We start from the raw sequence: 104,955 nt of genomic DNA, 5'->3' as shown, positions 1-104,955 counted from the left end.
ACAAAACAAAGGGGGGATAGATATTGCAGTTGGTCACTGTCATAGTTACTTCATTTTGCTTTCAAATTCTCCATACTGTCTTTTGGTCTTCTTGATGAAAACATAGGACTAAACCCAAGACACTTAGTCTTGTCTTTTCTGTACAAGCACTTTAAAGGTCAAAATTCAAGAAAAACAATGTCTGCAGCTGTAGTTGTAAACAGTCACAAGATCTATCTGTGACATTTATTTTAACTACGTCTGTTGTTTCACATTATTTACATGGAAGGAATGTTAAAAATTAATCTGTTTAAAAAAAAACCCCAAACCACTACTTTCTTGTAATCTGTGTTGAAGGATTGAATTCTTCTTTCCTGCTTCTGCTAGAACTGGATGGTGGTTGTAACACTGAACTTTTGAGTAAAGGCATAAGCATTTTGAACACTTTAAAGGGCTCGTTCTACCAGTAGAGATGTAACAGACCAGTTTAGAGTCCTTTCTTCACTGTACGCAGGGAACACTGCCATCTGGAGAAAAAAAAGGGAGAGAACTGTGTTACACCTGATGGCAGCAAACAGCTGAAAATTTCAGAGTTCACTAAGTGACATGGGACACATTTTCTTGGGGCAATCTAATAGGCTGTGAGGACAGCAGGGCATCACTTACACAAGAGCAGGATAACTGTGATTTTGTTGATGGAGTGTCCTCAGCAGGGCATCTCAGATTTCACGAATGGTCCGTGCTAACAATAACTATCTTTCTGAGGCTGTGAACTGCCCTGAAAATGAATATGAGCCCTTGCAGCATAGAAATGAGGAACTTCAATTTCTGCTGAATCATTTTTCTATGTCTTGGAAGAGAATAGCCATGATAGATGCAATGCAGTGAAAGAACAGGAGCTTCTGGAGTTCCATGCATATCAACAAGTTCCAAAACTGCTATCTCTCCATCTTTATTATGATATAAAAGCTATCAAAATCCAAATACCTCCTCTCCCACCTCCTTTCAACATTATGGAGCTTAATACATAGCATAGTTTGTTAGTTTGGTAGAGTTTTTATAATACTGTTGTTAGTACACATCTGTAGGATGATGCACACTTGCAGACCTCATAAATAGGGCCAATATCCCAATTTGTGAGGACAGAAAACTCAACAAGGAGGTTGTGACCTGCCCAAAATCACGTAAGATATAGGTATCGTAGGTATCTGAGGCTAGCTTAGTTCACAGATTTATCGCTGCGTAGCCCATAAAATCAAGAGTTTTCAACTTAAGGAAAAAACACTTGAACTAAAAACTGTGCATGGGAGGGAAAACGTTAAGTACGTTTTCAGGATGCAAGTTGTAACTCAGTTCTAACCATCGAGACTGAGGTCTTGATAGTTCTTTCCAACTGTCAGCCTAGTGTTGCCGCTATGCCCAGTGGCCACTCAGAAAGAGAAATGTAAAACTTAAGAAACAGAAAACAAAAAATGAAGACACTCTTCTGCTGAAGTAAGTCCTTTCTAGTTATCAAGTTCACATGTGAGTTGGCTCAGAAATACCCTTACTTCCAAAAGCATTTTGGAAAACCAAAGAAGTTGTAAGATGACAGGGAAATAATCTGCAGTATGGAGCAGGTTCCTTACAAGGGTAGACTGAACAGACCCGGACTCTACAGCTTGCAAAAGAAATGCATGCAGGATGACATAGCAGAGGGCCTGTAGCATTGAGAATGGTTTGGAGAAATGTTTAGAGAGCAATTTGTAGTTATTTTTTCATAGCACAAGAGAGAACAATGTGCCAAGGCATTATCAGGCATGAAAGAGTTTAATATATCTAACTGTGACATTGGGTTCTTTTCAGTTGAGGTTTGGGTTTGGGTTTGGCTTTGGGTTTGGCTTTTTTGTCCCTTCAGAAAAGTAGTGGCTATTTATTTAGTCAGCAAAGTGGAATAATTATAAGGGTCTGCTCAGGAGAATATAAGTAGACAATCAGTTTTAAGCTGTTTCTAGTTCTTTTGTCTGCCTTTAACAGTAGAATTTTAAAGCTGTTCAGCAATGTAGATACATTTTTTTCCTTCCTCAGTGACAGCTAGGAATATTAATGCATTGAATCTTGATCATAAACCCAGATTCAGTATTTCTTATGTAAGAGTTGGGGTTTTTTTTACAATTTTTCACTTAGTTTACAAGAGGCATTATCTAAGCTTTTCAGGTTAGATCTAGTTGTAATGACATATTTTTTTTTAGGAATTTAGGAATGATAGCTAGCTAATAATTGTATTTTTGTATTTTTTCAAATCTTTATGACAGCTACAGTGTCCTTAACTACTAATTCAGAGAAATGAAAAAACCTAACCACAAGAATATTTAATTGCTGTAAGTACCTGCTAACTATTAATCTCTGCTAACGTACAGCAATATAATAAATCTTGTATGGATATACTGATCACCACCAAATGATTATCAGACAAATTACTTATGGTCAGTGCTTTTCCAGTGGATTCAAACACTGCTATTACTGTACTAAACTAAGCAATGAAATGATTTGTTCTTGAGCTGAGTTGTCAAACGCCAAAATTGTCACTTTTCCCTCATGAACGGCATATAGCCTTCCATGTAAGAAAACTTGTTGTGTGTTCCTGGAATTCTTAAACTCTTTAATCACTATTGGATTAGAGTGATTTTTCAGTGAAACTTTAGACTTAGTGACATCTACCCATAAGATGAAAACTTTGTTTTGGTTCAGTTCTCCATCTTTTTTAAAGAAAACGTGAGTGGATGAAGGGATGCTGAAAGCTGTGGTTTATAAAAAGATGGAATATGTCTGCATCTTCAAACTGCCACATATTAGGCATAAGGACTGTTGACAGACTGTGATGGAAATGTGTTATATCAGATTATAAGCTAGCCTCGCCTACCCTAACTTCTTTGACCTGAAAGTTAACACCAAAAGAGAGTGTTTTATTATTACCTTAAAGGTACAATAAATAATTTTGTGTTAGGCAGAACATTACCAGACAACATTGGGAGACAGAATTAAAAGAGGCTAGAAATAGGGAGGGGAGAATGTGCTATGAGATAGCCACTATTTAGAAGGAAAGGAAAAAAAGAAAAAGTTGCAGAGGAGACAAACTGCTAGTAGATTACAGTTGTCATTCTTGATTATATGAATCTTTCATGTATTGTATTATCCTGTTGTCAGTCACAGCTGGTATCAGGTGCTTCCATACTGAAATCTGCAGAGGTGCTTTATGGATCTTTGTGAATACTTTGAAGACACATTATTTTTAACATCAAGGTCTCCCATCAGATGCACAGCTCTCTGAAAGTCTTAGCTGGGGAGATACCTTTCCTCTGAGCTACCATGCTGATCACCTACAGTAGGATTTGTGTGGAGACATTTCAGAGAAACGCTTTCTATTAAGTGCATGGCTTTTGTTAAACTGATATCTTACAATCATCTTCTAAGAAAAAAATTATCTTGAAAGGATGTAGGTTTTTTCATTTTAGGAAAATATAGAAAACCTTCTTAAAAATTAATTGGTACAGTTGCAGATGTTAGCAGTTTTTATAGAGATGTGTAGTTCCATGCTAATACTAGTAAGATCCTTGTTTCTTGTGATATCTGTTGGCAATGAATTTCCCAAATTAATTATAGTTCAGTTTTGTTTAAGAAGAGTGGGAGTTTTTTACCTTTAGATACACTTCCTTTCAATTTTCACTTTCCATTATGAAACTAAACAGAAGCACTTAATTTACCTTCTTAAATGTTAGCTGTTTCATCTCTTAATCATGTCTTCTCTTACTCATCTCAACTTTAAAGAAAAATGTCCTATTTTTCACTTTTTGGTTTTGGGGTTGGTGGGGTTTTTTTGGTAGCTTTGATCATTATTGTTGCTCTTCTCTAGAACCCTTTGGTCTGTTCTGTACATTCACTCTTTTATTTTTAAAAGAGTATGACCAGATCTGAAGATTGAGGGAGGAAGCTGGCTTATTTATAAAACAGACTCATAATAACATACCTTCTACTAGCAAAATAAACATGCTTGACTAAAGAAAAAAAAAAATCCCTTTAAAATTCCTGAAACAGTTTTGTGGATTTAGTATTTTTGGTAGATTTGTAATAGAGGTTTTCCCCAGACTTCACCCTTACACTCTTTTTTTTTCTTTTCCCCCTTTGCTGCTTAATATCTGTTTAGATTAGGATTTTCCAAGGCTGTAAAGTACTTTATGGAACTTTTCTCCCACTGAATTTAAAACTCCACTAGACTCCTTTGAATAGCCCATTCTTATTGAAAGACATTTTCCTACTATCTATCTATGTATGTTTAAAGAGCTCTTTAGATTTGAAAGGAAGAATGTAAACAACTGTTTCTTTTAAGGATTGATTCAGGATCTGGACACCTAGTTACATGTATGTATGGATATGTATTTTAATTCCAATCCGTTACTTTTAAATGGAAGAATCTCTTTTAATTTTAGTATTGAAGATTGTGAACTCTGAACTTAAGTGTGCGAGCATGGTAGTCACATCTGGAAGGATTACTTAAAACCTCCATGTGAATACAGAATATTTTTCACGTTTTCTTAATTTTTAAATTACAACCTACAAACTAATTTTGCAATTCTTATTCAGGTAAGTGTCATGAAGTATACTTATATGTTCCTGTTATGTTTTATACTACTTTATCTCTCTTCTCCCTTATCAAAGGAAGATACAAGGTGCTGTATATCACTAGAAAAGAACTCCCTTCTTTTCCTTTTCTTGTTCATTAAAAAATCAGATTACTTGGTAATGCTGATGTTCATTGCTTTGGTTCATCTGGATAAGAAGTATGAAATTTCCAAAAATAGTGTGTCCATGTGAGCTGGTAGAAGGAAAAAAAAAATAAATAAAAAGAGTTCTGATTAAAAACCAAGACCAGTTAGGTATGCAAGACTGCATCTAATTTATGCATGCAGTTGCCATGACTATGTATGCACATTGGATAATTGCTAGCACAAATGACTACTGGCATTTGCACACACATTTATCCAATTAGTATGTGCAATCAAAGTAATTTCATGCACAAATTAGCTGCACAATTGTGCATGCCTTCTGCACATGTAATTGTATGCCTAATTGGTCTGAAAGTCTTGTTCACAATGTGTGTCTTGATTTTTTTGCAATACAACATAAAAAAGTGAGTTTTATTTGCAGAACTGCAAATTTTGTGTAATGTTAGCATTGAGAAATAACTCCAAACTCTTTTTACTAGATTTCACAAAATAAATATTTCTGTGTGCTACCTACAGGCAGCGTGATCCCACATTCCATAAATGTTTAAAATTGAGCTTGCCTTGATTTTTTAATAATTATAGTCTTAATAAATCCTATAAATTATTCTAAATTTTATGTAGAAATAAGGCCACAAAATTGCACGATTTTTGTTCCTTATATGCTACATATAACATTAAAAACATATACTTTATTCTGAATGCTTTAATGGAAAAAATGTTGAAAGTATTGCCACAGTTTTATATGAAAAGAAAATTTATCGAACACTAAAGTTAGTTCATATAAGCATAAAAGGCCTATAGAAAAAAATACTGGATTCAGTGAAGTCATAATTTCATTTGATGTAATTATTCCACATTTGATCATAGACTCGAACAAGGGCTTTTTAAAAAGTGTTTATTTGTTTTATAATCATATTTACTGGAAGAATTTTTTTTAAACTCCTGGTTATAACAAGGAAAGGAAAGAGTTTAAGAAGGAAGTCCTAGTTTTATTTAAAAGTACCATTGAAATGGTAAATCTTGACCAGGCTGTGTAAAGTAATCAGCTAACATAAAGTAACTTCTTGAACATCTATAACTTATTTATTGTTTTATTATCTATAAATCATTTAATTGCAAAAGCTTTGGCATAGCACAGTGCTTTCTGTGTTTTCTCATCTTGCATCCAGTGAGAGATAGTCATAGGAAAGGAGATTATAGATTGTGGCTTGGAAAATGTTTAAAAACAACAACAGAGATACTGCCTGCCTTTGAATTCCCCTGGATTATTTTTTTAATGGTTTCTTTGGCCTGGCAGTCCTAAAAGCAGTTTTTCAAAACTAGCCCCAAACTTGCTTTTCCAAAAAGAGCAGCTCTTAGTTAAGCACACAGTATCAAGGAGAGGTAATAGGTCATCAGGCACTTATTGGCAGATAAGGGAAGCTGATGGTAATCTTCAAGAGCTTTCCAATATGAAAGAGCTTTTCTACCTTTGATGTGCCCTAACCTTAAGGCCATCCTGGTGATAAAAAGTGTAGAGAGATGTTTCTTGCTATTTGGTTAAAAGACACTGTTCATGCTACTCTCATGGTGTTCAGTGTAATTCTGATAGCGTGGCAAAATTTCTGCGTTCCCCAAGTGGTCAGCCTACCAAGGCAGCATCCACAGCATGCAGCAAACCAGCACCTCTTGGGAAAAGACAGAATCCAGTTGTTGACCAAACCACTGCAGCTACAAGAAAGAGCAAAGCTGGCCGGACAGAGCCCCTGCTTGTGGCTCCAATAGCTGGCCTCCTGGCTACTTAACTGCTAAGCCAGTTAGCATTTGAGAGGTGGGACATGCAGCATCCACAAGACATGCTGCATCTAACAGGGAACATGCCACAACTTTGTCTTTGGCTGTGCTTTCATGTGAGGCTACTGGGGTATCCCGCTTTAGCATTTGGACCAACAGGTTAAAGTTAACTTTTGCTGAGCTAGTGATACAAAGGCTGAAGGCTATCAACCCGGCGTCTTAAATCCTGATAAAGATGCTTTGTTTGGTGGATTTATTCATGCTTTTGGTTTTAAAAAAAATGAAAGAACTAATAAAAACAGTCCAACCTATTAGAAGGCTAAACTGCAGAGTTCAGCAGCTGTTATTTGGGAAATGTCTGTATAAGCATTGTTTATTTCCTTCTGTTAATACAGGTGAAGATAAGAACCTTGTAGCACAGGGCCTTCTTAGTCTGTGTGCAGGGAACTAGTTTTCAGCGAGAGAGATGGATTATGCTGCAAGTTTGTTGCCTGTAAGAACAGCCCTGTATTTACGGGGAAGCGGCCAGCGCACTACACAAACCAAAAAAAAAACAACCCTCAGCAACCCCAGAGGGACTGTAAGGGAAGTTTGTCACGTCCTCCTCTTGTAACAGACTTCTCATAGGGTACCCAGCAAAGGCTTCAGCCTTGGCAGGTTGTCCCCTAGAAAAAGAGCAATCTAGTTAGGGGTCTTGGGAGATGCACAGTGCTAGACTTCTTGGGCCTGCAAATGAACTTAGTCCGAGTTGTAAATACTTGCTTCTGAAAAGAGGCAAACGTAAACATGAGTCCCAGTTCTGCTTTGCCAATGGTTTGTTGTGTTTTGGGGTGTATTGCTCTGCCTCAATTTATTTATCAAATGGGATTCATAATGTAATTTATATTCTGGGAGAGCTGAGTGTATAGGGTAATTAGTACTTTTAAGAAAACCGTTAAGAATCAATTCCAAATAAAAGACCTCAAGGAAATGGACAGTTCTATTCTCAGTTTTTGCATGGAGTAAATGAAGTAGGGAATTTCATCTAGAGTAATAAAGACTGAGAGAAATATTGAATATTTGCCTCAATGAGCACACTTCGTTTTGTGCTCTAATAAGGAGGGGAGAGGTCACATCATTAAGTACGGAATGATGATCTGTACAGACAAGAAAGTTAAATTAGCATTGCTGGTACAGTATTGTTCTGCTGCTTAGGTTTTGTTTTTGAATAGTTTATTGTCTTAAGAAAATTAACATGAAATGTTAGTATCTGTATGTGCAGGGGTTCCCCTCATACATACGAAGAAAAGAGCAGGGGAAAGAATGACTGAACTTCTGGGGCAAGGGGGGACTCTGGACACAGCTGGTCAAATCTTGGGAAAATTTGTAAGTATACCCTCACACCTTTGGATGATCTCTGGTCCTTAGTTGGTCTTACAGCTCTATATAGCCTTAATTCAGTTATTCCAAATGCTGGCTCAGTTTTGTATGCTCTTTATCAATAAATCAGTGCTTCTCTTTGTTAATGTATTTGATAGTTGTGCATTACCAGGAAATCAGGCGATCTCCTGCTATTTTGCTTTTGCTGCTTTTCCAAGTTGAGCAGCAGAGGTTGAATTCCCTTTGGCAGCGCTGCCTTACACTGACACCTGCCGGGAAGGGGCCAGGGGCTTCTGCAGAGAATTGTGAGAAGAAGCACACATTTCTGAGTGACATAAGTTTAAACCACACAGAAAATGTAACTCCTTGTAAACACAGGTTAAACAGTATCCTACACATTTATCACTGTATTATATAGCACTCAGTGTATCTTTTAATATTATTTTCTGTGTTTACTTTTATTTACTTTTGTGTATTATAGTGATGACAATTAAGCATGACCTACAAGTGGTACATTTGAAATATTTCAGTAGTTAGAGGATGAAGAACTTCATTATACACTGATATTTGTGACTGTCTGCTTTTATGGTTGGTTTGAGGGGTTTTTTTAAAGGCAAAAGTAAGTAAAAAATTGTAACTTGGGCTTTGATGAGCTTTTATGTGAGTTAGATGTATTACACCTAAAACATTTTTGATGTTACTTGTCTGGCTGTGGTAGATGGGATGATTGATTTTATTTTCTGTAGCAGTGTTTCAAATTAATTTGCAATGCTTTAGATAATGAAAGACTGAGCACCGATTAGACTAAAATTTCTCTTTGATATTCATAGATAATTTAAAAACATTCAGTGTGTATACTTACCTCTTGCAGAAATAACTATCAACATCCGATGATGAATTTAGTTCCATAGTCTATTGACTGAAATTCAGTCCATAGTTAACTGAAGGGACTAAATTATAAATAGATTTTTGAAACAAAATTGACAAAACATTAGGTCACGTAATATCAAAAAAGGGTCTTTATTGCATTGTGGGCCACAAGTCATAAGTTCATTGTACAACTATATCCTCTGTATCTCCATGGAAAAGCTTAGGAGCAAGCAGAAATCCTTAATGGAGTTCTTACAATAAAGTAAATTGTGAATACTGTAGTAAAAAACTAGTTGGACCAGACACAAAGAATATTGAAAACTGCTTTTTAACTTTTTCAACAGCAAATAATCAGATTGAAAGGGCTAGCTAGTGGCATGAAAAAATAACTAAGGGCAAAATTTTGGTTTTATTCTTTAGTAAGAGTTGTCTTGAATGTCTGAAAATATACGAACAAGGAATTCTGCATTATGAAACAGCAATGATTATTACATAGATGTGCTATCAAAGCAAGAAAATTAGGCCACTGAGTTGCACGCCTCCTTTTTCCCTCTACGCAAGCAGGTGCACAGCCTCCTGGGCTTGCTGCACCGCTCCCACCCCCCGAGCTGTACAGCACCCTCCCGTCCCAGCCCGCTAAACCAGCCTGCAGTAACTCCTCACTGTGCTCTGTGCACCTCACAAGTGAAAGTACCAGGAATTCGAAGGGCTTTTAAATGTAGTCTCTTTGCTTCCTTTAAGGATGATGAACAGGTCTCTATATCCTTCCTTAACATAGCAACAAAGCAAAAGCTAGCAGACAAGTATTGTAATTTAGCTTTTAACTACTCGTGAACCACAACTCAATCATAGAATATTATCAATCTGTAATGCCACTGTTTAGAACATTTAGGTAAAGTTGCTGAAGTTCTGTTCTCATTCACTTTTGAAAAAAAATACAAATCCTTCCAGTTATCCAGAGATGAATTTTTGCTTATTTGGAGCAGAAAATTGTGACAAGAGCTGCCTATATCGCTGCTGATTGTGTTTCTTTACATGAGTCATCTCCTACCCCTGAAGGTACACAGCAAATCCTGTTTCTTTTGGCTTATTTTTGAAATTGTTTTGAGAATGCTTAGCACAGCAGAAGCCAGCCTGCTTGCACTTACAGAACTGAGAGGATTTTAATACTGCACTTTCACTTGACCAAAATCTGTTCTTTTGTAATCTACTAGTTAGCAGAATAACTGGGTGATTGCAGATACTGCAGCTGATAAGTGTGAGTTGCCTCTGGGCATCCTGAATAAAAATCTAATTAAAAAAAAAAAAAGAACCCTGCATATGTAGCACTTACACGTTTTCAAAACTGTTTTTTGACAGTGAGACGGCGTATACCATCCTAAATAGGGAGCCTGCACTTACCTTAGCTCATGCAAAGATTGTACTTCTAATATTGTGATTTCAAAAATAAATAAACATAATGTCTTAAAAAAAAGAAAACTCCTACTGATACCAAAGAATGGTTTGTTGCAAGTAGGAACTGGCATTTTTGTTAGAGTGTATAACCAATGTGGGGGGAGCAGGCCTTTACTTTTGGTATTTGTATTTATTTTTTTTTCATATTTGAATTTTAAGATGAAGTATAATTACAAGGTACATAATCATAACTACAGGAAAAACTAATCATTAATTTGTACCAATAGGTGTTAATCTCTTACAGTTTTGTCTTCTGTTGCCCAAGGTTAATTGTAGATTGCTGGAACATGCCTTACCCCTCTAGGAAAGAGAGAGAATGCTCAGGGACTGTTACAGTTAGGCCTGACTTTGATCACAGACAAAGCATAGGTATAGACAAGCAAAATAAAATTCAAACTGATCTTAAATGTGAGTTGAAAAAGACATCTAAATTGTGTGGATGTTTTATTCAGATTTTATTTTAAGTTAGCATTTGTGGTGAACTTCAGATCCAGCTGAATCAATGGTGGACTTAGAATGACTTAGAATGTATTTTGTGAGTAGCACTGAGAAACACCATTGTGCCACTGGAGTTGCTTAAGGTGTGTCTGTATGTTGAACACTCTGATGCTGGTCACCTCAGCTTCAGAATGATGTAGTGGGACCGGAAAAGAGCCAGAGCACGATACAGACCAACAGCGGAACGAGCGCCTTCTGTATGAGGAGAGCATGAATGGCTGAGGGTCGTTCAGCCTGAGAGAGAGGACAGAAAGGGGATACGGTAACGCTCGATATAATGAAGAAGGGATTGAAAGTAAATGTAAGATGATTACTCACTATTTCACTTAACCAAAAAAGCAGTCAATTATTAATGTGATGCTTTAGAACAAGGAAAAGGAAATACTTTTTCACAAATGGTGGAACTTTTAGCACAGAGTGATTAAGGTTAAAAGGATTAAAAGGACCAAAACAGACTGGTAAAATTAATGAAGCCAGAGTTGAGCAGTTGCTCTTATACACAACAGTCTACATGAAATATTGGTCAGAAGCTAGGGCAGAGTACCTGAGAAAAGACCACTGTCTAACCTGTTCTGTTCACTCTTTCCCTAAGGATTTGCTGCTGGGCATTATAAAGATGAGATACTCAGATAGATGCAATGTGGCAGTTCTCCGATGCCCTTATTCGATTGATTACACTAATTCCTGAAGCTTAATTCTTGTAGCTTGGAATGGAGTTTTTATGGGCTTGGGATACAGCTGGCTGGCTGACCCCTAAAATCCAAAGCTTAAACATAGACATGGGCTGAATAGAAATAAGTGCACTTTTTTTTTTTTTTTTTAAGCACATAAGAGAACGGTAACGTGTATTTCTGAAGTACTAATACAAGCTAAACATTGACTGTTCCACCTGAGTGTCTCATGCACAGATGGTGCTATGTTGCCTATGTTGATAGGTTGGTTCTATCCAAATCCAGGTGACAGTATGCCCTTCACTATGCCTTTTGGTTGTTTTCTTCCTTTTCAGATTAAATTCTTCCGTCTGATTATGGTTTACTGCTGAGTTGGAGGTTAGTGTACTTAGTGTTTTGCTTTTTTTACAGAAAGTGTGTCACATGAAGAATACAGACTTTTTGCTTATCCTAAATGTATTTCTACTTTCAGCTTGTGATCTAAAACTACTTAAGCAGCATTATATTTTTTACAAGAAAGGAACAGTAGAGGGAGGTGTTCTCTAACTTTCTAACTAGCAACTATTCTGATATATGCAATGAAAATCAATTTTACCATGTGATTTGAATAATATCAGAATACAACAATTATTACATTGTGCTTTAAACATTTTGTGTCTGAAAGCAGAAGTTGTAAGACTGTTGACAGTGTCCAAGATACTTAGAATATGCTCCGGGATTGAATTTGAATGTGTTTATTCAGTTACTTGGAAAGCTTTATATACATTTGAAGGGAGACAGTTCTGGTTCCATAAATTCAAAAAATCATACTAAGATTGATTTTAAGACATACATTTTAATGAAACTGATTTTGGCGTGTTTTCCAGGTTTCGAGTCTCTGGAAAAATTGTGATCATTCTGGTTTTTTTACATTTACTGTTGAAGTTTATATTCATTTTTTTAACACAATTCCAAATTTTGGCCTCCTTGCAGCTTCTGAGGTCCGGTTTCTGTATGCTTGTCATACATCTCAGGATGTATTGAGCTGCAGTTCTTTCCCCTCCTTTTCACTGTCCTCTTCTGCTTCCTTTTCTTTCATTGTCCCAGCAATCCAGTGCATTCTTTTCCCCCTCATCTTGCCCACACTTTGTTTTCTCCTACAGTCTCCCTGCATTATTCTGCACATAATTTTCTTTTTTGAACACTCCTTATTTCAGGGCTTGCAGTCTCATTCTCTCACACCTGTCCTGTCCCTGCCTTCTGTGCCTTCATGGGTGTTTGCTCTCTGTTGTGCACAGTTTCCCACAAACAACGACACTTAATTTGTGACGGTCTCTTACCAACCACTGCCATATTCAGATTCACGTTCCTCTCTACCATCTCCTTGCCATATTTCCTAACAGCAGGTTTGCTTTCATTGAACCTTGAGGGAAGTAGCATCACATTGTTGAAAGGTGTGTGGTCTCAAACTCAACTAAAATACGAGGACAGACTCCAGCCAGCCTGAACGAAATGTTCACAGAAAAACTGTAAGTTTGTGATAAGCTAAATATTTACAGAGGCTGGTGATGGACGTGTAAATGTCTGCATGCCTTGTGTAACCAGAAACATACATTTGGATGAGTTTTTTTCTGAGTGTCAGTTAAGTGGATGAAAATAGGTTTTGTCATAATAGACATATGGATTTCTTCCCAGCTATTTCCAAAAGGGTTCTTGTCCCAACCTCTCAGTAACCTCGTTTGTAAAATGGGGGAACAATACCTGCTGCCTTCGTATGGTTTTGCTCAATAATTGGGTCTTTGAAGCATGGTCTTTTGGCTTCTGTCCCGGTGCACCTGTCCCTTGATGAAAGGGTATTTGATGGGGCTGTTTGTCTCTCAAATTGCTGATACGTTGGTCAGACACTTTCCCAGCTGGGGAGCCATATGTCACAATTGCTTATGTTCAGTGCTTTGATTAGGCATTTTTCTTTCAAGTAAATGAAAATTGTCAGATTTTAAACAGAAGTATTAAAAGTGTCCATTTGCTGATAAAAGGTGAAGTCTGTAGGAGCTATGGAGTAACCAAGCAAGTACAAGTTTATGTAAAATGGGTACAAGATTTGAGACCCAGCAATACTTCTGAGATGTATAACTTTTGATAATAGCATGGAATTACATACCTATAACGAGTGCTATAATGAAATTTTATAGATTAGCAAATTATTACATTTGTTTTGCTTTTTCAGAAGGTAGAAACAAACTATTTGTTAACTTTGTTTACTCTTCAAGGTATGAGTTGTTTTACATGCAAATCATAGTGTAGCATTTATTTTCAAGTGTCTGTTCTTTCCTGTACAGATGTTTTCACACAAATACTGTTAATTTGGGGGTATGAAAGTATTGAAAACTGTTGGTACACAGATGCAATCCATCTCTGTAAATTTGTAGCAGAGAATGTAAAATTAGCATTTTTTTCCCAGTCTTCAGACACATTTGTAAATTATTCCTGCTATATTGTTCTCAGTATGGGAGTATTGATAAGTGCAGATACCTGAAGCAATCTTCCATCCCTTTTCACAAGAGAAAAAAGTTTAGACGAAAGCATTTTGCAGCATAGACAGCATTAAGCTTTATGCAACTTTTCCTTCATCAATAGAAAGCATATATAGGCACCTTTTATAGAAAAAGGTTTACTGCTTGCTGGGGTTTTTTCCATTAACATTAGTAAAAAATCAACTGTCAACCATGCTGAGTAAATGCTTTCTACTTTAGAGAGAACTTTGCATTATTTTGACATTTAAATGGAGAAACGTCCATAATGCTTGGTTGCTAACTGACAGGTGAATGAGGATTATTAAAGACCAGGACTATAGTTTCATAGAATTTTCATGTGCAGTTATTTAATTTAGAATTGTACTTATCATGTCTACTTGATACAAGCCATGTAATTGTATTATACAGATACACCTTTTTACACAATTTTTATTTGCATCCAGAAAGAAAATGTCATTAGGGAAAATAATTTCGTATCAGCTACTTTTGCATGTCTTCCTAGCCTGTAAGTGGTATTTGACTAGTGCGGAAAATCTGATAATGAATCAAAGTTTGAATTTAAAATCTACCCCTTAGAATGAGTAGCAAGGCTTAAATGATGGAAACTAAACTGCTGAGGTTTGTCTTCTATGTAGTACAGTCAACTTATTTTGCATTTCTGTGACATCTCTAAGGAATCTAAAAGCTCTTAGGTTTCTTACAGAAAAAGCTATGAAGAATTGAGTTTTAACTACATCTTTCCCTAATCCTTGATAAATTGGATTTTCTGTTCCATTCAGGGCACTTCATTTTAGGAGATTTACTGAGGACCTTCACAGTAATGTCAAATTATGAACAAATGGTCTCATGAACAAAGGCGTACTGGCCAGCTGGTAAGTGAATGCTTCATAATGTCACAATTTGGTTAAGGAGGAAAAAGATCTTGGATTTGAGTGTAGCACACTAGTATGGGTCCTGTTTGGACACCAGAATCGTAAAATCTGCATGAAAGAGGCAGCTTCAGTGATTCAGCTTGTGGCAACAGTTGCTGCTTATCCATTACTGTTGGCTGTATCTGCATGTGGTGAATTGCTTAAGGTGGAATTATTCTCAAGTCTAACTCCAAGGAGGTAAATACATAACCTGACTAACAATGACCACTAGGCCAAGAAACTCTGCACAGTTTAAAACAGTAAAGAAGGAGATATTAAAAATATCCTAAACATCAGATGTGTAGGAACTCTGGAACCTCAGGCCCTGGCACATGTTTGTTCCACGTGTCTGTCAGATCTGAATGTGTTTTTTATGACGTGTCAGTAGGACATGTCATTTAAGTGTTGATTTTGGGGAAATAAACATTTGAAAGTGAACAGGCTTGCCACCTGCTGAAGTATGTTTGAATGACTGCTGTTACTGCTGTTCTGTTTTCCTAAATTTCAACAAGAAAACTAGCTTGTAGTCTTCAGGAGTTAAATCTGTCAGCTTTTGATACAAAGGAAATTTTGAAGGGCTGGAGCACTGCCAGCAGTGGGGATGGAAGCACAGTTGCAGAACAAAAATCAGAAATAAATACAGATTTACTTTGCTCTTTAATTTACATTCTTGCCATATTTTAGAACCCAAAGCAGAATAGCACTACCTTAAGGCCAGTGCTAGTAAAAAATATTTTTAAATGTGGTGGACATATGTAATCTGCTTTCCTCACTAGTTCCAGTGAAAGTCAAAGTCAAGGCAGAACTGAGAGTGCAAGGCAAAGACAGCACAGCTGTGGCTGTGCGTCCTCAACAGGGGGACCAGGCTAGAGCCCATCCTGCGTACTGCACTTGCTATCGGTTTATTACACTTGTAGGAGTGCTGGTAATCCTCACCATTCTCAAAACTCTTGGTCTGGTGCATGGTTATAAATTAATAATGCTTTGGGTATCATATCTTTGTTTCTGCAACTGCTGCTAATGAAGTTCTCTGTGTGCAGATTTTATTTAAATTCTACTTTTCTTTTGATCTTGCTGTTAGTATTTGAAGTTGACTGATATTTATCACTGCTCTCACTACCTGCCCTAGTTTCCCTGGTGCATACCCCATGGCCTTCTTGCTTAATGCTGAACTGACAAAGATGCTGGCAAACGTATCATAGGCAAGCTGATGAAGTCAGACTAATGACTTAGGCTGGGTTCTGAACTGAAAGCTGTTGCCATTTTGGTTGAGGTATTTTTTGTTTTGATTTTCTTTGGGAGGGGTAAGGGGTGTTACACCCAAGAAAAACTTAGTATGGAAGCAGCTACTAAGCTAGCATAGCTAGTCTGGCAAAGTTAGCTTAATATTTGGTAAGCATTCAATGATACACCATGGAAGCCTTGAGCAAGCTAAATGAGTATTTTAATTCATAGTTTTTCAGTGTATTCCTCCTACAGTTACGTTACTGATTTTAAAAGTGGCCATATTTTACTGTCAGGATCATTTAAAAAAAATAGCGCTCATTTCAGTATAAATGAAAGGGAAGTGTTACCGCAAGACAAATTTGTGATGAGCGTTCTTCTGTTGGTACAGATGGCATCTGTGTATTTTTATCACTATAAATCACTCACAGTTGGAGTCATACTCAGTCCAATATCTTGCTTTATGTTTATTAAAATTATCACAGTTTTAGATATGATATTAATCACTCAGTTCTTCAGAAACATTTGGATTGGTAGATGAAAAAACATATTTATTTTGAGAAAGCAAATGATATAATTATTTTCCACATATTTATAAATTTACAAATTATAAACAAACTATATTGCAAAGCAGTGAATTAGGAAGCTGACATATTGATTTGTAAGCCTTATTTTTCTCATATAATATATTGCAACTGTATGACTTGGGACTTCAAACAGTACCAGTAAATGCACTGGGGATAGTTCCCTACATTTAGATACAAACTGCATTTTTGTATTTTTTCCCCAAAGTCCGTCTGTTGCTAAGACTCCCCAAAAAGTCTTGAATTTGTTTTTTATAGTGATAACTACAGTTGCATTCCAGCTGTGAATTAGTAATAGGCTACAGCTTAGAGGGGAGGGCAGAAAGATTTCAGTCTAGGTTTTCGGCTAGAAGACAGCTACTTGGATCTAATAGATTTGGATCAAACTACGTTTTTATTTCTCACCTTCTGGGGATTGCTGATGACTTGTTTGGCTGTTAGCACAACCAAAGCAGTTTACAATTTGCCAAACCAAAGCAGTTTGCATTATACATGTTACTTACGCTCCAGAGATGCCCTTTCTCGGATTAGGAGTGCCCTGTCTGTTCTTCCAGCGCCTGAGCCAAGCCCCACAAGCACAGAATGGGAGAGCAGAGCCATAACTGTTTACATGCTACTAGTCTTTGCTGTATCTGGTGAGTTTGTCTAACTTGTATTATAATGTCTACGTAAAATGGACTATGAATCCCTGCAAATGATTTGGCAGCGTTCCACACAGCAACAGAAATGAGCTGTGGGCTGTGCTCCCCTTTGTCTTTGCAGAATGGTAGAGGGAGCTTTCCAAACTATGAGCTACAGCCCGAAGGAAAACAAAAAGAGTAATTTCTTCATTCTCTCAAATGAAAACCAGTTGCCCCCTGCTTTCCATAGGGAAAGCAGGCCTGCATGTACAAAGTATGTAAAGTGATGCCAACTGGTTATATAACCTATGTGACCTGATCAAGATAGACAACTTCTTACTCAGTTACTGTTTTTTTCATAATTAATGCAGTTTTCCTGTTCTGAACCTCAGCTATTACCCAGTTAAAATAACTTTTAAAGAATGGTATTCAAACGATGAAGTTTTTAGATATAGCCAGATAATTTTTCACCAGTAATATTTATTGAAAATTGTAAGAAAATGTATGTTTCTATAGGCAGACACACCCAACCTAACCAGTTTCAAATTTGTACACACTTGCATTAGCAAATTGTAGCTTGCTTTGCTCAACTGAAGTATGAGTCATAAAGATATCAAAGAAAATAACATCCAAAATTCCACTTTAAGAGTAACACATAATTATAAAATTGGTTGACTCAAATGAACAGTCGTCTTCATAAGCAGAATTATCTTGAATGACCTTGTATCTAAATATGCCTTTACACGAAGGGCCAACACTATGTATCCCTGTTCATGTGAACCCTCGGAGCATGTCAGCAGAATTATTCAAAGGGCAGAGTTAGAAAGTCAGGACAGCTTTAGCACTGCTAACCTACTTGCGTCTAAGAACGTGGGAGGTGGGCTTTTTTGTTTTGTTCTTTATTCCTGTAGTACATATAACAAATGTACCTTGCTGTTAAATACTCTGGATGTACCAGGAGGACACGACATTTGTATTTGTGGTATAAAACATAATTAGAAAGAGTTCCCTGTCTTCACTTGACTGGTAAAATTCAGTTGCCTCTGTAATGGTGAAGGGACAAAATTTTGACTTACATTGTTCTGATGGGAGTAATTCCATTAACTTCAGGGCAGTTACTCAGTATTTACTGCCATGTCACTGAGTTCAGAATGTGCCCCCTCAGACCTGAAAACACTCACAAAAGAGTTGGGAGAAGATCACACTGCCAAAGATTGTAATGGGGAGAAGGGAATATTTCGGAAAGTAATTTGCCTAATCTATTTTAAAAATTCATACTTGCACATACATACATTTATATTTACATATTTCCACATCATAGAAAAAAGGACATCAAAAGTCACCCAATTCAAGGCACTGAGATGCGGTGGGATCAGCTCTGCCCAGAGCATGTTATATGAGAAACCATAGTTTACTATTAGGACTTCCTGAAATGGAATTCTGCACTTTGTAATAAAGCGCAGGGAGTAGATAGAAATGTTTTAGTTTGAGAACCTGAAATTCATAACAGAACTGGAGAGAAAAAAGGATGATCCCATATACACACATTTTCCTATCAGCTAGAGAATCTTCACTGTCTTACGATGGTAATGATGGCCCTACCATGCTTACCGGCTGGCATACCCAAATAACAGGGGGGGCTGGTAGAAACGGCTTATAATACTTTACATATTGAGATGTTACTAATGTTTAGAATAAAGCTAGATGTGTTAAATAGACAGTATTAACCATGTTTGTAAACAGAAAATAATGTAATTAAGAGATAATTGGTTTTACTTGTAATTAAGTAACATTCTCTAGTGAAATTACATGCATTATACTTCCTATATGGGTTCAAATGTCATTAATAGTAAAATGCAAGACAGACATCCTTCAAAAGAACACCATGCAGTGGTACAAATAATTTTTAAAAAGGAGTTATATGATGGAGCTATTTTCCTTACAAAAACATCATGTAGTTTTGTGTATTATAACAGTCCACATAGAATCTGGAAGGAAGAGCTGCAGCTATAAGAGCACAGAATTGAGGTACTACTGTGCAATTCTTTTGGAATTTATCTGTGGAAGAATAAATATCAAACATGTCTTGTAATGCCCTTATAATTATGATTACCTCAGTAAGATATTTTTTTGGTGTATTTCTTTACTTCCTCCTTCTTCCACTTTTATCACTCAGTACAAGATATCAGCTTGTATTTTCTCATTATATAATCTTTATTGATGCCATGATGTAATACTATTGTATGTCTCAGAAAACACTATGGGAACTCCATACAAAAATACTGTATAATTATTTCTTGCACTTGATTATAAGTGTGGAGCAAGTCTAAATCAAAAAATCATGTTTAATTCACACACACAAATATTACTGGACTAACAAATTAGAAGTTGTCAGATATGAGAGAGTAGAAGTTGTTTTCCCCACATCTGCAGGAATGCAATCGGAGAATTGATAAGGCAGATCATGCAATTTTTCCCCCAAATTTTCTAAGATTGCCATTGCAAGATTACTGCCATCTGTAACTCATTTTAGTGAGACCAGCTGTTCTTGTGTTATTTTGACCATATCCATTTCATAATTGCAGAATTAATCTTTTAGGCTTGGATCTAATCCAAAATAAAATTTGTAAAGCAAAAATAAAATATCAGAGTGCAACACCAGATCCTACCCTGCTTGTCCTTCTCCACTTTGAATGCAGTGGCTCTTACACTTCATATTCTGGCTTATCTGTAAATGTGAGAGCAAATGCAAAAATACTATCAGAACCACTTTTTAACTCTGTTGTTATGGTATGTATATAGCAACAGGCTATACAATAAGATATAAAAAATAGTTCATTAGATATTATTTAAGCAATGTTTTATAAATCTCTTAGACATCCTGTAAGAAAGAGATATTTAATATCTGGGATAAAAAGTTTTCATAAGTATTACAATGATTTTAAAATTCTTCTCGAGCACTTGTTGGCTTGAATAAAAGCATTGGGTAAAAAGGATGCATAAACAGAAAATTATAGGCATATATTTACAATTTTTGTCAAGAAAATAGCAGTTTAGATGTTTGATGTCAGAAAAATATAATGTACCAGGTATTAAACGGTTATTAAAGTCTACCTGTGAGGTACATCAAAGTATATAATAATAATTAAACTTTCATATACTCCGCTTTTCTGTTTAACTCAAATGTTTTTTCTATAAAGATTTTTCTCCCTACAGGTAATATGTACTAAAGACAGTACATAAAGATATGGATTTATTTATCTGGACCCAGTACTTTAGAGTAATACCTATAATAATCTGTTGTTTGGTAGGTTTATAACTAAATTTTAGTACTTGTATTTGTGCACCTAGGCTTAACTACTTGAATGCTGTGACTCACTCCATTGGTAGGTGAGTGGTACCATCTTTCTTCCTACATCTTGTTGGTGTTTTGGCAAGTATTTTCAAATGCAAGTGTCTGACGTTAACTAACTGGCCTGATCTTCAGACTTAGTGGCTCGAAATCCATGTTGCATTAGGGAGTATTCAGTAGTTTTGAATGTCATATTACTGGCTTGTAATATTATATAATTACCATCTTTTGTACTGAAGCTCAAAAATATAACCTGTGTGCATTTAATTTCTTTGACATTAGCTACTGAAGAAAGGGAATATATCAGATTGAATAGTTAATCCAGGGACTGGTCTATGTTTTTGATAATGCAACTTGTTCTGCAGTGGCTATGGACAGGTTACAGCATGCCTATAATTATATATCATATAAACACATTACAGCAGTAGTTTCTATAGGCACAGTTCCAGGAACAATCTGGGCTTGTTCTAAATAACAAATATAACACCACTGCAAAGTGTGGGAAACAGTGCATAACATTCAGTAAAAATGCTTGTGCTGGTAGGACTATCATTTGGCTGTTATGCACAGAAGAATACAGGGAAAAAATAATTAATTGGCAATTGTTAGGAAGTGGCTGGAAGTAATTGTTTTGCTAAATTAGTAGTCTTGAAGATAAGACCAAGTTCACTAGAAAATTCCTTACTGTCACTATTTGGCAAGAATATATGAAGGGGAGGTTAATCAACTGGTGTTTAAAGTAATTGAAAAAAGCCTTTTTTTGAGAAGGCACCTCCTTCCTACCAGTCATTATTCCTTGACAAAGTGCCAGATGCTTAACTAGTTGATGTTTCAAGTATATCAAAAGGGGGTGATGGACATGTATGCAGAATATGCAGAAGGATTTTTGGTTGATTACTTGGACCAAGCTGGGAGATACTTGCAACTCTTTGTGACTAAGTTCCTTTTTTTTATTATTCTGAGAGTGAATTTTCTCTATGGCAAGGTGGCTCCTGGAATTTAGATATTAGCTTCTGTTACATCTCTGCATTCAAAAATAAAAAAAAAATATATGTCGTTTCTTCCAGTGATTCTTGTCTATTACTGGGTTTATCCTTACAAAATATAGTTGGAACATACTGGATACCTTCCTTTTCCAAGAACTCTTCATAATAGTCTTAAGAAGGATTTCCTAACCAGTAATAAGGGTATTACTGGTGGGTTTTGTGCTTACTGAAAAACAAACATACAAAACTTCACAACAAAAGAAATAAGCTTCAAATAACTAGCTATTACATATGCCGTAAGAAATTGAAAATGCACAAGGAAAAGAATGTATCATGCTGTCAGCTTCAGGACCAGCACTTGTTGCTTGTGGGTGTAGTTCCAGGTGGACTGTGCTGACCCTTTCCTATCAGCCACAGAAGTCGGGCAGAGCTTGAAAGGCTCCAGCATGGTGTCAATGCTTGGTTGCCCAGAAAGCACTTCAGAGCAGATACAAAACCTGCAGCAGGAACTGCTGAGGTCCAATTCATCCTATTGTTATTTAGAACAACTATTTCAAAACTCACCTTTTTTTTTTTTTTTTTTGCTTTCTAGAACATGAACTATGGCAAAACTGATCAAATGTATTAATTTCTATTTCTGTCATCTTTTTATCATTTTAGAGTTTTACTCAAAAGGTCTGGAGGATAAGGTTTAAAACACCCATTTATAGAAGGACAGTTTATTGTATAATTACCATACTACAGGAGAAAAGAGTGTATATACCTAATCCAATTTCTTATGTGGGAAAGGAAAACAGTGTAAAAATTAGAGAATGAAAGTCAAGATTTTTATTCTGAGTCTGCAACTACGATATTATACTTTGTGATGAATCATTTAACATCCCTTTACTTAGTCTGCCTCCTGTAATACGGCACAAAATGACAATTTTTCAAGAATATGTACTGACTAAAAAGAAAAAAAAAATCACATCTTTATAAGGATACATAGGTGCAGTACAATGGCAGAGTATAGTTCTTTCATTTAGTGAGCAGGAACTGTGGGATTCTTTGAAAAATTCCTCTTTAAAGAAAGAAATGTATCAGTATATGTTACAAGGAAATATTTTAGACAGTACTTACGGTCTAGAACAGCATGTCTATAACAGCTTTTAGAAGCATTGGGCATGTGATCTTGGCTTGCTCTCATAATAACTTTGGTGATGACGCTTATCATTCTTATTACTGTTATTATTTTTGTATAGCTGATTAAATGTCATAACACTTGGAAATTAATGTTCTACTTAATTACAATAGAAGGACAGCTGTTAGGTGTAATGATGACTGCTCTTTATTTCACTGTCTTTGAAGTTCAACTCCACCCTACAAAGCACCTTCTTCCTGATTTATACCCATAATTCTCTCTGTAAAATGGTTGCACAAGATTGATGTGCATTGCCATCGATTCAAAACAACACCAAGGTTACAAATCAAAACTCTTTGAATCTGAGTCACAGTAAAACTGCCTAGTCACTTATCTTTCCCAATGCATTGGGATAATACTAAGATAATCCTGAAATACTTATGTTTCTGCTCTGGTCCGCAATGAATGTTTGATAGCACGGTCCATTCTAGTGTTCTAGTGTTATCAAACTAGAAACATTTGAATTATGAAACTAAATTACATAGAATTATTTTATTAAAATTAGCTAGATGACTTCTGTGATATTTTTTATTTAGTAATTTTTCTGTATTTTCTATATAAATTCCTTTAAGTTAATTTTTGTCAGCTCACTTACTTTCACTTTGCATTGTATTTTGCTCAGTCACTGGCCCAAGCAGTACTGACAAAGCTACTTCAAATTCAAGATTTGTTTTCAAATTTTGTTTATATTTTAAGAATCCCAAAACAAGGTAACTTCTTTAAATTATAATACAAAATTGATCTCAGTTAGAGAAGTGCAGAATACAGGATGTAATCTGTAATTTGTAAAGTTTAGGAAAAAAGTTGAAGATTCTCAACATCAGGTGAAGAGTCTGGAGCACCAGTCTGATGGGGAGCAGCTGGGGGGGCTCAGCCTGGAGAAACGGGGCTCGGGGGGGCCCCATCGCTCTGCAGCTGCCTGAGGGGGCTGGAGCCGGGGGGTCGGTCTCTTCCCCCAGGGAACCAGCGACAGGACAAGAGGGAACGGCCCCAGGCTGTGCCAGGGGAGGGTCAGGGGGGATCTCAGGAGAAATTCCTTCGCGGAAAGGGTGGCCGGGCAGGGGGACAGGCTGCCCAGGGACCCGGTGCTGTCACCGTCCCCGGGGGGGCTCAAAACCCCCGCAGGCGCGGTGCTTGGGTTCAGTGGTGGGCTTGGCAGCGCTGGGTTAGGGGTTGGACCTGATGATCTTAAAGCTCTTTTCCAACCTAAATGATTCTGTGATTCTATTTTATTGTTTGTCTCCAAATACTACACAGAGTGAAAACTATCATAATTACAACGATGCTGCAAGTTTGAGTTACTGTGTAAGACTGTTAGTGCACACAACTTTTGGAGATAATGAACTCAGCTTTCTGTAACATATTCTAAATTGTTGTGAAATAATTTATAAAAGTAATTATGGCACTGTGCTGACCTTTATTTTGCATATAAAGGTTTTGAATCTTAAATCTGAAATGAAATGTCATCCTCTTTCCCATTTTGAAGGCAGCAAGTTGGAACAAAGCACTCTGCTTTAATACTACGATGGGGCTCTTGCTGGTTTTTTTCAACAAAATGTTACAGTTCTTGGTTTAACAGTCCCTTGTAGGTCACTCCCGAAGAAGGGAAGGTCACTCCCAGCAGGAAGGTAACAGCACATGTAACCAGATAACCCATCCCCGTGCAACCAGCTTCCAAACATCCTGTCTGACCTAAGGGTGCTTCATAACCTCTTGAGCAAACCCAAAGAGCTTCCAGGTTAAGTGTAGAGATTTCGGGATTCTTTTGAGTAGTTTTGCAACCCCTGACTAATTCTAAACGAGTGCATTAGGTTTGCCTAAAGAGCAATAGCCTACCAAGAAAGTTGATTTCTCCTTTTGATACTCTTTCAGGTATTTCTAGAGAGAGTTTCTGTTTTGGTTTGGTTTGGGGTTTTTTAAGTGGCTATTTCTTTCTGATTATGAACTTTGTTGTTTTACATTATTTAACCTGTAAAAGGAAATAGCATTCTTCTCTCTGTTCACCACAAACAGTTCTAGAAATAGTGGTCTTGAGGGGCAACAAGGGAAATTTAACCTAAATTTGAGGAAAATACTCTGATGATAACAGTTAAGCACTGGAATAGATTGTCTCTGGAGGTTACGCTGTTGCTAGAAAGGGACTGATAAACATTTAGGTGTAGCTGATCCTGCCTTGGCACAAGAGAATGTATGAAATGACCTCTTAAGGTCCCTTGCATTGTCAATGAATCAAGAAAAGAAAGAAATGTGCCGCATTCCTTTTCCACCTCAGCAGAGGCTGACTTAGATTCCTTTCCTTTCCTTGTCAAGGCAGAAGTTATGACCCTGATATGATTTTATTCTGGTGGTTTATTGGTTTATTACCTATTCAGTTTATGTGGCTTGGAGAAGCAGGTTTTGCAATTGTATGCAACAAAGATAATCATGGTGCTTTGTAGTTCTCTTTCACTCTTCTTAGACTGACAAAGGATCTTTACAATATGAATTAAATTATAACTGTCACTCTTATAGTCTTGAACTGTCATATCCGTGAAAAATATGCCAATATGTCTAAGTCCACACAGAAGTGTTACAGGAACAGAGATGAGTTTTGCATCCTCAAAATCCTGTCCCTCAAAACGTGTATTAGTTGGGGAAAAAAAAAAACAACCCAAACTGTTGACTCTAGGAAGCTATACTGCATTTTTCCTTAAAGTGTATGTTGTAGGCAAAGTCAGAGTTTGTCATTAGAACCATGAAATTCTTATCTCTGAAGCCAGGACAGTTTTTCCAGGTAGAAAGATGTTTAATTCACTGGGATGTGGGAATGGTAGCTCATTTGTCAGAGAGCACGCTCCCATGTCTGAAATCCTAGAATGAAATTCTTTGCACATGTTTACGCATTCGGTGAAATCAGAGGTCTTTGTACGTGTTTACTGAACAGCTTTTATGAGCTATAAATACCAGCACATTCTGGTAAGTTTCTAACAAACAGAACGGTCTCCTCAATCCCAATATGGTCCTGTGTCAGAGCAGATTGGATAGTACACTTCAATGATGGGAAATGCATTTAAATTTTATCCACTGGCATATATGGTTTATAAATTTAGATACGTTGTGGGTGTATAGAAGCTGATTGTATAGCATTTTTCATTACGTGCCTTATATCAAGTTTTGGCTCCTCTTCTGCTCAATGATTGCACATTAGCATTCTTCTTGATCTTTGTTGCGTGAAGCTTCCTGCAGAACTGGTTTGGACTAGTCACTCCTGCTTAAAAAATATTCTTTCTTCTGTTCCTGCCATTAGAAGAATGTATTATTGATAGTTGATGATTTTCCAATACTCTTCCCAGTTCATAAAACTACAAACTGGATGCTCACAGACCAGCCACGTCTGAGGCACTGTTGATAGGTGGATAGATAGGGGACTGATGGAGCATTTAGCAAAGGCTTCTGATGGTCACCTTCTGCTTTGGCCACAAGTAGAAGGTTGTCTCTGTGTCTTTCTGACTGATGCGTTGGGTTATCAGCTAACTTGCAATTAAAATAATAAGGCAATTACTAAGTCAAGAGTTCTGGAAGTGATAGTCTGAATTGCACTGGCCACAGAATGAGTAGTTGAGTAGTTTGTGAATTAGTAGCTTGTGGGGGAGAACAGAGTTATTCTGTCTTTACTCTCACTGTCTGCAAAGCACGTGCCTCCTTCTACTACACTTTATTTTAGCCATGTATTCTTTGGTGTAAAATGCTTTCGTTCTACTTTGTGGATAATCTTGCTTAGAGACAGAGAAGTTGGGCTGCTAGGAATGGGGTTTTTTTTAATTAATGAAGCCAGGTATGACTTAGACCCATGGGCTGGATACGGCCCCCCAGGGTCCTCAATCTGGCCCCCGGTATTTACAGAACCCCCCCGCCCCCACCCACCCCCCCACCAGGGGTTGCAGGGGGAAACCAAGCAGCCGCAGATGACTGCCTGCCACTTCATCCGCGCCGGCCCCCTGGCTGAAAAGTTTGAGGACCCCTGGCTTAGCCCATGCAGGCAGAGAAAGACTTTGTGTCTGAAACTTGCCGTTTCTTATTTATCCTTCTGGTTTTACTTTAGAAAAGAATTGCAGTTGTCTGATCTTAAAACAATAAATCTAGTTTTTCAAATGGTATAAATTAGCACAGAAGACCACTATCTCCCTTGCAAAGAAATAAAAATGCCTCAAGCTGATTATCTTCAATAGTCTCTCAAGTAAACACCGCTGTCACTGCAGGTATTACAAAATACCTCACGTTGCCTTTAAGATTTGATGAAAACAGGATAGTCTTAAAACAGTCTCTTTTAGCTTTAAGTTTTTAAGCCTCTTTTAATTTGGCTTAAAGCCTGAACCTGTTTATGACTGAAGATTCTAGCTTGTTCAGTGGTCTAACAGCAACAGAAAGCCGGGAAGTGGCTGTGCTGACAAGTGTTCCAAGAGGCTTGCATCCGTTCATGTAGGTCACTGACTAAACCTAAGTGAAAATGTTGCTGCTCACTTCAGCTGTCTTAAGGTTAGGGCCATGCCCACACCTTCGGGTACCTAGTCACTTCCTTCAGCACTGTTCAGAGTGCCAGTCTGGGCAGAGCAAGGGTCCCACCACCTGCAACAGAGGTAGCTTAACGCTTTGTTAATAAATCGCTCTCTAAGATCAATTGACGTGAAACATTTTGTCTGGCACTGAGAACGCACTTCAGGCAGAACGGAACTACTGTTCCACACAATACACTCCAGAGAAGTTTCAACTTCTGAGAAGTTTGTAGGAAGGGTTTCTGTTATACCATTGTTACAGGACAAAAGAAGCTGAGCGTTAAAGCAGATTCTTTAGAACTGAACTAATGCAGCAATATTACATGTCACGCATAGGCTTGTTTTAATGTGTGTGTGTGTAGGTATGATAGGCTTGCGTTTTAGTATGTGAATAACTGACAAGTGACTCAAGTAAAGACTTTCTTGACAAACATAGTAAAGCACAAATGAAAATAGTTGTAAAACAATTATGTGTGAACCAGATAGCTGAAAGCAGGGCTGGAAAGCTGACGTATTGCCTGTGTATGAATAAGTTATTGTAGAAAACAGAATCTGGTACTATTTAAATGCATGTCTGTATAATGGAAAAATACTTGGGGAAAAAGTGAATAATCTGATACGAGCATAAAAGCACCATCTAATGTAAATTGAAATAAAAGCATGATTTTTTTGTATTGTGCACATGTAAGCACATATACCTATGTAAATCATCAGTACTCCCACAATAGGGAACCTCTTACTCTTCTAAGCTACTGGCTTAGAAGAACCAGTATCCAGAGATGAGAGGAAACTACTAATTTGTTAAGCTGCTTTAAATGGGGAAACAGAAGGCAGTGAAAGCCAAGACTCTTTAATCTCTTGCTGCTCAATGGACTTTGTTCTTACTCTGTAGCCTTACATAGAGTATGTGTGTAAAAGACCTACCTTGGAGGAAGGTGCAAAGTACAATATTATTCATAATAAAAGAGTAATCCTCTGTATCATAATATGTTGTTTTAAAACATCATGTACAACCCAGCTGAATGTGGTTATCTAGGAGGAGGTATGTGGGGGGTTGCACTTACAGAATTAAAATTCTCATTGTTTTGTATGACCTCTTTGAATCTGTGATCCAGAAAGAAATTTACAGTTGAGAAGGGAGTAATTGTATTGAGACGTTAAAACTAGAAAATGCTTTCTGAGTCAGTTGCAATACTTACTAAAATGGTGAGTGGTATGTTATCCTACCATGTACCTACACAATTCATGAAATGTTGTTAAAGATCAAAGTATTTGACAGTCTGGTATGATGTTTCAAATTCTGAAGACTAGTACTCCTGGAGAATTAGAAGTAAAAGCAGCTCTGCTAGCTGATAGCACAGGCTGACCGAGCCCCTGCATCTCTGCCAGGAATGCTCTCTTCACTTGCCCAATGCACACCGCTCATGCACTGATCCTCAACCATTCTTCTTTCATTTTCACAGACTCATACTGTACATAAATAAGGGTGAGATACTGAAGTAAAAAGAGTTGCAAGATGAATGTTATTCCTAAAGCACATTTTTAGCACTGGGTACATTTTACTGGCTCAGGGAGGTTATCAGTTTTACTAGCAGGGTGGTATAGGGTTAGCTTTACCTTGGCTTAATTAATTCTTGTATTCTAGTTTGGGCAGAGGGGCAGAACAGTGGCCAGCTGCTGTGTTTCCAGTGGGCACAAGGAAAGCAAGTCTGAGAACAGACAACTAGTGGAACTGGGTCAAAGTAAAACTGCCCTACTTCAAGAAAGCCCAGCAGTTGTGATTCAAAAATGCCATCTTTCTAGTCATGACATTAAAATTAAAATACACATTTAACTGACATGTTTTGATTTTGGCTTTTTTCCAACTTCAAATGTAAATCAAAAGTAGTTATAAAATGAAGCGTAACAGCACACGCAGTCCCTATCAGTAAAAGAATCTCACTTTTCAAAGGGTAAGTTAAAACTCATCAGGTGTCTTGAGGGCTTAAAACCCCCTAAAAACGTTGCCCTTCAGTGTATTCTAATGCACACCACAAATGATACAACACAATTGGAAGACCAAATATTCATTGCTTTACATAAGGGTCCTATCTGAATTCTTTCTTGTGTTAGAGTCTTTGCTGCAAAAAGGTTTTAAAAGATAACAAAAACTTTTATGCTTAAATGGGTTATAAAAGCCATAAAACCTTCCAGTAAATGAAGGCTCTCATAAACAAAATTATCAAGTCCTATTTAAAAGAACTGTTTCATGTTGTTTACGCTGCCAAGTTGCTGATCGTGCATAAAGTTGTTCTCTTAATAATGAGTTGGTTAGAGTAACGCCCATCACCCAAAAATGTGTTACCTTGCAGGAGATCTACATTTTAATCAGCTGATGAAACAGATGTGGGAGGATTGTCATGAGCTCTGTTTCTGAAATCCAAGAGAAGTAACTACAGATCTATGAAAAGGGGGGGAAAAAAAAGCTGTCAGATTGGTTTCTTGCTTTCTACCTGACCAGTAAGAGACAAATTAGAAAATAGCTTTCTCAAACAAGAAAGCCCTAATTTAAGGGCTCAGATTGAATAATTTTTTAAAATTGAATTATGTACAATGTTTTACTTAAGCAAAACCAAAAGCTTGCTAAATGCATCCGTAGCCTGGAAACTTCCATGTTACATAAAGACAAAGCAGCATAAACTGTACTCACAGAAATAGTTGAAGTTTCAGGTATAAATTACAGGAATATAACAAAATTTAGGTCACTCCAGAGGACAGGAACTATGGCAAAACCCCCTAAATTTCATGACAAAGATATATGCTTATAGCCATTTATATATATGTCCAAATAGTATGGTATAAAATAGAGGTCATATAAGTCACAACATGGAGACGATGTGTTTTACTTAGTCTGTTTGTGGTCACACTCTTCCAATATCCAGTAGCACAAAGCCGGTTAAATTGTCCCTATTCCAGTTTCTGTCACCAGATTGCCTGAGCTATTTAGACATTTTTTTCTAATCTATGAATAGATATGACATATATTGACCAAAGAACTGTCTATTAATTACACTTGTTATTTTAAATTCCTATCATTCTTCATACTTGGCCATAGAAATCTTATAGGAGATGAATAATGTGGAGATGATAATGTGTCTGAAAATAAGTATATCTTAAACCATTCTTTCTTCTTGATAGATTATTGGGTAGAAAATTAGTCTATAAAATCTATAGTAGATTTTATGTACACATGTTGAGAACTTACTCCCTTGCTTTTAGTATTTTTTGATTTTTTAGACAGTTTCTAAACACTTTTCTGTGTTCTTTGTTAATGATTTCAAATTTTCTTTAAAGACAGACCAGCTGTTTGTATGACATTTTCAGTCATGTACATGTAAAAGCAAACATAAACTTTGACAAGACAAATTCCTGTCTTGTTCTTCCTAAAAATCCAATGTACCAACATTTCTTTTAAAGTATGTTGCAATTGCAGCTCCTTTATCTCCTTTAATAAAGAGGATTTTTCCTTAGGCAGTCTGTCCAGAAGAGGGAAATGCAAATTGTTGCTTTGGAATTGAACTCATTTCCTGCTCTTTGGTCATAATGAATGTAATATCTTTCCTTGGCGTGAAACTTAAAAGTATCTAGCTCCACAGATCAGCTGTTCCTTACTATGTTCCACATGACTGCAGGCCCTTTTCCTTTATCAGTTTTCTTAGAGCATCACTGAGCTATAAATTAGAACTGGCAGCATAATGTAGATATGACTGATAGGTGCTTAGAGGACTTTTGCAGTATCATGGAGAGAGAAGAGTTTAGCATTATCTTTTGCTACTTGTTTTGCACTAAGCCTTATATTTGGATAGAATTCTGTATTTAGTGTACGATATTATGTTCTCAAATAAGTTACATTCCTGGGTTATTTTTTGCGGTCAGTTGCTGGTAAATGGTGGCTGGGAGTTTCATTAAAATGAGGCATTCACTCCTTAGCATGCTGAATAAGGTCTTTAATGGATACGAGAAAAGTTGCTCAACGTGTTGGGTTTTTTTGTTTGATCACCAATCTCAGGCATAGTATTAATTATCTGGAACAAAGTAAATTGACTGTTAAATAACCTCAACAATTCAAACAGGGAAATGGTTAGAACAAAGGAGTGACTTCTGCTTAAGGGTAAGTACAGTACTATATTATTTCACTTCATAGAACGAAATACAATCTTAAGAGCTTTTTAGTTTTGAAGATACTGACAGCCATCACAAAACCAGTGTCCTTATAAAACAAAGTAATTTTATTCTGTTTTGTCACTCTGTGTCCTGTTGCTATACTATAATGACTATTTTTCCCCTCTGCTGGTATAGCAAAAATAGGAGGGGTGTATTTGCATGTTCCTTGACAATTTTAAATTATAAACCATCCTAGCTATTAACCAATAGATGCAGTTTTTAAGTCTAGATTTTTTGGTGTGTTCCCAGGATTTCAGTTTCTTTGTGAAGTGTATAAACTTCAACTGATACCACAACTTATTACAAGGAATGTATTAATGGGATAAGAGAGTTTGCCTCTAAACTTGCAACAGTTACGTTATGGTCTGATCATTAGTATATGATCTGATCTATCACTATAAATTATAGTCTACCCTAAACTCTGTTTAATCCTTTCTGCTTGCTAAATTTTCTTACCATGGAAACACTGCAATGAGAGAATTAAAATTCTGAAATCACCTAAGAAGCCATTTTGGATCCAGTCTTGCTAGCCATGCATTGCAAGATGTCTTGTTAAAATATATTTCTAAATAAAATACAAAATAAGACAGCAGATAAAAAGTCATTGTAGATGAACATACAGTAATGTTTGTATGAAAATATGAAATTATGGGCTCTGAGCAGTCTATTACTGCTGTAGTGCAAGACTCTGTGGTCATGACAGATAACTCCAGGAAAATACCAGCTTAGTGGGAGTCAAAAAACCAGCAAATCTACCATTAGAACGTATTGGAAAGGTAATAGAAAACAAAAAGTAAACATCATTGCACCGTTGTATAAATCCATGATTTTTCCACATCTGGAATGCTGTGCAATGATCTATTAGAATTGGAAAAGTGTTGTGAAAATCACCCATGATACAGAATAAGGCCTCTATGGAGAAGGTTGAATAAGGCTGTTTTTTTCTAGCCTGGAAGAGGGAGGACTTAGCGGAGAAATTATGAAGTTGTACGGAAGAACTAGGAGTCAGAATCAAGAGGAGATTCTTCATGCAGCAGTAGCAGATCCGCTGAAGTTCCAGAGGACTTTGTGAGTGAAAGAAGTTCATGTGAATTCAAGGGGTGTACTAAGCAAGTCTGTGTACATGAGACTGGAGGTTACTGGTAAGGACAAAAACATACTATCCTTATGAAATATCCAGAGTTGAAAATAGTTGTTGAGTGGGAAAGCATTGAGAGAGAAGGGTTACAGTGGCTTGTCCTCTTCAGACACTTTTTGGAACGTACTGATGGTTGTTTAGCATCTGCTACTGCCTGAGATCTAGATGGCGTCTAGATGGTACAGTTGTTCTTCTGATTTTAATTAAAATACAAATAGCCAACCAGTGTTGTCCTAAAACAGTATCAAAATACTCCCTAAGAGGTGCCTTTTTTTTTTTTCCCCCACATGGGAAATAAAAGTATATTGTTATTGCAGAGGCATGAACCAGAAGGGCAAAATGATCAGGCAGTACAAAGAACAACCTGTTATCCTTTCCCTCAGTATCTGCTATCCTGTAATTGCTGTGGAAATGTGGCAGATGGGGCTCCAGGTGCCACAGAGCCAAGGCTCCCTCTACACTAGCTAGGTTTTCCCCAAGTCAGACCTTTGCTCGATACTCATCTGTTGTTTCCCCCTCCTCATGCACCTCCCAGGAGCTCCTCTGTAATCCCCTCCACCCCAGCGTGCGTTTGCATGATACATTCACACAAACGTACCTCTGTATCAGGGGGTTCAAGCACACGATCGGAGATCCTGATGTGTGGAGCAACTGTAGCATATATAGTTGTTTAATGAAAGAAAGAGGCATTAGAGAACAAAAGGTATTCTAAAACATTTAAGTGCAGTTTTATTACACAGTGTATCAGCTTTGCAGTCAAAGATCAAATTTCTCATTTCCCCAGGTGTCAGGCTGCCACCTGCGTTTGCAGAAGAGTAGATTTAACTTTACTGCTTAAAAGTATTTACATTCTTCCCCCTCTCCCTGACCAGTCACTTCTACATCCTTATATATTCATATAATAAGCCAAGTCTGATTTCTTTCTTCTGTCCAATTCATTCTGCCTGTGTACTTCCAGTGAAGTATTACTCTGTATTCTGCCCGATGACAAATGTTACATAGCTATCCATACAGAACTAAGGTCAAAAAAGGCAGCTGAGAAGCAAAAGCTTGGGAGGAGGGGGGAAGACACTCAAATCAGAAAGTGCAGCCTGTTTATACAAGCAGTTTCATGAAAGGCAAGATCATGAAGCCTGACCCGCATAAAGCAGGCTATGACCATCACAAAGGAATTTTTGCTATAAACACACTTTTGACTTAGTGGAGCTCATCTTTTGAAAGACAGTGATGTACTTGCAATTTAAACAGCAAGTTCTAGGCACTCGCTGTCTTGTCTGAAATTGCCTTGCTTCATCTTTATAAGCAATTAATGGTGTCAAGCTTTTGCTGGTTAAACAAGGGCAGAGCTCTGCAGCCGGATTGTCCCAGGCACTCAGAATGGAGAGAGGCATCTTCATGCTTATGTTCCTTTCTCTGCCCGGTGTTGCCCCACGGTCAGCGCAGTCAGATCCAAGTAGCCCAGGCTTAAGAGGGTGATAGGAACAAAGCGGCTGCACTGGGCTGTCTGGAGCAGTGTCTCCAGACAGGCTCCTTCCACCAAACCTTAAGTGCTTTATGGCTCAAAGGGAGGATCAGAAAACCAAACCCTCTGCTTAGCAGCTGGTTCTAACTTCCCCTACAATTTCTAAAGCCTTCCTTTCAGCTGAAAGCAGATTTTTATCTCTGCCTCATCAAGTTGCTTATAGGGTGCAGCTGTCTGCCAGTTTGCTGGCTTCTTAACCCTCTCTTCCTCAACCCCTTCAGAGAGTTTCCCAACCTCATATGACAAATAATTTAAATAATTTCAGCCTAGACATCACAATATAATGTTCTTGTAGTGGTCTTCCCAAGTGTGTATTCTTCTGTCCTGTTTTATATCGAAATACTGTTTTGTTCCTCCTGGCTGGGACAGCAAGGACAGCAAGAACTCATACTGAACAGGTTAGCGCCCCGTGAGATACAGAACACAGTATCATTCTTGGTTTCAGATGTACATAAAGCTTTGGTCACATTAAAATTCCAATGCCGTGTTTGAGGCTCTTCATTAACTAGTACAGATCACTGTGCATATATTACTGCTGTTATTATTTATGACTCCAATAATCCTCACCACATCTACAGACTTTTCTGGAGGTTATTTCGTATTTCCATTACAATAGGATGACCGAGGGCTTGCTTTCTGCTGACCCTTGTAAGAAACTTCCAGGACACTATTAAACAGGGCAGTATATACTGCACGCTGGTAAGATTCTTGAGCTGGCTAACCAACCATGTTTGCTGTATTCTACATCACAGCAGCTTCCCCCCACCCCCCCACCAGGAGTATCACTGTAGTTTCCTACCTAAGCATAAAACAATTCTTATGGTTTGTGTAAAGACTGGGCTGTTGTAACTATGTTTTGTTGCTGTCCAAGAGAGGGTCTTTTAAAAACTGTTTTGTAAATACGGAATTGTTGTAGGACCTCATCCTAAAATTCATAGCTTCCCAAGTACCTGTTGAAGAGCTTTGTGGGCTCTTTTTAATTTGAGACGGAGCTTTCAGTGAACAGCCAACGTAACACCGTGTAGAATGAAACGCAGCAGGTGTTGCTCAACTGCGTCACAGGTGTTTTGCTTAGCACGAGGTACTGCACACACTGTTTTTTGTTCTGCGTGACTTTGAAGCATAGTAAGCATGTAGGGGAAACAAACTGACAAAATTAAGAATCTAAGGTTTATTATTACGAGCAATATTTATTACACAAGTTTCTACAATTATGTTATTGCTACATTACCTTGCAGAACATAGTTACGTTCTCAGCTGGGGCTTGCCCGATGCAGCCAAAGGAACCCGAACCAAAATATGCCGGATTGAGAAACTAACTGGAGCTGCCGTTCTTCCGTACGAGCGAGCTCTGGGGCGGTGGCACCGGGGCGGGCTGGGCGCCGCGCAGGGGGGCGCGCAGGGAGCGGCGGGCACCCCACCGGGGGCTCGCTGCGCGGCGGGCGGCTCCGCGGGGACTTCGTAGCTTACTGCTAGGGCGGCTTCAGGCTGCTAACTATGCATTTGCGCTCCCCCTACACGCGCTGCAAACAGGTTAATAACAACGGGCTCTATTAAACAGTGTCACGCTTTATTCTCTGCTTTTTCCATTAGCGGGGTTTCCGCGCGGTGCCGTACCCGCCGCCGGGAGCCGAGGGCGGTGTCTGCTCCTCTGAGTGCTTGGCCAGGCAGGACCCGAAGGCGGCCGGGGAAGGTGCCCGTGCGGCAAAGCAAGCCCGGGCCGCCTGCCCCCCCGGCCCGGCCCGGCGCGCCCCCGCTGCGCCCTCCCGCCGGCGGCCGGGCGAGTCCCGGTGCGCGGCAGCGGCGGGCGCGCTGCCCGGGGCGGGGGAGGCGGCCCGGGCCCTGCCGCCGGAGGTGTGTCCCGGCCTAGGCGCGGCTCTCCCGCAGGTACTAATCCCCGGCCTGCCCCAGCCGCCTTCTGTATTTGCCGCCCCGGAGCCGGCGGGCCGGAGCGCGGCGCGGCCCACGGCCGCCATGTACGGGGGCCAGCAGCAGCTGCAGCCCCTCGCGCCGCCCCCGCACCTGCAGCAGCAGCAGCACCACTACTACCGCCGCCAGCAGCACTACAGCACGCTCCCCGCCGCCCGGCGGCCCCTGCCCTGCCCGGAGCCGCTGCCCCGGCCCCTGCCCTGCCGGGAGCCCCCGCCCTGCCCGGAGCCGCCGCCGCCGCCGCGCCCCCCGCCGTGCCGGGAGCCGCCGCCCTGCCCCGAGCCGCCGCGGCCCCTGCCGTGCTTCGAGCCCGCGCCCCAGCAGCCGCAGGACAGCAGCCCGGCGTGCGACCGGGTGCGGACCTACGGCCCCGGCTGCCGGCGGGTGAGCGCCGCGTCCTGCTCCTCCCGGGCGGCCTCGCCGCTGGAGTGCGCGCACGGCTACCAGCAAGTCGGCTCCGGCTGCGACCCGCTGCAACAGGTACGGCGGCTGCCGCCGGGTCTCCGGCCCCGCCGCCCGCCCCGGGCTGCGCCGCCGTGCCCCGCTGCCGCCCGGGCTGGGGCGGCGTCGAAGCCGAAGGCCGCCCCGGGCTCGAGGCGGCTGCGGGGCTGCCCGGTGGGGAGCGGGGTCGGGGCGGGACGGGGGGCCCGCGGGCCGCCCTGCCTGTGCCCGGGGTGTGCTTTGAAAAAGTGGTTTTACCTCAGGCTGAGCGGAGGGGACACGGTCGTGGCCCTGGCGGACTTTGAAAACACGCGGCCCGGCCACAAAACCCCTCTCGGGGGGAGGGGGGGACGGGGACGATGGCTGTGCCGCCCCGGCGGGGGAGCGCGGGCTGCGGCGGGGAGGGCCGGACCGCGCCGCCCTGAGGGGCCCGGCCGCGGGGCTTCGCCTCGGGCGGCCTCTGTACCCCAAAGGCGCCGTTTAATTAATCCGTTAATGGCGGGTGGGCTGTGGGCCTGCGGGGCCGCAGCGGCGGGAGCGGGGCAGGCGGCTGAGGGGCGCCCGCGGCCCGGCCGGGTCTTGGCGCCTGAGGAGCCCCCTGTGACCCACTGCCCTTCAGGCGGGTTCTCCTTTGGACTTCCCCTTCCCGTTTAATTTTGAGCGGATCGGTCAGGCCCGTGTCAGTTTCCTGTTGGCAAGTCCTGGATTTTGTTTTAAATCGATATCGGCCACCCGCGCCGTGCTGCGGCGGCTTTGCCTCGGGGGTGGGCCCGGGTGCGCGCCCGCTGGGGCGGCGGTGCCGGCGGCAGCCGCGGCGGGAAGGGCTCCGCGATGTGCTCGGCACGTTGTGTGCGTCTTCAGGGAATGGCTTGAATAAGTTAATGGAATTTTAACAATGTGTGATTGATATCTTGGCTAAATCTTAAAACTAGGAACCAGTGGCTTAAGAACAGCTTCGACTAAAAAGGAGAAAAGGAGATGAGAATTTATTCTTATCCATTTTTTTCTCTTATACCTCAGGCTGTCATTAGTAGAAGTGGCACTGGTATGCTGTACTCGATACCATAATGTATGTTTGTTTCAGTTGAACCCCTGTTTAATTTTCTTTCCTGCGGTATAAACATACTTATCTCTGAAAAAGAATAGGAATTAAGATCAATGTGAAATCTGATTTCCTTTTAAAGCCATATTTGCATAGTTTAAGGGCTGCCTTCTGCAGGATGGCTTCTGCTAAATTCTGGAAAGTGAGCGGCTTCGCTAACAGCTTTACGTGGCTTGGGTCTGACAGACTCATTCCCGCTGTATCAAAGCTGTTAATCCCTCTCCCGAAAGACGTAGGGCAGGAGTGTAAACACGGGTCTCACCTTCCAGATAAGTGATCTGCTCAGCTAGCTTAGATGATAGTCTGAATGGAGTTCAATTAATTAAATATTCATTAGAATAAATACTGCAGTCTCAGGCTTCCTCTACTTAGATAAGCTTGTGAACAATTTGATTACAGGCTCAAATGTTGTCTCTGCTCTATGAAGTATGTTTAATTCCAACTTCTGTTTTAGTCACTGAATCCATTAAGTCGTGCTGATGAAAAATAATTTCTTGCTGAAGCGTTTTGCTGGATTAAAGACAAAAGAGGGTGTAGTTCAAATCAGGCTTTGTGTGGACTGCAGTTTTAATGGTGGAGAGGGAAGGTGCTTAATACAGATTATTAGGACATGATTAAAGAAGAAGAGTAACAGGGAAGTCAGCTGGGAGTAGACAGAAGTTGCGTACTTGGTGCTGAATGGAGTTGTGAGGAGGAAGTGCTGGGAAGAGTGTAGGAAGCTTTCAAAGAGGTGATTCAGTTGTCCTTTGTGCAGATCGTGTATAGCTGCATGAACTGAATAACGTAGTGATACCTAACTCACACAGATGTTTTAATTTAACATTAGAATTTTCAGTTAATGGCAGCCTGGAGGTGTAGTGTAAGCTTCTTACTGTTGATAAGGCAAGGGCTGTCTTTGAGCAATATGTAATGAACTTCTGCAGAGCTTTTGTAGATAAGTGATAAAAAATGTCTGCATCACTGTTGATACACTTACTATTTAGTCACGTGGTTGGTGTGTTCCATTGTATTTATGCACATTTTTAATAAGCTAGAAGGAAGGTAAATTCAAAACTAGCGTGTGCAAATAGCACACATGGTGGTCTGTTTTGTGGTTCAGGATTCTGTCTTTTTATCCTTGATGTGGAAGCCAAATGCTGCTCCCAGAAATGGCAAGTTTTGTCTGGAGTAATTCACGGCAAATTTTGCTCTTGTCTGCTTGATCTAAATGAAGAATGTTTGGAATACATTCTCTTCCAGGACAGCTTACATGTATGAATGCTTTCACCATGGTCATGAAAAAATAATATAGGAAAAGGCACACACGAGATGCCTGCTGTCAGTGCAGGAGGCAAAATCCTGAAAGCCTTTGTAGGCGTTGTCTACCCATTGTGAGAAATTTTGTAAGACCTTTTCAAGGGCTGGTGCTGTGAAGCGCTAAAGACTTTCACCTCCCACTGCGAGAATGGTATAGTATCAACCAGCTTGTCAGATTGGGCTGTATTGTTTGAAACAACCTCCAAATGTAGCTTGCCATTTCTGCATTTCAGCTGCCAAACGTAATTCATAAATCGGGATTAGCTGACTTGGATCGCTTGTAATTTACAAGACAATACCTTACAGGTAAAAGGTTTTGACAGAGATTAAATTCTCACCTTAATCGATGGTTTGGCTGAAGATGAGGGAAACCTGTTGAAATAAAAGTTAGTATACTGATTGTTTTTGCATAAAATTTACATGCAATAACTGGATAAACCTATCAAATGCTTATTTTAGAATTTAAAGATCTTATTTAAAGATCTTGAAGACTAGCAAAAATCATTATGGAAGTGTTAGCGTATACCTTTCAAAATGATCCTATAAACAGACCCAGAATGACTGCTGAGGCAGTTATAAATCCCAAACCCAGTTGCGCCACTGAAATCCACGGTAGCACTGGGCTCTCCCCTTTAAAACCCCGCCCTCCCTTCTTTCAGTTACAAAATACTACATCTCCAGAGCACTGTAGGACATCAGAGAGTAGCCTGAGCTGTGCCCCTTGGAATGGTGGAAACCTGAAAATAGCTCGAGGTCATCTTCCATCACAGCGTACCCCCTGCAGCACACTTGCACAAGTGAAGGACGGGCCCCCGGGGCCTGGGGGGTGGCATCCCCTGTGCCCTGCCGGGAGCTGCCTGGGGGCAGTTCAGGCTGGTGCAGTCACCCGGTTTCTGGCTTCTCTGTTCCTTTCCTGTCCAGCCTGCTTGGCTGGTGTGGGAGGAAGCGCAGGCAAGCCCGTGTTTGTAAAGGAGCGAGGGAAATGTGTCTGCACCGGAGTTCTTTGGAAATGAAAGAGTTTGGGTATCTTAAATATAAGCATAATGTTATCCAAAAAAAAAGAAAAAGTTCTTAGGTTCTGTATAGTATTCCACATATGATTAGACTGCCCTTTTTGAATATTACAAAAGTATATTTCAACTTAAAATGCTGCAGTCTTCTCACTTCTGAGTGTATTCCTCTGAGAACATGTAGGTAACTAGATAAAATAATTTTACATGTTATTGTCTCTGAACAAGTCAGTGTGAGTTACGTATTCCAAAGCCCTGTGGCAGCAGCATTTAGTTCCGCCAGGTTTGTTCCAACTTTTCAGTGCATTGAAAATGTAATTTCATGCAGAATGCTCGTCTCATTTTCATGTGCTGTACAATGGTTGTCAGCTCCGAATAGGAACAATTCCTGCTCTCCCATGGTGCTGGTATTGTAGCACCAGAGTGCTCCAGGACGGACAGGCTCGGTGCAAAGCTTGGAGCTGCCTCGTCTGGGTCAGAGGAGCGACTGGGAGTCAGGGGTACGCCTGCTGTGAAACTGGTGTGATGGAAGTGCCAGTGGGCATTCATTTTTGAAGTATTTTACTTCAAATTCTGTAGGTGTCAGAGTGATGTAGGAATTGGGCTGTACGTTGTAGACCTCCATATTGTCTCCTTTTGGTGCCAATATCCCAGTACAGAGTTTTCTGTTGGTGTCGGGGGGGTCCCTTCCTCGATGGGCCTACCTCAAGTACGCGGTATCTGGATGGAGGAGTAAGCAGCTTTCTAAGTTTTCTGCAGCAGTTACAATTTTGAGATTTCTTAATTACTATGATTGCTGCTCAAACAGTTTCTTTTCTACTTTGGTTTATCTTTCCTGGTGCTGTTATGATTCACTCTTGGGAGATAGGGAAAAACGCTTCAGGCTTCTACAGTTACGCAACAGTTCACAACTGGAAACCTGACCTGCTTCAGAGCCGCTCTCACCCAGCTAGGGATGTCTCCGAGACAACTGCAGTAATATAAACTTCCCAAGCACTGCCCATGGGTTAAAGGAAGAAATGTTTTATTATGAAAATGGAAGTTTGTACAGTGAGGAAGAATAAATAGTGTGCTGTAAACTAACAGATTGCCCAGTCCTTTGATAAGATTCAGTGGGAATTTTACTTGCTTGGATAAAGAACAAAATGTGGAGACTTCAAGCGATGTGTATGATTTGTTACAACTGGTGGTGGTCCACAGAATGGAAGTCAGTGTCTGCAGTAGTTTGTAGACAGTGCTGGGGAAAAAAATCTATTTGAAAATGAACAAAACTGCTGCCACTTGTGGATTTCTGTAGCTTAAAAAGGCCTATTTAAGTTTTCATTCAAGAATGTGCAGATTTTCCACATGGTCATCTTTGTTCTTAAGTGTCAATTTTGGAATTTTGTGACCACTTTTTGAAACAGTTGTCACTGCTGGGTGCAAACCTGCCGTGGTTTGTTGGCAGTTCCTCTGCCCTTTCATTTCAGTGTCTAAGCAAAATACAAGTTTTCTTCCCTTGGTGAAAGAAAAAGTCTTTAAGATGCACATCTATTTACAGCAGCTGACCTCGGTTTGTGACGTGAAAGACAGTGTCTGTGGAATAGGGACATGGGATCCTTGAAGACCTAGTCCAGTATGTCAGCTTGGATTTGTATCCTGTTCTGTCGGCACTTACAGAAAATAAGGACTTACTCCTTCAGACCCGCAAAGAGGTGACGGAGAAAAAACACTCTCAAAACTGAGAGTTGCAGGTTGTGTGCTGCCACGCTGTACGTGGGGCATCTCCTTCGGGGTGGGAAGGCCCTGGCTTTGCAACACTTCTGGGGGTTTCGGCCAGTGGATCTCAGGAAGTTTACAGCTGATGACCATATTCAGATTACTTTGGGAATCCATGTAAGCCTGAACTCTTGAGCATAAAAGGTTTTAGAGATTGAAGCACAGGAATCACTGAATCGTTGCTTATTTTCTTCCTTGCAGGGCACTGTTCGAAGGATTATTATTGAGAATCCTGATCAGGTAGGAGAACTGCTTAGTGCTGGTGTTCTGCTTGTGTAACTCTTCCTCCCTTACCCTGATTTGGTAAAAGTGCTCAGCTGTTTCCATCTGTGGATGCTGAATATTTTGAAGTCACGTGGCCCGTATCGCTGACGGTGAGAGATGAAATGATTAGGGATTGAAAATCCTATGGAATTGCCAGTCGGGCTTCCCACCTCTCAGCAGTTAAGTCTCTGTTAATATCCTTCAGTCGTACTGCTAGCACAGATTGATTTCTAACTGTTTGAGTCTAGATGGAAGCACAGTGGTTTGTTTCCAAACAGACACACACTCAAATGCACATATCTCAACAAATTATCTCGAAGTATATGTGTCTTCAAATTATAAAAATACCTTGTATTTTTTTAGGCAAAATTACACTGATTTTGAATTTGCTGCTTGACAACATTTATGAATGTTTTTATTAAAATGCTTTACAGGAGCCATTATCCCCATTTCTTAGAGGGGGCAACTTCTTTCCTGGAAATAATGTCATCTATGAAAAGACAATAAGAAAATATGAGCTATTAAATCCCCACCAAGTAAGTTGGTTGTTTATATTACCTACTGCAAAAGAAAATTGAGATGGTAGCAGAAAATTAATGTTTTTGGGGGGTGGGGCGGGACTGTTGTCAACCTGAGAATTGCCTTGTTGAGGTACAGGGGACATTCTTAAAGTAATGAAAGTGTCTCTGTAAGGACAGCAGAAGTTGGAACATTCGCTACTTTTTTATTAAAAATGTATTTCAGACCAACAATGAAAATGGTTGTTGTATCGTAAGCACTGTCAGTCTGAATACTGAGTGATAATTAGTTTCTTGCAGTAGCTCCACAACAAAATTACCAATATAAATTTGTACAAAAACTGAATTGAAAAAAAATTTTTTTCCCTCATTCTTGAAAAAATACATTTGACAAAGCTGTCTGAAATTTCATCTTGGAATGGTGTTCTGTCAATAACAAAAATACTATTCTTTTTTTATTGCTCTGAAACATGGTTTTCAACAGGAAAAAACCTGAAATGAAGGGTATTTCAGTCCGATTTCTCTTGTCTGGGTTTGGTTTTGTTTTTTAAAACTGAAGTTTTTGTGCTGTTCTGGATTTTAGATAAATCAGTTGTAATACCCGTTCTCTGGAGTGGAAAGGGGGGGGGCTGGGGGGGAAAGTAGTAATAATGAATAATAGCTTTTTTCCCACAGATGGTGTAAAAAAAAACCCCAAACCCCACAATAAAAAAAAGTGTGGAATCTAGTCCTGGAAACCGTATTTCTATGTGCTCTGTTACCCAGGGTATATCTAGATTCAAGTCAAATCGGGAGTATAAGTTTTGACGAATTTGATTTTTACGCTGCACCGTGGGCTGGGGCCATGCAACTAGATTTCTTTCAGGTGAAATGAAAAAGTGTTGGAAGTGCACCCACTGTGCTGTGACTGCCAACGGGTGTGCAGCCCTTCCAAAACCTGCTGTAAAACCTCCTCGGATCTGTAGCATGTCAGCGTTGAAGGATTTGCATTTATATACTTTGAAGCAGAATATGTGATTTTTTGAAGTAAACTTGTAAAAGCCATGATCTAGACAAACAAGTTTGCTGAAATCAGTAATTTTCAGTGTTTTGACTGGAACACAGGTTAGTTTCTAGTTTATTGTTTTGGTCAGTGTATTGTAAACAGCACTTTTCTCAGATGAGGCAAAGACAGGTGTCCGTATGTACTGTACGCTCTGACTCTGGAATTGCTGAAAGCATTTATAGAGGAAATGCCTTGAGCCATTTCCCATGCAAGTTTTTTTCTGAAACGATGAAAACACAGTAAGTAGTTCCAACTGGTGCTCCTTTTTAATCTCTAAAATACTTCATGAAACAAGAGACACATGATTTAAGTTAAATACTGGAGGTTCCCGTTGCTTTGAGTATGTTGGGAGTAACAACATACTGAAATATACAACTCAGGAAAGGTGTCTCTTCTGTGCTTTTCATGTGCAGCTACTAAAATTTTGAGGAGTTGGTGGATCATGACCTTAAAGTATGAAAGTGTGAGGCAAACTCACGTTCAATTAGGAAAAAAAGCAACTTTATTAGGATTATTAAAATATCTGAAACTGTCACCAGTCTTTCCAAGTAAAACCACATTTCATTCATTTATATATTCGTATTAAGCTTCTATCTCATCAAGATGTGTCTAGCAGCTTGAAAAAATCCATTCTTGTTTCTAGGAGAAGCAGTATCAGTTTTCCCACCAGTGTCAGATTCCCCAGGCAGCCGATCAGTGCCATGTGGCCCAGCACTCCGAGCAGTCCCAGGTCACTCACCAGTGCCAACAGACACAGACCAGCAGCCCTTGTGAAATAATTCCAGTCTCTGTGAGTGATGACTGCAGAGGAAACACAGTGAGGAGGGTAACAGTTCAAACCTGTGAACCGGTAAGAATGATTTTCTGAATGCTTTACTGTTCAGAGTATGAATAATACACAGGCACATAAATTTGCTATCTCCAATCTCAAAAGTTTTTGTTTAAACTCATAGTAATTAAGCACCATTGTAAAGTAAACAGTAGAGTTTGTCTGTTGCAGGCAACTTCTTGGTATACTGTGACTGCAGATGTTGTCTAGGACTGTCCAAGACTTTGTCACATGCTGTTAAGGAAACAAAAAAAAAAAAAAAAAAAAAAAAGCTCTTTTAGATATTGTATCCTGTTTCTAGCTGGCACTGACCTGTGCTTAGGTGTACTGACTGATCGTCCTTCTCTTACCTTCTAAATGTGTTAAGCCATGCTGGTTTGTTTGTTTTCCTTGTCTGGGAGTGTTACCCCTTGACCGAGTCAGCTTTCATGTCAGTTGTCACACAACAAAGATCAGTAACGCAAGGCCTGTGCCTGTAGCTCTGGAGAGACGATACGTAACTTTATAAACTCTGCATACATCACTTCAGGATCGCTTCCTACCTAAACTCTTCAGTAAGGACTTCAAATGTATTTCAGTTTGGTGTAGAAGTGTTTGACACAGATTCACTGGAAGCACAAAACTGGCTTCCTTTGCCCTTCATTTTCCAGCAGCTTGCAAGTTCGGGAGTTTCTGAGGGGTGCAGGCAGCGTGCTGTCCGTGCGTGCTGTCGGTGCAGCTGGCAGCGTAGCCGGCCTTCCTGGGCATCCACACAGTGCGCAGGGAGCAGGGCAAAGACACTTGGTGACAGCAGCGTTAGACCTCTGCGGAATCTTCCCGAGCCAGATGCTCCCGTAAAGCAACTCGGGTACGCTCTGTTTGGGTCGTGGCTGAAATTCTTCTATTCACAAACGTAAACGTTTGAACTGGGGCAATACAAATACCATCTTTGCAGTGGGGAATCTTGAACCCAGCTGGTTTTATCTGGGTGCTGCCCACAGGCGTTTTATCCACCACAGCTATGGAAGCACGTCTGTTAATGAGATACCCAATTCCCAACGGTTTCCACGTTAGCATAATGGTGAAGATGCTGCAGGAGATACTACTTTGCATATTTCTTGTTGTTGTAAAAGAAGTAATTTCTGTATAGTGTACTGAAAACCAGAAGACATGAAAGACTCAATACCAAGGAAAAGAAAAACAAATTGCAACTTAGTAAGAGCAAACAAAACCAAAACTATCATATTTGTAGCATTTTCATGTTCACCTTTCATCCCAAAGAAGGGAACTCAGTTGTGACCTTTTTGCATATCTTCTGCTAGGTGAACTGCTCTCAGGAAAATGGTGACCAGCTGGACTGCCGCTACTTCGGGGAGCTCCTTGCTGAACTGAACCGCAAAACCAACGACTTGTACAGTTGTTTACTACAGCATGTGGAAAAGATAGGAAGGTACTGGCATTCTGTCTGTTCTGTTGTTTTTGTATTCCAGAAATGCTAGCAGTGCACAGTTGAGAGGACAGTGCTGTCAGCAAGTTGTTTTTGTTTTCTTCCCTAACAACTAGAATTGACTGTATTTTACACATTGATCTAATCTGCTGAGTAACTCGGGGCATAAAATTGCAGTAAGCCAAGTAAATTCAAGTTGTTTAGACTGTACGCACTAGAGTTACGTATCCCATGCCCGTCTGCACATAGAGCAAACAAGTACACTTACAGCATGCACTGATGTGTATTTAATGATAAATATACATAACCCAATATATAAATAACCCAAATATCCCAGACCCCCCAATGTTCCTTTGTTTCTGTCACGGCGTTGTGTTATGTCATGTCCTGGATTAGGAGATGGCCACCGTAAGGCATAAAGCTCAGTATTTACACACAAATTAACGTTAAGTGTCTATTCTGCAGAGCCCTACGGACTGTCTTTGAAAAGAAATGCAGATTCACAGCAGCCAGTAATCTGAGTCTTCACAATGTCCTCGCCCTTCCCTCCCAACCACCGTTCCCTCACGCTTTCCCCCTCACTGCCAGGCTCCTTTGGTGCTTTCTGAGGTTACTGAAATAGGAAAATGGTCCCACAGCAGGGGAAAAGTGGAATTTAAGCATCACAAAAACCTGATGCTGCCAAGTAAACACTTCGGGCATGTCAATACATTGCAGCATAGTTCTGGGTAAACCATTACCCAGCCTATTAAGAATGTAATTGGGTTAACCAAACATAATGGGGTTAACTGCCCAAAGAAATGGAGATGGTTAGCCTGTGTTAACTGTACTGCTCTTAGTGTTCCGGTCTCCTCGGAGATTTCTACACGGAGTTGTATTTAATAGTGCATGTTGCCTGGCACCTTAAAAGGAAGGTAACAGCTCGTAACCTGATCATCTTCTTATAGTTGCGAATGTGGGTATGAATTGTTAAAAGTTCTCCCGGAGCTTTGTGTTAACTGGTTCCCTGGATTTTGTCTGTTTTACAGGAACAATGACATCGAGTTTACGTGTCAGGTAAGCATCAGGTGTGCTCTGAGCAAGCCATTCCCTAACATGCAGTGTTAATGTGGCTCTTCATGCAAATTAACCAACCCAGTTTAAATTAAGGATGTTGTTCTTTGTTAGTTAAAGGTTCCTGCTTGTTAATAACATTCGGAGACTGAAACCTACTGCTAGGCGTGTATTTGCAAATGTGGTAATACTGAAAGAAAACTTGAATCATTTGCATTATTCCAGTACGAGAGTCAGATTTTGGAAGTCTTTCCTGTTGTGCCTGTAATGGTTTCAGTATAAACCAACCACCACTACATGTATTTTCAGTACGCAGAGTGCTTTTCTCTGAAGGATCTTCCATGCTCTTGCCAATAAAGCTGCTGTTCAGGCACGTGTGCTGCCGTGTGCTCCCAAGAAGTGAAGCGTATTGCCTCTCGCAGAAAGGAGAGGAACCTAAGCTGAGAGAACAGACTGCCCAAGTCTCCAGAAAGCTCATTTTTGTGAATCAGGCCGTGACAGAATGATCAGCACCTCTGATCTTTAAAGGCATTGGGTGTATATGGCAGAAATACTTGTGTAGGATTAAACTACATGAAGCAATGCCACTTAATCACTGGCAGCATCTCCTGTGATGGGTTGGTCATCTCTTGTTTATTGACAGTCCGTTCACTGTTTAGAAACAGGAGGTTTGCTCCAGTCACCAAGTGCTGGGCGTTCTGTTTGAGCATCAGCTGTTATTTCGAGAGGATTGTTTTGAATACTGCTTTTAAAATAAATGTTAAACTTAATGATTTGAATATATGCCTCATGTATCACTTCATCTCAGTTTTTGTATGCCACATATATAAAGAGTTTGGAAATCTTCTGGATACACTTTGATCTATTTTCATTCTTACTTGCCTCGTACTAAACATGTTTCTCATAGTAGAACTGTGTAAATAATGAAGAAACCACATTATGATCTGCCAGACAAAACCCTTAATCAAGATGTCTCCCCTTTCCTCTCTTCTTTACTTAGACTGAAGATGTTGAAGATTTAATTCCCAAAGGACTGTCTGAGGCAACAAAGCAGCAGATTCGTTATCTCCTCCAGGTACGTGAGCGGGGTGGAGGGCGTGTGGTACAGTAACTCGAAACAGTAGAAGCTGGCTTACACGTACCAGGGCTTACATGCACACGACGTACTTCACTCCATATTCTGCTTACTCCTTTTTGTCCAGTGTAAGTGGTATGGAATCAAGACAGGTGGCCTCAAGTGGCATGTTGTGGCAGTTGGTTCCAGACTACTTGTGTATTCTAAACTGAGCTTTACAGGTGGTTTTTTGTGGTTTTGTTTTGCTGGAAATCATCTTGGCTTTAGGTTAGAGAACACAGAACTTCCACCTTTTTACTTGCATGTGTTGTCTATTACTACTTTAAAAGCTAAAGGCAAGCCGTAGGTGATTGATGGAATGCTGAACGGGGTATCAGTTGCCAGCTACACATAATGCTTCTAACTTGGTGGCTCTCGCCTTTTGCAAATGTTCTGGTTAAAAACCTGTGACACAGCGCAGAGTTCTGAGGTGTGCTTAGGATGTTCGGTACCAAACCCTAATAACCGTTCCTGGTGTGGTTCCACTGCTGCTTCTGGTCTTGTGCTTTAGCTCCCTCACCTCAGCCTGCCTTCTCAGCCGCCAGCCACATGGGTTTGGCTGTAAGACAGCAACGGAAGGTTCGGATAATGGTTGTTTATTTAGTTCCTTCCTAGCGCTGTATGTTCTCAGCAGTGGGATCTGTGGAAAAGTGCACCTCTTTACGAAGTGCTTTGAAGACAGCTGATTGGAATTGGCCCCTGCCTTTACAAAACATGAAAACCAGTGCTGTAGCTTGAATCTCACTGTCTAGTTACTCAGGAGTATTCATTTTCATTTTTTCCTCTTAGATGAGAGTGACATCAGATAAATCTTTGAGACTTGTGCTTTCCACTTTCAAAAATCTACGTGAAGAGCTTCGCCACTTGCAGGATGACTTGGGGGTAAGCCGTATTTTTCAGTTCTTTTGGCCTTGTCTGTTTTTTACCTGTCAGTAGGAAAGCTGTTGGGATAAAATTTAAATTGTGAAGTCCAGGCTTCAGTTGCTTTAGTGAGAGTGACTAGTTTATTAATGGACTTGCAGGACGCATACAGTGGGTGAGGTTTGTTTGTGATTTGCTGAAGCCTAAAAACCCAAGTGCTTGCAAAGGAAGGACCCTGCCGAGTGAGATTCGATTCAGGCTCTGAACTGGTACATACTGTGCCCTGTGCGGATGTATGGACTGGGGTTCTGCTTTCCACCTGCACAAGGAGCGTACACCAGGCGCCTGTTGACTAGTGCTGGTCCAGGAATCGGGAGCCCTTGGTTCCATTCACTCCTGCCAGTTGTATTTCCCGCTCCACAGGAAGCCTGTTGTCAGCAGTTAACAACTCCAGTGTTCTCCCAGGGTCCAGGCATCCCCGTTTGGAAGCTGGAGCTCTGTGGCTACTGCTGCGGACTGCAGCTAATTACCGCTGGGAAAGCAGAAACATCGTCCACAGCGGCCCCAGTACCGGGCACCGCTGGATACTCCACAGCATGCTCTTGCAAAATGCAACATTTGGGGGGGGGAGGGAGGTTTAACTGCTGCCTTTAACACAGAACAAGGAGCCTGTGCAGTGCAGTGGTCTTAGCTTTGGAGTTTTTGTTGGGTTCTCGTTAGTAACTATGAGTAATTTTGTCTACAATACTACAGTGACAGGCAACTGTATGCTATGTAGTTAAAACCCCTACGTTTCAAGAAAATTGTGTATTTTCTCTGTTATAAAACATCACTTACTAGTTAGTATGATGCATTGTGAAAATGGGAAATTTACTGAAAAATTGCAGCTATTGACCTTAAACGCTTCTGTCTTACAGAAGTTAGAAACTGACAGTGTCTTACTTAAGAAGGATTTGGCTTTTAAAGATTCTCAAGTGAAAGAATATGAAACTATGTTGGCTTCGTTGAGAGAGAATAATCGTCAGCAACAGGTAAATCTAAAAACGTGTTTTCAGTGTAATTAGTGTTGGCCGAAAAGTACAGTATGCTGAGTTTTGAGTATTCCAAGTAACTGCTGCCTGGCACACGTTTGTGTACGTGTGTGATCCTGCTGCTTCCCCAAGGATCACCGTGCATTCATTCCACTCCCCTGCTTTCCAGCAGGGACTGCGGGACAGCACTGCAAGATGTCGCTCTCTGGAAGAGCAGCTCCTCTCCCTTCGGCTCAGTGAGGGAGAGAAGGACTGTCAGCTGAAGGAACTGGAGTACTGCAAGCGTGCCTTGGAGCAGGAGATCCAGAGCCTCCGGCTGCAGGTAACGGGCTCGCTCACCCCGTGTTCGGCAGCGGCTGCGCACAGATACGGATGCATTAATGTATGGGAGTTCCCTATGAAAACTGTCTTTCCGTTTTCTGTAGACCTGCTCTAGCCCAACACTGCAGACCACCACAGACGAACTCTCCAGCCGTTACGTGGAGATGATCAATAACTTGAGAGAGGATAAAGATCGTGAGATCCGCAGCCTGAGGGTGAGTTGTTTAACTTGGCACGTGTGTGTTCTTCACCTCGCGTGACTGCGCCTAAGCAGATGCTTTTTTAACTAAGGAACACAAAAGATCTGCCCTATGTACTTGTGTGTCTTTTGGTTCTGTAATTACTTTATACATAGACACTAATGATGGCTTAGAAACCCTTATGGTAGAACATAAAACTGTGATTTAAAAAAAAATACAGTTCCTTGGATGTACAAATTAGGGATTAATCGGCTCATAAGGGGATATTTTGTGTGTCTTGCTGAAGAAAGAAACCAGCCAGAAGACACCCAACAGAAAACAAAAATAAATCTCAGTCAAAATTGTATGTAGGAAATCTCATTTAAATCATTGTAGTTAATTTTACCACCCTGGAAGCCAGTTCAACTTGTTCAGTCTCGTACCGGCTTTACTGAGTTTTAGAACTATTAAATTGATATTGGGCAGAATTTAGTCCAGTTGGCACTTTCTGAATTTACTGTGCAGCTCAACTTTGTTATTTGAAAATCACTGCATTTTACTGCTCATGATTTTAATGAAAAAAACCCCAAACCACAAAACATCGAGAGACAAACTGAAAGGTCACCGGCAGGGAGCCCCAAACACCTAACTGTTCCTCACCGTACGTTTGACAGGCTCAGTTATGCCAATTCCAGCAAGACATATCAAGGAGAGAAGGAAATAACAGTGACTTGCAAATAAGGCTGCAGGAACTGACATCGATGTTGGAAGAGAAAGATGCTTTTATTAAGCAACAGCAAGAGGTAAAATAACACAACTTACTTCTACTTAAGCTTCCAGTTAGGCTGTAGGTGGGCGCTTCCTGGGAATTCGTTTGTACGCTCCCGGCTCAGGAATCGGGGTTAGGATTTTCTGTAACTGAACGCTGTTCCTCGGCCAGCCTTTTGGAAGGACAGACTTCTTTTTGAGAAGAATTTCTGCAAATACATTGTTGTGACCTTAGTGAACTAATCCTTCAGAAAACATTATTTCATTTGAATGTTTACTTTTGGTTTTCTCAGGACCTCTTCAGATTGAAGCATGAGAAATTATCCGGCAGTCAGTCCCCCGGTGTAACAACCATCATCACTAAGAAGTAATGTAGTTATTCGCCTTTCTTAAAAATACATCCTTTTGTTTTTCTATCGCGTATCCTCTATGAGGCAAGTTATTCCTGCAGGTATCTTAATGCTGCCTCTTCAACTTGAAGGGGAACAGTCGCGGTAGTATTGGATCCTCCCGGGACAGGAAAACCTAAGGTGGCCGTTTCCGTGGCTGTGTTACCTGCTCGGTTACTAGTGGAAGTCTGGGGGGATTAATGACTGCAAGTTCACGATTTGGCTACACGTTTGCAACTCTCTTCAATATCTTTAATACAGGTACAGGAATCAGTATCCTATCCTGGGTCTCCTGTCTGATGACTACAAGGTTACATCGCCTGTCAATAAATCACAAACTGTTGTGATCGAGAGGACTGGAGAGATATGGAAACACGTAAGTTTACCTTAGAGACTGTTCAGTCTCTGAAACTCCAGAGTATTTGATTTAACTTCAAAGAAAGTATTAGCCAAAATTTTCATTAAGAGAAAGCCACAGGGTTAATTTAACCTGGTTGCAGAAAGCAAAGTGACTGATCATAGCCAAGGAACTGTACTGCCAGGCGGCAGTAATTGTTGGGTGGAGTGTAAATAAAATACCCTTTCCTGGTTTTCTCTGACACATGACGACCTTAACAAAAGCAGTGGCGTGGCTCTAGCGGCAGGCTCCGCCCTCGCACGGGGCCTCTTTGGGCATCCCAGGCCTGGGGACCTGCCTAGGTGTGTAGGAACTTCTTCCGTGTAGTGCTCCCGGCTGAGGGAGGGCAGTATTCCTGCTCTGAGTCACGAGCAGCAGGGACTCCGGCCTAGTGCTGGAACAGGTTAAGCACCACATCCCCGAAACCTGCGCTCAGACAGGGCAGAGTGACCCAGGGAAGGCAGAGGAGTGGTGACTTTAAAGAGCGAGTCAAAATAAAAATAGGAAACGGGCCTGCAGAAGGTATTTATGTTACAGGGCACGAGGTAATGGAAGGTGCAACCCCTGGCACGTTCTACAAAGGAATGGTACCTAGAGCAGGAGTAAGAAAAGAAAAGGCAGAGAGGTCACTGCCAAACTGGAGGTTTTTTGTGACTGATCTCTAAAATACTCATCCGGTTATATTGCAACCCAGCAAAATGTCAAGGAATTAAACATTAATAAAGAAATCACAAAAAAAAAAGGTCAGGCCCCCTCCCTCCTAGCTTACTTGAGAAGTCAGTCATACTTTGCATTATAAAAAAATGGCAAAGATGAGCGTACGCTGCATTTGAAGAGATCAGTATTATTAAATGAATGAAAGTGTGTGATCTCTGTTTCCCAAGGTCTCTGTCAATCACTAGTGCAAGTCTCAGCTGAAACAAAATTACTTTGCTGTCAGACAAACTCGAGAAGTGCCAATTTCACCTTTACTCCAAGGCTCACAAGTACTTTTTCTGTGTTTCTGGACTGTCAGCCAGCTCCTTCCGCCTGCAGTCATCGCTGAAGAGCGTGGTAAAGGGCTGAGCACAGCAACTAGGTGGAAGTACTTGAATGTTCCTTTTAACAAAAACTTGTATTATTTAGGTATCTGGTAACTTCCCAGGTACAGAAAAAGCTATTGTCCTTGGGGGCGTTTGCTGGAGAGACCGAATCTCTGACACCAAACCCTTTAGGGCTGAACGACCCAGCTTTGGCCTTGCCAGTACCAGCTGCTGGCAGCGCCGACACACTGAGCGTTTGTTAAGGAGGAAATGCTCCCTGGCCACTGAAGACACTTGAAAAGCTAGCTGGTTAGAGAACCCAAGTATGTAGCTCGGCTAGAGACGCTTTATATACCAGGTAGTTTTGTTTTAGAAGAAACCACACCAGCTTCTGTATCTAACGAGCTGCTGCTTTCTTTCAGGAATGAAAGAAGTCTCAGAGCCATCGGAGCTGCCCAAAGGATTCACAACAGTAAAATTGCTTTACTTTCTGCTATTTTGCATCCAAAAAAGGTTCAGTCTGACAGTGAGAAAGGCTGGGGAACATCCTACAGACACGGAAGCACAAAGATGATGGAAAAGAGTCACATCCCCATCATAAAGGACTCTGTTACTCACGTCCATCCTCGGCCACTACCATCTGTGTACTTCTCCGCGCACTCACTTTCTCTCAGAGGAGTGGTGTGCCCCGCTGTCGTGGACTTCAGTTTTTCTCAGCATGACTAACTTCTGTTCTTCAGCCAGCCCTGGAGCGATCTAAGAGGCAAAAATGACGCTGCCTGAAACCTTTTCTGCTCTGTACTAGTAGCTGTCTTCTTCTGCCCTGTCTCCTGGTGCTGACGAGCGAGGACGGCCCAGGTCAGCCCCACACGTACCGAGCGGCTGGTTTCAGTAGGTGCGAGCTTGCCCCTTGCCTAGCGCTGCCTGGCGCAGAGGAAGCAAACCCCGACACAGCCTTCCCGGGGAGCTTTAGTCGCTTCCCTCGCGCCTGCCCGGGTGGGAAGCTGCAAGCCAGAGGCAAACACGGCTGGCATGCAGCTCCTCAGGCTCGGCGACTGAATTGGCACGTACCAGTTCCCCAGTGCAGTCAAACGGCTGGGCAAATGCTCTTTAAAGAATGTTACTGGCCTCCGAGTTAGTATGCTTTCAGCTGAGCCTCTGTAAGCCCCGAAACCAGCCATAAGTATTTATGTGCTGTGCTTGAGAATTTCAAGAACCTGGTATATTTTTATATTAAAAAAAACTTAGTCTAGTCTTTGAGTTAACAGTATTGGAGCAACCTGCCCTTTCCAATTTCTGCTCCTTGCAGGACTACAAAAACAATCTGAAAATGATTTTGTATTAATAATGGAGTAGTTGCTTGAGCAACACAGTGCAGAGAATCAACAGGGAAACTTCAAACTATGCAATCAAAAGGTGCTAAGCTCTATCATGGGGTTCTTGCTTTGCTTCTGGAGACATGTATTTCTATTCACAAGTAACATATACGCAGACAACCTTTAGTGGTGAAAGAATGCTGTAGGCTACGTGTAACCATGAAATAAACTTTCCAATGTAACATTCTGAACCGCATCTGTACTGGAAACATCTCGTGTCTATGCCCAGCTGGCGGGCAGTGTGCTAGGTGCTGTGATACTGCCTCTGCTTCCTCCAGGTGATCCTTACAGGTGACAGGAGAGCGCTGGTCCTTCCGGCTGCCACCCGCGCTCGGGTGTCCACGTGTAAGTGGGAGAAGGAGCCGAGCACAGACCCTGCTCATTGCGCTGCGAGGGCCCTTGAGGGCCTGCACCAGCAAATGACATCACTTTAGCCTGGCTCTATAGAAAGAGGTTCTAATAAGTTGAAAATTACTAAATTTTTAAAACAAACCACTCCCTTCTGTATAGCATTTAGATAAAGGGTGTATTCTACCCCAGTTAATTTTAGTTACAGTGTCATTGGAAGACTCTTCAACTTCAGTGACCTAAACGTTAAACAAGACACAGAAGGGGGAGAACACCGCGTCTGCTGAATGCCATCCCACCGCTCGCCGTGCCCAGCTGTGCAGTCACCCCCACTGAGGGAGGCAGAGTAATTCTGACTTACTGTGGTCTTTGCCGTGATCTCAGCTGGGCGCGTTACTCCAATGGCTCAGGCGAAGCTACGAGCAGCAGAAACACGAGTTATTAATGGGCGCGCTGGGCACTCCTGGATAGCGCATTCACCAGCCAGGGCTTCCTTAACGCTCTGTGGCTGAAGGTGACGTGGCGCTGCCGGCCGGAGCGTGCCGTGCGGCTCTGAGCGGAGCCCCGGGGCCTGGGGTGCAGTGTCACAGCGCACATACAGCTGGCGTCATCTGAAATGTGAAAACATCGTGATGCCCCCACACCTGAAGGGCAACATGTGCTATTTAAAAAAGCCTGCTTTGCCAATCAGAACAGGAGAGACAGCGCTGTGCCGTACCAAACATCGGCTTCGCTGCTGCTCCTTCGGGTATCGTAAGACTTTTGTACGCTGTAAATGCTGCGGAGCTGACAGTGCTCGTACCACATTTTACTCAGATAACACACAGCAACAGACACTTGTCAGAAGGCCAGATCAGACTAGCAGATGAAGCATAATGGCCCTTTGGGGCTGGTTTTGTTTTCCAACCAGATTTACTTAAAAAAGCAGACCACTTTTTTGTTACAGAAGTGCATGTTAGCTGCTGTAGTCTCAGCTATTGCCTCTTTCCTGTTGAACTGAAACCGACTTACCTAACCTCATTTGTGCTGGAGTTTACAGAAACACATTTTTCTCATTTACTCATCTCTGTAAATGCTAGTTAACACCCCAATTATAAACAGGTCAGAAAAAACAAAGACAGCATTTACTTAATGTATTCACAACACCACAGATACCGCCCGCCCACCCGGACTGTGCGTCTTTACCCGCGGTGCTATGAATGAAGCCCTCGCGGCCTGAACGGCGCAGGGGTCCTTGTTCTTACACTGAAGAGGAGCACACTCTGCTCTGGTTTCTATCACTGACGTTCCCACACAACTCTTGCAATACGCAGCTGTGTCCCTGCCTCAGCTGTAAAACAAAAGCCGAGCAGAGCGCTGGCTCGGAGGTGACCGACCGCTCTAGCGTCCTGCCTGAAGAGGTGACACAGGCTTTGCATCAAGCCGGGGAACTTACCTCGACCCTGAGAGCGCTCTGCCGGCCTTCCTCCGTAGTTTCTTTTGCAATTTCATTACCTTTAATTGTGGGCATCTGAAACCTGAAGAAACAAAACCACAGATGATGATCAAGACATGAATCACTTTTAACTGCTCCTGGCTTTTAGTTCTTAGTCATTCAAGTAAAAACCAGTAAACAAATCTGACATTTCAGAGCAAGCCTTCCACAGGTTTGTGAAACTCGCGGCTTGCTCAAGCCACCACGATGCGTCTGCACATCACAGGCAGCAGCAGGTGAGGAGAAACCCAGACACAGCCCAGGCGGTCCCCGGCAGCGAGCAGCATCACAGCAAGGTCACCCCTCCTCCCCCGTACTGGGGAAGGAACTGGCGGTGCGGGGACAGAGCTGTAGTAACTGGCCGAGTGAGGGTGGCTTCAGCAGGACGGCTCAAAGCCCTCCGTGGGAACGGGCGGAGGGGCAGGTGCACGTACACTGGGCTAAGGCAGGCACGCGCGGTGGTGGAGTGTCGCGTCTACTAACAGGTGCCACTGCAAGAACAGAGACCGTGCAACCTCACAGTGATGGGAGGCACCACTCAAGAGTTTTTAGGACGAGTAAGAAAACACGGCACCACCAACTTTTATCATTCAACTCAACATGTAAGTCAAAGTGCTCGCACGGCTCACAGGTGGTTTAAGTGTCTCTCTTTCACTTGTTCTCACCACCAGTTAGGAACTCCTCTGCTGTGAGAGTGAGCCAGCAGGACCTGCCTGCAGAGCACTCTGTCCCACCCCAAGGGCCTCACTGGTCTGGGCAACAGGAGGCGTTTGCTGCCAGCTCGGGGGAGGGAGCCAGCCGGGCAGGACGGACTACACAGAGCAGGGACCCGTGAAGTACTGAGAGGCAAATTCTACTGTGATTTGACAAGAAGCATTTTTAAAATCATGACACGTCCACGGTAACAATACAACAGCCATCCCAAATTCTCTGAAATATTTACTGGGATTCACTGAAAAGAATCTAGGAACTGTGCCTCAAACTGCTGACAATTCAGGTGAAATTTTATTCTTACATTTCAGAAGATTTAAACCACCACTTCCTAGTCACTTCCTTTTCACATCACCAATACCAACCAACCGCCTGCTTCAGTTACAGAATTTCAGTTACTGGGGAAACATGGGGGCAGGGGTGGAAGGTTCTACCCAAGTCTTACCCTCTGTTGCATGAATACATACACAAGATATATGTGAAAAGATCCTAAATTACTCAAACATACACAAAGAGCATTGCATGTAATACCACCTCCTCTCAGGTTTCTCTTGGTATAGCAGGTACATTCCTTTATTTTCCCTTCCCGAACCCCAAATTCTACATCCTTTCGTCCACAGCCCCATGTCACACCTGCAACATTGCACAGGCTTTCTCCTGTCAATTCCCTCCTCCTTCCATCCACATTATTACTCTCTTTTTTTTTAAAAGCCACCAGAGCCCTCCTAACCTCTTCCACCCCCTCCTTGGCCTATTCACCATCCAGCTTGGACAGAGTTACAAGAATCTTCGACACAGGCAGGTGTCCGCTCTGGGAGAAGGAGCGGAATCACTGGTGGGATTACAAAGACCACCACATAAATCCAGCCTCAAGGCATCAGTACCTAAGCAGCACTGGCCAGAAGCAGCAAAGGGCTGAGCAGAAGCACGCACTCTTGCAGTGCTGTCACAAGCTACTGAATTCTAAAACCACCGCTCAAGCAAAAAGTCCGACAAACTTATTTTTTCAAACTGTTGGAAAATTCAACAGCACGGGTAGTACTGCATTACCCTTAACACTGTGCGGGTTCAGTCCCAAGGCTCTTCCTCTCTTAGCCAGACCTTGTTTCCACAGTTTTTCTTCTCAGCTAGGTTTCATTGTCCATTGCTGCCGAGAGAGGAAGAGACAATTAATATCAAGAAAGAGACGTTCAAAATGCTAATGCAATTAGCCAGCCACAGAAAGCCGGTCACTCCAGACTTCACATTGGGCAGGGCTGGCTGTGACCACACGCTTCTGCAGCCACCGCCGAGAGCAGGGCTCACACACAGCATCGCACCGGGCTGCGCCGCTCCACGTCCTACACGCCTTCCCGTATCTGTACCTTAGTGGGTAACAACCTACCACAGACATGGGCTTCCAACCACTGTCCCCTCCCTTACACCTTTACAATCTGTGAGGAACGTTTTTCATGTTCCAACAGGTATGGTATTTTTTTCCTTAATTAAAAAGAAAAGAGCATGAGGTGGACTTACAGACTGTTAAAACCTCAATCCCAATTTCAATTTCTGTAATACAAAGTTGCAGAAGTTAATCATTCTACAATATAACGATGAAACCGTAAATTAATTAAACTTTTATCCAGCATTCACTACATACTATCATTGAATAAGTTAAAATTTTTTTTGCACCCTTTACCGTATGTAGCTTTAGGACAATAAAAAACCAGACGCAGCAGAAACCCCAGGTGCCAAACCCTGCCGCCCCACGCTCCGAAGAGCAGCAGATACCGCTCACCGACGCCGAACAAAACACAATCTTACACTGAACTGCCCGCCACAACCAAATAACCCACATCGCTCATTTTAAACTATCGGACGTGTAAAGCTCAAAGGCTTTCACTGCACTCCTTGGAAGAAACACCACTGTTTTCCTCAAACATACACTGTGAAGTGTAAACATTAATACAGGCCACCAGTGAATACCGAGTATGAACACTAACAGATACCAAACACGACCCAAATGCCATGGCCAACGCACTGTGGCGGGGTTTCACACAGCTGACCGCAACGCTGCTCTTCACAAGTGTCATTCCTGTCATTTCCAGCCCCCGCGTGCTGTTCTGTCCCATGAACTGTGACGGACCCTTAGGCAACGTGGGACTAAGTCCTTCTACAAAGTTGGCTACAGCAAATGATTAAAATACTCAAGTACCTGATTATTCCATCCATCCATAAGGTGGAAAAATGAGCCAGCATGGACATGTGCTTTGTCACAGAGTCAGAATCATCATCTCCAGTCTGCTATGAAGAAACTCCTTCAGTCTATGTATTCAACATAACGTCCAGGAATAAAGCATTAAAATTGTCAAAAAGCCACAACTTTGATCTCAAGATTTTCTTGGAATCCTACGGCCTCCTCCTTTGATTGCTGGACATACAAAAAGAAGTAGCGTAAACAAAAACCAGATGAATACATTCACGTCTGCATCATTTCTGGGGTTTAATACACCACCGATGAGTTCACTGGCTAAATAAAAGCCCGTGGAAATCCTCGATGGAAGAGTTCATTTAGTATCACACTCTCTTCTTAAAAGTTCTTAATCTATTACTGTTGTCATAATTCAAGTATTCTAAAAAGAAAGGGAAATTAAAGACAGCAGTATTTTTAGCATTTCATTTTGCAAGCTGCTCTTATTACACAGATAGAAAGACAAAACCTACCTGGCTTTTCCCAAAATATGTGAGAAGTTTTATGCTCTACCTTTACTTAAGGGAAAGAATTTCAAAGGAATGTCAGTGTCACATTTGGTAACTGTTTCAGAAACAAGCACAAATCCATTACCTGTAACTTTAAAGGGTTAGTCAAGTAAAACAGCAGTACCTTCCCCTCAGTAGTCTGATAAACATACCTCAGGTAACCTGCTTACTGGAAGTGTTACTACACATTAATTACTGAATAACATAATTAAAAATACCAGGCAAATTTACACAGAATGAGACATTCCTAAACACCATAAATGAAAAGCAAACTCCAAAAAAATTGGAGTGCAAGAGATGCGTTTTATTGTATGCCCGTTACGATGAGTAACACATTTAGAAATAATAATCCCACATAACAGTGACAATCTTATTTTACAGCGTGTACATCATTTTTTACAGCCACATAAAACACGTATTTTTCTAAGAGATTTCCCAAATTTAACTTTCTGAAGTTTAGAAATATAAAAAAAATTTATTCTCAAGGAACTGATTCTCATCTGGTGCAAAAACAAAATATGAACATTATCTGAAACACAAAGCCACAATATAGCATGAAGTTACAATTTCTCATGTGAACAGCTGTGTGCAAACATGAAGCAACTAAAAAAGTAAAAAATACACATTATATGCATAACATTTATGAACAGGTTTTTCATTAAATAGCCCTAGACCAGCTTGTTATATTAAGCGCCATTTGATTTGCAGCATGCTAACACAAAGCATTGTTTAAAGGGATGCATATTTTAAATGTATACACTGTAAACTGAAGATCCACCTCCAAACTCTAGTGGCAGCGTATTTTTCTGGTTAAATACTGCATATATACTTTCTTACAGATTGAAAATGCATGTTTATAGTATCGTATAGAATTTTTTTAAAGAATTGATTAAAAGGTGCAATTTTATGTCTATATTGAAAATTTCATATTAGCAGGTAGGACAGTAACAGTCACACCTGTTAAGAACACTGCCCTAAAGAACTTCTAAGTACTTTGAAATTTAATTAAAAAACCCTACATTTTCAACTTTAATTTTTTAGAGAAGACTTTAAAGTAGCGAGAAAAAAAATCAAGTGTTGAGTCACAACACTATGAGCTGCATCCATTTCATCCTTAAAAAAAAGTCAAATTCAAAGTTAATTTTGTTATATGTGCCATACTGAACAACATTCAACTGCAGTTTCAGATAAAAAAGGGAAATTATATACATACACATCTTTAACCCTAGCACCAGAACACCACCTTTGAGACCATAACATAATGCTGTATTTTAAACATCATTTCCTGCAATAAAATAGGTTAGCAGCTTTGAAAACCATTAAAGAAAATTGCTTGTTGGACCTAAACTAATAAAGGAAACGAGAAAGTTCCCCAATGAAATGTTTAAAAAGGAAATAAAATAAAATAAAATAAAATCCCCCCCTCCCCCAATTTGACCAGTTCTGGAATTTAATTTCTAGGCACGATTTTAAAATGTTATGATCAAGTGACTGACTAATACTCTCCTTTAAAAACTGCACAAGAAGTTAAGACTCGGTTGCCTTTGCAAACAATTTGTAAATAACCCCACCATGTATCGGAACTGTTTTCATATTGGAGACAAATGCTGTTACTGACAAAATGGGTAACACAGTCATCTTCGTTTTGTCTTCTATCACTTAACAATATGTAATACTACTAATTTGAAGACATTCATCCATCTTTCTGCAAATTTAAGACATTCATCCATCCTTCTGCATTCTGTAGTGCTCTTTAGGTTCTGATAAGCAACAATCATAGGGCTATGAGATCCCCTGTCAACCCTAATACTTTTAAGACTTTTAATACAAAGAATGTAAAGTTATGATTTAATATCAAGCTTTGAAACCAGGAGAAACAGTTCATGAGATATTTTTTTTTTCCCCAATTAGCGTATCACAGTTTCTAAATTGCTTCCTTCTTGAGATCATATATTACATTATGGCCTCTTTGTGGTGCCTCATTATATGCTGATTTTTTTCAGATGGTCTACGGAATCCCTTTTTGCAATACTCACACCTATGGGGATAGTCTTTTGTGTGTATTGATATTACATGTCGTTTAAAGCCTGACGCATCCGTAGTGCTATATTCGCAATACTGGCATTGATAAACTTTTCTTCCACTGTGGGTCTTCATGTGCTTCTTAAGTTCATTTTGCTGCCTAAATCCTCTTTTACATCTTTTGCATTTAAAAGGCAGGTCCTTGGTGTGAACTGAGAGGATATGCCCACTAAGTACAAAAGGATCTGATGTTTTAAAGTCACAGTGTCTACACTGATGTATCTTTTTACCTTTATGGGTTTCACTATGCTTTTTGAGCTCGGATGGACGATGGAAGCCTTTTTCACATACCTCGCATTTGTGGGGAAAATCCTTTGTGTGCACTGAAATAATGTGTCGCTTCAGGTCACTTGAATTGGTGCTCTTATGGTCACAATGTGGACACTGATGAGTCTTATGCCCTTGAAACAATTCTGTGTGCTGCTGCAGTTCCTTCTCATCTGTAAACGCCTGGGGACAGTGCTCACATTTAAAGGGCAGATCAGTCCCGTGTTTGGTTTTGATGTGAGTTTTCAGATTGGACTGATCAGCACACCTGAAGACACAGTGCTGACACTGGTATGGCTTTTCCCCAGTGTGGGTCCTCATATGCTTTTTCAGCTCTGATGGGTGACGGAATCCTTTCCCACACTCCACACACACATGAGGGAAGTTCTTACTATGAACTGCAAGCAGATGTCTATTGAGTAGTCCCTGCTCTGCAGTTTCATAGTCACAGTATTTGCACTTGTGTAGCTTAGGCTCCTTGTCCCTCAGTATTAGTTTATTAGAACTCAACGGGCTTGCTTCTCTGTATCTTCTCGTATATTCTGTAAACTCATGGGTTTTATCAACTTTATTTATAAGTTTATGGCTTTCCAGATGATTGTGGAAACTTACTTTTTTGTTAGTTGTAAAGTCACAGTCTGTACACTGGTATTTCTTCTTAATCATATGATCTGGATGATTCTTCATATGCCTTTTCAAGAATCCTCTGGATTTAAATTTTTTCCCACAAATATGACAAGGGTAAACTGTTAAGGGCTGTCCATCAGGACCTATTATAACAGCTGTTTTTAAACAAACAAAAACAAGTTATGAAGGAAACAAATTTACTGATTAAGAAGCTTTAAATCAGCCAACTGCTGTTCAGATTCATGCACTTACACTTGCAGCAGACAAGAGAATGGTTCAGTAGTTTAAAAACAAGCAATCCACAGCACCTATCGTTTATATAGTTTTGTTTTAGAAACTGCTCAAACAGACCAGTAATACCGTATGTGCAGCAAGTATCTCCATGATTACTTTTTAATAGCTTGCAAAATTCTAACGAATTGCATCAGTCCTAAGTGTATTGACTCCGAATAGCAAAAAATATTAATCTTCTACACACAGAATTGGAGGGGGGAAGGACACAGGAAATACGCAAAACATCATTTATATTTTTTAATTCTGCTCCGTTTTAAAAAAAAAAAAGAAGGAATAGTACAGGAGTAAGTGCCACTCCATGACAATATGCATAGCCATACAGTGTTTACCTGTTTGCCATTGCCTGGCCTCTCCTCTCCTCCTTTTCTTGGTTTTTTGTTTTAGCACTCTATTAGTGCTAATGCTATCACAAATCTGCAGGTACTGTGTTGCATTACCGTTTTTGTTTTCTAATCGTGTATCCAAGTTATTTCCTAGAAACAAAAATTAGACACCATAAAAAACCTTAAACAACGTTTTTCTTTGGGACTGATGACTGGAATTGCACAGCAGCATATCTACTTTTTTTAAAAAAAATACTGCCCATTCCTCTACAATGAACATATATATTAAAAAAAAGAAAAGAGCACCACTATAAAGCACTATCTATGTTTGCTGGCAGAAGCCAATAATATTTTTTAACCACTGATTAACTTTCAAATGTATTCCTTGATTTCTCATACTTTCAAGACCTTAATTTCTTCTGAGTTATGCTGGTTGTTTCCTTTTGTTTAACTTGGGTTAATCTCTTAACAACTGCATTATCTCTTTTCTGACTACAGAACTGTATTAAAAACCTGGCAGATCCTCCCAACTTCCCCACCCACTCTGAAGTCCTACAACACACCTAGAATTGTTTTCATTTCAAAATAGTAGAGAAAGACTGTAGAGTCCTTCAGCCTATACTTTATGGGTAATTTTCTGCATTGCCTGATCAGGAGAATTGACATGTTTCTATTTTCCAAGCCAGCAAGTTAGTTTAACGTGGTACCAAGGACTGTTACATGTTCTTACCTGCCGCTTGACCATCTTCGTATCTTCTGGGTAGCCTTCTTTCGTCTCCTGCAGAAAATGGTATTTTAGTCGTTATAAATTAATTTTTTTTTAAAGACGATGCCTTTGCAAGTCTGATAATGAAAGAAAACGAACTTTAAGGCTTAACTCTATCCAAACTGAGACGTGCGGTTCAGAATCAGTTCAGTGTTTTGTAATTATGAGCCCCAGGAAATAAAATCACATCTCTGTAAACAGTTAACATCCACTAAAGCTGTCTTTGCGTGCTTACCATGCTGACTGTCTTTCCTGCTTTTCATAATTACTATGCTTGTTTCTGCACACTTTTAACCTCATACATAACCTCCACAGAAACAAGGTTATCTGAAATGTACCATTTGTTCTTGAGATCAAAGTACTTTATCTTTCTGGAGTAGAACTAGGCTGATTAAGACGACTTTATCAGCTGCTCAGCACTCATCTGTATGAGGCACTACAAAGTTCTGGGAGATGCAGAAGGAACACCTTAAAAGTGTATTCCTCATTTTGGATTAAAGCGTTTACTGCTACGTACCAAGTCTCTGTGGTTCTAAACCACTTTATCAGCCCAACTACTGAGCTCACAAGTACCACACCAACGGATTTTAACTGACTACCTTGGTCACTTAATTATAACATGAACCATGGATGACCTGATACTCTCCTAACAAACATTTAGTATGCCAAAATCCGAGAAAAGAATACAAAGTAAAAGAACATTCAGAATTTGCAGTATGTCCTGATAAGACACTTCTGCTATTTGAAGCATGGCTGCAGAGAACAAATTACCTTTTTTCTTTTTGTTTCTAACCTGAAGGACTAACAGGCTTAGAACAGGTATATAAACTGAAATTACAAGGAATATGTTTACCCATTTATTCCTACTTTTTAAAAGTTTTTTCCCCTTCCTCCTAGCTGATGTAAAATACTTAAGGTTGTTCTTCTTTTTACAAGCTCTTCCAAGAGCCAGATTAACCAATCACTGAAACCCACACATTCGGTGCATCCGAGTTAGGATCAGGAACAGTATAAATATTCTCCTAACAGCTTTCCTTTCTATTTCATAAACTCAACATACAGCAATCCATTCATTATATGCAAGACAATCAACTACTAAAGTTATCCATAACATGTTCGACAGGCTACCACTGGAAAAAAAAAAAATCAATGTAAAAATGGAACTGTTTTTCATACTTAACTGCAAAAAACCTAAGGACCTTATGTGTAAAAACGTCATGAATGACGTCAAAACATTTTTTCACATCATTTCATCAACTCCACTAACTGACACTGCTAAGAGATCAGAAGATCTGTTTCCAAACCCTTAGAACAAGGCGAGAGATTATCACATTTGCACGGAGATTCTGAAAGGTAGATTAGGGAGAAAATAACGGAAAGGATTTTTAGAAAATAAGCATACAGCTTCCTACCGTAAGCAGCAGCCCAAGCAACAGGGACAAAAGTTTTATTCACGCCAGAGTCTTCAAGCTGTGTGTCTGGTAGTGATGTAGCTTCTTCTTCACCTACAATAACTTCCATATAAACTTCATCTGCTATTTCAGCACAGCCTGGATTAAAGGAGAAAAACACATTTTTAATTTTATTCTGCTCATCCTAAATTTTCCTTCATTTAATTTGCTCCCACTCTGATTGATACCCGTTACAAATTACTTTTCTTCCTTTGGCATTTAGAGTCACCCATTCCCTTACGGGATCATTGTTTATTCAGACATTCCTTAAAGAGAGAAAACACGTATCAATAAATATAAATCCAAGACATGTATCAACATAAATTCAAATATACAAACTTATAAACTTGTAACTGATGACATTTATTTGCCACTTTGCCAGAAAGCTGATTAAACAAGGCAATTCACAGCAGGAAAACAGAAAAATGAGAAATTTGACTAACCTCATTAACTTCATCCATGGACATGTTAAATTTAATATAAATAATGAAATGATTGCATACAGTATGCACAAAGTGCATTTATCCACATCAATTAAAAAAATAATTATAGCCTGCTTTTTATTTTTAGTGAAGATGAGCTTAGTTTTCTACTACTTCAGGCTGAAGAATCCTTCAGAAAAATTAAAAAAGTCCTTGAGAATGATGTTTTATATTGTTGTACAAAACAGCATGAGAAACAAAAACGTTTCTTATTATGCTTACTAATATCTTCATCTTCCTGAGAAGAGTCCTTAACAGCCATGTAAACCATTTTTTCTCGCTGCATTCTACCAACACCTCCTTGATCAATTACTCCAGCTACAGAATGTCCGTTGTGAAAGTCACTCTCTGTGACAATTTCTGTCCCACCTTTAACAAAAAGAAGTTACACACATTAAATAAATAAGAAAGCCACTGTCAAGATTAATTTCAGTATTTTTCCCTTATTTACAGCAAAGCTATTTCATAAAATTCCAATTAAATGTTTTTACATCCATGTCTGCCATAAGATCATGCAAATTTGATACTCTGCAGCAGGTAAAGACAAAGTCTCTCAGCGTGTCCTGATAAATTCAAGACTGAACAACCACTACCCAGGAAGGATCACGAGCCTTTTATGCACGCTAGCAGTGACCTCAGGTGTGAGTGGTGACATGCCCATGCCCACCAAAACAGTGACTGTAATTCTCACCTTGTAATTTTCACACACAGCCTTTACATTCTCCCTTGACATGTGAACAGCTTATTCTTACCCCTCTTCCCTTTCCAAAACACTATTTCGTCACCTTGCAAAAAATGGTTTTTAGGTAATTCTCCCCACAAAGATTCTAACGTGTATGTCCCAGGCTCGTGACACGGGATTAAGTAGTAACTTACACTGGCATCATACTTCTCAAACCGTGACGGTGCTAATGCTACTGCCAATTACTTCAACAAGAACAATCTTGTCTCGAAAGACAGACTAGCAGGGATGTAAGGTGCTGCACCAAATCCCCGGATACAACGCAATCTGAAGAGTAAGAGGCAGAAGGAAGGAAACAAGACCTGCCCACACGGTCCTGCTCGGGGTGACTGACAAGCTTTGGCCCCCTGACTGCTTGAACAACCGTCAGGGGGCCAAAGAGCAAGTTCCAACCTGGAACTTGATATTGATGCTTGAGTCTGAGAGAGGCGGCAGATAAATATTGATGTGCATAGTCTTCCACATATCTCGGGGACTGAACGGGGAGTAGAGAAGCTGCAGGTAATGGCAGAGCAAGCCAACACCTGGTACACCTTATTTACTACTTATTTAGTAGTTCTGTAATAAATAGTCCTTATTTACTACTACAAATGGTCCCAATGAAAGATACTCAGCTAAGTGGTTGAGTCCAAATTAATTCTTCCTGCTGCTGCATTAGCAGTCTGTCCCTTGAGACTCACAAGCCATCCCCAAGCAAGAAACTGGGCCTGGTGATTCAGGTAGGCACTTGCAGATGACAGGAATGCTGCAACAGATAAGGAATGACAAGATGCTGCTTCTCTAGATCCTTTGCCCATGGTCTTGGGTATTCATGCTAAATGCACATGGTCTTCATAACCTTCTTCTCACACTTGAAAGGAATTAAGGATCAAATACTGGAAATACCTGGGCCTTACAGAAATACTCACTAACCTTTAGCCAAATCAGACACTGTCTATTCCAAACAGGATAGCAACACGTGTAAAGTTACTTTGGCGACCTTGTGACGGACTTTACGAACAGGCTTCCAAATCTACACTGCATCATCTTGCAGAAGATACCAAGCAACTCGTAAGACAGTTTTAACTAATCCTGAACCTACCCTGGCAGTGCAAACCGAAGACAACGGCCCTATTAGCTAGCAGTCTGGTCATTCCTGGAACAATCCTCTTCTGCCATTAACCTGAGCTGAAAAGATGACTTGTGTCTCAAGAGCAGAAAAATAAAGGTATCATACAGCCAGAAATTTCATGAAGTAGCAGTTCAAGCTACTTGAAAAAAGGCATCAGGACTGTTACTAATTGGAGGACTTTGCTGATCTAATCCATAGCTCTATTTAAAGTTGAGACTTTCACAGCATAGCCAGGCCAACGCTACCGGTCCGTGGGAGGTGAATTCCCCTCTCAACTCCAGGAAGAACAGAATCAGGCTGGTTTGCGCTGCGAATGGGGCATGCCCTGTGAATGGTGCTGGGGCTCCAAGCCAGCTATGCTCCAGTGAGGCAGTTTCAGTACCTAAATGCAAAGGGTAACATGGAACGAGCCAAAGGTTTCAGCTCAGAGGACAAACGGCAGGGGAACGCTGCTTTTACAAGTCACGAACAACAGAACATGGGCTACCTGCACATCTGCATGCAAAGCACCTGGAAGTGCTGGGTCTATCCCTTGTGAAAGAGAACTGCAGAGCAGTTCTGAGTTTCCTAGTTAGGTTTGGACATGACTGTATGCCTAAAGCCCCAGCAGTCTTCCCCTCCCTGTATCAAGGCCAAAAACCGTCCAATGAAAGGAATCTACTCTAGAGGGTTTTCTGTGCTAACACACAGTCTTACAAGCATCAGAGAAAAGCAGCAGCTGAAAAACAGTGGCAGACACCCGACCACTTCTACATTTGGGCTTTGGCTGCCTGAAAATAAATCCTGCTAATCAAGAGAACTTGAGACCAATACACACCCAGTATTTAGTGCATACAGGCAGCCTCCACAAAACTCACAGTCTACGGAACATTCCAGTCAGTAGATTATATGAAATTAAGAACAAATAACAAGATGGCACTGAAATACTTCATACTACTGGAAGAATACATAAAATTTAAAAGGTACCTATTTCAACATCATCTTCAGCTTCAGCTTTAAATATGTACACTTTGATAACTTCTGAACCAAAACCATCATCTTTAGCAACATCATCATTTGTCACCTCGGTACTGATTTTCAAGGGAGTGCTTCCTATATGGTCCAATTTTTCTCCAACATCATCCACTGTAAAGAGAAGAGAACAATAATGAGGTTCAAACACATTTTTAAAAAGTCAAATTAATCAGTAGTATGATTTTCTCCAGTATTACCCCCATGCATAATAAAGGTTTGTATTCATAAATGACTTTTACAAAACAGTTAATCTCAAGATACTTAGAAGAGATTCCGGAAGTTCAGTACTCATTGTACTGCAACTCAGGACACAGCAACAGTTACAGAATGAACAACACAAGAGGGAGCTTGTCATCAAAGAGAATGTGGTAATTGGTTGTGTCTGAAACTACTACACTTAGAAAGCAAAAATGTATCAAAATCAAGTAAAATTAAACACCTGTCAAAAATGTTTAAAATTAACCCAGAATTGCCTGTTACAGTCTAAGAGTTCCCAAAAGTTTCACTACTCTTAAGATACTGGTGACTAAAAATTAGTAGCTGTGTGAAGAGGGATGACTCAAGAGTATATTCCCAGTAAAAAAGGTGCACATCAGAAATTTGACTACACTTTCACTGTAAAAGGAACTGTGATTTTATCTACTTTATCACTTGAAAACATATACATTAACGAAAACTACTGTATAATATACAGCTGATTAAAAGATGCAGTGACAATAAATCCAAATACTACTATGTGAAACTGACTTCTCATCCTTTATGTATCCATCTTAGTCACTCTGATTTTTGGTCCATATATTCAAAATGCTCATTTTACTTATACAACAAAAAGTACATTCGAACTACGAAAAATGCAGAATTAACACTATTTTGGTAAAAAGGGTATTCACATAGAAATCCATATATATATATATATATATATATATATATATATATATATATATATACACACACACACCCCAAATTGCCAATACGGAGGCCACTGAACTAGGCTTCTTTCTGGCATACATACTGCCAACACACTTCTCTTGGTGGATAAAATTAGCTCCTGCGCAGATGGCCAACACAAACCTGTGCAATGCTTAACACCCACAGAAGTCCTCTAAATAAAGAGGAATTCCACAAAATGTAAACAAAATCTGAATTAAATACATTCCAGGGAAACAGCAATTTAATGCATACATAACATTAAAATAGGTGCATACTAGGTAAAAAAAAATAATAATCGTATTGAAATGACAGTAGCTTTTCATGACTAAGACCAGAGTCTACCCCACGCAGCCCCCGAGGGCTCTGACGACTGGGGAAAGCCTGGCTTACCTTGGGATGGCTGCAGTGGTTCCCAGTCCCGCTCTAAGCCCCCTGCCCTCAGTGCAGCCACGGCTGCTCTTGAAGAGCTGCTTTTAACTGCCCCAGGCTACAGCCTGGTCTACCCAGCTACACTGGAGTTAGTTTAAGCTTTTCTGAACACTCTAGGCAGTTGTGTGAGGTGGTTCAGAACCTGCTAGAACAGGAGCAGATGCCTTCCCTGCAGCAGGGCAGGAATCCACCACAGCAATCCCAAACTAAGCCCTTCCCACTCACGGACAGGACTCCCCAGAAACACCTCTCTAACACGTAGCGGGTGTCACCCCCGCACTGAGGAACCTTATTCCCATTTCACAAATCCTGGACTGCACCAGAAGAGTATAGAAGTTATTGAGGACAGAACTAGACATAATGCAGGTAAGTACAAACAACTCTTTGATTTCATTTTGGAACCTCTGAAATGCATATATTTTGATGAAAATTAAACTGAAAATATTAAAAATGCTGTTTTAGCTGTTTCTTTTTGTAAATAAGAGATTAATTGCATTGCCCGAAGAATCCCAAACTTGGATCAGCAGAAAAAAACAATTTTCTCAGGAAAAGTTTGGTTGGTTTTTTTTTAATTAAAAACATTCTAAATCTCTATTAAAATCTATGTCAGCAACATCAACACCTCAGTCTGTTAGTATCTGACATGTACTGCCTGGCACTCCCGTTAACTTGCAGCACAATAGGAACAGCCCGAGTATGAATAGCACAGATGAGAACGCCACAACAGAGAACCTGGCACATTCCTTCGACAAACTTAAAGTTTACCAGCGTTAGATTGTTAGTGTATCTTTATATCCAGTATGGGAGTGTTACTGCATCTGCTAATTGGTATTTTTTATGCTGACAGAATGGATTTAGAAGAGAGAATTATGCAACCTTTACCAACAGGAGAAGGGAAGATGCTAAAAGATACTTATCTCGGAAAAAGTACTTCCATACATTTACTGTGTTTGAATTTATTAAAGACCATTTTCTTTTCTGCATGGCTTTTAACGTTTATAGAAGTTTCTTATTCATATTCTTCAAAAGGATACACATATGTTTAATTTTACTACAATGAACATTTCCACTGTATCTGTAAGTCTCTCTGAAGGACAGAAAGTAACTAATAGTACATGGCAGGAGTGATTTTATATATATAGCTGTATGACTAGACATGCTACCAAAATGCAGAAAAAAAGAGTATTTAAAGACCAGGTGGAAGAATACACTTAATTATAAGCTGTTACTATAATTTCAGAATTGGTAGGTGGTAGTAAAGTTATTTTCAAAACTGCAACTCAAGCAACACCAACTTTTTCTGAACTCAGAAATTTTATAAACATAATGCATTATCAGTCTAACAAAGGAAATATTTCTGTACCGCAAGGTTCTTTAACAGCAGCAATATCCTATGAACAGTGGCATTATCACACATGTATGGTAACAAGCTTTCTTTACGGCAAAAATTCCCAAATAATATTGGGTGACCATGACTGCACACCACTATGTATCCGGTGAAATAACATAAGAAAAAAACCTCACAATTTTAGATAGCTGCCTTACTGGGACATCAGTTGCAATACAACAAAGATTACATAAAGTGACCAATTTTTTTCAATTTTCTAAGTATTTTTACCCCAAAATATGAAGTAAAATACATTAATATAGCATGTACACTCACGTGCTGCATTTTACCACTTCAAGTAAAGCCCCCAGATCTTCAGCATGCTTTAAAAAACAGGGAGCCCTGTCTTAGAGGGGTCAACATGATTTCTAAAATTAGTGGTTATTTGCACAGCATCAACCAACCTGTGTATTTTCAAAGATGTTCACTCTCTACAATTTAAGCTAAGGTAATATCAGGAAGTCTGCGTATCCAGGGCCTCTGGAATCACTTTTTTAAAAAACACCAAACTGTAATATAACAAATTCTGAAAAATATAAACTGGACTGAGAAAATAATACTGATATAGACTGTCATTTTTAAGATCTTGCCTTGTGTTTCAAATACCGCAATAACAAACCACACTAAATTGGCAACTGCTATTGCTTAAATTGCTGTCTTATATGAAGTAAATTTCATGGTTTCAATCTATTTTTTAAACACATTTAGATAAGGGGGAAATAATCAACACAGCAGGGCATTGTAATCTCTGTCAAGTTCCAAAATATTAAGAATTCCTTAAAAAACAGATCATGAAAGTATTCTATTGTCTAAGTAATATGGCTTCAATAACAGACTGCTAACCCTTCAGTGCTAAATTATCTGGTGACTTTTCCCAGTGATAGCTCTCAGGAACAAGAATGCTTACTTTATGTCAACGGCATATGAAAGTGTCTTTCAGATCTGACTCATCCACCAGAAACACTACATATTATTATCCCGTCACTTAAAATTAACTGAAAAAACACAACAGAGAACCTTTATAAATATATGCTGAATCCTCCTGCATAAACAAGGTTTAAAGGAAAACTCAGCACACTTCCGATTTTAAACTTACCTTACTTTGCTGTTTTCAGGTGTGTGATGTCCAGATTCACCGTGGATTGCCAGCTCCCAATTCATATGATGCCTCAGCATGCACTAACGCTGGTGATATCACACCCACCATAGGAGCCCATAGGGATAACATGAGGGCAAGATAAGTCCTGTGGTTTTACAATTTTTCATATTTTTTAATGTCTGATATACTTATTTTATATCCCATAGGTTACAATATAGGAGTATTAATACTAAAATGTTTAGCAGATTATGTAACACTGTACTGTAATACACTAAAAAGGAGGTGGTGGTGGAACAGTACCTTACCCCTAAAGGCCAGCTCCAGTGTTGCTCTTTGGTGGGTATGAGGTCACCAGCATAGTGCATGCAGGGCCAACACACGGATCGGGAGCTGGCAATCCGCTGTGGGTCTGAATATCGCAAACCTGAAAAACAAAAAAGGGTATGCTTTAAGCTACACATGTGCTAACTCCTCCCTGGCAAAGTGGGATGTACTGTTCTTAATCTTCCCATCTCAGTACGAGACGGACTGGGTTCATGCTCACACCATATGCATTCATTTGCTATTAAATTTCCTCTTTAACCAGTCCCTTTTAAACAGGTATTCTGGAGATTCAGCACAAGGGATCATGCATATCCCGTGGCATACATTGTGAACGTATAAAAAAAAAGATTTTAAAGCTTTACGGTTGTAAGGCTGATTTTAAAAAGCTGAAATCAGCTCCACTGAGAGAGCAGACTGGTGATGATGTTCCAGTGAAAATTTCTAATCACAAAATCATACACAGCTAGTTTCCAGAACTATCAAAGACAAACCGATTATTTTCCAAATAGTATGTACGCAAAAATATAATTACAAATAGAATATAAAGTATCTACATGGGAATGTCACCTTAAAATGGTGAAAATCACCTTTCAGTATATTTCAAGTGTTAATTTTCAACAAGAGTAAGGTAAGTTAAAATTCCACACAGCTCAGCTTCACACCCTAAAATGTAGTATTTTACAAGTTCCCCAAACGTGTTCCACAGAACAGCTGGTGGTATTCCCTAAGGGCGTTATCTGGCATTTAATGCAAAGTCCCTCCTTTTTAGATGTTAAATTTCAGTAAAAGACAGCTAAGTGTTTTGAGATTCTTTACAACTATCATTTTGATGTGGTTTATGTTATAAAAAAAGTTCAAGTCATGTATATACACCCTGAAAGAAATGTCATAAAATCAACTTTCTACAATATTTTCTGAACATTTGACAATATAAAAATATAGGTAAATAAAAAGGGGGTTAAACAGTTATCTATTCTACACAAAAGATTAATAAATGTAACAAATTCAAGGCTAATTTAAAAAGTTTAAAAAAAACTACCAAAAAATGAACAACTGTGTAAGACTGATTCATTTTTGCAGAGAAAAAAAATTAGTAAGATACTTCTTTGGGTCAGGCTGGTGTACCCAGCACAATCCAGCCTTGAAACAGCAGAGGCAAGGGATCTCATCCCTATCGACAGTCTGGACATGGGGATCGAGTGTCCCCTCAGTCTGCAGATGACACCGAGCTGGGGGGGTGGGGGGCTGGGGCTGACCTGCAGGGGCCGGCAGCTACACCCGTCCCCTGCGCCCGGCACTGGGGGGGCCCCGCGAACGCGGGGTTCAGGGCTGGGCCCCCGCTACAGGACAGACCCCGAGGGGCTGCAGCGTGTCCAGGGACGGGCACGGAGCTGGGGAAGGGGCTGCGGTACCGGCTGGGGGGGCTGGGGGGGCTCAGCCTGGAGAAACGGGGCTCGGGGGGGCCCCATCGCTCTGCGGCTGCCTGAGGGGGCTGGAGCCGGGGGGTCGGTCTCTTCCCCCAGGGAACCAGCGACAGGACAAGAGGGAACGGCCCCAGGCTGTGCCAGGGGAGGGTCAGGGGGGATCTCAGGAGAAATTCCTTCGCGGAAAGGGTGGCCGGGCAGGGGGACAGGCTGCCCAGGGACCCGGTGCTGGCACCGTCCCCGGGGGGGCTCAAAACCCCCGCAGGCGCGGTGCTTGGGGACACGGTTCAGCGGTGGGCTTGGCAGCGCTGGGTTAGGGGCTGGGCTGGGTGGCCTTAAAGGTCTTTTCCAACCTGAACGAGTCTATAATTTTATGACTGCCTTAATTTATCTAAAACAGTAACTTAAAATAAAATTATAATTAATAATGTAGCTTCCAGCTGTGAATATTCAGACGTATCATGATTATACATATATAGAAATCTAACTGCTGAAAATTAGGTTTCACACTGGCTTCGAAACATTGCAAAAAGCCATTGGTAGGCTTGAGAACACCTGACAAAAATATAAATGTATCAGACAGTCGAGGTCATCAGGGAACTGTTACTTAAAAGTTTAAGATTCTCTGGTCTAAGTGCAGTGGTCATCATTATCAATCACACTTAGCTTAGAAGGAATTCCAAATTCCAAACGTGACTTTACTTACAATAAAAAGGTGCAGCTGGAAATACTGCAGTTACAGAATACAACTCACCATAAGTACTCTATCAGAAAGGAGGAATTTTTTCAGTGAAACAACTGACTGTAAAAATGGTGTTCCTTCATTTGCAAACACACGGGATTTTTTCTGTTATAGGTCTAATTTGCTTTCAGATTGAGGTTTTTTTTTATTCTTTTGCCAAAAAAACCTTTTTGACTTCCACTGCTGACATATGGCATTAGTCATGATAGAATGATAAAAAAACCCGTTGCTGTCCATCCTATACTGAACAAAAAATAAATAACAAAAAAAAATATTTTGCATAAGGGACATAAATACTACAAAATATGAAATCATTATGATCACTAATCAGTCATGTCCTCTGTCTTGACATTTTTAATACAGGCAGCTTGCTGTGAACAGACTGACACTTCTGACACACTTGGCACTGCCATTTTTTTTTAGCATATTGTTTCTGACTAAATAAAATCTGGTTTGACCTACTCACATTTCAGTAACTAATTTGGAGAAGTCAAAACTTTAAAATGAACTATCATACATTTTACCAACTTTGTGTAACAATAAAAACTCTTTATCTTGAGCGTAACTGAACCACTGAAGAAACAGAATACACCTTAGGTCCTTCCAGCAGCTCTCACTCCGCAAGCAGCGTAGGGCCAGTCTCCTCAGAGTTGAATGTGGTGCGAGAACTGCAATGGGCAGCCGCCCAGTGTCAGAGCCCATCAGTTAATGCACACAACCCCTTAAGGTCAAGTTCAGCCCAGAACAGCGCAACATACAATAAAATGCCTACTGTAATTTTTAATACAACTAAACAAACAGTATTTTGTGGAAACTTAAGAGAAAACTTTACGAGTCAGCTATCTTAAAAAGCTCCCTTCTTTGCTGGATTCTACTGCTTAAACCCAACACGTTATTTTGACACAAAACTACGTAACGTGGTTAAATACCTGTGTATTTAAAAAATAAAAAAAGAAAGTATGACACTCAAAATACACAGAATGTTTAACTTTCCAATGTGTTTTTCTAAATTTTCAGAAACATCTAGTTTCAGAAATACACACATACTCACTCAACAGCACATCACTCTTTCTTGCTGTATCAGCAATAATGGACTTTACATCAAGAAAATCCAAATCCAGACACCAAGAATTAACTGGGTAATAGACTATTACTTGAGCGTTCCAGTACAGAATGCAGCAAGAGTCCAGTTATAGTAACTTCTCCCCACCAGACCACTTCTACTTCAGATAATCTCCTGTTTATATCTACCTTTGTTTAACTTACAAGATATCATTAAGTAGTCTTCAGATGTACTCTTGCCATCATCATCATCTTCTGTTTTTATAGTCACTGTGGAGCCAGGAACAGTACCAGCTGCTTGAATGACTGCTTCAGAATCTGAGTTCGTTACAAGAACTTCTTCTGAAACCATTGTAGGTGAGTTGGCTCCTGATACAGAGTCTTGCACCACGTGCTCCAAATGTCCATCAGGACCCGTAACAAGGTCAGCCACAAACACCTGATCGGGAACTCTAACGGTTTCTGTTATTAGATCAGAAGTCAAAACATGATCACTGGTATCTAAAGCTTCTTCAATAGCAACATCGGCTTCCAAAACAGAATCAGGAACAATTACGCCTTCTGTCACAACATCAGTTTCAGTGATGATGTCAGGTCCTTGGACAACTTCAGCTGCTAAGCCATGATCAAGAGTTATTCCATCATCGGTAACAACATCAGAAACTAGGACAGCTTCAGGGACTGATACAACAATATGGTCTCCATCAATATGAGCAGTGCCAGCCATTCCAGCCACTATGAAACAATTACGAATGAGGAGAAAAATGTTAAAATCATTGCATTAGCAATTGGTTTACCTAAGGCATGGAATAACTGTATAGAGCACTTAAACGCAGATATACAAATCTATTACTTTTCAACAATCCACATTTTGCCTTTCACTTGACAAGGACTATCCAAAACAGCCTGTATTCTTTAAAATAGGAAAACCAAAACATGACACTTCTTTAAGACGTAATGCAGAGTTTGCCCTTATTTGGGTTTTGCAATGCTGCTATGTTAAAACCTAGAGGCCAGTTTGCAATTTCATTTTTTTATAAATTTCAGTTAGAAAACATCTGATTACAGTTGCAATTTGAACCTTCACAGAATTCTTGCATGACACTGGAAGTGTGGTAACAATACATTAACTGCTGTTACGATAAAAGGACTCTCAGCCTTCAGACTACATGGGCCTTGACAAAAACAAATACTCAGTTGTATGCAGTATTTACAGTATGATTTCCAACAACTTGCCACATTGCAAGGAATGGCTAGGAGCAGAAATCTGTTTTCCACTAACAGACTTGACTGGCCAGTCACATTTGCAGACTACTTTTCTATACATAAAAGAGAATGCACAGTGAATCATTTTAACACACACATAAATAGCAGTTTTAATCTTAATGAATACAACCAGAAAAAGGTTCTTATCAGAATGAAAAAAATAAATTATTCAGCATCATACTGCAAATGCAGTTATTTTGGTACACTCTGAGGGATATTAATTCATGTTAGAACAAAGACATGGTCATTTCCACTACCTGAGAAGGTCATCTCACCATAATGCAGAAATGGAGACCAACAAAGAAAAGAGCAGAGATTTCTTGCTGTCCTTTCTCTAAACCTTCAAAATTGGTGTGGTTAATTTAGCACTGCCACCAAAAGAAACGGTGCTTATTTAAGAAAAAGTATCCCTCCCCCCAACTCAACTTAGAAACAAGTTTTCTTGTATCAGTCCAGTCCAAGGACTAACGCTCTTGACAGAAGACTTCTAAGCACATGTGAACATGCAGGTTCAGCTAAATCTGTAACCTGCTGCCTACGTAACAGGTTGTTTTCAAAGACATTATTTCTCACCACATTTACTGACACAGCCTAAAGGAGAACTGGTGACAGTAATCAAGGTAAGCACACAAAAGCTCGGACATTGTGTACATCCTGTACTGGATGTTATTTACATCTCCTGTGTGTTGGAGACGTAGCTACTAGTCAACATGAGTTCAAGCAGAAGCTCACATACCACAAAACCATTGAACTCCAGGTAACATTTTCTGTCTCATCTAGAGCCCTCTGGGCCACAGACTTAGTTGCTTTTTTTTTTTCCTCCAGAATTACTTCAGTATTTTGAAGTAAGTGATTAAGCAACAAAAGGATACACAGACATAATATATGCCACCTTAAAATCAGAATTTTCTCAAAAGCCATGCAAACAGCATTATCATATCAGTCATCTCTGCATCTTGGTATCATTTATAAACGTACAGCAAAAGCCTGAAAAACAGTCTTGATTTTATTCATTGTTTTTAATAGTTAAAATGTTTACCAAAATCCTGCATAATCATAGTGTGAGGCATTTTGGATTCTTGTGTTTGCAATCCAAGACTTCCACCACCTGGATCCATATTCAGCTAAGTTCATTCACAAATAGCTGCAATAAAAGCAAAATCAGAATTTATGTAAAACAGTGTTACTGTGTTGATTAGCTTTACTGGATTAATATGTCACACTGACAAACACAGAGCATTTATCCAAAACTTCAAGAAAAAAGCATGCAGTACTTCATACAATTCACTTTGCTTTATTCTTTTGGTTTTATATTTTTTGTCCCAAAATCCTGAAAATGTTTCCATCCATAAGTAGTCCTACGTTAATCAAAAGAATTACACAAGCAAGTGAAACCAGGTTACTGCCTGGCCTAGAACAGTTCTGTTTATATTCCATAGAATTTAATGGAAAAGTGCTTTCTAGCTACATTCAGCCTGCAGAGGTTCAGACTTCAACATTATTTCTAGGAGCGGTAAGCACAAGAAATGCCTAAATCTTCAATTTCCCCACTGCAAGCTGAACATTAAAATATTTTTGCCATTTTATGAGACTATGCCCACAGGGTAACAGCTCATTGACTGACAGTAGAAATCTCATCACCTGTAATACCAGCAGCAACAGCATCAAGCCATAGTAACCAAACAACAGAGCAAGCAACTGAGCCTAGTTACCAGTAACTTATTTTCTAGAAGCAGAAACTTTGTCAGGAAGGAAGTTAACTTTGCCTTAAAAGAAACTGTAGCTGTCTGTAGAAGCAAGAAATGCAAGTCAGCCGTCACACTGTGCACACACTATTACTAACCGCATGCCTTACCATAGTAACATACACGAGCAACTACACACTAAGAAGTCACTTTTGCTCTATCCCCGTCTGTATATACCCTTTAATTATCGGGACTGGTTATTATGGTTGTGTGGAGCTGCATCGAAGAAAGTTGAGAATTTCATCAGGAGTATCAATTTTTCAGATTCTTTCACGATTTTCTATCTATCAGCTATTTCAAAACTAATTTTAACACGTAAATTTGACTGAACATTATGTTTAATTACATGTACATTTTGAAAAAGCTGTGTAGTGCACTGAATTTACGAGAACAAAAGCGCCAAAGCCGATTTTGTCTTCCAGTGTCTGTGTATGAACCCCTATTTCATTAAAAGTCTGACAAAAGGCCTGGTAGAAAACATCATCAGCCCTTAGTTCGATTTGCACACACAGTCCAGAACCACACGTCCATGCTTGCTGCACCTTCACTGTCAAGGAAGGAACTGAGCAGTGACTATTCCTTCTTTTACACTCCTGAAATCCTCAGGCAAAGAAAGCAGCAAGCAGTCCACGATGATGGCAATTTCAAGAAAAAGTCACTGATCCACCCCAAGGAGTTTTCAACTACCTGAGAACACAAAAGAACCAAAGAACTTGTATATCACCTAGTGTCACTATTACCCTTTCAACACTTTCTCCACGTATTATTTGCTCAAACCTACTTCTCTCAAACTGTCTTTAAAAAATCTTCAGTACTAACTCTTGGGGACAATGACAACACAACATTCTTCTTGCAGAGCTGCAAGAATTCCCCAATGTAATTTCTCGAAGGTGCCGTAACAGAGCAGTTAGGTCCACAGACCAGCTGGTATCACAAAAAACCCAGTCAAACATGATCACTGGCGAAAGCAGTCAAGGATTTAACTGGCCCAATTTCACCCATACAATCAAATTCCAGTGCAGTTTTAAGATTTAGCTCCAAAATCAAATTCTTTCACCATGTGAGAATTATAAAGCAGTTTCAGAACCTTAACGCGATGGTCTATCACTCCTAAATTACAGTCACAGCCACCTGAAATCTCACAGTAGCTAACGAATACTTGCTGTTACAAAATAAGATACAGCTCTAGACCATAAATAGCTAATTTAATATAGCAATTTCAGAATTAATGCAATACTCTAAAATTTCCTGACCACAGCCTTGACACTCAGGTAATCCTTCCTTCTTAATGTACATGGATATGAAAAATTACCTTAAATTGTATCAATCTGAGATTACAGGAAGGATATGCTAGGCTCTTCTTCCTTCTCAATAAGAAATTTAATTTATTATCAGGTTATATAATTAGATGCCCAAATATACTGTATTTTGGGCTACACTGAAAATTCAATACAAAGGCAGGCTATGATCTTAATTTAAATTAAAAACTCTGCATGGAAAGTAAGTTCTCGCTAAAAGGAGTACTTTGACAGTAGCTAACAGGACTGTAAAAACTACTGAACTCACGGGTGCACGTAGTACTATGAATACCTTAAGCTTCCACTAAAAACAGATATGGATGATGACACATTAGCAGTAAACATGCTGAAGCTGCACCTCAGTTGATGCAGCTGGTATTCAACCACTACTTAAGTATACTCTTCTAAACCCTCAATGCAGACACAGGACTGAGTTGCACCAACTACACAATCACAGATTTATTTTATATATCTGCTTTCAGGTCTTAAAGGAATGCAGTGACAGCAGGAAAACCCCTTCCTGCTAACGCTGGAACAATTAACAACAGCTAAGGCCCACAATTCTCCTACAACTGGGTATTTTTGCTCCTAGGTTTCAGTAGTGCAGATGATTTAGTTCCATGCACTACATATGCATGCAAACCTTATTATTGGAAACAGCAAAAAATGTAGTACAGTAATTAATTCTGGTTCTTCACAGCTTCCTTCTGTAGTACAATGGGTTATATACCCACGCAATCATAGCAGAAATAGTCCAATCCTATGTTTCAAAAAAAGCCAAAGAAATAAGGCAGAAAGTAACAATCCTGTATGCTACCATAACCCTACACTTATCCATACTTCTCTTGCCTCTATTAAGATCTCAAGTTTTTCCTCTGAATTCACCTTTTCTTCTGTGTATTCAAAAGCAACTACCATAAAAATGCTTTGTAAGCATCAGCCAACAAAATAATACCACTTTATGACATTCCATTAATATTTTCATTGATTTTTCTTTTAAATACAGCATGCTATCTTGCACCAGGAAGGAGTATGTTATCATCAGATCCCAAAATGTTGAATTTCATGAAACCTAAACTGAGACTCCCAGAGCAATGTCTGAAGGCTAAATTTTCAAAACATGTATGTGATACTGCTTTTCTTTTTTGAAAAATATAGTTCTTTTTCCAACTAGCTTCAGGAGAACGTTGATTTTAACCTATTTCAGTTCTTTATCCCAAAGCTCTTCCTTACAGAGGACTCAGCTGAGACCAGGCAATGAATTTTAGAGTGAAAAATCCCAACTACATGATGCATCTGCCTACAGGCAGGAACACAACTGTAAATTACTACTGTAAATGGTGTTTTTTAAAATCCAAGATAATGGTTGGCAGACTGGGACTACCTAAGACCACAGATTTATAACAGCAACACTCAATTGAAAAACTGGTAAAGGCCCAGGCCTTATAAACACTGCTCTTAGTATACACGCTGATTTCTTAGCTTACTCTTCCCATAAAAGTATCATAAAATAACCATTAATACTTTAATTTCCTTTGAGAAAGCTTTCAGAAAACACTCTGAATTGAGAGATCTTCAGCAAAATATTTTGAGGAGGAAAAAAATGAAATGCCTCAGCACGTCTACCCTTCCCAGGAAAAAATATGGTCTTTCTTGTATCCGGAGGTACAATGAAGCTCCCAATCGATAAGCTGACTTCCAGGCATTGTTGCCATATTTAAAATTTTTATAACATTAGAAAATATTTCTAGAGAAAGCCCATTACAATTGAGTATTTCTTCATAAATAGGAACATATTTAATACATTTTGTTGTATCCTATAGCACGGTCCTGCAAATGCTAAGCATCTCTCCAGCTTACACATACAACTATTCCCCACATGTTCAGGTGATACGCTTCCAAATAAAGCCTATTTGCTTTGTCAGCCCTTAAGCCCTCCTTTAAAATCGTGAATTTCTTCTGAATAATATTTCAGTCTTGTTTACATATAATGAAACACATCGGCGTACTTTGTCAGGCATCCCAGGTATTTGTACGCTGCAAATGACATTTTGATTAAATCAAAAGGATCGAGCTCAGCTATAGAGCAACGTAACACAGTAAGTGAACTTGTAGGTAGTTGAAAAATCCAAACCAGATCTTTTCTGATTACCTCAACGTTCAAGTTCAAGAAGAACACAGAGAATTATCCTCCCCTGAAGATACCTGAGGATTTTGAGGCTCCCCCCCAGCTGTTTTTTAATGCAGCAACCAACAGAAACGCAATGAGAAACAGCTCGCCTCGGCAGAAATATTACACAGAAGGATCCAATTAAGAAAATCACGTGCAGGTTAACAGAAGCCCTTCAAGGAATAAAGACTGGGTATGAAAACTAACATATCCATTTTAAAGTCCTTTATTGTGTTCGCCCATCAAGCATCCATGACAACCTACCCTCACCCTCTGCATCCCCTTAAAACGACAAAGACAAAACCAGCGAAGGAGATTTTGTCCGGCTGCCGGCAAGCGAGCCAAGCAGGAGCAGCTGCGCCTCCGCGCTACAGCCACGGCAGCAACACACCCTCCCGCCTGCCCCCGGCCGAGCCCGCACCGCCGGGTCCGCCGCGGCGGGGGGAGCCGGGGGCGCTGCGCGGGTGCGGAGGAGCGCGGTCCCCCGCGCGTGCTCGCGGGGCGGGCGCGCCGCCGGGCGGCGGGTGCGCGGCGGTGTCGGGCGAGCCCGCAGTGCCGGCCGGGCAGCCCGGCGCGGAGCCTCCCGCCCGCACCCGCTTCGCTCAGCGCCGGAGCGACCGGCAGCGGCCCCAGGCGCCCCGGCGGCGGGCGGCGCGCGCAGCGGCGGAGGCGGCCGCGGGCGTAGGGGGCGCGCGGAGACAAAGGAGCCCGCGGAGGGCGCGCGCCGTGGGACGCCGCCCGTGGCAGGGGCGCGCAGGGCAGGGCCCGCCACCCGCGCGGCCTCCCCTCAGCCTGCCCCGGGCCGCCGCCAGCCCCTGTCCTGCGGCCGCTGACAACCCCCCCCCAGGGCGGGCTCGGGCGGCGGCACAGGGGCCGGGGAGGCGGGGATAACCCCTGTCCCGGCGGCGCGGCGGCCTGCGGAGCCGCAGCCTTCCCCGCCCCGCCGGCCGACATCTTGTTTTCCGCCATTTTCTGGCCGCCCGAAAAGGCCCCTCAGCCGCTGGGCCTGCCGGCGCCACCCGCCCGCCCGCGCCCGCCCGGCACCGCAGCAGCCGCCGGCGCCCGGGGCTCGCCGACCCGCTGGGAGACGGCGGCGGCCGGCCCCACCGGCTCCCGCGGCGGCAAGGCCTCGGGCGCGGCCTGCCGTGAGGCCTAACCGCCTCCATTGTCCCCACCCCCCGCCGGCCCGGCTCCGCCGCCGCGGCTCACCTGAGCGGCTCCCCGCGCCGGGCGGCCGCGGCCCGGGGGCGGGGGGGGTGCTGGGCCCGCAGGACGCCGCCGCCGCCGCGGCCTGGCATTCGGGTCCGCCGGGTCCGGGCCTGCACCAATCACGGGCTGGGCTGGGCCGGGCGGCGGGGCGCGAGCGCGCGCGGCCTGCTCCCCTCCCCCCGCCGCCCGCTCGCCGCCGGCCTCGCGGCGGCCGCCGCACGTCACTGCGCGCCCCGCGCACCGAGCAGGCGCACCCGCCGCGCCGAGGCCGCTGCCCTCACTCTGCCCGCGCCGCCGAGCGCGCCTGTGCGCCGCGGGGGAGAGGCGGCCGCGGGGCGGGGGGGAGAGCGCGGACCCCCTCCGTCGCCGCTCGCTGCCTCCCGCGGGGGTGCGCAGGGGTGGCCGCGGGACGCTCGGCCCCGGCTTCCCCCGGGGAAGTAACAATGCCCAGGGAACAGCCGGCGCGGCCGGGGGAGGGTAGGGGGCCCCGGCGAGCAGTAACGCAGCCCGCACGGAGCGCTCGGCACGGCACCGCGCCCGCGAGGAGGCGGCGCCCTGAGGGAAATCGTGATCAACGTCCGTGTGCGGCCCCCGGCCGCGCCGCGCCCCACACGCACTGCCCCTTGCACACGCGGCTGCGTGCGGCCCCGGCGTCGCGCCGCGCATTTTGGAAATCCTTTGCTGAAACAAGGTCGGGTCCAGCCCCATTTCTGTATTCTCTATTGAATGTCAAGTACTTCTATATATACACACTTATTTCGGAGAGAATGCAAAAGCAAGCGTGAAGGTAAAAGGTTTCAAAAAAGGTTATGGAGATCCCAGGTGAACTGGGCCTGCCTCACTGTCCTCCCGGCCACCTTCAGTTCCCCACGAAAAGATGAGGGCACCCCGACGCAGCAGCTGTGCCTGTCCTTGTGCAATAATGAAGCAGTACTCTGACATTAAAGACATGAGGTTTGGTATTTAAAATGCACTCTTGCCCGTAGTAGTAGTCTCACGTATAGAATTAACAAAAACCCTGACAGAAACCACTGGCATAAATCACAGTATTCACATTTTTTTCAATTGTTTCAGGTACAGCTGCGTGAATACCAGCATCTCTACTCAAGTAGTTATCTTAATACAACATTGGTAGATCTAGCAAAAAAGAAGAAAATAAAAGTCTAAAGAATTAGCATGAATACACCTTAGTAACCATAACAGTAAAATCATTCAACACCTGAAAACAGCATACACTTCCAAATGTAAATATGCAAAAGCTTGGGGCTAGAGAAGCCCAGAAGGTCCTTTCTCTGATTTAACTTAACAGGTTGTAACTGTCACTTTTTCTAAACCTGCTTTAAGCTAAGGGTATTTTAGCATACACCCCCCTCTGGTTTAGAAACTGACTTACTACATCTGTGCACAGGCTACGATGAACGGATTGTAGTACTGTTTTGTACTGAATTTCAAATGCCTGAATTTCAAACACCATTAGGGAAATAAAAGCAATTCTTCTCTTTTTTTTCCTGCTTGAAATACAGGTAACCCATAGAAATGGATCTTTGTGTTATAAAGTTTTGCCTTTACAGTTGCATTTGACATTAATTTTGTTCATAGACAAAGAGTGGGATTCAGTTGCCTACATGTCTGATAGGATGTCCAAAATAGATATGGCTGATAGAGGACTCGCCCTCTTCTAAAACAGCAGCAGGACATCAGATGGAATGCCAGGGAGTGTCAAAAATGGCACCAGGCAGCTATGTGTAGGTACCAAAATCATGCAAGTAAATCTCATTTTGCACTACACCATTCAATACAGAGTTACAGGGGTTTTTGTTCTGTAATTCTTAAAAGATTCTTACTCCGGGACTCTCACCTCCTTAGCACAGAACTCTGAGACCTCTCCAACGTTTGACCCTCCTCCCCTTTATTTAAGAGGTAAGCAATACAACAGTGAGGTAAAGCTGTCCGTAACATGCCACACACCGAAGTAAACACGTAAAAGTATCTAGTCAGTTCTTCCAGCTCTAGCAAAAGATACACATCCTAATGACAGAATAATTTCAACCTGATCAACACAATTAAGGAATGACAGGAAAAATACCTGAAAAAGGTAATCACAAAAACTGAATACTTAGGGAAATGGTGAGAGAGAATCTCACAAGGTGATACAATCAGAAATGCAGAACTACAGAGAGATTAATTATCCCCTTCAACAAAACCCCATCTGTGCTGGATTCTGTCTTCTAGAGAAATATCAAGGGAAATCTCAAAAGCAAAATGAACATAAAATAGCAACAAGGCTATTGCCAACAGCATGACGCAATGTTCAACATCAGACCCAACGTGCAAATTTGCAGAGGGAGGCAGCAATTACAAAGCATTGGTCAGAAGCAGAGAATGAAAAAAACCCACCAAGACGCCAAGATCACAGCGACCCACTATCAGAAAGTGCAGCAGTGAATCACAAAGAAAGCACAAAAGCCACAACACCATGCTATTTATCAATTTAAACTGTTTATACTTGACGGGGAAATAGCACATCGTAACTGTGATACCTAGCAGATGGCCAGCATTGCTCCTTACCTTTCATTTCACAACGCAAAGAGTTCAAGGAATTACAGAGCGGCTCTGCTCTCCAGGTAAGAAGCAAAACAACCAAAGCACAGTGCTTTGCAGACTGCATATTCAAAAAGGTACTCCCTAATATTATTCTTGTTTAGAAGTGACACCAGTGTATTTTAAGCAGTTTCTTCACAGTTTTCTTTCACATACAACTGCCTGATGTTAATACTGATGACCTGACCACAAGTGGTGAAGTGTATCAGGAGCAGCTCCTGTGGCTGATGTCCTGCAACTCCTGATCTGCCCACCCACAACTAAACAGCAGGCAGCAGAAGTCTGATGAGGAAGGCTTCATTCCCTGTGAAACTTCATTCATTGCAGGTTAAACAGCCTGAGTGCATTGCTTCCAGGCAGCTCTTCTCTCACCAACACCAGGTATATTTGACAGGATTGCCTTATCTCTTGCTCCTATTCCTTTTCAAAGAGTGGTGGAATGTTAAATAGAACACTCAAATTCTGTGATCACTTTCAGGTTGGTAAACAGAGCTACAGAGGTCAACAACCAGAGTTTGTTCAGTTATGGCATTACTGGAGGCTAACAAGTGACAGAAAAAAAAGCAATTCAGCGACAAAATTCACTGACACATGAGGATCTGACTTTCTGGGGTCAAAACAGTTTAAACTGATAGTCTATGACTGAACAGATGTGCTAACACCACTTCTGCATGTTTCTGAAGATAACAGAACTATTTTCACTTCTCTTATTTCTGATAGAAATTGAAAAATGACTGGATGATAGTAGGATGCTTTTACTGAACATGCAACAAAATTCTTGACACTGATGTTACAAGCATTGTTCTAGGCTGTCTGCAGTCTCAGAAGACACTGTAATGCAGGTTTGCAAGCAGTCGACGCTCAGAAAAATCTCTGGATTCTTTTTAATGAATTTTGGTGCATGTGTTTCAACTATTCATGAAAAATTCCTCTGCCAGCATTAGATGATTTAGCAGTTGGCAAATCTGCCCTTGATATATACATCAGGTGCAGACTCAAATGCCTGTGGGTATCTTGCAGCAGAAGTAAAACCATTAAAACTTACCCACTTTGGACATTTCTTACATTGGGGGCGAAGAAAAAAACTAAACCAAAACAGCCGTTTGTGGCTGAAAAATAGAGAACGCCACCAGGGATGGCAACTAAGTTACAGAGCCAAGAAAAACTGCCAGCTTTGGAGCCACCTCTCCTTTTTTCCCCAGCAGGAAGCTGTACCTACTCACTAAATACTTGCAAGGAACAGGAAGCAAAGCAAAGGTGTCTGAATAGGTTTCTGGCTTCTCTGCTAACGTACTTGCCTAGGGAAGCCCGTGCAGTCTGGGCAATTACAGAGTTGTGGAGGGCACTGAAAGTGCCAGGAAGCAGTTAAGGCATGGAGCTGTTGCAAGGAGAGCATTCCGATTTATATAAAAGAAATGCCGATATTTTCACCTTTCTAAAAAGTTAAGATTCTGAGATGTCTTATAGTTTCATGTATTATCTAACACTACAGAAAATCATTTAATACGAATGTTAAAATAATGTGCTTGAGACTCTTTGGAAAATGGGAAATATATCCAGGACTGCAGTATCTTTAATTTGTTAGTGGCAAGGTAGTCTATTTTCTATAGCTTCATTTATTTTCATTATTTCTGAAAAAAATTACCAAGAAAGCCACTGCATTTTTAAAAGCAAACTTTTTCAGGTCTTAGTATCCGTAAAATGATGAAGGAAAACAAAGTGAAAAAGAAACAAGGGACAACAGAATGGGCTTACAAGCTGAGGTTGCTGCATCAGCCAGTACTTGATGCATCTTGGGATAGTGGGAAGCCGAATGCCTTGTTATGTTTGTACAATGCTGCCAGTGTCAGTGGGACAAAATGGGTATTGGCTGAGAACAAAGCCTTCCTTCTACCTAATCCTGCAGGTCACTGGCGTAACAAGAATACAGATTCTGACTACACTATCCAAAATTTGATGTAATTTGTTGTTTTCTTTCTTTAAATATTGTGTCTTTAACCAGAGCAACGTCAGTCAGGGCACAACAGGCTCTACATGCTACAATGCCTTGAAGAATCTTTGTAATTATAGTTAAGAGAAATTCACAGTCCTACTAACAGAATTCGATTTGGAACCAGCATGTGGAGGGAGATCATGACAAAGAGCGAGGCAAACATCAAAAATAAACGGGTGAGCCAAATGGAGAAACTGTACTTGGCAAAAATGGTCTTTGACAAGTCTTCCTGAGAAATATGGAAAAAATATAACCCCTTACCCCCTTTGATACGGATTTAAACCATCCCAGGAAGCAAACAAAGAAAAGTAATGATTAGCATGCATATTTGTCATTTCTCATGGTGAAACGTGAAACAACTTTTTCCTTTCTCGTAAGTTTCTTCTAAGGAAGGGCAGTTTTCTCTTGTTTAGGCACAGGACGTACAGTTAATCACAGAAGAACCCCATGTCCCGACAGATATGCAACAATTTAAGCAATACGTAGAAGCAGCTATGTAAACTGTAAAATCAGGTGTTCACAAAAAGTCGTCACCAATTGCACAGTAAAATCAGATGCTAACAGCATGTTTTGTTTTATAATTATCTTCTATACCTTTTCTTTGCAACAACTTCTAGTGCTTTCCAATAGTTATGTCTATTTCCTCTGTGTCACAGCCCACAGGGTCTTACTGATCTCTCAGCATTTGGATCGTCCACTGATCACACAGCATTCCAAGACATTCCAGATACAGGAAGCACTGGTACTTAGTATTTCTGTAAAGAGATTAGAATTAAATCAGTAGCACGACATATGCTCCCCAGTATGCTTGCTATTAAAATAATCTGTATCTAATCAAACTACATTTATGTATTTCTTTTATTAGTATCTGAATGTCTGTGCTGCTTCTGAATGTGTGCTTACCAGTAGCTTTGGGAGATCAGCAGGGCCAGCTAAAAAGCAGGAACAGCAGAACATTTGATTGCTACTGAGGTGTATTTTTTTTTTTTTTTAATATAAACGAAGTTTCTCTAGCCTAAAAAGGAGGGCTGAAGAAATCACTGGGCTACTGTAGAAGATAAAAAAATGCCCTGACATGGCCATTAACATTTCTCTTGACCTGCAGCGATCCTTTCTAAGTAATCCATAGACCAAAAGCACTACTCTGGAAGGAAAACGCTGTATTTTCTTTCCTTCATCATTTCTCCACTGCATTAACAGCAAACAATTAAGAATGCAGGACTCTAAAACACACACGTGCACACATACTTCTTGGAATACTTAGAACATTTTTCTACCCATAAAATTATTTTTAGGGATATTACATGACATGGGGGGAAAAAAAACACCACTTCAGATGGGTAAATTAGGTTGCAGGCTCTGATATAACGCACGACTGGCAAAAGATTTACTTGTACAACAATACACAGGTAGACAGGTAGTGTTCTCACCTTAATTAAGGACAGAGCACATCACAACTTTTTATTTAATTATTTTTCCATTTACGCTGAAGGCCCCACCTTAATATTCTTCTGCAGTTGAAAAAAATACCTTTCTGAACTGTGAGTTTGCTTTTTGTAAAATGTTAACATTTTTCTTTTACAATTAACTTCGCCCATTTTGTCTTTTTTAAAGTCCATTATAAAAAGAAATGCCTGTTTTTTACTGATGCCTTATACCAATTATTGGTGCCTCCTGTACAGAAGTAACCCAAAAGGCTCATTCACATAAACCAAATTTAATCACAAAACACTGCTCTATCAAGATCTGGGCCAGAAAGACATTAGTAATTGACTAACACAACAGTTTTAATGAGACTGGTTTTTTAGGCACAGAAAGGTCTTACGGTAAATACATCTGTCTACAGATCATTCAGTTGTTGGGCAGGGGGTAGGGGAAGCTTGCTAGCACACTTAGTCATATAAATGATTTCATAAGGTCTGGAATAATTTAATTACCCTGTACATCATACTATCTGTACTTTAAATACATAATAGCGACTTTCCATGAAGCTTTAATAAATTTGAATTATGAAGTGGTGGAGGGAGGGGAACAGGAACCCAAGAGTCTCAAAGGAAAGGTACTTTCTAAGAGGAAAGTACTAACAGAACTATTAACAGCCGTATTTTTCAAACATCAGTTGAAATTTTTTTGTATCATTATTCAGGAGAGAGTTTGGAAAAGTATTATAAATTTTAAAGAGTTTACCGTGACAGTAAAGGTAACAAGACAGTTGTTACAGGAGAGCACTCATATTATCATTACAGAAGTTTTCAGCATGGCTGGAAACTATCTTTGGCCATATTCCAGTGAAATCAAAAGAGATACTGGCATGAAAAAGCAGTGTTGGTGAAACGGACAAAGCTTTTAGGCATTTGTTTTTTCATGTCAGCCATATGAATTCCCTTCACTGCACAGGGAGTTGGAACATACAATTCCAGTAATTCCTCTGCCAGAGCTAAGGGATCTCTGCATTGACTGAACCGTCTGTTCTTAAGGGGCTGTTTTGGGCAGCCATCCCTCAGTTTGGTGAAAACCCTGTTTATATGACTCATAGTATCTTAAGTGTAAACGACTCAGAAAAAGATTAAAAAATTGCAAAACTTATCCAGTCTAGAATAGAACTGGCAGGTATGTGATATTCCTGTAGAAAACACCTGGATAGTAAAAGGTGGTTTTAGGCTTTTTATTAGGTCACATCTTTACTTTGTGACATAAATACTACCAATTTGAATTATGATAATTTGTACTCAGTAACAAGGCAGAAGACTATATAATATATATGCATAGGTATGTTATCAATATATACCTGATACTGTCTCCCCTCTGCCTAACCTGCATAAGGGGAACTCCTGCTTGAATGGCCAAATGTCTCATACTGAGGTCACTGGTTAGAAAAACAGGCTGTTGCTGGCTCTGGTCTCCCCTAATGGCTGAGAATGCATGGGACTATGCAAAAGAGAAAAAAAAGTTATTAAAAATATGCATAATAATATACTGCAGATTACTGGAAGTGTTAGTTTACACTGAAATATAAAAATAATAAAGCTCACTACTGCATGTATGACATTGACGCAGTTAACATTAAGACTTCTAATGTTCCGTCTTTTTAAGTTAATTTTAGTGTCAAACCCTTATCTTGCAGCCACAAATAAAAGTGAATTCAAAGCAGCAACATATTCTTTGAGGTTTTGGGGGGTTTTTCACTGTTACACTGAACAGTGCCATAATATTTAATTTTCTGTATTCCTATAATAATTTTTAAAAGGTTCTAAATTCATGACAGGGATACCTTCAACATTTTCCAATTTTATGTTAAAAAAAAAAAAATCAGATCTTCTTCATGGCCCAAAATACCAGAAAGCTCCAGTCTGTTTCTGCAGTAGAACCATGCTACTTATGAGGAAAACATTTTGTTGTCATTTAGTTGCCTCATGGTAAACAAGTTCTCTGCATAAGTTATAGGTAGGAGCTGCAACAGTTGCTCATGTTAGTGAGGAGGATTAAAGTGAGGAAACACAACTAAGGAAACTGCATTTCTAAAAATAAATGAAAATGAATAATTTGTAATTAATAGAGGAAAGCCATACAAGACATTGGATAAATCAGTATTTCAGAATTTAGCTTCAGAAGCAAGGGAAGCAGACACTGACTTCTGGCTGACACATGAGGCCTGGAGATTTTGTAAAGTCTTTTATGATTAAACATTTCAGAAAGATGCTACTCCATAAGTAACAGTGAATTTACCTCTGATTACACAGAGACCAGACATCTCCATTTGCGGCTGAGGGGCTCCAGCAAAGTAGAGAAAGCACGGGGACCATTTCCTTGGCTCAGAAAGCAGGTAGCCCAAGCTCTATTGTGGCAGGTCCGCGGCTGCCAAGGGAAGGTGAGGGCCAGCAAGAGAATTCCTGCCTGGCACTTTCCCTGCAAGAGCAGAGGCCAGACTTTCCCATCTGTGGCCAGTGATCAAACATTAAGATAACTGAATATTATCGTTTAAAAAGAGTGGATGCTGTCTTGCCAGACGTATTGCTAGAAGAAGGAAAACATCATGAAGAAGCAAAATAAGTATGCTATATTGTTCATAAAACGAGTAAGTGATGTTCATTTGCTAAAGGTACCTTCACATAAAAATGTAACAACCTGAAGTAATTATCAAAACTAGATACCTTCCGGAGAAGCAGCATTCAGGGCAGCTGATCTGCAGGAGCTGGTGCTCTCAGATACAGGTTTGGCTTCCTCTCTTGCCTCTCAGCCAGCTCTGGTGAGGGCTCTGCAGGCTGCAGAGCAATACGCTTGCCAGCATGGAAGCAAAAGCTCAGACAAGTAACAATGGGCTTTTCACAAGCTCACGTTTTCATCACCCCCGCGTCTAGCGAGGAGACAAGGCAGGCAGAAAGGTCCCATGGGCTGCCTCCGGGCTGCAACTAGCAGCCTGCAGCACGTGAAGGCTGCAAGTCCTGCAGCCCTTGCCCAAAGCGCTTCCTTCACAGCAGGTTTTCTTCCCTAACAGAGTGTGCAGGATTTGGTCTAATTCACACCTTGGAAATGCCAGCAGCAGTTGCACGCAGTCAGAATTAGTTCCAAATTAAACAGCACCATCTCCCGGTGAAGGTAGGCTCGTGCCTCATTTCCCCCCCCACTAAATTTCCAAGATACTAATACTATACAAATGTATTTTACAGGAAATAATGTATTGGACTGGATTCTTTCTTTTCTCTTTTACATCTTCATTACAAAAACAAGCCTGATTTCTTGTGTCTAAAGTAAATGAGACAGATCAAATCTGTACTTGGGCTCTCTACCTATACTGACACATCTCGTACTTGCAAAATTTGCACATACAGAAACAGACGACAGGAAGAGACCAAGCGAGTCAGGGCACCTAACAGGCTGAGAACAGCCAGTAATGGAAGCATAAAGTATGCAAACAGTAGAAATACATGAAGCACTACTGATACATCAGTGTAACTTCCAGCCAGCAGCATCTAAGTCATTAATTGACTGAGCTGGAGCAGAGTCTGTGGCTGGATTTGCAGCACCAAATAAAGCAGACTAATACAAGTGGGGCCCCACACCGACGCTTCACACACTTCAGAAAAGTTTGCTTTTCAGAATGTGTCTGAAACTTCGGCCCAGGCACGGAATGTTCATCAGAGATGGAAGCACACACTCTGGTTAGTTTAACCTAAAGGGGAACCAGTTTGTGCACTCCCAGGCTGCTCCGAGGCGTGAACTGCAGCACGCCAAGCCTAACAACCGGGATGTGTCCTACCTGAAAGCACACACCCAACCTGAACACCGCTGCCTCCCTGAAGAGGTGTCTGATTTTTTTTAAAAGTAATTTAAAATGTGAGTACATACTGCTGGATTATGCATTTTACAAAAAAAAAAAAAAAGCACTTTGTTTGCTTGCTTGTTTAAAACTTCTGCCCGATTTCATTTGACATAGCCTAGTTCTGACATGAAAAGCAGGGAATAGTAATCTCTCATACAACCTCTCCTCACACAGAAATCCATGCTGATGTCCCTGGAATTCTACATGTGCTACGCTGCTTGCTGAGATCGGGGCTCAAAATCATTTGGTGGTCAAAATGTAAGCACAAGTAAGATTCACACAGTAGTATTACAATGTATCTGGGTTTGTTTTCAGTTTCTTCCTAAAATCCCTAGCAAAACAAACTTTCTCAGAAAACATTACTCGAGACACCTGTTCTGAGTTCTAATTTCTCATTTAGAGATGACTGCTCCACACACAAAGCAAAAACTCCTTTTCTACACCCATTAGCTTGCATTTATAAACAATAAAATTAATTTGCCATTTTCTTGTCCAGTCATTCATTATTATACGCTCCCTCTGTATTTTTTCATAGTAAGGCTTGGTTTTGACGGCTCTGAGTACTGTGGTCTCATCAGCAAACTGTGTCACCTTACTAGCACTGCCTTTTGCCTGTCTTTACAGGGAAAAAAACCTTCAAGACAGGTGGCCAATCCTTCCTCTGGTCAAGTATAACTAGTAAACAAATGAAACTGCAGGCATGGCTCTGCAGCAGCCTAAATGGGTCGAAGTCTGGAGAGCATACGGATCTCTTCCCCTCTGGCTATGTACTCCTGCCCCTCTCCTTGCACAGGCGCTGGTGCCAGTAGCAGCAGTCAGCGTTCGTGGGCTGACCAGGCTGGCCCTGCTCACCCAGAAGCTGGAACAGCACAAGGACGACACAAGGGAAGCGGCTGTAGCATACAGCTGGAGCTCGTAACCAAATTATCACTCTTTTTAATGCTGGTCTTTTCACCGGCCTAAAATGAAATATTTATTTGAGCATCCTTTTAAAATAGTCCCTGGTTCTTTGTTTTCTCCTATGCAGAGATTTCTCCTAGATTCACTTCATCTTTGATGAAGAGTTTCACCTTCTCACATACATGCAGATGATCCTGGAAATCAAATACTGGGCAAATAAAAGCAAGATTTTAAACTCAGGTTACCTTTAATTACTCTATGACCTTTTTTGCTATTCGTATCGGTATATTTGTATTGCGATCGGTTGGATCACAAAGTCAGGTCTGGCTTCCACTACGATTAGGAACGTGTGATATGCCCCACACGCCAACATCTGTTACCCTCAGTGGCTGCCCCAGTTACCAGCCGTTTCAGCAGTAAGTGCTGGGTTATGTTGTGCTGCACAGTATGGAGGATTCGTCTGGTTCCTGGATGGGGGAACAATGAGATTTCGAGCATTAGCAGTGGTTTGGGGCTTCTTTTTGTACCACAGATTGGTTCAACAGCCATACCGCAGGTTTAGATGCACTGCTGCAATGACTATGCAAGAGCTGTGTATTACAATTTGTCTATGACAGAGCAAGTATCAGTGATATACACTAATGGGGCTCAATGAAAGAAGAAAAAACCCACATTGTCTGTGTGCTTGGGACAGGTATCAGTGGGGAACAAAGAAAGATAAAATGCTGAAAGCAAAAAGCAGCTTGAATTGCCAATGCCTAGGGCCAAAGAACAGGAAGAATTGTTTAATCACCAAGCCTCCTGTCAGTGTTTATTGGCGTTACTCCTTTTTTTTAAAAAAACCCCAACAAACCACAAACAACTTGCGAAAACAAAGCCAACCCTTAATAGCAAATAAACTGGCAAGACAGATTTGGTAGTCTCGAGTTAAAGTCGTAAATGTATTTATCAATCTTTAAAGCTTGCCTGGTTAGCCCTGAGAAAGAGAAGCAACAACCTAGAGTGAAGTTCTGCACTTAGCAGTAAAATGCTGAATAACTGCTAAATGGTCTGGTAGGATGCTTTGATTTAGTTTTCAATTGTGTAGACAGCATTTTGGCAGAGGATTCCATATGGCAAGCTTGTTGATTTAAATACCCAGAGGTTAAAAATTAATCAGAATACCAGACTACTTTTGCTTTACTTCCATTTTGACTATAAAAACCCTTTTAACTGCATCCAAAGTAATTTACCCAGCTTTTCCACTTTTACAGCAGTAGACCCAGTAAAATATTAAAACAACTATGATAACCAGTGCTACTGCAGGAAGGACAGTTACTAAAAATCAGATCTAGAGTGTTCCAAAGGTGGTTACATTTGGGGCCCATGCACCAATACTCCATCCAGTCCATTCTTAAGTAACCACATCTTCAAATAAAAGTATTAATTTTTGGCAACATTATTTTAATTTAAAAAGTAATGTCAAAAAAAGGAAGGTATTTTGCTATATAATTATTTATTATTGAATACTGCAGGGGTCAAGAGATGCAGCATTTCTCCTGTTTGTCTAAAGATGTTACTTAACACACATCTTATTCTAAATTTGATGCAAATGCACTCTGCCAGGCTTCGGGTCAACCACGTCCAAGTTAGCATTCCCAAAAGTCCAAGATAATACGCTTTCTTGGGAATGGGGTATGTTACCCCAGTCATGGCATGGCGTGACCCAGGTCAATGATCTTTTCGCCAGCTGTAAGCGTGGCAAAGCCTCTCACTTTCCACAACAGACTATGCAGATATAATTGAAACATCACATTGCTATCTGTCATTATGACATTGATGCCCCTTCTATGAAAAAGCAGCAATACAACCCATAGTAGAGTCACACACTATATCCCCTCTGCTTTTAATAGTAAGACTTGTAATGGGATAAGAACGTTGCTTTATTTTCATTAATTCAGGGCTTCTTTTCCCCCCTCTCCTACAGCACTACTTCCTCTGCTAATACAAAGGATATCCCTAGAACGGGATGTCCCCAGCCGTCCTCATGATGGGAAGGTTCTTTTGACAGGGATTCTGCATCATTTGTTGATGCAAACAGTCTGGATTTGGGTAACCTTTTCTGGAAGTTTGACCTTGATCTCTATGGAAAATTCTTTTCTTACTGCTATTTATAGGTAATATTGGTATTGACCTGGCTATGTTTTAGGATACATATATACAGTTTCAATAATGTAGCATTCTATTTCTTTGGAGTTGCACTAATATTTGAACAGCGTACTCCGTTATCTAATCTGGTATATTGGCTACACCTGGAGGCTAGCTGCACATTCATAAACAACAGACTGGGTCACAGAGAAAATTTTGCCTTGAATCCACCAGATAATCAGATGAGCTTTGTAATACTGCCCTGGTATTTTCTTGCTAATTTCCTATCAAGTCTAAGGGCCAAGCTACGTGTAAAAAACAAATACACTAGCTACAGGACCAAGATTTACTACTCAGATGACTAGATTACTTTTTTAAAAAGGAAAGTAACAACTACATAATGGAGAATATGATATTAAGATACCTGATTTTTTTTAAACTAAAGAGATTTTGATCAACCTGGGGGAAAAAATTAACTTGCCATTACACAGCACAATTAGGGTCTAAAGCAAAATACCTGAGACAATAACGAGCATGTGAACATTGAGGATTACAGTGATTACCTACATTATGGATTACATGGCCTACACATTCTAAAAAGAGAAAATGCTGCACTTAGATCCCAGATTTGATGCACTGTAGCGGAGTTACTGAGCTTATGCAGATTGTAAATGAAGATCAACATCTACTTTCATGGATCACATTGCAGGGTCTAAATTTAGTTCATCATTAAAAATATATTTAACAAGCTGCATTTACATAGCATACATTTAAGCAAACAAACCAATCCCACACCCTACCTGCAAAAAGGTTTTTCATTTTTACATTGACAATAAATATTGGTAGGACAGAACTTGTCTGTATTACCCAGGCAGGTCTTAAAGTCTTCAACTCCAGTGCAGTCGGCTGTATATTAAAACAAAACAAACATTTATTTAATGCAATTATACATTAACATACTGTTAGTGGTCTGTATTTCTAATTACATCAGAAATTTAAGCTGCATATGACATAGTCTGAAGACGATACTAAGTCTTACTTTCCAATGACTTGCGCCTTCAAAATTTGAAGTTATATGAGAAATGAAAGTTTATCTGCTTAAATTACTTTACTCTGATTTCGTACCCATCTTCCAGTTAGCCAGTAAGCTGTATAGCTTATATCATTATGATTTTTGTTGCATTATTTAAGTGCAGTTGTATCTGAATTCCACTATTTATCAACTCTGGATTGTTAGCAAAGGCTCAAAGTCTTGAAACCCATTTGAGACTCAAACCTTCTAATCATAATCTAAATTAAAACCTTTTTGTGTTGGGATTATTCCTTATTTTGGTGTACAAAAGGATCTGTTTTGCATCAACGTCAGTTCTCCTCCATCTCTTTTACTGTGTAAACCTTGTGGGCTGTAAACTATGTTCCAGAAGTTTGCAGTACTGCACAGGCACACGGCTGTCTAAAAATAACTGCCTCATCAGCAACCTTAATCAGACATCAAAAGTCACCGTGGTTGGTGCTCAAAGCTGACATTCTTTGCTACCTGTTCCTTTCCTATGTAGGACTCTGAATGAATGCTCTACTCATCGTTCATACCAGCAAGCTACAAGCTGACGCAGAGCTGCTGGTGCAAAACCACCAAAGTCCATGATTTATGGAGATGTACCTGACACCTTGACCGACAATGTTTAACCCAACAGGCAATTGCAAGACACCACTGGATATGTTGAGAGAGTCGCCAATGCAACAAGTATAATTCTGTGTAACTTTTCACAATGAGAAGAAAATGTGTTTAGAAGGAAACCAGTAAGTCAGAACTAAAGGAGATCCCTGGGCAGATCCTTCTGAGCCTACCTGGCAAATGATAAGAAGAAAGCACTATCAGAGCATTAATATTACCATTTTCCTATTGCAAGAGGGATTTTACACCATGAACAGGTGGATTAGCAGACTTGTGACTAATGCGTTATTAACTTGAAAAACTGTGCTATGGGCAGTCTTTATTTCAAGAAAAGATGGAAGTGTCCTTCCACCCCACTGTCCAAGACAATCTAATCCAACATTTACAGTTAATGAGAGATAAATCTAAATGATTACACAGTGGTCAAGGCTTGCATTCATACAGATCTATTTAAATATACTGCATTCCCTTCTCGCAAGAGGGCATCAGCATCGAAGCGCTTTCCAAGACAACCTAAATATAGGTTATATGTTACAACTATGAAGTACAGAACAAGGAAAAATCCCTAACAGTATTATCTAGGAGATAAGCAACACTACTGTTTTGTAGCTACCTGTATGATCAGTAACAACATTACAATTGTTTTAGCAACGTTACAAAAAATACTAAGGGAGTAGAAAATAACTAGCTGTGACTGTTGGAGAGCGAGCGAGCACATATGCCTTTTGATATTATTGCTGTAACATTCCATGTTATTAGGGAACTCACTGCTGATAGTACTGTAGTCTATATAAATGCAAAGTTACCCTTAAAGTGGTAATGGTTTTTTTGGCAATTGAAAGGCTTAAGTAGCATAAAAGGAATTCCAGTTCCTCAAATGACAAACCAAAACTCTATTAGAAAAATAACTGCAGCCGGTTTATACCCGTCAGGTCAGTAATACCTGATTACTAGTAACTGGTAGCTACCAGGTAAAGAACAGTTATAATAATAAATAAATAGAATTAATTTTTAGAGCATCTTTTCATAAAAAATTTTGTGACCGAAACTGTATAGTCTAACAAATCAGACACAATTTGACGTAACAACTTCTCATTTAAAATAACCTTTTTTCAATGCATTCTGGTTGTCACACGCTTTAATTACTCATGATTTTCTCCCTGTTGATCTCAAAAAAAATTATCTAAAAATACTTGCTATAAAAACAACGTAGTTTTTTAACCCATATACCAAGTAATTCTTCCGACTGAAAAAGAACTGAACCATCTTACTCATTTAGAACGCATCCTTTTGACATTGACAGATTGACTCAAAATGATTTAAAACCACCAGAATACCTAAGTGTTTCAGTTGTAATTCATATGGTTGCAAGCTTTTTAATATACAGAAGTAAAAAGTAGGTGCAAGTGACCACATTTTTGTCTTGCATACCTATGTCTGTAAAATATCACCATACTCCTGGCAGTACAGAACACAAGAACTACGAAACACTTTGTAACAGCAAACACAGGTAAGCAGCTGTCACATGGAGGTCTTCACATTTGCATTGTTTTCCCATTATTTAAAAATAAACATATGGAGAATTTCCTCAGAAGCAATATGGCTGGCATTGCAATACCAGAGCAGCGCTCCCACAGCTGAGCCAGGCATCTGACAGCCACAGCCCTGTTCTGACCAGCTATAAAAGCAAAACGCATCCATGTCTCAAGTGCTAAAGCTTCATGTTCACTCAGCGAATCGCTGGCCAGGAGCAGAATGAAACACAAGACCTCAAGAATGGACATCCTGAAGCCAACTGTGGTAAAACACCCTTTCTTCCAGCAGCAGAGTGCACTCTCCTTTCTGCTACTGTTATTTACTGTAGCAAGCCAAGGATCTTGGATTTTGAGCTTGTTTTACAGCATTTTCCTCTATGAAGAATTACTAATTAACTTGTTACAGATATAACTTCCTGAAAACTTCTCCAGCATATTTTCTTTTATGACAACTGGGTACTTCCATAAAGATGTCTCATTAATCTTGCTATTTCTGAACTGTTGAATACATACACAAAGTACTCCTTTAATGATGTGAGTTTCAACACACCAAAGTGTCTGTCACAAGCATTTATCTGTTCTCCTTTTAGGGTTATGTTACCTCTTAAAAGTTTTAAAGATAGCAAGTTTTGAATGTATTTCAAGACAAAGTGCCTTGAATATACATTGTTTTTAAAGACATGTCAAAGGCACAATCAAGAGTTTACAAATGATGATTAAAAGGCTATTACCAGACTGGTCTTAAGATGTTTACCTCAGTAAAAGAAACAGCACGATCCTTCTTTAGCTGTAATGCAGAAGCCCGAAGGACGAATTCATACACACACGCTGTTCTGCTTGGCAGGGAATTTCCCTCTGGTTCCAGATCACAGCTGCCAAGCGCCGCTACTTCGAGTTGTACACAAACAGCTTTACCTAGGGCTTTTAAATTTGATTAAGACAAAAGATGCAGAAATGTAATTTGCAGTTTTACTTGGGTGAGATGTTTTAATGAAGCGGATAACAAACCCCAAGCTACTGACTTTGTCATATTGTCAGCATTTTATTGGAGGCAACAGGTCTGGACTGGCCCTTGCAGAAGGGCTGCAGAGGCCATCAGCAGGTGTCTCATTTTAGTGCCTAAGTAAAACCAATGCCAATAAGCCAAAACAGCTGTTAGCTTTGTATGCCACAAGCACACCCATTTCTCTTCTTTTTTTGTCTTAGTTTCTAGAACACACAAAAATCAAGTGCAAAGTTACACATACTACTGCTACAGTCTAGGTTGATTACACTAGACTAATTTTATTTTCTCAAATTGAGAGCTGTAACTAAAGCAAACTTACTGACCAAAATCAATGGTGGAAGCTGGTCAACTGCTTGTTAGCTTTAATCTTAAACAATTTCAGAACTGCTTCAAGATGGCTTTGGAAAACACTCTTTTCTACTACTGTTGCGTTGCAGGTTCCAAGGGAGGCGCAAACAGAAAGCACGTTACACACATCTCACACAGGGCTATTGCGACTGCTACAAATAAAGCATAAAAAAAGTTACCAACACTTCAAACCATGACAGCCTCAGTTTAGACCCAATACCTGATCACAGTAAGGGAAACGCATGGAATTTCCTTCAGCTATTTTACTGAAAGCAATCAGCCCATAAGCGAAAGGGTGAAGAATAACTGCACCTTGAGTACTAGTGTTCTGGCTCTGCCCCGCAGTAAATGCGGAGCTCCCAAATGCATGTCCCTTTCACCACTCCTGAGTCAGGGATAAAACTTCCATTTCCCTCTCCCTCCTACTCTTCTACAACCTGTTAGTGAGTACTAAAATGCTTAATTTTTGCAACACAAAATAGATCTGGCCATTAGACTTTAAAACGTAAAGAAGTTTCTTTAAATAAAAAAAAATAGTGTAAAATCGAGATTTTCCAACTTCTAGACTTCCTTCTCTTTAGCATTTCAGCTGGGTTTACACACTCACTCTGGTCTACAAGAAGAGCACATCAACACTGCAGTAATATAAATAATACGGTAACTTCTAGAACGGTTTCAATTACAGCCCTCCTCCACTACCGTTTACCATCAGTATGTATCCGAGCTGTGCTTCTTAGAATCCCTGCAATTTAAAATAAAAATTACAAACTAGAGCATACTAATGCTTCTTTTTAAAAACTACAGGCTTTGTAGGACCCCACCTTCTTTCTAGATTTAAAATACATTTTCTGTATTTGAATATGATTTAGAAATACTCCAGACTTTCACTACCAGGTAACTACACTGATGCATTAAAATATCGTTACAGTATTTGCAAAGTTATTCAAGAATCATAATGGTAACCTGCCATTGCAATAGCCACATTACTTATTCACACAATTTTTCTTCTTTAAGTAGTTACACTGTAGGTTACACCATGTATTAAATTATTTATGACCCCTGGATTGGCAAACTACCTGGAAGTTTATCATGGAGCCATAACGAAGTAAATATATTTGTTATCTGCCTGGTTCTGCTAACAATATGTGTCATTCCGCCAGCACAGATAAAAGCTGCCTTTTTTCTCCCAAGTTCTGAGCTACAGCATTCTTTAAAAGAAATTACTAAGAAGAAAAAATGGAAGCACTTCTCAGAATTTAAGACACATAAACAACTGAATGCTGAGCATTAATATGTCCTGCATGTTACTGCAGTGATTATTTTTTTTTTCTGGGAATGTATGTTTCAGTACTTCAGGGGTGAAGTTTTTTCCCCCTCAATGTCAGTGAAAAAGGTGTGACTTAGGTTTGTCTTTTTTTTTAAAAAAAAAACCAAATTAACTTCTAAAACATACATTAGAGAAAAGGAATTGACAGTTTGCCCTATAGATGAGACAACATACAGAAGTTACACTTAATTTTTAAAAAGTATCTTATCACCCTTTATTTTCAGGTGCTTCACAACAATATGACAAAATAAAGTTATCACAAACAGTTTACTGCAAATAAAAAATTACTATCAACAATTTCAAAATCTCTATATAATACAATCGATCATAAATAAAAAACATGCGTTAAATTAAAACTTTCTATATTATAAAATATCATGTGACCCAGTTCTTTTAAGACACTGGATTTTTCACAAATAAGTAACTTACACCATATAAAAATCACAGTATACATTCTTACTTTTATTATGTTAGTGTATTATTGCATTATGAAAGAAACTTTTAAGTGACAATTAATGATATACTTGAGAGGCATTTCAAAGTGTTTCACTATAAATTACTAAAGTCATGTCTTGCAGTGCAACTTTTCCTGTGTACTGGGTCTGAAACCTTAAAGAGCTCAAGTCAGGCACATATTTCAAATGAGGACTCAGCAGCATGGCACAACGTAGATTTGAATCTGCTTTTTTAAAGCTCTTGCATAGCACCTTTACCATGAATTATTTATACAGAGATGTGGCTACAGTTCCTTGTAGTTATTTGGAACAAGTCACCTACGCAGTATGACACAAAAGGTGGAGGCTCAGATGTCTGAACTGAAGAGGGCAGGCACCTTCTTAACCTGACAAAGGCTTCACAAAACGGCAGCTGCACAGTACGGATTCAGAGTCACCGTTCCAATACCTGCACAGAGCAGCAGAGTAACCTGATTTGAGCTACCCTGATTTCAGCAAATACATTCCAAACTTTTCTGTAATAATCAGCACTTTTTTTGGTAATTCTACGAATTTCTCTCATCATGTATCTCACATGGGTGGACAAGACTATGACTGACAAACAGAAGTTTATGTTAGTAAAGAACTAGTATATCATATTCCAGGTTTTTATTAAAAAATTCCTTCCCACTACTAATAAATCTATGCTCCAGGACAGAGAAATACCAATGAGAGATCAACTATGGTCTTTCTGAAAGCAGAGAACATACCCAGACAGGATACAAAATTTCATACTTTTTTTGTCCCATTTTCTTTGGCTGCAGACTGGGAAACTGACATCTTTAGCTATAGCTGTTTCAGTGCCAGAGCCCAAGCCTCTAATCTTAGCCCCAGCTTTTCAACTGCTAGGGATATTAAACAAAAACTGTTGGTAGAAAACAAACAAACAGTACACTGCCTTGTGGAGAGAAATGAGAAACTGACAAAAAAAGTAAAACTAGAAAGTGACACTAGTAGGCAAAATCTGTGCTGGAATAAACCTGTGCTGGCTCACTCCTCTGGTCCACCACCAAGAAATGATGCAGCACAGGGTACCATTTCATGAGCTCTAGAACCCTACTCCTCACTGTTCATTCATCAAAAAACAATAATTTCATATCCCAGAAAAAGTATCTAATACTTCTGAATGATGATTTAACTCTCGGGTACAGTTCTATTACAATTTTGCCCTAAGGAGTAATTTGAGACAAACACAGCCTAAGGACAGCTTGTGATCACATCCATTTACAGCATGAACTCGTAAAATCAGGGGCTGTAATACAAACTGCTTGCTCTAGCTCTTCACTGCCTAACCACCAAGGAGTCCAAAGCACCTTCTGCAGACCAGGCACTTTCACGTGCACCGTGAGATTTGAGTGGCAATGCACTTGTGTGGAAAGGACCAGAGCAGCTTTTGGCACTGTGGGTGGTGGGCAGTCTTTTAAGGCCTACCCTTGCTCTAAAGGGCAGACACGCTCAATCCTGAACAGCTATCCAAGGAAGCTTCCCGCCCTGTTCCCAGAAGACTAATGCCTGTGCATAGTTTTCCACTACATACTGAAAAAATGTCACCACAGTAAACTCCTAGAAAATCCATGCAAACCTGCATCATCTTACGTTTCTTGTTGACTTGAGGCAGCGTACCACTCAAAGGACGTAAATTTAAATAGAATCTAGGAGTAGAGCAGATGGTTTTTCCTTTATGCTTTTTTGCCCAGAATCTGATCAAAGAGAGATAATAAAATTTCTGCCATCCAGTCTTGCACTTGAAAATGGTAATTTCTTCACCATCATCACTTCCTGCCTTATGTCTGCATCTGTTTCCCTGGAAATGGCATACGAAGCCCAGCCATCTAATTTTTCTACTCCTCT

General features: G+C 40.6%; 2 protein-coding genes across 10 annotated transcripts; one reads left to right on the top strand and one right to left on the bottom strand.

Annotated features, from left to right (window-relative positions):
• Nucleotides 1-36,028: 36,028 nt before the first annotated feature.
• On the top strand, nt 36,029-54,453 carry POF1B (POF1B actin binding protein). Of its 2 annotated transcripts, XM_056359335.1 has the most exons (15): nt 36,029-36,542; nt 41,871-41,909; nt 42,368-42,469; nt 44,140-44,346; nt 45,627-45,754; nt 46,780-46,807; nt 47,805-47,879; nt 48,708-48,800; nt 49,697-49,810; nt 49,980-50,132; nt 50,236-50,346; nt 50,985-51,113; nt 51,372-51,445; nt 51,729-51,843; nt 53,309-54,453. In XM_056359335.1, exons 1-15 carry the CDS (start codon nt 36,108-36,110, stop codon nt 53,312-53,314), a joined length of 1,809 nt encoding a protein of 602 aa, XP_056215310.1. In that variant the 5' UTR covers nt 36,029-36,107; the 3' UTR covers nt 53,315-54,453. The 2 variants fall into 2 exon arrangements, with proteins under 2 accessions (XP_056215310.1, XP_056215309.1); XM_056359334.1 differs by lacking the exon at nt 53,309-54,453 and having other exon boundaries at nt 36,088-36,542; nt 51,729-51,862.
• ZNF711 (zinc finger protein 711) lies at nt 43,981-99,313 on the bottom strand. Of its 8 annotated transcripts, XM_056359322.1 has the most exons (16): nt 92,099-99,313; nt 91,161-91,300; nt 88,967-89,127; nt 78,396-78,500; nt 76,295-76,825; nt 68,646-68,804; nt 66,049-66,195; nt 65,306-65,443; nt 63,858-63,905; nt 63,134-63,277; nt 57,846-62,665; nt 56,046-56,127; nt 54,972-55,221; nt 51,133-53,642; nt 44,676-45,458; nt 43,981-44,559 (listed from the first exon to the last, which is right to left on the bottom strand). In XM_056359322.1, exons 4-11 carry the CDS (start codon nt 78,472-78,474, stop codon nt 61,488-61,490), a joined length of 2,424 nt encoding a protein of 807 aa, XP_056215297.1. In that variant the 5' UTR covers nt 78,475-78,500; nt 88,967-89,127; nt 91,161-91,300; nt 92,099-99,313; the 3' UTR covers nt 43,981-44,559; nt 44,676-45,458; nt 51,133-53,642; nt 54,972-55,221; nt 56,046-56,127; nt 57,846-61,487. The 8 variants fall into 8 exon arrangements, with proteins under 8 accessions (XP_056215297.1, XP_056215299.1, XP_056215296.1 ...); XM_056359324.1 differs by lacking the exon at nt 92,099-99,313 and having other exon boundaries at nt 91,161-92,024; XM_056359321.1 differs by lacking the exons at nt 88,967-89,127; nt 91,161-91,300; nt 92,099-99,313 and adding an exon at nt 83,779-84,321.
• Between the last annotated feature and the right edge of the window lie 5,642 nt (nt 99,314-104,955).

Source organism: Falco biarmicus, chromosome 14 (assembly GCF_023638135.1).
Source record: "Falco biarmicus isolate bFalBia1 chromosome 14, bFalBia1.pri, whole genome shotgun sequence".
NCBI lineage: Eukaryota > Metazoa > Chordata > Aves > Falconiformes > Falconidae > Falco > Falco biarmicus.
The sequence above is the reverse complement of the archived record's forward strand: the minus strand, read 5'-3'. Positions and strand labels throughout refer to the sequence as shown.

Coding starts and splice junctions, on each gene's coding strand:
- ZNF711 (XM_056359322.1), bottom strand. CDS start 78,474: ATGGATCCAGGTGGTGGAAGTCTTGGATTGCAAACACAAGAATCCAAA. Junction 76,826..78,395: donor TATGATTATGCAGGATTTTG/GTAAACATTTTA, acceptor ATTGTTTCATAG/TGGCTGGAATGGCTGGCACT. Junction 65,444..66,048: donor TCAGGAAGATGAAGATATTA/GTAAGCATAATA, acceptor CCTTTAATCCAG/GCTGTGCTGAAATAGCAGAT.
- POF1B (XM_056359334.1), top strand. CDS start 36,108: ATGTACGGGGGCCAGCAGCAGCTGCAGCCCCTCGCGCCGCCCCCGCAC. Junction 42,470..44,139: donor AGCTATTAAATCCCCACCAA/GTAAGTTGGTTG, acceptor TCTTGTTTCTAG/GAGAAGCAGTATCAGTTTTC. Junction 48,801..49,696: donor ACTTGCAGGATGACTTGGGG/GTAAGCCGTATT, acceptor TCTGTCTTACAG/AAGTTAGAAACTGACAGTGT.